The 144179-nt window shown below is 44.9% G+C and overlaps 4 protein-coding genes and 2 long non-coding RNA genes across 17 annotated transcripts; 2 read left to right on the top strand and 4 right to left on the bottom strand.

The window, feature by feature from the left end:
- Positions 1-68590: 68590 nt before the first annotated feature.
- LOC100381570 (uncharacterized) lies at positions 68591-115720 on the top strand. 12 transcript variants are annotated; one of them, XM_008649798.4, is made up of 18 exons: positions 68591-69025; positions 69811-69891; positions 70231-70273; positions 70581-70659; positions 70776-70935; positions 71082-71215; positions 72277-72345; positions 74953-75040; positions 75694-75769; positions 75932-76005; positions 83609-83716; positions 93457-93618; positions 93945-94049; positions 112315-112395; positions 112473-113670; positions 113764-113805; positions 114101-114451; positions 115252-115720. In XM_008649798.4, the coding sequence occupies exons 1-17, from the start codon at positions 68999-69001 to the stop codon at positions 114244-114246; spliced, it is 2673 nt and encodes an 890-aa protein (XP_008648020.1). In that variant the 5' UTR covers positions 68591-68998; the 3' UTR covers positions 114247-114451; positions 115252-115720. The 12 variants fall into 12 exon arrangements, with proteins under 12 accessions (XP_008648020.1, XP_008648019.1, XP_008648021.1 ...); XM_008649797.4 differs by having other exon boundaries at positions 70773-70935; XM_008649801.4 differs by having other exon boundaries at positions 68726-69025; positions 70218-70273.
- Positions 115721-116853: 1133 nt separating this feature from the next.
- LOC100275842 (uncharacterized) lies at positions 116854-118245 on the bottom strand. Its single transcript, NM_001149825.2, has one exon. It carries the CDS (start codon positions 118211-118213, stop codon positions 117008-117010), a length of 1206 nt encoding a protein of 401 aa, NP_001143297.1. The 5' UTR covers positions 118214-118245; the 3' UTR covers positions 116854-117007.
- Positions 118246-121472: 3227 nt separating this feature from the next.
- On the bottom strand, positions 121473-124783 carry LOC103629187 (uncharacterized). Its single transcript, XR_002263223.1, has 7 exons — positions 124451-124783; positions 123702-124187; positions 122594-122796; positions 122199-122489; positions 122024-122090; positions 121805-121919; positions 121473-121693 (listed from the first exon to the last, which is right to left on the bottom strand). It is a non-coding gene; the product is annotated as an uncharacterized lncRNA (long non-coding RNA).
- Positions 124784-125755: 972 nt separating this feature from the next.
- Positions 125756-127254, bottom strand: LOC103629186 (uncharacterized). Its single transcript, XR_002263222.1, has 2 exons — positions 127116-127254; positions 125756-125861 (listed from the first exon to the last, which is right to left on the bottom strand). It is a non-coding gene; the product is annotated as an uncharacterized lncRNA (long non-coding RNA).
- A 1723-nt stretch (positions 127255-128977) lies between these two features.
- On the top strand, positions 128978-129612 carry LOC103630947 (uncharacterized; the record flags this gene model as incomplete). Its single annotated transcript, XM_035960272.1, has 2 exons — positions 128978-129524; positions 129587-129612. Coding segments are annotated over 2 exons (573 nt in total), but the record flags the coding sequence as incomplete, so codon positions are not given.
- Positions 129613-131510: 1898 nt separating this feature from the next.
- Positions 131511-133219, bottom strand: LOC109940384 (cytochrome P450 714C3). The gene is made up of 6 exons (XM_020539895.1): positions 133208-133219; positions 132942-133026; positions 132537-132686; positions 132385-132419; positions 132035-132277; positions 131511-131939 (listed from the first exon to the last, which is right to left on the bottom strand). Exons 1-6 carry the CDS (start codon positions 133217-133219, stop codon positions 131511-131513), a joined length of 954 nt encoding a protein of 317 aa, XP_020395484.1.
- Positions 133220-144179: the final 10960 nt, after the last annotated feature.

Here is a 144179-nt window from a genome sequence, read left to right as displayed (position 1 = left end):
TCGAAGCCGATCCAGCCATGAAAACGACACTAGAAACAATAAGAATTGCCGAAGAAGCTGTTGACGAAGCTTTCAACAAACTTCTGAACGAAGCTGCCGAGAAAATCTTAAAAGAAGACTGAATCTTTGTGTAGTTAAGAAATGTAGCATTTGGAAAATGTAATATTTGTACATGAGTTAAACATTGTATATCTATGTGTAATCTTAAAAGAAGACTATATCTTTGCGATGCATGAAATTTGCTTACATACCATTTTTGAGCCTTCACGAAAAAACACCTTCCCTTCTTTTCATGCTTCATAAATAAAGGGCCCTTCTATAGTACAGTTGTTGTATGATATTGTTGTCGACGAAAATTTTCTTGGCATGTAAGAGTATAATTGCTGACGGTGTACTTTGTGCTCCAGCACACTGTTTCATTCATCGTGTATTTTGAAAGAAGCAACTTTCTTTCTAGACAATCTTGCTGCTGATGCGACATGATGTATGATATAATGCTATGCGAAATGATGCAGCATGATGTTTATGCCGAAGACACATACCCACATGTAAGCACTGTCAGACTCTGCATCCCCTTAGGAATATCTTTTGAGTCTCTTCACCTTATATTTCGGTGGAATTTAAGCTCTGCATCCTCTTAGGAACGACTTTTGAGCTTCTTCACCTTCTATTTCGGTGGCATTTAAGCTCTACATCCCCTTAGGAATGACTTTTGAGCTTCTTCACCTTCTATTTCGGTGGTATTTTAGCTCTCCATTTCCTTAGGAACGACTTTTGAGCTTCGGAACTTACTCTGTGCTCCCTTAGGAACGACTTTTGTAGCTTCAGAACTTACTCTGTGCTCCCTTAGGAACGACTTTTGTAGCTTCAGAACATACTCTGCGCTCCCTGAGGAACGACTTTTGTAACTTCAGAACTTACTCCGCTCCCTTAGGAACGACTTTTGTAATTTCAGAATCTTGTTAAGGGAATGCACCACACTCGATGATGTGACCACAATATTATTACATCAAATTGGAATTTAATCCTTCGTGAATTGTCTTTCATACAAGAAAATAAAATGGCAGAAAAAACAAAGATGTGCCAGGCTAGGATATTCTTTAGTAAATGTGCTTGGACTCGGACACAGTGCTATTGACTGTGCGAGCTTTGGACTCCTCCCGAAAATCTCGTTGCTGCTGAGCGTGTTGATGCCCTTCTGGCTACTGGCTACGAACCATAGTAGGTGCTAGCGGTGGTGGTGGTGGCAGCTGGGCCCAGGAAGCTTGAGAATGGCTTGCCGAAGCGACAAAGAACGTAGGCTGTTGATTGCCTACGTACTCTGGGACGTAGAGAGAATAGCATGAAGCGGTATGTAGAACCTGCTTCGGCTAATTCTGTCGTGCTTCAGCTTCGGCAGTCTCTTTCTACTTATGAATCGTGACTTGGCACGTTCTTGTGGTGTGGCCTTTGTCTTCGCCGCAGAACAAACAAAATAGTCTCCTGGGCTGATCTCCATATCTTTCTCCGAAGCTTCTGCCCCCTCTGCCTCTTGGAGCTAGTGGCATAAAGGAACTTTGTTGCGCCCCTGATGATTGGGAACTATGATGCTGCCTTTGGGTTTGGTTTCCCCTGTCGTCACTTGGGCTGGCATTATGGATTGACCTGACATGCCTGGGTTGGAATATTCCTCCGAAGCCCCTGACCATTTCAGAGTATCTGTAAGCTTCTTCCCTTCTTTGCTGAAAATCATTGTCGGCTCTGATGTATTCATCCATTTTCTGGAGAAGCTTCTCCAAAGTTTGTGGTGGCTTCCACGCAAAGTATTGCGCCGTAGGTCCTAGTCGTAGCCCCTTGATCATGGCCTCAATGACGATCTCATTGGGCACTGTAGGTGCTTGAGCTCTCAGTCGCAAGAACCTTCGAACATACGCCTGTAAATACTCCTCCAGGTCCTGCATACACTGAAAAAGAGCCTGGGCAGTGACCAGCTTCGTTTGGAAAACCTAAAAGCTGGTCACTAACATATCATTTAGCTTCTGCCATGACGTAATTGTCCTTGGCCGAAGAGAAGAGTACCAAGTTTGAGCTACGCTTTTGACTGCCATGACGAAGGATTTCGCCATGACTACAATATTGCCTCCATATGAAGATATGGTTGCTTCGTAGCTCATCAGGAATAGCTTCGGGTCTGAGTATCCATCATACATAGGAAGCTGAGGTGGTTTGTATGACGGCGGCCATGGGGTAGCCTGCAATTCTACCACCAAGGAAGAAGCATCATCAAAAGCAAAATTGCCATGATGAGAGTCACCGTACCATTCATCATCATTGAATAGATTTTCTTGGCAAAGCTCCCTATGTTGGGGCCTTCGGTCTTGGTCATCCTGAGTGAGGTGACACATTTCTTCGGTGGCTTCATCGATCTTCCTCTGGAGGTCGGCGAGCCGAAGCATCTTTTCCCTCTTATTTTGCACCTGTTGATGGATAGCTTCCAGATTCCTGATATCTTGATCCAATTCCTCCTCCTGAGGTGTTGGGCTGGTAGCCTTCCTCTTCTGACTCCTAGCTTCGCGTAGCGTCTTCTGATTAGTGTCCAGTGGCTGCAGAGCAGCCCCTGACACCGTTGTCTTCTTCGGTGGCATTACGGAAGTCGATGCTTGCCGAAGGTGGTCGAATGAGTTCACCGGAGGTGGGCGCCAATGTTGATCCTTGTTCTCGGATGCTATACATCACGAACAAAGCAACACAATTGTTAATGATTAGAGACCTTTGTCCTTCGGAACATTATCTCCCTTCGGGTATAATGATCTTCAGACGAAGGTCATGAAGGACATACCTTCATCGTCTCAATAAATAAATATAAATGAAGGCACATGAAACACAAAAGAATGTAAATAATGATGATATATCGATAGATTATTTACATTCTCATTTCATAAACATAAATAAACATTCATAATATTCATATTCTATTGATACCTTCGGCTTGTCAGAAGGCGTGAACGTGAGAATGATGCGGAAGCTATTGCAGTGCAGCGTGAACAGTACAATGTTATTGTTCATCTATTTATAGGCACGGGACGTAGCCCGGACAAAATTACATTCATGTCCCTGACTTTTACTATTAACAATAAGGCAAGCTGTCAAGGGTTAAGTAGTATTTTCTCCTTTAGGCCGGTTCCATCTTCCACCTTCATCATTGTGCTGAGCCGAAGCTTCTTCAGCCACAGCTTCGGTGCCCGTTCATCCTGCTCCCGGTGTTGTATCTCCATATCACGCATGCTTTCATCCCAAGGTCGAAGCCTCGTGTATCAGTCTATGTTACACTGAAAAACATATTAGTCACGTTTTTGAGGACCTTCGGAAGAGGAAGGTCCCCAACATTTATTATTCTCATCTTCTGTGTTTATGTTTATTACATGACACATTACAGGAATATAAACATTTTCTAGAGGAAGCTAAGAAACATGATCATAGGATATTAGGGAAAGCAAAGGAACTCTTCTTTTTCCATGAACTTAGGTACATATTACTCCTTTATTTTTCTTCCTTTTCTTGCTTTCATATCTCATGGCAACATTTCTGGTTAATGGTGAATTTGAAAGGGAAATAGTCTCAACATTTCCTATAATAGATTTTGGTGTTTGACGACCATCACAAACCTTGTGGACTAACCAGTTTGCCTAGTTACTCATTTCACAGGTGCATAAGTTCATCTACAACTATTCTAAGTCGATTGTCCGGAATACCGTAGATTATTCCGGACAAGAGAAGCTTTTTGGAAAAACAGACTAAGCGCAGACCTTCTGGACCCTTGCGGCGGACCGTCTGCGACACCCAAGTGACCCTCGGACAGAACCACTGCATAAACGCAAGTCTACACTACGGACCGTCCGAAGGAAAAGGAAGCACCGTCCGAGACCAAGCGCGAACCGTCTGGCCTTAGGCGTGGACCGTCCGGTCGGCACAGAACCGAAAAATCTGAAGGTGACGGGTTCGGTAAAATGAATTATAGCGTCCTCGTGGACCGTCCGAGATGCACGACTGGACCGTCCGCGACTGCCTTTATCTGACATCTGACAACGCATTAAATGCACTATAGCCGTTGATATAGTCGTTACTGCTGACCGTTGGGATTTCAGTCGTTGATGTGCAGGGGCGGACCGTCCGGACCAGGGGCGCGGACCGTCCGCGGTTGGCAGAATTGGAACAACGGCTAGGAAGTGGTTGGTGGCTATAAATACAACCCCAACCACCTCCATTCAACACATCCAAGCATTCCAATCCTCTACATTCTGAAAGTCACCTAGAGGGGGGTGAATAGGGCGAAACTGAAATTTATAAAGTTAATCACAACTACAAGCCGGTTTAGCGTTAGAAATATAATCAAGTCCGCGAGAGAGGGTGCAAAACAAATCGTAAGCGAATAAAGAAGTGAGACACAAGGATTTGTTTTACCGAGGTTCGGTTCTCGCAAACCTACTCCCCGTTGAGGAGGCCACAAAGGCCAGGTCTTTTTCAACCCCTTCCTTGTCTCAAACGGTCCCTTGGACCGAGTGAGCTTTCTCTTCTCAAATCAACCGGGAACAAAACTTCCCCGCAAGGACCACCACACAATTGGTGTCTCTAGCCTTGGTTACAATTGAGTATTGATCACAAGAAAGAATGAGAAAGAAGAAAGCGATCCAAGCACAAGAGCTCAAAGGAACACAACAAATCACTCTCACTCAACACTAAAGCTTTTGTGGAATTGGGAGAGGATTTGATCACTTGGGTGTGTCTTGTATTGAATGCCTAGCTCTTGTACGTGGTTGGAAGGTTGAAAACTTGGATGACTTGAATGTGGGGTGGTTGGGGGTATTTATAACCCCAACCACCAAACTAGCCGTTTGGTGGAGGCTACTGTCGCATGGCGCACCGGACAGTCCGGTGTGCCACCGGACACTGTCCGGTGCGCCAGCCACGTCACCAGGCCGTTGGGTTCCGACCGTTGGAGTTCTGACTTGTGGGCCCGCCTGGCTGTCCGGTGGTGCACCGGACAAGCACTGTAGGCTGTCCGGTGTGCCACCCGCGCGTGCTCTGCTTTTCTGCGCGCGCTGGCGCGCATTTAATGCGTTGCAGACGACCGTTGGCGCGAAGTAGTCGTTGCTCCGCTGGCTCACCGGACAGTCCGGTGTGCACCGGACATGTCCGGTGAATTATAGCGGAGCGGATTCCCGAAGCTGGTGAGTTCAGAGTTGCTCTCCTCTGGAGCACTGGACACTGTCCGGTGAATTATAGCGAAGCGCCTCTGAAAATTCCCGAAGGTGCGAAGTTTGGCTTGGAGTCCCCTGGTGCACCGGACACTGTCTGGTGGTGCACCGGACAGTCCGGTGCGCCAGACCAGGGCTGCCTTCGGTTATCCCTTGCTCTCTTTGTTGAACCTAATTCTTGGTCTTTTTATTGGCTAAGTGTGAACCTTTGGCACCTGTAGAACTAATAGACTAGAGCAAACTAGTTAGTCCAATTATTTGTGTTGGGCAATTCAACCACCAAAATCAATTAGGAAATAGGTGTAAGCCTAATTCCCTTTCAATCTGCCCCTTTTTGGTGATTGATGCCAACACAAACCAAAGCAAATATAGAAGTGCATAATTGAACTAGTTTGCATAATGTAAGTGCAAAGGTTGCTTGGAATTTAGCCAATATAAAACTTATAAGATATGCATGGATTGTTTCTTTGATTTTTGACATTTTGGACCACGCTTGCACCACTTGTTTTGTTTTTGCAAATTCTTTTGGTAAATCTTTTTCAAAGTTCTTTTGCAAATAGTCAAAGGTAAATGAATAAGACTTTGCGAAGCATTTTCAAGATTTGAAATTTTCTCCCCCTGTTTCAAATGTTTTTCCTTTGACATAAACAAAACTCCCCCTAGATGAAATCTCCTCTTAGTGTTCAAGAGGGTTTTAAGATATTGATTTTGAAGGTACTACTCTCTCCCCCTTTTGAACACAATGAGATACCAATTTTGAAAATTATACCAATTGAAAAATTCTTTCTAAAATTAGTACAGATTGAAAACCAAAAAATTTTAAATTGGTGGTGGTGCGGTCCTTTTGCTTTGGGCTCATGCTCTCTCCCCCTTTGGCATAAATCGCTAAAAACAGAATCATTAGAGCCCTTTTCTAACTACTTTGTAATACCCACTTTGTAAAAGAAAATCTAAGAGTAGAAATTATATTCCTTTGCATATATGAGTGTCATCCCTATTTATCATTTCATGTGGACACCTCACTTACACCAATAAATAATTAACAAAAGACACGCAACTAAATTATGCATCATGCTGGGATTTTGTTTTTGTGTGCATTTTTGTGACAATATAAAAATAATGAGACAAGAAATATATTAATTCAAAAAGGAAATCTAGAATCTAAAAGAAATTCTAGAATTTAGGAAAGAAAAGAAAATAAATATTATAAATAAAAGTAATACGGGTATGTTCAAATTATGTGTTAGTTGAGAATAAAACCACAACAGTTGGTGAATTCAAAATTTAAATTCAAAATAAAACAAAAGAAAAAAAGAGAAGAAAGGAAATCTAACCTAGCTGGGCCGATTTCCCTCCCTGCAGCCCATTAACTCGCGTCACACGCCTTACCTCCGCGTGGCCGCGCTCCTATCGCTGACAATTGGGGCCCGCGAACCAGCCTCCGCGCGCGCGCCCATTTCACTGGCTGGTGGGCCCTTCACGTCAGCTCTACCCCTTTCCCCTTTCTTCGCGCGCTGCTCGGATGAGCTCGACCCTGGCGCACTTCGCAGAATCCGTTGGAGCCACCCACGACTGACCTTTGGGCCCGGCTTGCCAGTGCCCCACTGCGCACGCTCGGACCCGGACATCTTTGGAGTGTGGGCCCCGCGCTTCGGCTCTATCCTCACCAACGAAGCGCCTCGAGTCCATTGCCACGGAAACCGGACCTTCCCCTACAAATTCGGCCTCGCCGTCGCATCCATGACTAAGTCGGGTAGATAAATAGTTCGCGCACTTCCGTGCATAGTTGGTTCCCCTGGATCGTGGACCAGTGCCGCGCTAGTGAGAACAGGAAGAAAGAGAGAGGGGGAGGAGACGTTGGGAGCTTGGTCCACCGCCACCTGCCTATTCCATCGATTGGTGCGGCTCAGGGACCAGTGAGGGGCAATGGATCTACACGCGGGCGTGCCACGTACGTGCGTGGGTTAGCCGAGCCGTATCGTCGTCCCTGGCGGGGGCAATTGCTCATCGGCGCTTGTGTCGTCGTCGCGGAATCCCCTGTGCGTGTGGGCAGCTTCACCATTCCTTCTAACGCCGGTAAGACACCCCTGCATCGCTCGTTCGTTACGTCCCTCTGACCATTACGCATGACGAATCGTTATAGAGTCGCGGTACGCCGGGAATTTACGCCGGTGTGCATTTTCGCCGCGGATGGTGTGCTGTCGTGGGCAGGCTCTGCCCATGGCTAATTCGTGGGATTTGTGGCACCAGCGAGCTCGCCCTCACACCCTCTACGTGTAGCACCCAGCCAGACTTGATTTAGTGCGCATGGGCCTCGTGTCGCCTGCGCTCCGGCGAGCTTGGCCGCTTGGGGGCATGGCGCCGCCGCCCAGCTCGGGTTCGTAGGAAGAAGGAGGCCCTATGGCCGTCCGATTGTTTATGGATGGCCCATATTAGAGTTGGTGTGGCGCTTTTTCAGCCGTTGATCTCTGATCGACGGTTGTGATTAGATGTCAGCGTACCGCTTCGTGAAGTTGATCAATGTCGTTGGATGGGATCGGGTGGTCCAGAACCCTCCTTACCTCTTTAAAACCGCCGCCGTCGGATCGCGATCCTAGGGTTGTGAGCGCATACCGGTTTGGTGTGATGGCAATCTAATCTGGATCTTCATATTTTGATCAGACGGCTCAGATCCTCCGGTACCCCTTCGGCCGACCCCTTTTTACATAAGAGCCCCTAGATTTATTCAGAATAAACCCGCAGTCCACTCAGGTGCATCACTGAGTCTTAGATCGTTTTGTGCTCTAGCCCCTGGAGTTTCTGATAATAATACGCCAAGTCCATAGAACAATAAAAATAGAAAATTAAGTATAGAAAATGATTTTTAATACAAAAACAATACTAGAAACTTGTATAATTCATATATAATTCATTTTAGCTCCAAATTGAGTCATTCTAGTTGCAATAATTTTGTATTAATATTGTATACCAACTAGTAACACTATTTAGCCATGAAACTTGAATTAAAATTATTCATTTGGATTAATCTATTCTAAGCACTAAATAATTCCCGAAATTCATAACTTGGTAACCGCAACTCCGAATTTAGTGGTTCTTGTTTCTACGATCTCGTAACGTCGCGTAGATTATTTTATGCAGTTTGATCTTATGTTTGATGTGATGTTAATTTTGCCTATATATGTTTGTCTGTATTGGTACGTTTAGCAGTGAGGACACGTATCACCTGAAGGGCAAGTTGGTACTTGGAATCTCAAGTGCCAGGCAAGTTGTGCCCTTGACCACTTTTTACCCAATAATGTTCTTTAATATCATTTATTCATGCATAGGTTAATTTTGATGGGACCCAATAGGTTACCCTAGATTGTTTATCTCATTACCTTGTTTACCCCTGAATCACTTGGGTAGTTTGCTATTGCTTTACATGGATTTGGGATAATTATTTATCATATCTATGTTCCAGTTATTTTGTTATTCTATTTATGTTCATGTCAAGATCATTAATGTTAATTGGAACATAGAGCTTAACTTGAGAAACACGTGCCACCACAAGGGTTTATGGACGCCCTTGGCTGATTAATTAGGAAAGCTAGCGGAAGACTACCTTACCCGAAAGGGGCAAGGGCAGTAGGGGAGTTGCATGCAAGGAGGTTCTCGAGTTGATTTTGCTGCGATGGCGGTCAGACGGGGGATTCTTGCAAGTGTGCTTCTCATAAACTGTGGCGGGTTTTCGGAAGCTAGTGGAACTTTGTAAAGGCCTCGTAGTGGATCCCTAGCCATTCACCTCGGTAGTGTCTAAGGGTCTAGCTAACCCTGGTGTAAGTGCAATCAACCCTAATTGAGGGTTTTGGTGATTAATGACAAAACAAACTAAGATTCTAACAAGTTTGCTCCTAGTATGTACACAGTATTTCTACAGACAGGAGAAGCACAGATCTTACGAGCATAAAAGTATAAAGCACAGCGGATTTAAAATTCCACATCAAATGGCGTGCTTCAAGTGCTAAGAAATAACGGCGGTGCTAAATTTATAATTCTTGAGTCATAGGAATCGCCGTACAATTAAGAGGGATCCGCAACGGTTAAGTAAGTTGTGAAACGAGCCAAGTTCAAAATCTTTTGAAAACTCCTTGGAGATCATTTTCCCAGATTATGAATGCCCTTGAGAAAAACAAATTGTACTTCCCACAAAGACTCCCCTTTTGTTCTCTTCAAAATACTCAAAATTTGGTTTCAGCCCCCAAAACCGGTTCAACCGGTCCTGAAACCGGTTCAACCGGTTTCGGTACTGTTCATCTGCCACCTCTGCTCTGACCTGTCTGACAGTCAGAGCTGTCAGAAAAGTCGCAGCAGATATTTTTCAGAAACCGGTTGAGCCGAAATTTTTCCCTACTCAGCCGGTTTTGAAACCGGTCGAGTCTCCGGCTGAGTAGCTCAGTGGACCGGGATCCCCCTGGTAGAAACCGGTTCAACCGGTCTGAAAACCGGTTCAACCGGTTTTTGCTCCTTTTCTCCCAACGGCTATCAGCTTTTGGGGGATCCTTTATATACCCCCTCACACTCTCTCTCTCATTTACTCCGGCCTCTCCCACGAATTCTTGGCTGACCAACCTTCAAACAAGCGCATTCATTTCACCTTTCACACCCGAAATCACATCTCCTTCAATCATTTGAAGGACCCTTGGTGTGAGGTGAACTCGATCGAACTCGCTGTCAATTTCATCTCGATTCTCCCATTCTCTTGTTCTTGAGCTCGTTGCAAACTTAACCGTGTGTGGATTTGTTACTCTTGGAACCTCGTGTTCCTTGACGGTTAGAGGTTGCTTGGGAGTCTCCAAATTTGTGGACGGCCCCAAGAAGTTTGTATCACCCGCTCCTTGAGCAGATTTGAGAAGAGATTGCCTTGACCTTTGTGGTCGGCTTGTGGAGGATTAGGGTTGGAAAAGACCCGGCCCTTTGTGGGTTCCTCAACGAGGAGTAGGACACCTTTGTGGTGGTTGCCGAACCTCGGGTTATATCGCGTGTTCTTGTGTGTTCTTGTCAAGCGCTTTATATTCAGTGGTTGGTTCATATTATTCATTTGAGTAGATTTTGTGTAGGGCAAATCTTTAGCTATATTCTTCACTACTTCGCATTTGTTCAATATATTATTAAATTTAAGTTGAGCAGGTTCAAACTTGTTCAGTCGTGATTTAAAATCAACTGAACCGGTTTGCACCAGTGCAACTTTAATTTAACCTATTTCGAAGTTTTTAGTGAAAATTTTCAGGTGTAGCCTATTCACCCCCCCCTCTAGGCTACTTTCAATTGGTATCAGAGCTTCGTGCCTCGTTTTACGCTTAACCGCGTGAGGAAACGATCATGTCTACACAACGGGACCATGTGGATCCTCTCCTCGAGGAAATCCCTGTCACATCTTCCGGTGAGGAAGTGGACCCCAAGGTCCTCGACCTCGCCATGAAGATTGCCGAGAGAATGTTCCTCAAAATGAAAGAGGAAGATGCTAAGAAAAAGGCCGAAGAAGAAGAATCAAGAAGAAAAGCCGAAGAAGATAAAGGTAAGGGAACATTTGATTATAATGACGATCTAGTGGATCTTTTGGTGTCTAAGGTATTGAGCAAGGTAAGTCTCAACACCGAAGGATCATCTACCAAAAGCAAAGGTAATGAATTTAGCAAAGTTCAATTCGATTACTCTAGAAATTATATTCCCAACTTCTCTTCCGCCCCACTTGGAAAGTTACCAACTCTTAGTGAGTTGGACTATGATGAGTGGGCCGATAAGATGAAGTCACATTTAATCGGTGTGCATCCTAGTCTTTGGGAGATTGTAAATGTAGGTATGTATAAGCCCGCCCAAGGAGAAGAGATGACTCCGGAAATGATGCAAGAGGTTCATCGAAATGCTCAAGCAGTGAGCATAATTAAAGGAAGTCTTTGTCCGGAAGAATACCAAAAAGTTCAAGGAAGAGAAGATGCCCGTGACATTTGGAATATTCTTAAAATGTCACATGAAGGAGATCCCAAAGCTAAAAGACATAGAGTTGAAGCTTTGGAAAGTGAGCTTGCAAGATATGATTGGACAAAGGGTGAGTCGCTTCAATCACTCTTTGATCGGTTGATGGTGTTGGTTAACAAAATAAGAGTTCTTGGGAGTGAAGATTGGAGTGACTCCAAGGTCACAAGATTGTTCATGAGAGCTTATAAAGAGAAGGATAAGAGTCTTGCAAGGATGATAAGGGATCGTGATGACTATGAGGATATGACGCCTCATCAATTATTTGCAAAAATTCAACAACACGAGTCCGAAGAAGCCCCCATCAAGACAAGAGACTCTCATGCCTTGATCACAAATGAACAAGACAACCTCAAGAAGAACAAAGACCACAAAGCAAAGAAAGTGGTAGAGACCTCAAGTGATGAAGATAGCTCAAGTGATGAAGACACAGCTATGTTCATCAAAACATTCAAGAAATTTGTAAGGAAGAATGACAAGTTCCAAAGGAAAGGAAAGAAGAGGGCATGCTATGAATGTGGCCAAACCGGTCATTTCATAGCGGATTGTCCTAACAAGAAGGAACAAGAAGCGAAGAAGGAATACAAGAAGGACAAGTTTAAAAAGGGAGGCAAGACCAAGGGATACTTCAAGAAGAAGAAGTATGGTCAAGCCCATATTGGTGAAGAATGGAACTCCGATGAAGAGAGTTCTAGTTCCGAGGAAGAGGAAGTGGTGGCAAATGTGGCCATCCAATCTACATCAAGCGCGCAACTCTTCACCAACCTACAAGACGACTCCTACACTCCAACTTGCCTTATGGCAAAGGGAGATAAGGTAACCTTATTTAGTAATGATTTTTCAAATGATGATGATGATGATCAAATTGCCATGAAAAATAAAATGATTAAAGAATTTGGCTTGAATGGATACAATGTTATCACCAAATTAATGGAAAAGCTAGATAAAAGAAAAGCAACTCTTGATGCTCAAGAAGACTTGCTTATCCTTGAAAAGGAAAGAAACCTAGAGCTTCAAGAGTTGATTCACAATAAAGATGAAATGCTAGATGTCTTGACTAAGGAAGTCTCTTTAGTCAAGATAACTTTAGAGAATAAAGATAAAGAAGTAATTAACATGAAAACCTCTATAGATAATCTTGCAAATGAAAAAGAATGCACTTGAATCAAGCATGTTTAGCTTGAATGTTCAAAATCAAGAACTTCAAGTGCAACTTGAAAATTGCAAGAACATCAATGCCTCATGTTTAGTACTTGAATCTAAGTCTAGCTTAAATGATAATTCTTGCAAACATTGTGCCAAATATCATGCTTCTTGTTGTCTAACTAACCATGCAAGGAAGAATAGCCCACAGGTGAAGGTCAAAGAAATTTTGAAAAGATGCTCTAGCAATGATGGGTTAAAGAAAGTTGAACCCAAGTACAAGTCCCTTAAGCCCAACAATGGAAGAAGGGGGCTTGGGTTCAACTCATCCAAGGAAAACCCTAGCATAGTGCATAAGGGGTGGAGATCCCCCAAGTTCATAGAGGGAACCACCCTATATGATTGTAAGGGAATTAGGCTTACACCTACTTCCTAATTAATTTTGGTGGTTGAATTGCCCAACACAAATAATTGGACTAACTAGTTTGCTCTAGATTATATGTTCTACAGGTGTCAAAGGTTCATCTACAACTATACTAAATCGACTGTCCGGAATACCGTAGATTATTTCGGACAGGAGAAGCTTTTTGGAAAAACAGGCCAAGCGCGGACCGTCCGGGCCCTTGCGGCGGACCGTCCGCGACACAAGGATGACCCTCGGACAGAACCAATGCAAAAATCCAAGTCTGCACTATGGACTGTCTGGAGGATAAGCGCGGATCGTCTGAGACCTCGCTCGGACCGTCCGGCCTCAGGCGCGGACCGTCCGGTAGGCAAGGATCCGAAAAACCTGAAGGTGACGGGTTCGGAAGAATGAATTATAGCGCCCTCGCGGACCGTCCGGGGTGCACGACCGGACCGTCCGCGACTGGGTCTGTCTGACATCTGACGACGCATTAAATGCAATATAGCCGTTGATATAGCCGTTACTGCTGACCGTTGCATTTTCAGTCGTTGATCTACAGGGGCGGACCGTCTGGACCTGGCGGGCGGACCGTCCGCGCTCAGCAGAATGGAGTAACGGCTAGGAAGTGGTTGGTGGCTATAAGTACAACCCCAACCACCTCCATTCATGACACCCAAGCATTCCAACCTTCAACATTCAATACAAGAGCTAGCAATCCATTCCAAGACACATTCAAAGCCTCCATCTCTCCAAGTTTCACAATTGAGAAAAGAGATCATTAGTGATTAGTGACTTGAGAGAGAAAGTGATCCGTGTGTTATTTGTCGCTCTTGTCGCTTGGTTTTTGCAATCGTGCTTTCTTTCATTCTTTCATTGCGATCAAACTCACTTGTAATTGAGGCAAGAGACACCAATCTTGTGGTGGTCCTTGTGGGAACTTTGTGTTCCAAGTGATTGAGAAGAGAAAGCTCACTCGGTCTGAGGGACCGTTTGAGAGAGGGAAAGGGTTGAAAGAGACCCGGTCTTTGTGACCACCTCAACGGGGAGTAGGTTTGCGAGAACCGAACCTCGGTAAAACAAATCCTTGTGTCTCACTTCCATATTCGCTTGCGATTTGTTTTGCACCCTCTCTCGCGGACTCAATTATATTTCTAACACTAACCCAGCTTGTAGTTGTGATTAATTTTGTAAATTTCAGTTTCGCCCTATTCACCCCCCCCCCCTCTAGGCGACTTTCAATTGGTATCAGAGCCCGGTGTTTCATTAGAGCCTAACCGCTCAAAGTGATGTCGGGAGATCACACCAAGAGGGAGATGGAGACCGGCGACAAGCCCACTACGAGCCACGGGAGCACTTCATCGGAAGAATCCCGCACCAAGAGGAAGGAGAAGAAGAAGGACTCCTCCAAACGGAAGGAGAAAAGATCTTCCTCTTCTCACCACAAAGAGAAGAAGGAAAAATCTTCTTCTCACAAGTCGCATCGAAAAGGCGACAAGCACAAAAGGATGAGGAAAGTGGTCTACTACGAGACCGACACTTCATCAACATCGACCTCTGACTCTGATGCGCCGTCCGTAACTTCTAAGCGCCAAGAGCGCAAGAAGTTTAGTAAGATCCCCTTACACTATCCTTGTACATCTAGACCTACTCCATTACTTTCCGTTCCATTAGGCAAACCGCCAACCTTTGATGGCGAAGATTATGCTAGGTGGAGTGATTTAATGAAATTTCATCTAACCTCACTCCACAAAAGTATATGGAATGTTGTTGAGTTTGGAGCACAGGTACCATCCATAGGGGATGAAGACTATGATACGGACGAAGTGGCCCAAATTGAGCACTTCAACTCCTAAGCTACAACCATACTCCTCGCCTCTCTAAGCAAGGAGGAAAACAACAAGGTGCAAGGGTTGAAGAATGCAAAGGAGATTTGGGACCTTCTCAAGACCGCGCACGAGGGTGATGAACTCACCAAGATCACCAAGCGGGAAACGATCAAGGGGGAGCTCGATCGTTTTCGTCTTCGCCAAGGGGAGGAGCCACAAGATATGTACAACCGGCTCAAAACCTTGGTGAACCAAGTGCGCAACCTCGGGAGCAAGAAGTGGGATGACCACGAAGTGGTTAAGGTTATTCTAAGATCTCTTATTTTCCTTAACCCTACTCAAGTACAATTAATTCGTGGTAACCCAAGGTATACACTAATGACTCCCGAGGAAGTAATCGGGAATTTTGTGAGCTTTGAATGTATGATTAAAGGCTCAAAGAAGATCAACGAGCTTGATGAACCCTCCACGTCCGAAGCACAACCGGTGGCATTTAAGGCGACGGAGGAGAAGAAGGAGGAGTCTACACCGAGTAGACAACCAATTGACGCCTCCAAGCTCGACAATGAGGAGATGGCTTTAATCATCAAAAGCTTTTGCCAAATCCTCAAGCAACGGAAGGGGAAGGATTACAAATCCCGTTCCAAGAAGGTTTGCTACAAATGTGGTAAGCCCGGTCATTTCATTGCAAAATGTCCTATATCTAGTGACAGTCACAGGGGCAACGACAAGAAGGGAAAGAGGAGAGAAAAGAAGAGATACTACAAGAAGAAGGGCGGCGATGCCCATGTTTGCCGGGAGTGGGACTCGGACGAGAGCTCCACCGACTCCTCCTCCGACGAGGACGCCGCCAACATCACCGTCACCAAGGGCCTCCTCTTCCCCAACGTCGGCCACAAATGCCTCATGGCAAAGGACGGCAAAAAGAAGAAGGTTAAATCCAAATCCTCCACTAAATATGAGTCTTCTAGTGATGATAATGTTAGTGATGAGGAGGATAACTTGCGTACCCTTTTTGCCAATCTTAACATGGAACAAAAGGAAAAGTTAAATGAATTAATTAGTGCTATTCATGAAAAAGATGACCTTTTGGATTCCCAAGAGGATTTTCTAATTAAAGAAAACAAGAAACATGTTAAGGTTAAGAATGTTTATGCTCTAGAGGTAGAAAAATGTGAGAAATTATTTAGTGAGCTAAGCACATGCCATGACACTATTGCCAACCTTAGAAATGAAAATGCTAAATTAATTGCTAAGGTTGATTCTCATGTTTGTGATGCTTTAATTCCCAATCTTAGAAATGATAATGATGATTTGCTTGCTAAGATTAAGGAATTGAATGATTCTCTTGCTAGCCTTAGAGATGAGAATGAGAAATTGATTACTAAGGCTAAAGAATTAGATGTTTGCAATATTACAATTTACAATCTTAGAGATAACAATGATATTTTGCGTGCTAAGATTGTTGAACTTAATTCTTGCAAACCCTCTATATCTACTATTGAGCATGTATCTATTTGTGATAGATGTAGAGATGTTGATATCAATGCTATTCATGATCACATGGTTTTAATTCAACAACAAAATGATCATATAGCAAAATTAGATGCTAAAATTGCCGAGCATAACTTAGAAAATGAAAAGTTTAAATTTGCTAGAAGTATGCTCTTCAATGGGAGACGCCCTGGCATCAAGGATGGCATTGGCTACCAAAGGGGAGACAATGTCAAATTTAGTGTCCCTCCTAGAAATTTGTCTAACTTTGTAAAGGGCAAGGCTCCCATGCCTCAGGATAACGAGGGTTACATTTTATACCCTGTCGATTAACCCGAGAGCAAAATTAGGAGAACTCATTCTAGGAAGTCTCACTCTGGCCCTAATCATGCTTTTATGTATAAGGGTGAGGCATCTAGCTCTAGGCAACCAACCCGTGCCAAGTTGCCTAAGAAGAAAACTCCTAATGCATCAAATGATCATAGCATTTCATTTAAGACTTTTGATGCATCTTATGTTTTGACTAACAAATCCGGCAAGGTAGTTGCCAAGTTTGTTGGGGGCAAACACAAGGGCTCCAAGACTTGTGTTTGGGTACCCAAAGTTCTTGTTTCTAATGCCAAAGGACCCAAGACCGTTTGGGTACCTAAAATCAAGAACTAAAATTGTTTTGTAGGTTTATGCATCTGGGGGCTCAAGTTGGATACTCGACAGCGGGTGCACAAACCACATGACAGGAGAGAAGAAGATGTTCTCCTCATATGAGAAAAACCAAGATCCCCAACGAGCCATCACATTCGGGGATGGAAATCAAGGTTTGGTCAAAGGATTGGGTAAAATTGCTATATCACCTGACCATACTATTTCCAATGTTTTTCTTGTAGATTCCTTAGATTACAATTTGCTTTTTGTATCTCAATTATGTCAAATGGGCTACAACTGTCTTTTTACTGATGTAGGTGTCACTGTCTTTAGAAGAAGTGATGATTCAATAGCATTTAAGGGTGTGTTAGAGGGTCAGCTATACTTGGTAGATTTTGATAGAGCTGAACTCGACACATGCTTAATTGCTAAGACTAACATGGGTTGGCTCTGGCATCGCCGACTAGCCCACGTTGGGATGAAGAATCTTCATAAGCTTCTAAAGGGAGAACACATTTTAGGACTAACAAATGTTCATTTTGAGAAAGACAAGATTTGTAGCGCATGCCAAGCCGGGAAGCAAGTTGGCACTCATCATCCACACAAGAACATCATGACAAGTGACAGGCCACTGGAGCTCCTACACATGGATTTATTCGGCCCGATCGCTTACATAAGCATCGGCGGGAGTAAGTATTGTCTAGTTATTGTGGATGATTATTCTCGCATCACTTGGGTGTTCTTTTTGCAGGAAAAATCCCATACCCAAGAGACCTTAAAGGGATTCTTGAGACGGGCTCAAAATGAGTTCGGCTTAAGAATCAAGAAAATTAGAAGCAACAACGGGACGGAGTTCAAGAACTCACAAATAGAAGGCTTTCTTGAGGAGGAGGGCATCAAGCATGAGTTCTCTTCTCCCTACACCCCACAACAAAATGGTGTAGTGGAGAGGAAGAATCGAACTCTATTGGACATGGCAAGAACCATGCTTGATGAGTACAAGACACCGGATCGGTTTTGGGCCGAAGCGGTCAACACCGCCTGCTACGCCATCAACCGGTTATATCTACACCAAATCCTCAAGAAGACATCCTATGAACTCCTAACCGGTAAAAAGCCCAACATTTCATATTTTAGAGTTTTTGGTAGCAAATGCTTTATTCTTGTTAAAAGAGGTAGAAAATCTAAATTTGCTCCTAAAACTGTAGAAGGCTTTTTACTAGGATATGACTCAAACACAAGGGCATATAGAGTCTTTAACAAGTCCTCGGGGCTTGTTGAAGTTTCTTGTGACGTTGTGTTTGATGAGACTAACGGCTCTCAAGTAGAGCAAGTTGATCTTGATGAGATAGGTGAAGAACAGGCTCCGTGCATCGCGCTAAGGAACATGTCCATTGGGGATGTGTGTCCTAAGGAATCCGAAGAGCCACCACATGCACAAGATCAACCATCCTCCTCCATGCAAGCATCTCCACCAACTCAAAATGAGGACGAAGCTCAAGTTGATGAAGGACAAGATCAAAGAGATGAGCCACCTCAAGATGGCAGCAATGATCTAGGGGGAGATGCAAATGATGAAGACAAGGAGGATGAAAAACCAAGGCCGCCACACCCAAGAGTCCACCAAGCAATTCAACGAGATCACCTCGTCGACACCATCCTCGGCGACATTCATAAGGAGGTAACCACTAGATCTCGGGTTGCACATTTTTGTGAGCATTACTCTTTTGTTTCCTCTATTGAGCCACACAGGGTAGAGGAAGCACTTCAAGATTCGGATTGGGTGGTTGCGATGCAAGAGGAGCTCAACAACTTCACTAGGAATGAGGTATGGCTTTTGGTTCCACGTTCTAATCAAAATGTTGTAGGAACCAAGTGGGTCTTCCGCAACAAGCAAGACGAGCATGGTGTGGTGACAAGGAACAAAGCTCGACTTGTGGCTAAGGGATACTCCCAAGTCGAAGGTTTGGATTTCGGTGAAACCTATGCACCCGTAGCTAGGCTTGAGTCAATTCGTATATTATTGGCCTATGCTACTTACCATGGCTTCAAGCTTTATCAAATGGATGTGAAAAGTGCCTTCCTCAACGGACCAATCAAGGAAGAGGTCTATGTTGAGCAACCTCCCGGCTTTGAAGATAGTGAGTACCCTAACCATGTGTATAAACTCTCTAAGGCGCTTTATGGGCTCAAGCAAGCCCCAAGAGCATGGTATGAATGCCTTAGAGATTTCCTTATTGCAAATGGATTCAAAGTCGGCAAGGTCGATCCTACTTTATTCACTAAAACTCTTGACAATGATTTGTTTGTATGCCAAATTTATGTTGATGATATCATATTTGGGTCTACTAACGAATCTACATGTGAAGAATTTAGTAGGATCATGACACAGAAATTCGAGATGTCGATGATGGGGGAGTTGAAGTATTTTCTAGGATTTCAAGTCAAGCAACTCCAAGAGGGCACCTTCATTAGCCAAACGAAGTACACTCAAGACATTCTAACCAAGTTTGGAATGAAGGATGCCAAGCCCATCAAGACACCCATGGGAACCAATGGGCATCTTGACCTCGACACGGGAGGTAAATCCGTCGATCAAAAGGTATATCGGTCGATGATAGGTTCATTGCTTTATCTATGTGCATCTCGACCGGACATTATGCTTTCCGTTTGCATGTGTGCAAGATTCCAATTCGACCCTAAGGAATCCCACCTTACGGCCGTAAAACGAATCTTGAGATATTTGGCTTATACTCCTAAGTTTGGGCTTTGGTACCCTCGGGGATCCATATTTGATTTGATTGGTTATTCGGATGCTGATTGGGCGGGGTGCAAGATTAATAGAAAGAGCACATCGGGGACTTGCCAGCTCTTGGGAAGATCCTTGGTGTCTTGGGCTTCAAAGAAGCAAAATTCGGTCGCTCTTTCTACCGCCGAAGCCGAGTATATTGTCGCAGGCCATTGTTGCGCGCAATTGCTTTGGATGAGGCAAACCCTGCGGGACTATGGTTACAAATTAACCAAAGTTCCTCTTCTATGTGATAATGAGAGTGCAATTCGCATGGCGGATAATCCCGTTGAGCATAGCCGCACTAAACACATAGCCATTCGGTATCATTTTCTTAGGGATCACCAACAAAAGGGGGATATCGAGATTTCATACATTAACACTAAAGATCAATTAGCCGATATCTTTACCAAGCCACTTGATGAACAAACTTTTACCAAACTTAGGCATGAGCTCAATATTCTTGATTCTAGGAATTTCTTTTGCTAATTTGCACACATAGCTTATAAATATACCTTTGATCATGTCTCTTTTATATGCTATGACTAATGTGTTTTCAAGTACATTTCAAACCAAGTCATAGGTATATTGAAAGGGAATTGGAGTCTTCGGCGAAGACAAAGGCTTCCACTCCACTCTACTACTCATCCTTCGCCATCGCTCCGCATCACTCTCCATCTTTGGTATAATCTTCACTTATATGTTTTCCTTGCCAAAGGGGAGAAAGTAGCTAGAACGGGCCTATACTTCATTCCAAGTATCCGTTTTTGGCGATTCATGCCAAAGGGGGAGAAAGTATTGGCCCAAAGCAAAAGGACCGCACCACCACCTAATTTTAAAATAGAGATTTTCAATTGGTACTTCAAAAGTGGTATAAAACCCTCTTGAACACTAAGAGGAGGATTTCATTTAGGGGGAGTTTTGTTTAAGTCAAAGGAAAAGCATTTGAAACAGGGGGAGAATTTCAAATCCTGAAAATGCTTCTCGAAATCTTATTCATCTATCTTTGACTAATTGCAAAAAGACTTTGAAAAAGATTTACAAAAGAATTTGCAAAAACAAAACGTGTGGTGCATGCGTGGTCCAAAATGTTAAAAATAAAGAAACAATCCATGCAAGAATTCTTATTGGCTCAATTCCAAGCAACCTTTGCACTTACAGTATGCAAACTGGTTCAAATATGCACTTTTATATTTGCTTTGGTTTGTGTTGGCATCAATCACCAAAAAGGGGGAGATTGTAAGGGAATTAGGCTTACACCTACTTCCTAATTAATTTTGGTGGTTGAATTGCCCAACACAAATAATTGGACTAACTAGTTTGCTCTAGATTATATGTTCTACAGGTGTCAAAGGTTCATCTACAACTATACTAAATCGACTGTCCGGAATACCGTAGATTATTTCGGACAGGAGAAGCTTTTTGGAAAAACAGGCCAAGCGCGGACCGTCCGGGCCCTTGCGGCGGACCGTCCGCGACACAAGGATGACCCTCGGACAGAACCAATGCAAAAATCCAAGTCTGCACTATGGACCGTCCGGAGGATAAGCGTGGATCGTCTGAGACCTCGCTCGGACCGTCCGACCTCAGGCGCGGACCGTCCGGTAGGCAAGGATCCGAAAAACCCGAAGGTGACGGGTTCGGAAGAATGAATTATAGCGCCCTCGCGGACCGTCCGGGGTGCACGACCGGACCGTCCGCGACTGGGTCTGTCTGACATCTGACGACGCATTAAATGCAATATAGCCGTTGATATAGCCGTTACTGCTGACAGTTGCATTTTCAGCCGTTGATCTACAGGGGCGGGCCGTCCGGACCTGGCGGGCGGACCGTCCACGCTCAGCAGAATGGAGTAACGGCTAGGAAGTGGTTGGTGGCTATAAGTACAACCCCAACCACCTCCATTCATGACACCCAAGCATTCCAGCCTTCAACATTCAATACAAGAGCTAGCAATCCATTCCAAGGCACATTCAAAGCCTCCATCTCTCCAAGTTTCACAATTGAGAAAAGAGATCATTAGTGATTAGTGACTTGAGAGAGAAAGTGATCTGTGTGTTATTTGTCACTCTTGTCGCTTGGTTTTTGCAATCGTGCTTTCTTTCATTCTTTCATTGCGATCAAACTCACTTGTAATTGAGGCAAGAGACACCAATCTTGTGGTGGTCCTTGTGGGAACTTTGTGTTCCAAGTGATTGAGAAGAGAAAGCTCACTCGGTCCGAGGGACCGTTTGAGAGAGGGAAAGGGTTGAAAGAGACCCGGTCTTTGTGACCACCTCAACGGGGAGTAGGTTTGCGAGAACCGAACCTCGGTAAAACAAATCCTTGTGTCTGACTTCCATATTCGCTTGCGATTTGTTTTGCACCCTCTCTCGCGGACTCAATTATATTTCTAACACTAACCCGGCTTGTAGTTGTGATTAATTTTGTAAATTTCAGTTTCGCCCTATTCACCCCCCCCCCCCCTCTAGGCGACTTTCAATGATGCCTTGGGGAGGATTCACTCCTCAAATGACAAGTCACCTCAGGTAAAGGTTAACTTGAGTTCCACAAAGAGTAAGATGAAGGAAGTGGGATCCTCAAGTGGACAAAAATCTAATGCTCCCATTTCCCACTCATATCTTTGTGACTATATGTTGACTTGGGAATTAGGGAAATTGGGTGTGAAATATGTGGGTGCCTACACTAAACGAAAAGTTATGAAAAGGAGTGTGTGGGTACCCAAGGCTATAACTAACACTGTAGGACCCAATTCAATTTGGGTACCTAAAAGCATAGCCTAAACTTGTTTTGCAGGTCTACTCCTCTGGTGGGTCAAGTTGGGTGCTTGACAGTGGATGTACAAATCACATGACCGGGGAGAAAGACATGTTTCATACATTGCAACTAACTCAAGAAGCACAAGAAATTGTGTTTGGAGATAGTGGCAAGAGTAAGGTGATTGGTATTGGTAAAATTCCTATCTCTGAACAAACAATCACTTTCAAATGTTTTATTAGTAGATTCTTTAAGCTATAATTTGTTGTCCGTTTCACAACTTTGTGGAATGGGTTATAATTGTCTATTTTCGGATGTGGATGTGAAGATCCTTAGAAGGGAGGACTCCTCAGTTATCTTTACCGGTCGCTTGAAGGGCAAGCTTTATCTTGTTGATTTCACAACAAGTAAAGTGACGCCTGAGACTTGTTTAGTGGCAAAATCCGACAAGGGTTGGCTATGGCATCGCCGGCTAGCCCATGTCGGTATGAGGAATTTGGCCAAACTTCAAAAGGATAATCACATCATTGGACTAACAAATGTTGTATTTGAGAAAGATAGGGTTTGTGGCGCATGCCAAGCAGGAAAGCAACATGGAGTCCCACATCAATCAAAGAATGTGGTCACAACAAAGAGGCCATTGGAGCTTCTTCACATGGACCTCTTCGGACATGTGGCCTACATTAGCATTGGTGGTAGTAAGTATGGTTTAGTCATTGTTGATGATTTTTCTCGATTCACCTGGGTTTTCTTTCTGAGTGACAAAGGTGAAACTCAAGAAATTTTGAAGAAATTCATGAGGAGAGCTCAAAATGAATTTGAGCTCAAAATCAAGAAAGTGAGAAGTGATAATGGGACGGAATTCAAGAACACAGGTGTCGAAGAATTCTTAGGAGAAGAGGGAATCAAACATGAGTTCTCGGTGCCTTACACTCCACAACAAAATGGTGTTGTGGAAAGAAAGAACCGAACTCTAATTGAAGCTGCAAGAACCATGTTGGATGAATACAAGACACCTGACAACTTCTGGGCAGAGGCGGTCAACACCGCCTGTCATGCAATCAACCGTCTATATCTTCATAAGATCTACAAAAAGACTGCTTATGAGCTTCTCACTGGTAACAAACCTAAAGTTGATTATTTTAGAGTATTTGGTTGTAAATGTTTTATTCTTAACAAGAAAGTCAAAAGCTCAAAGTTTGCTCCTAGAGTGGACGAGGGCTTCTTGCTTGGTTATGCATCAAATGTGCGTGGATATCGTGTTTTCAACAATACCACCGGTCTTGTTGAAATAGCGATAGACGTGACATTTGATGAGTCTAATGGCTCACAAGGGCATGTTTCAAATGACGCTGCAGGAAATGAAGAACTGCCTTGTGAGGCCATAAAGAAACTTGCAATAGGTGAGGTGAGACCTCAAGAAAAGGATGATGAAGAAGGAACCTTATGGATGACCAATGAGGTTGTTGATGTGGGTGCAAGGGTGGTGAGTGACAAAGTCTCCACCCAAGCACACCCATCAACCTCAAGTCATCCAAGCCATGAAGAAAATAACCAAAGGATGCCAACAGTGGTAGAAGATGAACAAGAAAGTATTGATGGTGAAGTGCCTCTTGATCAAGTGGATGATGAGGAGGGGCAAATACAAAGACAACCATCAGTGCCTCATCCTAGAGTCCATCAAACAATTCAAAGGGATCATCCGGTGGACAACATCATGGGTAGCATCAGGAGAGGGGTAACAACTAGATCTCGTTTAGCTAATTTTTGTGAATTTTACTCGTTTGTTTCCTCTCTTGAGCCACTTAAGGTTGAAGAAGCATTGGGTGATCCGGATTGGATAATCGCCATGCAAGAGGAGTTGAACAACTTCACTCGGAATGAAGTCTGGTCCTTAGTCCAAAGACCCAAACAAAATGTGATTGGGACTAAATGGGTCTTTAGGAACAAGCAAGATGAACATGGCGTGGTTACAAGAAACAAGGCACGGTTGGTTGCCCAAGGCTATACTCAAGTGGAAGGACTTGATTTTGGTGAAACATATGCGCCGGTAGCAAGGTTAGAATCAATTAGAATATTAATTGCCTATGCTACTAACCATGATTTCAAGCTATATCAAATGGATGTCAAGAGCGCTTTTCTAAATGGACCACTACAAGAGAGAGTATATGTGGAGCAACCACTGGGCTTTGAAGACCCAAAGAAGCCAAATCATGTTTATCTACTTCACAAGGCACTCTACGGGCTTAAACAAGCCCCTAGAGCTTGGTATGACTGTCTTAAAGATTTTTTAATTAAGAATGGGTTTACAATAGGAAAAGTTGACTCTACTTTATTTACTCGAAAAGTTGACAATGAATTATTTGTGTGCCAAATATATGTTGATGACATTATATTTGGTAGTACTAATGAAAAATTTTGTGAAGAGTTTAGCAAAGTAATGACGAACAGGTTTGAGATGTCTATGATGGGCGAGCTTAAATACTTCCTGGGATTTCAAGTCAAACAACTCAAGGAAGGTACTTTTCTAAGCCAAACCAAATATACACAAGATATGCTCAAGAAGTTTAGCATGGAAAAAGCAAAACACGCCAAGACTCCAATGTCATCAAATGGACATCTCGACCTAAATGAGGAAGGTAAACCTGTAGATCAAAAATTATATAGATTAATGATAGGATCACTGCTTTACTTATGTGCATCTAGACCTGATATAATGTTGAGTGTTTGCATGTGTGCACGTTTTCAAGCAAATCCTAAAGATTGTCATCTTGTAGCCGTTAAGAGAATTCTAAGATACTTAGTCCACACCCAAAACCTAGGATTATGGTATCCCAAAGGCTCCCTTTTCGATTTGCTTGGCTACTCTGACTCAGATTATGCCGGTTGCAAAGTAGATCGAAAAAGCACTACTGGGACTTGCCAATTCCTTGGGCGGTCCTTAGTGTCATGGAGTTCCAAGAAACAAAATTGTGTTGCACTTTCCACTGCAGAAGCTGAATACATAGCAGCTGGGGCATGTTGTGCACAGTTGTTATGGATGAAGCAAACCCTTAGAGATTTTGGTTGTGAGTTTAACAAAATTCCACTTTTGTGTGACAATGAGAGTGCCATAAAACTTGCAAACAATCCGGTGCAACACTCTAGAACTAAACATATTGACATCAGACACCATTTCTTGAGAGACCACGAAGCCAAAGGAGATATCGAACTATTTCATGTGAGCACCGAAAATCAACTAGCCGATATCTTCACAAAACCCCTTGATGAGACTAGGTTTTGTTTTCTTAGGAGTGAACTAAATATCTTGGATTCTCGAAACGTGACTTAATAACTAAAATTTTGATCAAATTTGATGGTTGAAAATTGATTGTTTGAGCAATATGAAATGAGAAATAACATTTTTATCTTTAAAATATCTCATGTCATATTTGCTAAGTGCTATTATAGTCCTTCCGGGCAATATCTGGAAACTGGTTGAGTAAACCGGCTGAGTAGGTCACTCAACCGGTTTCTCCCTGGTGGAAACCGGTTGAACCGGTATAAAAACCGGTTGAACCGGTTTTGGCCGTCGCGCCGTCAGTCAGCGCGCAGTCTGCGCTGACAGCTGCGCAGTCTGCGCTGTCAGTTTTTGCAGCCTGTGCTGTCAGACTGCCAGGATTTTCGCGCGGTCAACACCGTTTTCTGCACGCTTTTACTGCGCAGTTTGATCAGAAACCGGTTGAACCGGTTTCTGAACCGGTTGAACCGGTTTTCTGTTTTCTGGCGGCCGACTTTTCCCCTTTTATTCCTCTCTCCTCTTCCCCTTCTCAGACTCTTTTTCCAGCCGCCGCCGCCCTCTCATTCTCCTCTCTCTCACCTTCACACTCCACTTCAAAAAAAACTCTCTCGTCCCCTCACACTTTTGGAAGAGTTGTTGGAGATCCGTCCATCCCGGCGCTTTCCATCATCTTCCTCCATCTCGTTGGGAGTTCTTGACCCAATCTCCGGATCGAGGTATTGCCCTATTTTATTTCCTTGTACTCGATCCTACGCGTTCTTGATTATCTAATGTATCATTCGTTGGGTACATTTTAGTTTAAGTGATTGCAACACTTAGATTATCTTCATTTGTCACAAACATTGTTGAGATTAGCGATTTGATATTGTTCGTTGTAGTTGAACCGCTCATATGAACGGTTGAAGTGCATGCTCAATATCTTATGCGTTTCTACTCAAACGTGTTTGATCCTTGCTCATCATAGGTTCTATTTCTTATTTCTTAGAATGGTGCGTCGAAGGAACCCGTCTGTGGTTGAATCCGACTCCTCGGATGACCAGGAAATCCACGGAGATACTCCACCTCGCTCTCGATCCAAGCGAGGGCGCGGAAGTGGCAATGTCATGCCGGGTGCTGAGGCCTCCGGTCTCAAAGTGCTCGCGGTCGGACATCCCGGAATCCTTCCGGTCGGTCTCGACCTACGACGAATCCGCAGGCGTGGGAGCCTGCAAGTGATGATGATGGCGGGAAGGACGATGAAGTTGATCTTCCCCCGGCCCACGCTCCTGTGATTCGTGGCTTGGTCCTCCACCAGGCAGAGGCTCGGCGTGCTGGCAATGAGCCAGTCACTGATTTCACTGCCTGTGGGGGCTCTGCTCTCCTCCAGGATCTTTGTTTCCAAAATCCTGTATTGCGCATTCGCGATGCCAGGATCGATGGAAATCGTTTTTGGACACTTCATCACGTGGATTTCTATAATTCCGTCATTCTCCCCAAGAAGCATCAACCTATCCTGCATCAACGTTATATCAACTGGGAAGGTTATGAAGCCATTGGGGACCCAGAAATGTCACAGGCATTGAGGGCCTGTGAAAGGAAACAGATGAAGAATATCATGACATTCCAATATGATTGGAATGATGAAGTTATTGCTCAATTCTACTCCACTCTATGGATAAAGCTAGCTGACGAGGAGAGTCATTACAACTACCCTTATTTGAACTTCTTCATTGAAGGTAGTTGGTATAAGGTGAGCTATCGTCGATTTGCTCACATTCTTGGCTTTTCTGACGATGATATATCTGGCGACAAGATCAAGATTCATGATTTCCGGCAGCCTACTAGAGATGAAGCCAAGGATCTTCATCTTTCTGAGTCTGGGAAGTATTGGGAGTCGACAAACATTCATAAGTATTATCGTTATATCAACTCCCTCTGCAGGATGACCCTCATTCCAAAAGGGGGAAATCAGATGAACATTCTTGGGGAGAGCAAGGTCTTGCTCTCTTTTATGAAACCCAGCAGCTCAGAAAGGATAAATGTCTTTGACATGATTTGGCAGGAAATCATTCATGTCGTCTGCTTTCCTTTGAAGGGGTGTCTTCATGCTCCATTCATCATGAAGATGATTGAGGTCGTGACCCAGTTCAGATTTGACAAAGGTACTAGACATCAGTCATACACCCCTTTCTGGATTGATCCCAACAATCCAGCAGGGCGCCTCAGGAAAGCCCCCTCCAGTTCTCGTGCTCATACATCTGCGGGTCTGTCTGCTGGTGCTGGTGCTGCTGCTGGTGCTGCTGCTGCTGCTGGTGGTGCCTCGCGCCCTTCCCCTGGCCGCGGATCTCCCACACCACGTGGTCGTGGTCGTGGTCGAGGTCGTGGCCGTGGGATGGGTGCTCGCTTGGCTCACGGGTTTGCGGCATTCTTCTCCATGTGCCGAAACATTGCTGCAGATGTCCATGAGGTGGCTCGACGTCAGCGGGAGACCGACGACAACCTACGTCGTCAAGCTTCCGCTTTGGGTACTCCCTTCGCCCCCCGCTCTCCTGATGTACCTCTCCACCCTCCTCCAGATGTCAACGAGTGGTACCAGCAGGCATATGGGGTGCCTTTCACGACAGCTGATGACATTGAAGAAGAAGAAACTTATTTTGATGATCTGGAGCAGTTTGTCCCGCCTCCGTATCACGGGGATCCGGGCCAATCGTCCTCTTACCCTCCGCCCCAGGACCCGTCTGGCAGTGCTCCTCCTCCGGCCCAGTCTAGAGAGGAACACTTTGCCTCTGACCTGGCGCACCACCTCTTCGCTCCTCATCATCCTCCTCCCCACTGGTGATCATTGGATTGGCGCTTCTCTCTCTCTCTTTTTGGTTCTTGTTGCCAAAAAGGGGGAGAAAGTTTATTATGCAGTACCCTTTATGCAGTACCCCTTTTATTTTTGTAATGAACAACCGGTCTGTAATAACTATTTGATGCATGCATGGCTCGAATGCCATAAACACTTTTATGATGTGATGAGATGAGATCTCATTATTGTAATAGCTGTAGAAATTTTCATATCATATGCTATGCAATAATGAGCTTGAATGTGTAATTTTTACTCTTTCTATCCAATTATGTTTCATACCTCATCATTTTTGTGTATGGTGTTGATTGTTCTCTCTCTCTAAATATGTTGCAAATTGACATATCAAGTCAATGTTAATATCGCAAAACTCATGCACATATTTAGGGGGAGCTACACATACACAAAAGATTTTATCTCGCAAGTACTTGTAACTTTTAATTCTTATTTCCATTCTAGTTTGTTTTGGCATCAATCACCAAAAAGGGGGAGATTGTAAGTGCAATCAACCCTAATTGAGGGTTTTGGTGATTAATGACAAAACAAACTAAGATTCTAACAAGTTTGCTCCTAGTATGTACACAGTATTTCTACAGACAGGAGAAGCACAGATCTTACGAGCATAAAAGTATAAAGCACAGCGGATTTAAAATTCCACATCAAATGGCGTGCTTCAAGTGCTAAGAAATAACGGCGGTGCTAAATTTATAATTCTTGAGTCATAGGAATCGTCGTACAATTAAGAGGGATCCGCAACGGTTAAGTTGTGAAACGAGCCAAGTTCAAAATCTTTTGAAAACTCCTTGGAGATCATTTTCCCAGATCATGAATGCCCTTGAGAAAAACAAATTGTACTTCCCACAAAGACTCCCCTTTTGTTCTCTTCAAAATACTCAAAATTTGGTTTCAGCCCCCAAAACCGGTTCAACCGGTCATGAAACCGGTTCAACCGGTTTCGGTACTGTTCATCTGCCACCTCTGCTCTGACCTGTCTGACAGTCAGAGTTGTCAGAAAAGTCGCAGCAGATATTTTTCAGAAACCAGTTGAGCCGAAATTTTTCCCTACTCAGTCGGTTTTGAAACCGGTCGAGTCTCCGGCTGAGTAGCTCAGTGGACCGGGATCCCCCTGGTAGAAACCGGTTCAACCGGTTTTTGCTCCTTTTCTCCCAACGGCTGCCAGCTTTTGGGGGATCCTTTATATACCCCCTCACACTCTCTCTCTCATTTACTCCGGCCTCTCCCACAAATTCTTGGCTGACCAACCTTCAAACAAGCGCATTCATTTCACCTTTCACACCCGAAATCACATCTCCTTCAATCATTTGAAGGACCCTTGGTGTGAGGTGAACTCGATCGAACTCGCTGTCAATTTCATCTCGATTCTCCCATTCTCTTGTTCTTGAGCTCGTTGCAAACTTAACCGTGTGCGGATTTGTTACTCTTGGAACCTCATGTTCCTTGACGGTTAGAGGTTGCTTGGGAGTCTCCAAATTTGTGGACGACCCCAAGAAGTTTGTATCACCCGCTCCTTGAGCAGATTTGAGAAGAGATTGCCTTGACCTTTGTGGTCGGCTTGTGGAGGATTAGGGTTGGAAAAGACCCGGCCCTTTGTGGGTTCCTCAACGAGGAGTAGGACACCTTTGTGGTGGTTGCCGAACCTCGGGTTATATCGCGTGTTCTTGTGTGTTCTTGTCAAGCGCTTTATATTCAGTGGTTGGTTCATATTATTCATTTGAGTAGATTTTGTGTAGGGCAAATCTTTAGCTATATTCTTCACTACTTCGCATTTGTTCAATATATTATTAAATTTAAGTTGAGCAGGTTCAAACTTGTTCAGTCGTGATTTAAAATCGACTGAACCGGTTTGCACCAGTGCAACTTTAATTTAACCTATTTCGAAGTTTTTAGTGAAAATTTTCAGGTGTAGCCTATTCACCCCCCCTCTAGGCTACTTTCACCTGGCGACATGGGATACACGACTTGTGGGTAAAGGGTACAACCTCTGCAGAGTGTAAAACTGGTATACTAGCCGAGCTCACGGTCATGAGCAGCTCAGGACTCTCTGATGATTAACTTATGGAACTAAATTCAATTTGTCATATGCATTGCATCGCAGGTGATGTTGTTACTTTGGTTCTACTACTTAATTGGGTTGGTATTTACTTATACTTAGTAATTGCTAATAAAATTTTGACCAACTTTAAAAGCAATGCTCAGCTCTAACCATCCTCTTTGGTAAGCCTTACACTTCACATGAGCTCCCACCTTTGGCGAGTTCATGCACATTATTTCCCACAACTTGTTGAGCGATGAACGTATGTGATCTCACTCTTGCTGTCTCACCCCCCCCCCACAGGTCAAGAACAAGTACCACAGGATGAGGCGCATGAAGGATGCTGTGACGAGTTCGTGAGAGATCTAGGTCGTCGTCTCCCAGTCAACTTTGGGTTGCTGGACCGTTGTCTCCTTATAATGTAATTATTTATTTATTTTGTACAGAACTCGTACTATATAGTAAAGATGTGACATTCGATCTTGTGCCATGATTCATCATATGTGTGAGACTTGGTCCCAGCACACCTGGTGATTATGTTCGTGCCCGGGTCTTGGTGCCCCGAAACCCGGTGTGACAGAAGTGGTATCAGAGGAATGTTGATTGTAGGACGAAACCTAGATAGAACTAGACAACCATTATCTACTTACCTTTGCTACTCTGATTCTTTTCTAAACTTCTCTTAATCTTTTCTCATCTATTTCCGCTTTACTCTGATTATTCTTACCTTTTCACTTCTAAAGACAAACTTGGATTTCACACTTTGAAATCTTGTGGTTAAAGTGACTTTTTGGAATAGGAGACCTACTCTTAGGAACAAAAATAAAACTATTTTTATAGATATCTATAAATTTGAATGTTTTGTTCTTATGATACTTGTCTGATTTGGATCTTTGATTGAGTGTGATGAGTTGTGGAGTAATGTCCACAATTACATCTGCATATACATATAGAAAAAAATGCTTATAAAAATAACTAGACAAACTAGATTATCCCTCATTAAAGTATCTAGCCAAACAATATTCATCTCATCTTAAAATATTCTATCCTACACTCATAGATCCATCTTATCCTAAAAAAATACTCATCTTATCTTGAAAAGGGTCTTATGACATCCTAATAGATCTAACTGACCTCAAAAGATTCTACTTTGTCCTTATGGAATCATCTTACCCTAATAAGCATATTTACCCCACACTAGTAACAACCAGGATCTAATCCAAAATAATGAGATCTTAACTAGTCTAATCTAGTCATATCCAATCTAATCTCGATCCTATCTAATCTTATATGATCTAATCTAGTGTGAGTTACTTAATGCTGGTACAAAGGATAAGGCCATACTTCTAATTCACTTACGCCTAAATTGGTGACTTAGATCAACTCGGCCATACCCAACAACTTGACCTACATGATAGGTTACATAACCTATCCCACCCATCTAGAAGCAAACGACCAAACCAGATTCTGACTAACCTCATTAAACTCAGCCATCTACTAAACCAGCTGCTCTACCTACGTGTTACATACCGATCTATCTTAACCAAGACACCAATACGAAGAAGATCAACCTCATCAAGGAAAGGGTAAGAGTCACCGTCAAGGAAGGTAATTGTCAAGGATAAAAGTCAAACCAGATCTCTAGATGCATCAAGATCTACCATCCGAGATAGAAGTTTTTCTTGCCTAACCTTCTCTTATCCTAAGCTTTTCTAAATCTTACTTATTTGCTAAAACATAATATGTGCATGTTTTCTAGCCACACTTGCTAACGAAGAGAAACTTTTGGGAGCATTAAAACTAATTGAAAATAAAAAGTTAAAAAAACTTTCTATATCCCTTTCTTGCAAATCTCGAGGACGAGATTATTTTTAAGGGGGGTAGGATTTATAATACCCACTTTGTAAAAGAAAATCTAAGAGTAGAAATTATATTCCTTTGCATATATGAGTGTCATCCCTATTTATCATTTCATGTGGACACCTCACTTACACCAATAAATAATTAACAAAAGACAAGCAACTAAATTATGCATCATGCTGGGATTTTGTTTTTGTGTGCATTTTTGTGACAATATAAAAATAATGAGACAAGAAATATATTAATTCAAAAAGGAAATCTAGAATCTAAAAGAAATTCTAGAATTTAGGAAAGATAAGAAAATAAATATTATAAATAAAAGTAATACGGGTATGTTCAAATTATGTGTTAGTTGAGAATAAAACCACAACAGTTGGTGAATTCAAAATTTAAATTCAAAATAAAACAAAAGAAAAAAAGAGAAGAAAGGAAATCTAACCTAGCTGGGCCGATTTCCCTCCCTGCAGCCCATTAACTCGCGCCACCCGCCTTACCTCCGCGCGGCCGCGCTCCTATCGCTGACTATTGGGGCCCGCGAACCAGCCTCCACGCACGCGCCCATTTCACTGGCTGGTGGGCCCTTCACGTCAGCTCTACCCCTTTCCCCTTTCTTCGCCGCGCTGCTCGGATGAGCTCGACCCTGGCGCACTTCGCAGAATCCGTTGGAGCCACCCACGACTGACCTCTGGGCCCGGCTTGCCAGTGCCCCACTGCGCACGCTCGGACCCGGACATCTTTGGAGTGTGGGCCCCGCACTTCGGCTCTATCCTCACCAACGGAGCGCCTCAAGTCCATTGCCGCGGAAACCGGACCTTCCCCTGCAAATTCGGCCTCGCCGTCGCATCCATGACCGAGTCGGGTAGATAAATAGTTCGCGCACTTCCGTGCATAGTGGGTTCCCCCGGATCGTGGACCAATGCCGCGCTAGTGAGAATAGGAAGAAAGAGAGAGGGGGAGGAGACGTTGGGAGCTTGGTCCACCGCCGCCTGCCTATTCCATCGATTGGTGCGGCTCAAGGACCAGTGAGGGGCACCGGATCTACGCGCGGGCATGCCGCGTACGTGCGTGGGTTAGCCGAGCTGTATCGTCGTCCCTGGCGGGGGCAATTGCTCGTCGGCGCTTGTGTCGTCGCCGCGGAATCCCCTGTGCATGTGGGCAGCTTCACCATTCCTTCTAACGCCGGTAAGACACCCCTGCATCGCTCGTTCGTTACGTCCCTCTGACCATTACGCATGACGAATCGTTATAGAGTCGCGGTACGCCGGGAATTTACGCCGGTGTGCATTTTCGCCGCGGATGGTGCGCTGTCGTGGGCAGGCTCTGCCCATGGCTGATTCGTGGGATTTGTGGCACCAGCGAGCTCGCCCTCACACCCTCTACGCGTAGCACCCAGCCGGACTTGATTTAGTGCGCCTGGGCCTCGTGTCGCCTGTGCTCCGACAAGCTTGGCCGCTTGGGGGCATGGCGCCGCCGCCCAGCTCGGGTTCGTAGGAAGAAGGAGGCCCTATGGCCGTCCGATTGTTTATGGATGGCCCATATTAGAGTTGGTGTGGCGCTTTTTCAGCCGTTGATCTCTGATCGACAGTTGTGATTAGATGTCAGCGTACCGCTTCGTGAAGTTGATCAATGTCGTTGGATGGGATCGGGTGGTCCAGAACCCTCCTTACCTCTTTAAAACTGCCGCCGTCGGATCGCGATCCTAGGGTTGTGAGCGCATACTGGTTTGGTGTGATGGCAATCTAATCTGGATCTTCAGATTTTGATCGGACGGCTCAGATCCTTCGGTACCCCTTCGGTCGACCCCTTTTTACATAAGAGCCCCTAGATTTATTCAGAATAAACCCGCAGTCCACTCAGGTGCATCACTGAGTCTTGGATCGTTTTGCGCTCTAGCCCCTGGAGTTTCTGATAATAATACGCCAAGTACAGAGAACAATAAAAATAGAAAGTTAAGTATAGAAAATGATTTTAATACAAAAACAATACTAGAAACTTGTAAAATTCATATATAATTCATTTTAGCTCCAAATTGAGTCATTCCAGTTGCAATAATTTTGTATTAATATTGTATACCAACTAGTAACACTGTTTAGCCATGAAACTTGAATTAAAATTATTCATTTGGATTAATCTATTCTAAGCACTAAATAATTCCCGAAATTCATAACTTGGTAACCGCAACTCCGAATTTAGTGGTTCTTGTTTCTACGATCTCGTAACGTCGCGTAGATTATTTTATGCAGTTTGATCTTATGTTTGATGTGATGTTAATTTTGCCTATATATGTTTGTCTGTATTGGTACGTTTAGCAGTGAGGACACGTATCACCTGAAGGGCAAGTTGGTACCTGGAATCTCAAGTGTCAGGCAAGTTGTGCCCTTGACCACTTTTTACCCAATAATGTTCTTTAATATCATTTATTCATGCATAGGTTAATTTTGATGGGACCCAATAGGTTACCCTAGATTGTTTATCTCATTACCTTGTTTACCCCTGAATCACTTGGGTAGTTTGCTATTACTTTACATGGATTTGGGATAATTATTTATCATATCTATGTTCCAGTTATTTTGTTATTCTATTTATGTTCATGTCAAGATCATTAATGTTAATTGGAACATAGAGCTTAACTTGAGAAACACGTGCCACCACAAGGGTTTATGGACGCCCTTGGCTGATTAATTAGGAAAGCTAGCGAAAGACTACCTTACCCGAAAGGGGCAAGGGCAGTAGGGGAGTTGCATGCAAGGAGGTTCTCGAGTTGATTTTGCTGTGATGGCGGTCAGACGGGGATTCTTGCAAGTGCGCTTCTCATAAACTGTGGTGGGTTTTCGGAAGCTAGTGGAACTTTGTAAAGGCCTCGTAGTGGATCCCTAGCCATTCACCTCGGTAGTGTCTAAGGGTCTAGCTAACCCTGGCGACATGGGATACACAACTTGTGGGTAAAGGGTACAACCTCTGCAGAGTGTAAAACTGGTATACTAGTCGAGCTCACGGTCATGAGCAGCTCAGGACTCTCTGATGATTAACTTATGGAACTAAATTCAATTTGTCATATGCATTGCATCGCAGGTGATGTTGTTACTTTGGTTCTACTACTTAATTGGGTTGGTATTTACTTATACTTAGTAATTGCTAATAAAATTTTGACCAACTTTAAAAACAATGCTCAGCTCTAACCATCCTCTTTGGTAAGCCTTACACTTCACATGAGCTCCCACCTTTGGCGAGTTCATGCACATTATTCCCCACAACTTGTTGAGCGATGAACGTATGTGAGCTCACTCTTGCTGTCTCACACCCCCCACAGGTCAAGAACAAGTACCACAGGATGAGGCGCATGAAGGATGCTGTGACGAGTTCGTAAGAGGTCTAGGTCGTCGTCTCCCAGTCAACTTTGGGTTGCTGGACCGTTGTCTCCTTATAATGTAATTATTTATTTATTTTGTATAGAACTCGTACTATATAGTAAAGATGTGACATTCGATCCTGTGCCATGATTCATCATTTGTGTGAGACTTGGTCCCAGCACACCTGGTGATTATGTTCGCGCCCGGGTCTTGGTGCCCCGAAACCGGGTGTGACATACTTTCTCCCCTTCGGCAAAATAAAATATGAGTGAAGATTATACCAAAGACGGAGTCCTTTTGCTTTGGACTCAGGCTCTCTCCCCCAAAGATGGAGAGTTGCCTGGAGCGACGGCGAAGGATGTGTTACGGAGTGGAAGCCTGTGTCTTTGCCGAAGACTCCAATTTCCTTTCAATACACCTATGACTTGGTTTGAAATAGACTTGAAAAACACATTAGTCATAGTCATATGAAAGAGATATGATCAAAGGTATATGAATGAGCTATGTGTGCAAATCAACAAAAGAAGTTCCTAGAATCAAGAATATTTAGCTCATGCCTAAGTTTGTTAAAAGTTTGTTCATCAAGTGGCTTGGTAAAGATATCGGCTAATTGATCTTTAGTGTTAATATAAGCAATCTCGATATCTCCCTTTTGTTGGTGATCCCTAAGAAAATGATACCGAATGGCTATGTGTTTAGTGCGGCTATGCTCAACGGGATTATCCGCCATGCGGATTGCACTCTCATTATCACATAGAAGAGGAACTTTGGTTAATTTGTAACCATAGTCCCTAAGGGTTTGCCTCATCTAAAGTAGTTGCGCGCAACAATGGCCTGCGGCAATATACTCGGCTTCGACGGTAGAAAGAGCTACGGAATTTTGCTTCTTTGAAGCCCAAGACACCAAGGATCTTCCCAAGAACTGGCAAGTCCCTGATGTGCTCTTTCTATTAATTTTACACTCTGCCCAATCGGCATCCGAATAACCAATCAAATCAAATGTGGATCCCCTAGGATACCAAATCCCAAACTTAGGAGTATAAACTAAATATCTCAAGATTCGTTTTACGGCCGTAAGGTGAGCTTCCTTAGGGTCAGCTTGGAATCTTGCACACATGCATACGGAAAGCATAATATCCGGTCGAGATGCACATAAATAGAGTAAAGAACCTATCATCGACCGGTATACCTTTTGATCCACGGACTTACCTTCCGTGTCGAGGTCGAGATGCCCATTGGTTCTCATGGGTGTCTTGATGGGTTTGGCATCCTTCATCCCAAACTTGCTTAGAATATCTTGAGTATACTTCGTTTGGCTTAGGAAGGTGCCTTCTTGGAGTTGCTTCACTTGAAATCCTAAGAAATACTTCAACTCTCCCATCATAGACATCTCGAATTTTTGTGTCATGATCCTACTAAACTCTTCACATGTAGATTCGTTAGTAGACCCAAATATAATATCATCAACATAAATTTGGCATACAAACAAATCATTTTCAAGTGTTTTGGTAAAGAGTGTAGGATCGACCTTTCCGACTTTGAATCCATTAGTGATAAGGAAATCTCTAAGGCATTCATACCATGCTCTTAGGGCTTGCTTGAGCCCATAAAGCGCCTTAGAGAGTTTATAAACATGGTTAGGGTACTCACTATCTTCAAAGCCGGGAGGTTGCTCAACATAGACCTCTTCCTTGATCGGTCCGTTGAGGAAGGCACTCTTCACGTCCATTTGGTAAAGCTTGAAGCCATGGTAAGTAGCATAGGCTAATAATATACGAATTGACTCAAGCCTAGCTACGGGTGCATAGGTTTCACCGAAATCCAAACCTTTGACTTGGGAGTATCCCTTGGCCACAAGTCGGGCTTTGTTCCTTGTCACCACACCATGCTCGTCTTGCTTGTTGCGGAAAACCCATTTGGTTCCTACAACATTTTGGTTAGGACGTGGAACTAAATGCCATACCTCATTCCTAGTGAAGTTGTTGAGCTCCTCTTGCATCGCCACCACCCAATCCGAATCTTGCAGTGCTTCCTCTACCCTGTGTGGCTCAATAGAGGAAACAAACGAGTAATGTTCACAAAAATGTGCAACACGAGATCTAGTGGTTACCTCCTTATGAATGTCGCCGAGGATGGTGTCGACGGGGTGATCTCGTTGAATTGCTTGGTGGACTCTTGGGTGTGGCGGCATTGGTTCTTCATCCTTCTTGTCTTGATCATTTGCATCTCCCCCTTGATTATTGTTGTCATCTTGAGGTGGCTCATTTGCTTGATCTTCTACTTCATCAACTTGAGCTTCATCCTCATTTTGAGTTGGTGGAGATGCTTGAGTGGAGGAGGATGGTTGATCTTGTGCATTTGGAGGCTCTTCGGATTCCTTAGGACACACATCCCCAATGGACATGTTCCTTAGCGCGATGCACGGAGCCTCTTCATCACCTATCTCATCAAGATCAACTTGCTCTACTTGAGAGCCGTTAGTCTCATCAAACACAACGTCACAAGAAACTTTAACTAGTCCCGAGGACTTGTTAAAGACTCTATATGCCCTTGTGTTTGAATCATATCCTAGTAAAAAGCCTTCTACAGTCTTAGGAGCAAATTTAGATTTTCTACCTCTTTTAACAAGAATAAAGCATTTGCTACCAAAGACTCTAAAATATGAAATATTGGGCTTTTTACCTGTTAGGAGTTCGTATGATGTCTTCTTGAGGATTTGGTGTAGATACAATCGGTTGATGGCATAGCAGGCGGTGTTGACCGCCTCGGCCCAAAACCGATCCGAAGTCTTGTACTCATCAAGCATGGTTCTTGTCATGTCCAATAGAGTTCTATTCTTTCTCTCCACTACACCATTTTGTTGTGGCGTGTAGGGAGAAGAGAACTCATGCTTGATGCCCTCCTCCTCAAGGAAGCCTTCAATTTGAGAGTTCTTGAACTTCGTCCCGTTGTCGCTTCTAATTTTCTTGATCCTTAAGCCGAACTCATTTTGAGCCCGTCACAAGAATCCCTTTAAGGTCCCTTGGGTATGAGACTTTTCCTGTAAAAAGAATACCAAAGTGAAGCGAGAATAATCATCCACAATAACTAGATAGTACTTACTCCCGCCGATGCTTATATAAGCTATCGGACAGAATAGATCCATGTGTAGGAGCTCTAGTGGCCTGTCAGTCGTCATAATGTTCTTGTGTGGATGATGAGCACCAACTTGCTTCCCTGCTTGGCATGCGCTACAGATCCTGTCTTTCTCAAAATGAACATTTGTTAATCCTAAAATGTGCTCTCCCTTTAGAAGCTTATGAAGATTCTTCATCCCAACATGGGCTAGTCGGCGGTGCCAGAGCCAACCCATGTTAGTCTTAGCAATTAAGCATGTGTCGAGTTCAGCTCTATCAAAATCTACTAAGTATAGCTGACCCTCTAACACACCCTTAAATGCTATTGAATCATCATTTCTTCTAAAGACAGTGACACCTACATCAGTAAAAAGACAGTTGTAGCCCAATTTGCATAATTGAGAAACGGAAAGCAAATTGTAATCTAATGAATCTACAAGAAAAACATTGGAAATGGAATGGTCAGGTGATATAGCAATTTTACCCAAACCTTTGACCAAACCTTGATTTCCATCCCCGAATGTGATAGCTCGTTGGGGATCTTGGTTTTTCTCATAGGAGGAGAACATTTTCTTCTCCCCTGTCATGTGGTTTGTGCACCCGCTGTCGATGATCCAACTTGAGCCCCCGGATGCATAAACCTACAAAACAAGTTTAGTTCTTGACTTTAGGTACCCAAATGGTTTTGGGTCCTTTGGCATTAGACACAAGAACTTTGGGTACCCAAACACAAGTCTTTGACCCCTTGTGCTTGCCCCAACATACTTGGCAACTACCTTGCCGGATTTGTTAGTTAAGACATAGGATGCATCAAAAGATTTAAATGAAATATCATGATCATTTGATGCACTAGGATTTTTCCTTTTAGGCAACTTAGCACGGGTTGGTTGCCTACAACTAGATGTCTCACCCTTATACATAAATGCATGGTTAGGGCCAGAGTGAGACTTCCTAGAGTGAATTCTCCTAATTTTGCTCTCAGGATAACCGGCAGGGTATAAAATGTAACCCTCGTTGTCCTGAGGCATGGGAGCCTTGCCCTTAACAAAGTTGGACAATTTCTTAGGAGGGGCATTAAGTTTGATATTGTCCCCCTTTTGGAAGCCAATGTCATCCTTAATGCCAGGGCGTCTCCCACTATAAAGCATACTACGAGCAAACTTAAATTTTTCATTTTCAAGTTCATGCTCGGCAATTTTAGCATCTAATTTTGCTATATGATCATTTTGTTGTTTAATTAAAGCCATGTGATCATGAATAGCATTAACATCAACATCTCTACATCTAGTACAAATGGAAGTGTGCTCAACGATAGATGTAGAGGGTTTGCAAGATTTTAATTCTACAACCTTAGCATGCAATATATCATTTTTACTTCTAAGGTCGGAAATGGTAGCCTTGCAAACATCAAAATCTCTAGCCTTAGCAAGCAATTTTTCATTTTCATCTCTAAGGCTAGCAAGAGAAATGTTCAATTCTTCAATCTTAGCAAGCAAATCATCATTATCATTTCTAGGATTGGGAATTGAAACATTACAAGCATTAGAATCAACCTTAGCTAACAAATTAGCATTCTCATTTCTAAGGTTGTCTATAGTCTCATGGCAAGTGCTTAGCTCACTAGATAGTTTTTCACATTTTTCTACTTCTAGAGCGTAAGCATTTTTAACTTTAACATGCTTCTTGTTTTCTTTAATAAGGAAGTCCTCTTGGGAGTCCAAGAGATCATCCTTCTCATGGATAGCACTAATCAATTCATTTAATTTTTCTTTTTGTTGCATGTTTAAGTTGGCAAAAAGAGTACACAAGTTATCTTCCTCATCACTAGCATTATCATCGCTAGAGGACTCATATCTAGTGGAGGATTTGGATTTAGCCTTCTTCTTTTTGCCGTCCTTTGCCATGAGGCACTTGTGGCCGACGTTGGGGAAGAGAAGGCCATTGTTGATGGCGATGTTGGCGGCGTCCTCGTCGGAGGAGGAGTCGGAGGAGCTCTCGTCCGAGTCCCACTCGCGGCATACGTGGGTGTCGCCACCCTTCTTCTTGTAGTATTTCTTCTCCTTTCTTCTCCCCTTCTTGTCGTCGCCCCTGTCACTGTCACTAGAAATAGGACATTTTGCTATAAAGTGACCGGGCTTACCACACTTGTAGCAAACCTTCTTGGAGCGGGGTTTGTAGTCTTTCCCCCTCCTTTGCTTGAGGATTTGGCGGAAGCATTTGATGACCAGCGCCATTTCCTCGTTGTCGAGCTTGGAGGCGTCAATGGGTGTTCTACTCGGTGTAGACTCTTCCTTCTTCTCCTCTGTTGCTTTAAATGCGACCGGTTGTGCTTCGGACGTGGAGGGGTCGTCAAGCTCGTTGATCTTCCTTGAGCCTTTAATCATAAACTCAAAGCTCACAAAATTCCCGATTACTTCCTCGGGAGTCATTAGTGTGTATCTAGGATTGCCACGAATTAATTGGACTTGAGTAGGGTTAAGGAAAATAAGTGATCTTAAAATAACCTTAACCACCTCGTGGTCATCCCATTTTTTGCTCCCGAGGTTGCGCACTTGATTCACCAAGGTTTTGAGCCAGTTGTACATGTCTTGAGGCTCCTCCCCTTGGCGAAGACGGAAGCGACCGAGCTCCCCCTCGATCGTTTCCCGCTTGGTGATCTTGGTTAGTTCATCACCCTCGTGCGCAGTCTTGAGCACGTCCCAAACTTCCTTGGCGCTCTTTAATCCTTGCACCTTGTTGTACTCCTCCCTACTTAGAGAAGCGAGGAGTATGGTTGTGGCTTGGGAGTTGAAGTGTGTAATACTCAAAATTCTAAATAAAGAATATAGAGAGATCTTCTCATTTTATGTGCCTCATTTGCATCATGAAAAGAGCATACATGTAATTAAGAGGATTTAATCCAAACAAATGATACTAAATAAAACAAAGTGCATCTCGTTGGAGTTTTATACGTTTGTGCATTAAATAAAATAATAATGTTAATGGTAATAAGATAATAATTACTAGAAGTTGAATTAAGCCCTAAATTAAACCTAGGGTTTTTGAAAATGAGAAGAAGAGAAATGATATAAAAAAGATATAAATAATATAATTATATCTCTAAAAACTGGTATTTTAACTTCACCATATGATTTGGGAATAAATTCGGCCTAAGTTTGATTTGAAACTTGAATTCAAATTTGGATTAGAAAATGGTGAAAAAGGAATAAAAAAGGATAAAACAAAACCCAGCTAATGGGCCTCGTATCTCATATTCGGCCCAGTGTGCAAATCCTCAATCGCGCGGCCCTGCTGGTCATCCCACGCGCGCCGACAGGGCGGGCCCACTCGTCTGCCGCTCACTTGCGCCCACGTTGCCACTCACCTCACTGATCCGCGGGACCCTCGCGACAGCCTCTCCGCGCGCGTCAGCCTGGGTGCCGTGCTCTCCCTTTTTCCCCGCGTGGCTTACCTGTGGGTCCCACCTGTCATCTTGTCGCCCCAGCTGTGTCGTGGCCGAACGGACCGCTTCTTCCGCCATGGTCGCTGACCCGCCGTTGCAACCTTCGCGGAGATCTCGAGGCTCCTGGGGTTTTCCGCGACTCCACCTTCCGGATCGTCCGCCATGGATAAATACTCTCCCGGCAGCTCGGGCGCAACACGTCCCTCCATTCCACTGCCAGCTCCGTGAACCGAGGGAAGAGAGAAGGCGGAGTACCGCCGCGGGTGAACTAGGGACCACCGTCGCTCCGGTGGAACTTGTAGGGGAGTTCGCCTGTGCCTAGGAGGGTGGTTCGCGGCCGCAATTGGAAGGAATCACCAGTGGGCTAGGCGAATTGCTCGTCGGAGCCGTGTTCGTACCGCGCTTCCGCCTCGTGCTGTGGCGCGGCTCCTCCACCTCGCCATTGTCGGTAATAAGCACTCCCCTATGTCCGCCGCACTCTCAATTTCGCGTTGCACCTTGGTATTCGTGGTTTGGTGCTCAAAATCGCTGGAGGGATCGCGGGCGTGCTCTGCCGTCGCTGGGGACCGGTTCGCCGTCGTGGGCACGGTCGGAGGGGAGGAGATGGACCTCGTGCGTTGGATACTAGCAAACGGTCGCGATTAGATAGTAGGTATACCGCTTCGGGCGGGGGAAATCGTAGCCATTGATCTCTGCATCAACAGATTAGATTAGATCTTCAAATAACTCTTCGACCCTTTTAAATCCGCTTCGTTGATCTGTGATCCTGCGGTCCTGGTGCCATACTAGTTCATCACCTGCGGAATTAAATCTGTGCCATCCGTGTGTAATCAAACGACCAAGATTAGTCAATACCCCTTCGTGTAGACAGTTTTTCATATGAGCCCTAGGCTTTACGGAAATAGAACCCGCCGTCCGTAGTTTCTGTTCACTGGGTCTCAGGATTTTTGCGCAGAGACCCCTGACTTCTCTGGAATTCGTGGCCCAATCCAGAGCCTGTTGTAAATCAAATAAAATAATTAGAAAATAGATTCTAATATGAAAATAAGTGTTAAAACTTGTTTATTGCATAGAAAATTCATTTTAGCTCCAAATTGAACCATTCCAATTTCTAAAAATTTGTAATAATATTCTCTATCATTTAAAGTCTCTGTTTTGTCATAAAAATAGTAAGAAAATTAATTTCTCATCTAATCCTATTTTAATCACATTAAACATTAGGAAATTCATAACTTGAAATCTATAACTCCAAATTTAGTGATTCCAGTTCCTATGATTTCATTTTAATGTGTAGATTTTTACTGTATATTTTATTCATCTGTTTGGTGTGACGTTGATTTTGGCTATACTATGTATGTATTGTGTTGATGCGAATAGACGAGCAAGCCACTGTGGAAACTGAGATTCAGCAAGTAGAAGTAGCTGAGCAGGAGCTCATTGAAGGCAAGTTGTGCCCTTGATCACTTACTTTTTCCCAGCCATGTTCTTATTAATTATAATGATCTGCATAGGTTAATTTTGATGGGATCCTTTAGGTTACCCAGTTTTGGTTATCTTTATACCTTGTTCACCCCTGAAATATTTTTGGGTAGTATCTGCTATTGATTTATGTGGATTGGGTATGGAGATACAACATTCATGATTACTCTTTTATTATCTTGTTATTACTACTGTTCATGTTAAGATCATTATGTTAATGGGAACATGGAGCGACCACCCGGGAAAACAGTGCTACCACAAGGGTATAATGGGACGCCCTTGGCTGATTAACTAGGAAAGCTAGTGGAGGTCTTCCTTACCCGAAAGGGGCAAGGGCAGTAGGGGAGTGGTCAGTGTAGGGAGGTCCTTGGGTTGATTTTGCTGCGATGGCGGTCAGGCAAGAACCCTGCACTGGAGCTTCCTATAAACTGTAGCGGGATTTCTGAAGCTAGTGGAACTTTGTAAAGGCCTCGTAGTGTTACCCTGCCTCGCCTCCTCGGTAGAGGTGTATGGGATTGGCCATCTCTTGGCAGATGGGTAACATGACTTGTGGGTAAAGATGCGCAACCTCTGCAGAGTGTAAAACTGGTATACTAGTCGTGCTCACGGTCATGAGCGGCTCGGACCCTCACATGATTAATTATGGAACTTAAATTTAATTTAACATCTGCATTGCATTTGGGATTATTTTACTATTACTGTTCTTTATTATTATTAAGGTTTGGTATTTACTTATACTTAGTAATTGCTAATAAAATTTTGACCAACTTATAAAAGCAATGCTCAGCCTCAGCCTTTATTTCATTGATCAGCCTTACACTTCATGAACTCCCACCTTTGGTGAGTTCATGCCACATTATTCCCCACGACTTGTTGAGCGATGAACGTATGTGAGCTCACTCTTGCTGTCTCACACCCCCCCCACAGGAGAAGAGCAGGTGGTTCAGGAGGAGCTACAAGGCGAGGAGTTTGATCTGATCTAGGTGGCGTTTCTCAGTTGACATTGGCGTCGACGATCCTTAGTTTGTTTTATATTTATCTTTATTTTGTAATAAGACTTCCGCTATGTAATAAATACTCTGATGTATTATGACATTTATCTCTATACACTCTGTCATTATATATGTTGTCTTCTTGGCGCATGTATGAGATGCACCCGGCTTTGTCCTTTAAAACCGGGTGTTACAGAAGTGGTATCAGAGGAAATGTTGACTGTAGGACGAAACCTAGATAGAAATGGACAAAACCCTTCCCTACTTACCTTCTTCTGATTCATTCTATACTTACCTTACTCTGATTCTCTCTATACTTATCTTGATTCTGTCTCACCTTCTACTGTTCTACTCTAATTATTCTTATCTTTTCTACTTCAAGACAAGATGGATTTCACACCTTGGAATCCTACATTTATGATTTTTTTTTTGAGATAGGAAACCTAAGACGAAATTAAAACTATTTTCTCTATTTAAAAATGTTGATTGATTGTTCTGATGATAAATGCTTGATTTGCTTCTTTGATTGATTGAAACATTATAGTCGGGCATCTTAGCATGTACCACCATAAGGTAATATATTAGCTTTAGTGGATAACACACTAATCTACTTAGCTAATAAATCCCCCGCAGTAACATTTCTCGTAATTACTCGCCTTGTCTAAAAAAATCTTCCTTCTTTCCCTGTGTTTCTAACCCAGATGGGCTGCCCCTATACTGTTAGAAGAGAGCAGTATAGACTTGATCCTTGGTATGTCATGGTTAAACAAAGGCAAAGGCAGTATATACGTTGTGCTAAGGGAACCATAGAACTCACCAGTTCCAAAGGAGAAAGATTTGAAGTTGGAATTACAGTAACTACCGCCAGCAAACTAGCGACATTCTTATTCGATGGGAAGTTTGTTGGTGACAACATCCGTGTGGTTAAGGATTTTCTGGATGTCTTTCCAGAGGAGTTACCAGGGATGCCACCATATAGGGAAGTTGAGTTTGTCATTGATCCCTTACTTAGGACTGCCCTACTTTCAAACGGCCATACAGGATGTCTGTAGAAGAGTTAAAGGGACTGAAGAAGCAGTTAACAGAATTACAAGAGGTTGGGTACATTCGTCCGAGTTCCTCACCTTGTGGAGCGCCAATTCTAATTGTACAGAAGAAAGAAGGATCACAAGGAGTGTACGTGGATTATAGGTCCCTTAACGGTGTCACTGTGAAGAACAAGTGTCCATTACCCCGCATTGAGGATTTATTTAGATGAGAGGTGCAAGGGTATTCTCGAAGATTGATCTCCGATCGGGATACCATCAGATGAAGATTAGACCCTCAGATATTCCTAAGACGGCTTTCTCAACCCGATATGGATTATATGAGTTTACTGTTATGTCATTTGGATTAACTAATGCACCAGCCTATTTCATGGATCTAAAAAATAAGGTGTTCATGGAGTATTTGGACAAATTCGTCGTAGTATTTATCGAAGATATTCATATCTATTCCCAGAGTGATAGTGATCATGAGAAACATCTAAGGTTGGTGCTACAGAAGCTACGAGATAACCAGCTATATGCCAAGTTCAGCAAGTGCGAGTTTTGGATTGACAAGGTGCCATTCCTTGGTCATATTATTTCTAATGGAGGAATAGCAGTGGATCCTGCTAAAGTGAAGGAGATAATGGAGTGGAGAGTGCCCACTGCAGTTACGGAGATTTGGAGTTTCTTGGGACTCGCAGGATATTACCGGAGATTTATTGAAGGGTTCTCTAAGATTGCCAAGCCTATGACATCGCTTCTGGAGAAAGGAAAAGAATTTAAGTGGGATGAGAAATGCCAAGACGGCTTTGATCAATTGAAGAAGAGATTAATGTCGCCACCACTATTGGTTATGCCAGACCTACAGAAAGGATTTGATATCTATTGTGATGCATGTGGCCAAGGCTTAGGATGTGTGCTCATGCAGGAAGGACATGTGATTGCTTATGCTTCTCGTCACTTACGGAAACATGAATTGAACTACCCCACTCATGACTTGGAATTGGCAGCCGTTGTGCATGCGCTTAAGATTTGGAGACATTATATCATGGGAACCAAGTGCCAAGTGTACACGGATCATAAGAGTTTGAAGTATATATTCACTCAGAAGGATCTCAACCTTAGGCAGCGCCGTTGGTTGGAGCTTATTAAGGATTATGATTTGGAGATTCACTATCACCCGGGCAAAGCAAATTTGGTTGCAGATGCCTTGAGTCGAAAGGAGCACGTTCATTCAGCTGTTGTTGCCCAGCTACCCGATGAGATTGATGAGGATTTTAGGAGACTTAACCTGGGAATAGTTGCTCACACTGAAGGAGTTACTATTGATGTGGAACTTACCTTGGAGCAAGAAATCCGCAAAGGACAGATTGGTGATGCTAGGATACAAGAGATCAAGGATCTGATTACTGAAGGTCGACGTCCGAAATTCACGGAAGATGAACAAGGCACCGTATGGTTCAAGGATCAGATATGTGTCCTGAGATCGATAGCCTTCGTGAGACTATTTTAAAGGAGGCCCATAATTCGGATTATTCTATTCATCCTGTGAGTACTAAGATGTATCAGGATTTGAAGCGGAAGTACTGGTGGTATGGATTGAAGAGAGATGTGGCTGCACATGTGGCTATGTGCGATGTGTGCCAAAGAGTTAAAGCTGAACACCAGAGGCCAGCCGGACTATTACACCCAGTGAAGATACCCGAGTGGAAGTGGGAAGAGATTGGTATGGACTTCATGCCTCGCACCTCGAAAGAATACGATTCTATATGGGTTATTATGGATAGACAGACCAAAGTGGCTCATTTCGTTCCGGTCAAGACTACTTATAAGTGATCTCAATTGGCAGAATTATATATGGCTCGGATTGTGTCTCTATACGGTGTACCGAAGAAGATCATTTTGGATAGAGGATCACAGTTTACCTCCAGATTTTGGAAAAGTTGTCGTGAGAATATGGTTTTGAAGTTGAATTTTAGTTCGGCCTACCATCGTCAGACTGATGGGCAGACTGAAAGGACTAATCAAGTATTGGAGGACATGTTGAGAGTTTATGCCCTTTAGCATGGTAGTAGTTGGGACAAGAGTCTACCTTATGCTGAGTTCTTATATAATAATAGTTACCAGGCCAGTCTGAAGATGTCACTGTTCGAGACTTTATATGGCAGGAAATGCAGGATTTCTCTACATTGGATCAGACTAGAGGAAGACAGTTCTTTGGACCTGAACTTATTCTAGAGGCAGAAGAACAAGTTCGTATAATTCGGGAGAATTTAAGGGTAGCTCACACCAGGCAAAAGAGCTACGCAGATAATAGAAGGAGACCACTGGAATTTGAGGAAGGAGATCATGTGTACCTCAAGATGTCACCACTTCGTGGAATGAGGAGATTTAAAGTCAAGGGCAATTGTCCCCTCGCTATATTGGACCATTTTGAGTTTTTAGGCAAGTTGGAGAGGTGGCCTATCAACTCGAGTTACCTGATAATCTACCTGATGTGCATAATGTACCCCATGTGTCTCAACTTAAGAAGTGTATCCGTGTCCCTGAGGAACAGTTACCAATGGAAGAGCTCAGTGTTCAGGGTGATTTGACTTACACGGAGTATCCTATCAAGATTCTTGATACTTTGACTCGAGTTACAAGGAATAAAGTGATAAAGATGTGCAAAGTGCAATGGAGTCACCACGGTGAAGATGAAGCAACTTGGGAAAGAGAAGAAGAGCTTCGTATAGATTTTCCTCACCTTTTCCCTAGATCTTCCTAAATCTCGAGGACGAGATTATTTTTAAGGGGGGTAGGATTTGTAATACTCAAAATTCTAAATAAAGAATATAGAGAGATCTTCTCATTTTATGTGCCTCATTTGCATCATGAAAAGAGCATACATGTAATTAAGAGGATTTAATCCAAACAAATGATACTAAATAAAACAAAGTGCATCTCGTTGGAGTTTTATACGTTTGTGCATTAAATAAAATAATAATGTTAATGGTAATAAGATAATAATTACTAGAAGTTGAATTAAGCCCTAAATTAAACCTAGGGTTTTTGAAAATGAGAAGAAGAGAAATGATATAAAAAAAGATATAAATAATATAATTATATCTCTAAAAACTGGTATTTTAACTTCACCATATGATTTGGGAATAAATTCGGCCTAAGTTTGATTTGAAACTTGAATTCAAATTTGGATTAGAAAATGGTGAAAAAGGAATAAAAAAAGGATAAAACAAAACCCAGCTAATGGGCCTCGTATCTCATATTCGGCCCAGTGTGCAAATCCTCAATCGCGCGGCCCTGCTGGTCATCCCACGCGTGCCGACAGGGCGGGCCCACTCGTCTGCCGCTCACTTGCGCCCACGTTGCCACTCACCTCACTGATCCGCGGGACCCTCGCGACAGCCTCTCCGCGCGCGTCAGCCTGGGTGCCGTGCTCACCCTTTTTCCCCGCGTGGCTTACCTGTGGGTCCCACCTGTCATCTTGTCGCCCCAGCTGTGTCGTGGCCGAATGGACCGCTTCTTCCGCCATGGCCGCTGACCCGTCGTTGCAACCTTCGCGGAGATCTCGGGGCTCCTGGGGTTTTCCGCGACTCCACCTTCCGGATCGTCCGCCATGGATAAATACTCTCCCGGCAGCTCGGGCGCAACACGTCCCTCCATTCCACTGCCAGCTCCGTGAACCGAGGGAAGAGAGAAGGCGGAGTACCGCCGCGGGTGAACTAGGGACCACCGTCGCTCCGGTGGAACTTGTAGGGGAGTTCGCCTATGCCTAGGAGGGTGGTTCGCGGCCGCAATTGGAAGGAATCACCAGCGGGCTAGGCGAATTGCACGTCGGAGCCGTGTTCGTACCGCGCTTCCGCCTCGTGCTGTGGCGCGGCTCCTCCACCTCGCCATTGTCGGTAATAAGCACTCCCCTATGTCCGCCGCACTCTCAATTTCGCGTTGCACCTTGGTATTCGTGGTTTGGTGCTCAAAATCGCTGGAGGGATCGCGGGCGTGCTCTGCCGTCGCTGGGGACCGGTTCGCCGTCGTGGGCGCGGTCGGAGGGGAGGAGATGGACCTCGTCCGTTGGATACTAGCCAACGGTCGCGATTAGATAGTAGGTATACCGCTTCGGGCGGGGGAAATCGTAGCCATTGATCTCTGCATCAACGGATTAGATTAGATCTTCAAATAACTCTTCGACCCTTTTAAATCCGCTTCGTTGATCTGTGATCCTGCGGTCCTGGTGCCATACCAGTTCATCACCTGCGGAATTAAATCTGTGCCATCCGTGTGTAATCAAACGACCAAGATTAGTCAATACCCCTTCGTGTAGACAGTTTTTCATATGAGCCCTAGGCTTTACGGAAATAGAACCCGCCGTCCGTAGTTTCTGTTCACTGGGTCTCAGGATTTTTGCGCAGAGACCCCTGACTTCTCTGGAATTCGTGGCCCAATCCAGAGCCTGTTGTAAATCAAATAAAATAATTAGAAAATAGATTCTAATATGAAAATAAGTGTTAAAACTTGTTTATTGCATAGAAAATTCATTTTAGCTCCAAATTGAACCATTCCAATTTCTAAAAATTTGTAATAATATTCTCTATCATTTAAAGTCTCTGTTTTGTCATAAAAATAGTAAGAAAATTAATTTCTCATCTAATCCTATTTTAATCACATTAAACATTAGGAAATTCATAACTTGAAATCTATAACTCCAAATTTAGTGATTCCAGTTCCTATGATTTCATTTTAATATGTAGATTTTTACTGTATATTTTATTCATCTGTTTGGTGTGATGTTGATTTTGGCTATACTATGTATGTATTGTGTTGATGCGAATAGACGAGCAAGCCACTGTGGAAACTGAGATTCAGCAAGTAGAAGTAGCTGAGCAGGAGCTCATTGAAGGCAAGTTGTGCCCTTGATCACTTACTTTTTCCCAGCCATGTTCTTATTAATTATAATGATCTGCATAGGTTAATTTTGATGGGATCCTTTAGGTTACCCAGTTTTGGTTATCTTTATACCTTGTTCACCCCTGAAATATTTTTGGGTAGTATCTGCTATTGATTTATGTGGATTGGGTATGGAGATACAACATTCATGATTACTCTTTTATTATCTTGTTATTACTACTGTTCATGTTAAGATCATTATGTTAATGGGAACATGGAGCGACCACCCGGGAAAACAGTGCTACCACAAGGGTATAATGGGACGCCCTTGGCTGATTAACTAGGAAAGCTAGTGGAGGTCTTCCTTACCCGAAAGGGGCAAGGGCAGTAGGGGAGTGGTCAGTGTAGGGAGGTCCTTGGGTTGATTTTGCTACGATGGCGGTCAGGCAAGAACCCTGCACTGGAGCTTCCTATAAACTGTAGCGGGATTTCTGAAGCTAGTGGAACTTTGTAAAGGCCTCGTAGTGTTACCCTGCCTCGCCTCCTCGGTAGAGGTGTATGGGATTGGCCATCTCTTGGCAGATGGGTAACATGACTTGTGGGTAAAGATGCGCAACCTCTGCAGAGTGTAAAACTGGTATACTAGTCGTGCTCACGGTCATGAGCGGCTCGGACCCTCACATGATTAATTATGGAACTTAAATTTAATTTGACATCTGCATTGCATTTGGGATTATTTTACTATTACTGTTCTTTATTATTATTAAGGTTTGGTATTTACTTATACTTAGTAATTGCTAATAAAATTTTGACCAACTTATAAAAGCAATGCTCAGCCTCAGCCTTTATTTCATTGATCAGCCTTACACTTCATGAACTCCCACCTTTGGTGAGTTCATGCCACATTATTCCCCACGACTTGTTGAGCGATGAACGTATGTGAGCTCACTCTTGCTGTCTCACACCCCCCCCCCCACAGGAGAAGAGCAGGTGGTTCAGGAGGAGCTACAAGGCGAGGAGTTTGATCTGATCTAGGTGGCGTTTCTCAGTTGACATTGGCGTCGACGATCCTTAGTTCGTTTTATATTTATCTTTATTTTGTAATAAGACTTCCGCTATGTAATAAATACTCTGATGTATTATGACATTTATCTCTATACACTCTGTCATTATATATGTTGTCTTCTTGGCGCATGTATGAGATGCACCCGGCTTTGTCCTTTAAAACCGGGTGTTACAAAGTGCTCGATTTGGGCCACCTCGTCCTCGTCATAATCCTCATCCCCTACGGATGGTACCTGTGCTCCAAACTCAACAACATTCCATATACTTTTGTGGAGTGAGGTTAGATGAAATTTCATTAAATCACTCCACCTAGCATAATCTTCACCGTCAAAGGTTGGCGGTTTGCCCAATGGAACGGAAAGTAATGGAGTATGTCTAGAGGTGCGAGGGTAGTGTAAGGGAATCTTACTAAACTTCTTGCGCTCATGGCGCTTAGAAGTTACGGAGGGCGCGTCGGAGCCGGAGGTGGAAGGTGATGAAGTATCGGTCTCGTAGTAGACCACCTTCCTCATCTTCTTTTTCTTGTCGCCACTCCGATGTGACTTGTGGGAAGAAGCTTTCTTCTCCTTCCCCTTCCCCTTTTTGCGGGACTCTTCCGATGAAGCCTTCCCGCGGCTTGTAGTGGGCTTTTCGCCGGTCTCCATCTCCTTCTTGGCGTGTTCTCCCGACATCACTTCGAGCGGTTAGGCTCTAATGAAGCACAGAGCTCCGATACCAATTGAAAGTCGCCTAGAGGGGGGGTGAATAGGGCGAAACTGAAATTTATAAAGTTAATCACAACTACAAGCCGGTTTAGCGTTAGAAATATAATCAAGTCCGCGAGAGAGGGTGCAAAATAAATCACAAGCGAATAAAGAAGTGAGACACAAGGATTTGTTTTACCGAGGTTTGGTTCTCGCAAACCTACTCCCCGTTGAGGAGGCCACAAAGGCCGGGTCTTTTTCAACCCCTTCCCTCTCTCAAACGGTCCCTCGGACCAAGTGAGCTTTCTCTTCTCAAATCAACCGGGAACAAAACTTCCCCGCAAGGACCACCACACAATTGGTGTCTCTTGCCTTGGTTACAATTGAGTATTGATCACAAGAAAGAATGAGAAAGAAGAAAGCGATCCAAGCGCAAGAGCTCAAAGGAACACAACAAATCACTCTCACTCAACACTAAAGCTTTTGTGGAATTGGGAGAGGATTGATCACTTGGGTGTGTCTTGTATTGAATGTCTAGCTCTTGTAAGTGGTTGGAAGGTTGAAAACTTGGATGACTTGAATGTGGGGTGGTTGGGGGTATTTATAACCCCAACCACCAAACTAGCCGTTTGGTGGAGGCTGCTGTCGCATGGCGCACCGGACAGTCCGATGCGCCAGCCACGTAACCAGGCCGTTTGGTTCCGACCGTTGGAGTTCTGACTTGTGGGTCCGCCTGGCTGTCCGGTGGTGCACCGGACAAGCACTGTAGGCTGTCCGGTGTGCCACCCGCGCGTCCTCTGCTCCTCTGCGCGCGCTGGCGCGCATTTAATGCGTTGCAGATGACCGTTGGCGCGAAGTAGTCGTTGCTCCGCTGGCTCACCGGACAGTCCGGTGTGCACCGGACATGTCCGGTGAATTATAGCAGAGCGGATTCCCAAAGCTAGCGAGTTCAGAGTTGCTCTCCTCTGGAGCACCGGACACTGTCCGGTGTGCACCGGACATGTCCGGTGAATTATAGCGAAGCGCCTCTGAAAATTCCCGAAGGTGCGAAGTTTGGCTTGGAGTCCGGTGGTGCACCGGACACTGTCCGGTGGCACACCGGACAGTCCGGTGTGCCAGACCAGGGCTGCCTTCAGTTATCCCTTGCTCTCTTTGTTGAACCCAATTCTTGGTCTTTTTATTGGCTAAGTGTGAACCTTTGGCACCTATAGAACTAATAGACTAGAGCAAACTAGTTAGTCCAATTATTTGTGTTGGGCAATTCAACCACCAAAATCAATTAGGAAATATGTGTAAGCCTAATTCCCTTTCACATTCAATACAAGAGCTAGCAATCCATTCCAAGACACAATCAAAGCTTCCAATCTCTCCAAGTTCCATAATTAAGACAAGTGATCATTAGTGTTTAGTGACTTGAGAGAGAGAGAGTGATCCATGTGTTATTTGTCGCTCTTGTCGCTTGGTGTTTGCAATCGTGCTTTATTCTTCTCTCATTCTCATTCTTCAAGTGACTTGTAATCAAAGCAAGAGACACCAAGTGTGTGGTGGTCCTTGTGGGGTCTAAGTGACCCGTTTGATTAAGGAGAAAGCTCACTCGGTCTAGGTGATCGTTTGAGAGAGGGAAAGGGTTGAAAGAGACCTGGTCTTTGTGACCACCTCAATGGGGAGTAGGTTTGCAAGAACCGAACCTCGGTAAAACAAATCACCGTGTCATCCGCTCTATTTCTTTGGTTGATTTATTTTCGCCCTCTCTTTCGGACTTGGATTTAATTCTAATGCTAACCCCGGCTTGTAGTTGTGCTTAAAGTTTATAAATTTCAGATTTGCCTATTCACCCCCCCTCTAGGCGACTTTCAATTGGTATCAGAGCCTGGTACTTCATTAGAGCCTAACCGCTCAAAGTGATGTCGGGAGATCACGCCAAGAAGGAGATCGTGACCGGTGGTGACAAGCCTACAAGCCACGGGAAGGCTCCATCGGGGGAGTCCAACAACAAGATGAAGGGATCCCCTTCACACAACAAGTCGCATCGGAGCGGCGAGAAGAAAAAGAAAATGAAGAAGGTGGTCTACTACGAGACCGATTCTTCATCACCTTCTACATCCGGCTCCGACGCGCTGTCCGTCACTTCTAAGCGTCATGAGCGCAAGAAGTTTAGTAAGATCCCCCTATGCTACCCTCGCATTTATAAACATACTCCTTTACTTTCCGTCCCATTAGGCAAACCACCAGTTTTTAATGGTGTAGATTATAGCATGTGGAGTGATATGATGAGGCATCACCTAACCTCACTCCACGCAAGCATATGAGATATTGTTGAGTTTGGAGCGCAGGTACCATCCGTAGGGGATGAAGATTATGATGCGGACGAGGTTGCCCAAATCCGGCACTTTGACTCCCAAGCCACTACTATACTCCTCACCTCTCTAAGTCGAGAGGAGTATAATAAGGTGCAAGGGTTGAAAAGTGCCAAAGAGATCTGGGACGTACTAAAGACCGTGCACGAAGGAGATGAGGTGACCAAGATCACCGAGCGGGAGACGATCGAGGGGGAGCTCGGTCGATTCATGCTCAACCAAGGGGAGGAGCCACAAGCCATGTACAACCGGCTCAAGACCTTGGTCAACCAAGTGTGCAACCTCGGGAGCACCAAGTGGGACGACCATGAAATGGTCAAGGTTATTCTTAGATCACTTGTTTTTCGTAATCCCACTCATGTTCAATTAATCCGTGGTGATCCTCGATATAAGTTAATGTCTCCCGAGGAAGTGATAGGAAAGTTTGTGAGCTTTGAGTTGATGATCAAAGGCTCCAAACAAATCATCGAGCAAGGCGGCTCCTCCACACCCGAGGTGCAACCGGTCACGTTCAAAGTGACGGAGGAGAAGAAAGAAGAGTCTACATCAAGTAGACTCCCCATCGACGCCTCTAAGCTCGACAACGAGGAGATGACGCTCATTATCATGAGCTTTCGCCAAATCCTCAAGCAAAGGAAGGGGAAAGACTATAAGCCCTGTTCCAATAAAGTGTGCTACAAGTGTGGTAAGCTCGGTCATTTTATTGCTAAATGTCCATTATCTAGTGATAGTGACAGGGGCGACGACAAGAAGGGAAAGAGGAGGGAAAAGAAGAGATACTACAAGAAGAAGGGCGGTGATGCCCATGTATGCCGGGAGTGGGACTCCGATGAGAGCTCCACCGACTCCTCCTCCGACGAGGACGCCGCCAACATCACCATCAACAAGGGTTTCCTCTTCCCCAACGTCGGCCACAAGTGCCTCATGGCAAAGGATGGCAAAAAGAAGAAGGTAAAATATAGAGCTTCCACTAAATATGCAACATATAGTGATGAGGCTAGCTCTAGTGATGATGAGGATGATTTGCTCACACTTTTTGCCAACCTTAACATGCAACAAAAGGAGAAATTGAATGAATTAATTAGTGCTATTCATGAGAAGGATGAACTTTTGGATAGCCAAGAGGACTTCCTTATTAAGGAAAATAAAAAACATGTTAAGGTGAAAAATGCTTATGCTTAGGAGTTAGAAAAATGTGAAAAATTAACTAGTGAGCTTAGCATTTGCCATGACACTATATCCAACCTTAGAACTGAAAATGCTAGTTTGATTGCTAAGGTTGAAAAATCAAATGTTTGTCATGATTCAACTGTCAATCTTAAGAACGAAAACTCTAGTTTAATTGCTAAGAATGATAACTTGAATGAATCAATTGCTAGCCTTAAGACCGAGAATGAAAAATTAATTGCTAAGGCTAAGAATTTAAATGTTTGCAATGATTCTATTTCCAATCTTAGAAATGAGAATGTTATGTTACATGCTAAGATTGATGAATTAAATGCTTGCAAACCCTCTACATCTACTGTTAGTCATGTCTCTATTTGCACTAGATGTAGAGATGTTAATGTTGATGCTATCCATGATCACCTAGCTTTAATTAAACAACAAAATGATCACATATCTCAACTAACTGCTAGAATCAATGAGCATGAGTTAGAAAATGAAAAATTTAAATTTGCTAGAAGCATGCTTTATAATGGGACACGCCCTGGCATTAAAGATGGCATTGGCTTCCAACAGGGAGACAATGTCAAACTTAATGCCCCCAAGAAATTATCTAATTTTGTTAAGGGTAAGGCTCCCATGGCTCAGGATAATGAGGGCTATATTTTATATCCTGCTGGTTATCCCGAGCATAAGATTAGGAGAATTCATGCTAGGAAACCTCATAATGTTTCACATCATGCTTTTATGTATAAAAATGAGGCTTCTAGCTTTAGGCAATCAACCCATGTTAAATTACCTAAAAAGAAATCTCCTGTTGCATCAAATGATCATAACATTTCATTTAAGACTTTTGATGCTGCATATGTTTTAACTAACAAATTAGGCAAAGTAGTTGCTAAATATGTTGGGGCCAAACACAAGGGATCAAAGACTTCTGTTTGGGTACCCAAGGTGCTTGTTTCTAATGTGAAAGAACCCAAGACCGTTTGGGTACCAAAGAACAAGGCCTAAACTTGTTTTGTAGGTTTATGCATCTAGGAGCTCAAGTTGGATAATTGATAGCGGGTGCACAAACTACATGACAGGGGAGAAAAGGATGTTCTCCTCCTACGAGAAAAACGATGATCCCCAAAGAGCTATCACATTCGGGGATGGAAATCAAGGTTTGGTCAAAGGACTTGGTAAAATTGCTATATCACCTGACCATTCCATTTCCAATGTTTTTCTTGTAGACTCCTTAGATTATAACTTGCTTTCAGTTTCTCAATTATGCAAAATGGGCTACAACTGTCTTTTTACGGATATAGGTGTTACTGTCTTTAGAAGAAGTGATGATTCAGTAGCATTTAAGGGAGTATTAGAGGGTCAGCTATACTTAGTTAATTTTAATAGAGCTAAACTCGATACTTGCTAAATTGATAAGACTAAGGGCCTGTTTGTTTACCTCAATAGATTATATAATCTGGATTATTTTTAGAGGATTATATAATCTGGATTATATAATTTAGATTATATAATCTGAGTAGTCATGTTTGTTTACCCAGATTATCTGGCGTGTTTCTGTTGGGCGGCGGGCTTCTCCGATCCGATAGGCGCAAAAACGATTCGGTAGATTATAATGGCAATTGTGGGTAATTTCTAGGAAACTTGAAAGGGTAATGGGAAGTGGGAAAAAATAATCTGAAATAAGCAACTCCTCACTTGCTTATGGATTATCATAATCCAAGGGGTTAGATTATATAATCTGGGTAAATAAGCTAGACTGTTTGTTTGCCTCTTAAGATTATTTAATCCAGATTATATAATCTTGGGGGTAAACAAACAGGCCCTAATATGGGTTGGCTCTGGCATCGCTGACTAGCCCATGTTGGGATTAAGAATCTTCACAAGCTTCTAAAGGGAGAACACATTTTGGGACTAACAAATGTTCATTTTGAGAAAGACAGGGTGTTTAGCGCATGTCAAGTAGGGAAGCAAGTTGGTGCCCACCATCCACACAAGAACATCATGACGACCGACAACCCGCTTGAGCTACTCCACATGGATTTATTCAGCCCGATTGCTTACATAAGCATCGGCGGGAGTAAGTATTGTCTTGTAATTGTGGATGACTATTCTCACTTCACTTGGGTGTTCTTTTTGCAGGAAAAATAACAAACCCAAGAGACCTTAAAGGGATTCTTGAGACGGGCTCAAAATGAGTTCGGATTAAGGATCAAGAAAATAAGAAGCGACAACGGGACGGAGTTCAAGAACTCTCAAATCGAAGGCTTTCTTGAGGAGGAGGGCATCAAGCATGAGTTCTCTTCTCCCTACACACCTCAACAAAATGGTGTAGTGGAGAGGAAGAATAGAACTCTATTGGACATGGCGAGGACCATGTTTGATGAGTACAAGACACCGGACCGGTTTTGGGCTGAGGCAATTAACACCGCCTACTACTCCATCAACCGGCTCTACCTTCACCGAATCCTCAAGAAGACATCATATGAACTCCTAACCGGTAAAAAGCCCAATGTTTCATATTTTAGAGTCTTTGGTAGCAAATGTTTTATTCTTGTTAAAAGAGGTAGAAAATCTAAATTTGCTCCTAAGACTGTAGAAGGCTTTTTACTAGGATATGATTCAAACACAAGGGCATATAGAGTCTTTAACAAGTCCACTGGACTAGTTGAAGTTTCTTGTGACATTGTGTTTGATGAGACTAATGGCTCCCAAGTGGAGCAAGTTGATCTTGATGAGCTAGATGATGAAGAGGCTCCATGCGTCGCGCTAAGGAACATGTCCATTGGAGATGTGTGTCCTAAGGAATCCGAAGAGCCACCAACTCAAGATGAGGATCAAGCTCAAGATGATGAAAATGAAGATCAAGAGGATGAACCACCTCAAGAGGAGGACAATGTCAAGGAGGAGATGATGATCAAGACAAGGAAGATGATCAAGAAGTATAGGGTCAAAGACCACCACACCCAAGAGTCCACCAAGCGATTCAAAGAGATCACCCCGTGAACTCCATCCTCGGCGATATTCATAAGGGGGTAACAACTCGATCTCGAGTCGCTCATTTTTGTGAACATTACTCTTTTGTATCTTCTATTGAGCCATACAGGGTGGAAGATGCATTAAGAGATTCAGATTGGGTGTTGGCAATGCAAGAGGAACTCAACAACTTCGCGAGGAATGAGGTATGGCATTTAGTTCCACGTCCTAATCAAAATGTTGTAGGAACCAAGTGGGTATTCCGCAACAAGCAAGATGAGCATGGTGTGGTGACAAGGAACAAAGCCCGACTTGTAGCCAAGGGATATTCACAAGTCGAAGGTTTGGATTTCGATGAAACCTATGCACCCGTAGCTAGGCTTGAGTCAATTCGTATATTACTTGCCTATGCTACTTACCATGGCTTTAAGCTTTACCAAATGGACATGAAAAGTGCCTTCCTCAATGGACCAATCAAGGAAGAGGTCTATGTTGAGCAACCTCCTGGCTTTGAAGATAGTGAGTACCCTAACCATGTCTATAAACTCTCTAAGGCGCTTTATGGGCTCAAGCAAGCCCCAAGAGCATGGTATGAATGCTTAAGAGATTTCCTTATCACTAATGGTTTCAAAGTCGGAAAAGTCGTCCTACACTCTTTACTAAAACCATTGCAAATGATTTGTTTGTATGCCAAATTTATGTTGATGATATCATATTTGGGTCTACTAACAAATCTACTTGTGAAGAGTTACGTAGGATCATGATTCAAAAATTCAAGATGTCTATGATGGGGGAGTTGAAGTATTTCTTAGGATTTCAAGTGAAGCAACTCCAAGAGGGCACCTTCATCAGCCAAACCAAGTACATTCAAGATATACTCACCAAGTTTGGAATGAAGGATGCCAAACCCATCAAGACACCCATGGGAACCAATGGGCATCTCGACCTCGACACGGGAGGTAAATCCTTAGATCAAAAGGTATATCGGTCGATGATAGGATCTTTACTCTATTTATGTGCATCTCGACTGGATATTATGCTTTCTGTATGCATGTGTGCAAGGTTCCAAGCCGATCCTAAGGAAGTTCACCTTAGGGTCGTGAAAAGAATCTTGAGATATTTAGTTCATACATCTAAGTTTGGTCTTTGGTACCCCAAGGGATCCACCTTTGATTTAATAGGTTATTCAGATGTTGATTGGGCAGGGTGTAAAATTGATAGAAAGAGCACATCAGGGACTTGTCAGTTCTTAGGAAGATCTCTAGTGTCTTGGGCTTCAAAGAAACAAAACTCAGTAGCTCTTTCTACCGCCGAAGCCGAGTACATTGCCGCAGGCCATTGTTGCGCGCAATTGCTCTGGATGAGGCAAACCCTCAAGGACTATGGCTACAAATTGAGCAAAGTCCCTCTCCTATGTGATAATGAGAGTGCAATCCGCATGGCGGATAATCCCGTTGAACACAGCCGCACTAAGCACATAGACATTCGGTATCACTTTTTGAGGGATCACCAACAAAGGGGGATATCGAGATTGCTTATGTTAGCACCAAAGAACAATTAGCTGATATCTTTACCAAACCACTAGATGAGAAAACCTTTACCAAACTTAGGAATGAGCTAAACATTCTTGATTCTCGGAATTTTGAATAATACTTTGCACACATAGCTCATTTATATACCTTTGATCATATCTCTTTCATGTGCTATGACTAATGTGTTTTCAAGTACATTCATATGCTAAGTCATAGATTGAAAGAGAAATGGAGTTATCGGCAAAAACAAGGCTTCCACTCCACTCTATCGGTATTATTTACCCTTCGTCGTCACTCCGCATCACTCTCCACTTTGGTATAATCTTCACTCTTATTACTCATACCATTAGGGAGAAAGTAAAAGGGCTCTAAAAGACTCCGTTTTTGGCGATTAATGCCAAAGGGGGAGAGAGTATTAGCCCAAAGCAAAAGGACCACACCACCACGCCAATTTCAAAATTTCTCAAAATAAAGTTTTTAATGTTTTCAATTGGTATCTTTCAAATTAGTATTCCTCTAAGAAATTCTATCTCAATTGGTATCTATATTTTAAGGAGGAGTTTTTCAAAATATGGTATCTAAAATATTTGATCTTCTTTCAATTGGTAAAACCCTCTTGAACACTAAGAGAAGAATTTCATTAAGGCGGAGTTTTGTTTAGACAAAGGAAAAGCATTTGAAATACCTTTGACTATTTGCAAAAAGACTTTGAAAAGAATTTCCAAAAGAATTTGCAAGAACAAAACAAGTGGTGCAAATGTGGTCCAAAATGTTAAAAATCAAATCAAACTTATATACTTAGAAATACTTTCATTTTAAAATAACTTATGCACATCTATCAAAATGCAAACTAATTACATTTCTACACTTTGTATTTGCTTTGGTTTGTGTTGGCATCAATCACCAAAAAAGGGGAGATTGAAAGGGAAATAGTCTCAACATTTCCTATAATAGATTTTGGTGTTTGATGACCATCACAAACCTTGTGGACTAACCAGTTTGCCTAGTTGATCATTTCACAGGTGCATATGTTCATCTACAACTATTCTAAGTCGACTGTCTAGAATACCGTAGATTATTCCGGACAGGAGAAGCTTTTTGAAAAAACAGACTAAGTGTGGACCGTCTGGGCCCTTGCGGCGGACCGTCTGCGACACCCAAGTGACCCTCGGACAGAACCACTCCATAAACGCAAGTCTACACTACGGACCGTCCGAAGGAAAAGGAAGCACCGTCCGAGACCGAGCGCGGACCTTTCGGCCTCAGGCGCGGACTGTCCGGTCGGCACAGAACCGAAAAACCCAAAGGTGACGGGTTCGGTAAAATGAATTATAGCGTCCTCGCGGACCGTCCGAGATACACGACCGGACCGTTCGCGACTGCCTTTATCTGACATCTGACGATGCATTAAATGCATTATAGCCGTTGATATAGCCGTTACTGCTGGCCGTTGGGATTTCAGTCGTTGATGTGTAGGGGCGGACCGTCCGGACCAGGGGCGCGGACCGTCCGCGGTTGGCAGAATTGGAGCAACGGCTAGGAAGTGGTTGGTGGCTATAAATACAACCCCAACCACCTCCATTCAATACATCCAAGCATTCCAATCCTCTACATTCAATACAAGAGCTAGCAATCCATTCCAAGACACAATCAAAGCTTCCAATCTCTCCAAGTTCCACAATTAAGACAAGTGATCATTAGTGATTAGTGACTTGAGAGAGAGTGATCCATATGTTATTTGTCGCTCTTGTCACTTGGTGTTTGCAATCGTGCTTTCTTCTTCTCTCATTCTCATTCTTCAAGTGACTTGTAATCAAAGCAAGAGACACCAAGTGTGTGGTGGTCCTTGTGGGGTCTAAGTGACCCGTTTGATTAAGGAGAAAGCTCACTCGGTCTAGGTGACCGTTTGAGAGAGGGAAAGGGTTGAAAGAGACCCATTCTTTGTGACCACCTCAACGGGGAGTAGGTTTGCAAGAACCGAACCTCGATAAAACAAATCACCGTGTCATCCACTCTATTTCTTTGGCTGATTTGTTTTCACCCTCTCTTTCAGACTTGAATTTAATTCTAACGCTAACCCCGGTTTGTAGTTGTGCTTAAAGTTTATAAATTTCAGATTTGCCTATTCACCCCCTCTAGGCGACTTTCAGAATTGCTGGTTGTATTTACAATTGTGCAGCCCTGGAAGTTGTTTCTTCCTTCCACATGGTGCCAGGATATATAACAAACTGATGGACTTCATGCGACAATAGTATAGAGATAGAGGATACCAAGAGGTTTATATTAGTTTTTTATTTACTGAGATTATAGACATCACTTTTCAATTCCATTGTTTTTGTTCCTTATTTCTATCTTATAGGTGTTGAGCCCAAATATTTACAATATGCAACTATGAGAAACTTCTGGACACGCTGCAAACTATAAGGAGAACATGTTTGTTTTTGAGGTATGTGCATTTATAGATTATGCAGCAGAATATATGTCATTTTATTGTACTCTGGTGGACAGACGTCGAGTGACCACAATGTCATTTGTCACATCTTTGGTGAGTATTTGTTTGCTTCCTAAGTTTTTTAATAAGATAGGCACTGTTGGGGACCTTCGTCCTCTGAAGGTCCTCAAAAACGTAATTTAACAATGTCTTCCAAGTATGGCTTATGGACAGGTACCTTCAAATTACACGATGAGAAGGGCGCGATCGTGTCGAAGGTTGCCGATACTTCGAAGCTATGCGCAAAGGAAACGACTTAAAAGGGAAAAGGCTATCCAGCCCTCATAGATTTTTCTATAAGCCAATAATAAATGTAAAGGGCCTGAATGTAATTTCTTACAGGCTGTGTCCTGTGCCTATAAATAGATGAACAGTACCCCCGTACTGTTCACGCGATCTTGTATTCGCTTGTGTGCAACGCTCGGATTTTTGCCTTCTATCAAGCCGAAGGTACAAATGTAATTAAATATCCTTTTTAATTATCCGAATTTATATAATAAAGATATGCGAATGATGTTATATGATTATCCATGTTATCTTTCATGTTTTATATGCTTTGTCTTTCATTATCGTATACCATGATGATGAAGGTATGTCCTTCATGACCTTCGTCCGAAGATCGTTATATCCTAAGGGAAATAATGCTTCGAAGGACGAAGGACATTAACATTTAATATTTTGTGTTGCCTTGTTCTTAACTCATAGCATTTGAGAACAAGTCCCCAACATTCACCAATTATAGATTTACATGTCATGAATGTTCAGTGAGCGCCATATCCGTTTCTCTAAAATAGTATAACTGAAATACCAAGTATGTTGCGCTAGGTTGAGCCGGATACTCAGGGAAAAGCAATTTGGGATTGAGATGAGCCGGATACAAGGTCTACCTGGTGGGAAGAGAAACAAGGTATGTGCAAGTACAATCTCATGTCGTTCCAGATACAGTACTAATGAAAGTGTAGCATTCGATGCATGCTAACAATTAAAAGCTATGTAGAAGTTCAGAAAAAAAACTCTTAGCATGACACAATTGTATGATGTCTGAAGCCCTAAAACGGGTTCCAACTCCAAGAGATATATATATTTAAAAAGAATATTTCACTTATAAACTAACCAAAGCCCAGCTCTACAACTGTTTTTTAAAAAGTGTGTTGCGTCATTTTTTAAAATGGTTTTGCCTTCTCAAATTTTTTCTTCAATTTAGTTGTGCCCATATCAACTGTGAAAGTCATAAAAATGATTGAGAGAGATCCTACATGACACTTGTTCAGACGTACTTCACCACAGAATTTAGCTTTTTCAAAGTAGAACTATTCAAAGTAAACAATCATCTATACCCAACTTCCGACCCCTAAGTAAAAATCACTGCTCCGCCTTGGAAATTATAACTGGCTGGGTTATGTGCTACATCCCGGCAACCATGTCCATGCTGAACATCCTTCCAAACCCAAAATCGTTCCCATTTATCGTGCCCTATCTCCTGTTTGAGAATACCATGTCAATAACCAAGTTCAATGCCATGATCTTTGGCTTGTTCTAGCTCGGGAGTAACCAACTTTTTGTTTTGTGATCTATTATGACATGTTTTCTATATATTCTTTATGTCTTCTACTTGCATTGTAATCCTTGTTTTCATATTATGTACATGTTTTCTAGAAGTAGAACCAACAAGAAAGATCCAATATCAGTTGTGCCAACAACTGTTGTCTCATTTCGCTCCTGATGGGGTGCAACAATCTGTGCTTAGACACACTACTACTCTATAAGGACACAGTGTGGGTATCCACAGTTGCGCCATGGCCCCCGCCCCCGGAATCATAGAAGATAATATTGCACTATTATCTTCTATGTTCTATTATAGATGGAATCGTAGGACTACTTGTGTAAGCACCTTAGTTTAACTTTCATCATGTACATAATATGTGCTAAGATAATAAGACTCCCTGGAGTTACCTATTTGACCCTACTTGCACGTATGTTTTTACTGTACCTTACTAGGGGATGCATGATTAGCCATGCAGCTTTGTGTTTTGTCCTTCTAAATTTCAACAACATTGCACTGTCCATGTAAAATAAAGTATTAACCCTTTTTCATTTGCCAGTTTGGAGAAAATGGGAGCTCTTGACTAGAATAAAATTGTTCATCAAAACTAAGGGTGGTGCATAGGTTTCATGTTGCTTGTGGCTTGCCAGTGACAATATCTCATATACAGAGTATCTTTTTAGTGGTAGCCACGTGCTGCTGACATATTCTTTTTACTAAAACTCTGTGTCTGCATAAAAATGTGTATGTTGTATTCAAACGCAAAGACAGAGGACCTATGGGCTGCCTTGAAACGGGTCCGGTGAACCAGTTAGAATACTAATGCATATATGGACAAAATAGAATACTAATGCACGATCACTACTCTTATAGTAACAGTTGAACCCGAAAATGAAGAAGTGCGATCAAAGTTGTTCGCAAGGTTTGTTTTCCAAATTTTATTGTAGTTTATTATATTTTTGGTCACGAGCGATTTTTTCTCCATGGTTGCGTGATCCAAAAATGACGGTTGTGACTGTCGAACGAAGAACGTTGCGGCAATTACACCCAAAAGCCTTGTTTTCGTGACTGTGCCGTTGCAATGCACGTGCACTTAGTGGTGAGTGTGATCCTTCCGGTTGATCATTTGCACTAGCTCACAAAAACTTTCAAGCTACCTGTTGTTATGGATTTTTTTAATTATTTTCATTTTTGCTATATACCTGGTGGAATACATGCTATTTCTAAAAGAGCTGCATCATTCATGTATCAAATGCTTTATGGAAGGTGTCCTTTTGGTCATGATCAGACTCAGGAGAGAATACTTTGGGAAGATACAATTATCAATGCACGAAGAGTGGAGTTCCCCTCAAAGCCAGCTGCATCGAATGAGGCGAAGGTTTGTTTCCAATTGTTTCACATGTTGTAAATATTTGCATACTCATCACATGTATCAATCCCATCAATGCAAGGCAAGTCCATTCTGCCCTCAGCTTGCGCTGAGAATTCGTTGATGCTGGTTAGTTTTGCAAAAGTGTGATCTCATATCACCGTGAATAAAAACATTTAGTGTAGTATAGGAGATTTCAGTGCCAAGTCCCCATGTCATTTTCATTCTAAAATTGTATGTCATCTATGAGCCGGTTTGATTTTTCTTTTCTTTTCGTGAACATTCATAGGATCTGATACGCCGGTGCTTGACATACAACCAATCAGAGAGGCCAGATGTACTAACCATAACTCAAGATCCTTATCTCTCGTATGCAAAGAAGTAGCCACTACTCCGGAGAACATTTTGGCGATGGTATCTGCTCAGGCATTGAGATTATGGATGGGGATGGATAATCTCGTGGAAGAGCTAAGTATTAAACAAGCTCAAGCAGACCACAAAGGGTGTATAATTGTAAATTTTAGTCTGCCTTATTATAGCAATGACCTAAAATCTAGAAGGCATCAGTTCAAAGGCCAACTTCTTTACAACATAGAGAAAACAATCATTGGTTGGAACGGGCCCATTTACCCTTTGACTGAGATCTCCTTGACTCGCTTATGGCATGCCCCCCATGCGTAACACAACGGTTACTTGGCTGGTGGGCCTATTGATGGTTACTTTCTGTTTGCTGATACTCTCGATAAGGACTGCCAAATCAGGAACCACGAGTGATAAGAAAGCGCTCACCTATAAAAAAATCGACCTGCTGCAAGGCGTGATACTCTGATGTTTCTCCGGGTGGACTGGGTTTTATGTATCGCCAGAATCACGATAGCTTGCATTCCTGTGGAGTCTAGATCCCCACAGCTAACATGTCAGATTTCTGCTGGTGTCGATTTGTTCTAGACGTACAAGTTGAAAATCTATGGGATTGTTTTAAAATCTCATTGTGCTTGCTTTGTCTTCTATAGGAAGCGAAGGGTACTGGAGCTGGATTAATGGGAACAACCATTTTAGCAATGGTAAATTGCATTGACGATTCCCCTGCTAATTTTGAACACAATTAAAGAAAAGCTAAATTGGTACAAAACTTGTTTCCTTGGTTTATAGATATTTAGCCATTTTCAAGTCATGATGGAAATGGAAATAAAAATTCTCTTTAATGAAACCAAATCTAATGTTAGTTCAGTTCAACTTTACACTGTCCATGTAGTACGATCTAGCAAAGATAAGTGTTTACAATTTGTAATACTATTTACGATTGCTGTTTTTTTATATCTTAAACATATATTTCTAAAGTAAATGAGAAATATTATTGATTGACTGAAACTTACAACAGAGACAACATTTAAAAATACAGCTAGAGGAACAATAAAAATGCAATAGAAGAGAATGTGTTATGATAGCTAAGCATTGGTTATTCGCTTAAACCTGACATTGGACCTATTTAAAAGTACCGATAAATATTTTTTATTCCAAAAGAATGGAATGTGTGAGAACAGAATTCTCTTTTGTGAAGCAAAAACATTCTATGGACCATATAGTGACATGCTAGGGAACTCAAAAAATGCAGACACTAGCTTCTGCAAGCCCCTATGAAACCAACAGGCTGCAAGTTTGAAACGAATTGTTGAAAATAATAAAAAATAGAGCAATGATGCACAACAGCCTCAAATTACGCTGACAGGTATTGACGCGGCTGCCAGAATCAAAGTCTGAGCCCGCTCCTGGTGGTGTTTATTGGTGGTGTTCATGGGTATCACAAAATTTTAGGTTTTAGAATTAGTTTTCGAGCTGCCCATACCACTATTTTGTTGGTAAAATGAAGTCTTCAATGAAATGGACGGCTGCTCACTTCTATTTTTACTGCTCTCGCAAATCCATTTTTCACTTGTGTGAATGACCAAGCGATGATGCTATCACAAATAGTGTGGTGTGACCCTACAATTTCACTTTTCAGTCAATGATGATGGATCATACGAGACTTTTTTTACTTCAGCATGTTCTTTGATAGGGGACGAATTTGCATGAGGTGTTATGAACTACAGACGGAGGTGAGCATTGAGAGCGTTTGTGTATTAAAGTGCACTGCACTACAATACTTGTCTGTGGATGTTGAGCGTTTACTTTAGCTTAATCAATCTTGTAGTTTTTTAATGTTATCTTTGTCATCCATGCAAGATTATCTTCATCGTGTTTCGCAAGATGAGAGTCACCAAACACCTGTTTGGTTTTGTGTAGAACTTCACGCTCCTTTCTATCCCGGATACTTCTATCCTTATTCGGATGATGGTGCCTAGCAGCAACGATAGCCTATCATCGACCTTGACGAGCAGCCATAGATCTCCCTCAACAATTTATGTGCAGTCGCAACGCACATGCACTTAGTTAGTTAAGAATGAAGTTATTAGTTTTTACTATTTTAGATGGGAACGTATCTGGTGCAAACCAACTCCTCCGTGCAACCGTGCAAACTTCTAATCTGAACACATGATGTTAATCCAAGGGAACGCGCAGAGGAGTGGGAAGGGGAATTTTGAAAAGGTGTGATTAGCAGCGGACAGTTAAGTATAAAATTATCCACGTCCCTGCGTTTATTGGATCAACATTATATAATTTAGATTAGAAATTCGCACGGTTGTACAAATGAGTTAGTTTGCACCTGATATGTTCCCAATCCCATTTTAGATGGGAATACGAACAGGACACGGTTTAAGCAGTAAAAACGAACCAACCCCCACGCCGGCTTCGGTGGGTCGCGGATTCGTACGTCCCCGCCAAAAACCGGATTTGACAGCGGCCGATAACGTCCGCCGCGGCGGCGGCTGACGGGCTGAGAATAGGAGAGAGAAACCCCTCTTTCTCTTCCTCTCCTTCTCGACGAACCCGTCCCACAAGCACGTGCGAGCCAAGGCAGACAAGAGCGAGGTGGAGAGAGGGAGAGAGAGTGAGTGAGAGAGGAAAACCCCGCCCCCGTCCAGGCAACCTTCGTCGACGCATACGGCGGAGGCCACAGAGGCGCCACGCGAGGGAGCCCCGCCGCAGCAGCGGCCGCGAATTCGGCACCCCCGGATCTCCTTGCCGGCGCCCGGGGCCCCGATCGCCTCCTCCCCATGGTCGTGCCCCTCCGGGCGTTCTCCTCGCGCGGGCGCCTGCCATGTCGGACCTCGCTTCCACCAGCAAGGTATACGCCCGCCCGAGCCCAGTTCGCCACCTGATCCCTGTCGATTTCCCCCTCGAATTCCCCGGGGGATTCCCGCCCCGCTGCCGCCCGGCGGTTAATTCCGCGCCGAGGTTTAGATGGATGGATGGGCCTGAGCTGGCTGAGAGAGTGAGAGCTCGGACCCTAGTTTTTCCCAGCGCTTGCTGGCACCACTGCCTTATTTCCAACTGCGGTTCGGCCTCTTAATCTGCTGCCCGCCGTAGTCCAGCCCCGAGTTTTGGGGCTGTGTGTGTTGTTGGGAGGTGTTCTATGCTGCCTGAGCCACCGAATCTGTTGAGCTCACGTCCCGGCGATGTATACCGGCAACGCGAATCTGTGCACTGGAATGAATCAACGATCACTCAATCTCACCTAGACAAACGAAGAGCAGAGGCTGTTTTTGGTGTTGCGAAAAGAACAAGCAGCTTCTCTGTTGTGTTGTCTCTTTATTCAGACTTTCTAAAGTGATAAACATGCAGACTATGCGCTTGGTTTACAACTAACAGAATCAGCTCCTCATGTACTGTACTGATTGATAGGCTAGTGTTGGTTCCTTCTGTCACATGACGCAGTACTCATTCAAGCTACTCCTAGCTTGCACATGGCAAACCGACAAAATTCACTCCTAATAAATCGTTGTAGAGTTGGTAGTCCTGTTTTTTTGGTCCATGGATCAAACATGGCAAGTGTGGCGGTGTACTTCACGTGCGCAGCAACGTGTAACGGCACTCTTGAATATCTCACATGTTGACCCTTGTTTGTCACAGGATAAACTTGCGTATTTTAGAATAAAGGAGCTCAAAGATATCTTAAATCAGCTGGGGTTGCCGAAGCATGGAAAGAAGCAGGTCAGCAACTGTTGTGGTCTATTATTTCAGCTTTTCCAACACTCTGTTTCTACTCCGGGATGTGTAGGATTGCAACTGAATGGTGGCGCATGGCATACGAGCCTCCAGGGTGAACTAGCCATCTGGCAGTACATAGTTGTTGGGTCTGTTTGCTGTAGTGCTGTGCACAACTCGCTTTGGCAGTAACCATGGGTTCAATCCATCAGCATTGCATTTTCAGGAATCAGAACCATTCCCCCCCCCCCCCCCCCCCAACACAATCAGAATCTCATCTTCACTATACTTGGCTCAGCTTTGTACTTGTGGTATCTGATCCATTTTTGTAGTCGTTGATCACAGGACCTTGTTGACAGGGTATTGGCAGAATTATCAGATGAGCAAGGTATGGCGGGTTTTCCTGCATATTTGCCCCCCTATATTGTTGCCTTTAACTGCTGCATTTTTTTATGGTTCAATATTGGTTACCATTACTTTTTCAGTTGTGCTCAAGCCAGTAGGTTTTGTTATGCACAACTGTGCCATTGTAGTTCACTATAGGTCATTTCTTTATTTGTCCTTGAGCTGATGATTGGTCAATAAAAAACCTCTTCTGTTTTAGAGCATCAGCTAGTTCACATTTTCTTCTTCTGAACTACTAAGTTCGTTCTTTCCATGAAATCTGGATCTTAAGCTTTATTTGCCTTTTGCAGGTCAACGCCATCATGGATGGGGAAGGAAAAATGCTCTTACAAGGGAGGCGGTGGCAAAAGTTGTTGATGACACATACAGGTTTCATTCCATCTGTTTCTCAATTTTCAGTACAAGAATACGTACCAGACAGTTGACTATGTCAGATGAAGTTGTTGACTTGGTTCCTTTTGGTGCCTCGGTGCTTTCATTAGCAGGAAAATGCAAGTATGTGCTCCTGACCTTCCCTCTAGGAGTCACAGTGGGTCAGATTTCAATCATTTTAGGCCCAAAGAGGAAGCCACTGACTTCTACTATGTGGAGACTAAGGTCCGCTGCCTTTGCAATAGCACAATGCTAAATGACAAGATTATCAAGGTATCTTACCCTTTTATATATGTGCATTTATTTTGTTTTCAGTTGAAAGGGACATAGGACATGAAACATTTTCTCTTAACTGCAACCAGTATGTTTTGATGCCATGTGCCTTGTTAATCTTTTATCTCGCGCTTTGTTTCCTGCAGTGTGAAGATGGCAAATGCCAGCTGTGGCAGCATTTTACCTGCGTACTCATTCCAGATACACCCACGGAGGGTGCTGGCCCTGATATTCCACCTCATTTTTATTGTGAACTGTGCCGACTGAACCGGGCAGATCCGTATGTTCTGCTATAATTTGTTTAGCTTTCTTTGTTTTACTATTTTTTTTCAAGAGTGTCCTTTGGGATGTCCTGCTATAGCTAAAATGTTGTGAATGAACTGTGCTATGGTTTTCATTTCCTGTATGGTTTACTCTTTTTGGACTGTGACCTTTTTTCACTCACCCAAGGTTTATTAGACCCCCTTTTGTTCTACCAATTCCTACACTTGATTGATCTGGAAATCGGCAATTGATCCCATGACCTCTCTTGTTTAACAGCCCATGCTACTGGTTGCTTAGTTGTCTGATTGAATGTTTGTTGTTAGACTGATATGTTTATATGTTGGTACTTGGTAGTTGGTACACATATGGATGTTATTGAACTAGACATTTTTAACTGGTTTATTAGAACCCCCCTCTGTTCTACCAATTCCTACACTTGATTGATCTGGAAACTGGTAATTGATCCCATCCCATGACCTGTTGTTTAACAGCCCATGCTACTGGTTGCTTGGTTGTCTGATTAAATGTTTGTTGTTAGACTGATATGTTTATATGTTACCATGTTGGTACTTGGTACACATATGGATGCTATTAAACTAGTCATTTTTAACTGGGCTATGCGCTGAACCTTTTGAATGTAGCTGTGTAAACTGTTAGACCCATTCTGTGATCTTTCAAGCTGGATACTTGTATTATCACTCCGTAGGTTAAGTGACACTCTCTATTGTCTTTGCCTGAGTTAATAGTGTGCCTTAAGGCCTAAGCTCTTTCTTCTTTTTGCTCGGCTAGAACTTGCTGATGGTTTATTTCCTTTTGCAACAACTATAACATGTAAAAATAGCCTACTTATTCAAGACTAAAATGCTTTGTGTCTCTAGTTTTCTATGCAATTGAAGTTACTAGTATGCCTTTTGGTCAGATCCTCGAATGTATTATGAGCAAAAGCTGCTGGTGAGACTTGTAAATCTATGTAGGCTTTCTGAAGTTGGCATTGCACTGGACCAACTTTACTTAGAATTTCTTATTGTCTGCCATTCTTGTCCTGGTTGCTTATAATTCCACCCTTCGGATGTGCAGGTTTTGGGTGACTACAGCAAATCCACTACTACCTGTGAAATTTATCTCATCTGGTGTTGGAAATGATGGGTGGGTATATAATGGAACTTCTTGTGGTGGCCACATTTTATTTTATCTTATAAATAATCATCCCCTTACCTAATGTGCATTTGTTTTTTGGGGTGTGAGGGGCAATACACATACATTACGTATGTCATAGCTAAGGTTAATTTTAATTTTTTTGGAAAGCGCAGGAGAGCTGCGTTTCATTGATCAAAGAGAAAGAAGGCCCCCATACAACCCCAAAGCTCTCATACGGGGGCCAAGTATGAGAGAAGGGAACACACACCTCTAGGACAATAGAAAGAAAAAAACACACCTGACCCGACCCTAACCAGGAACTAATTAGTTCCACAAATGCCTAAGGCTTGGAGATTTTTTGGCTCCAGCCAGGCACCACAGGCTGTGCTCATCCCTAAAATTAGACAAAATCAGACTAACAGAGGGAGATTCAGACATAAAAATACAATCATTTCTATGCTTCCATATACTCCAGGCTCCTAAGATGATCAGGGAGTTCAATCCTTTTCTTTTCTCCTTACTGATTTTTCTCGAAATCTTTCTCCACCATTCAGCAAAATTATTATCTAGTTGTCTGGGTGCCAAGGTTGAGAGGTTCAGAGTAGAGAACAGAGAAATCCAGACTTGTCTGACAACCACACAAGAAGTTAACAGATGTTGGATGGTCTCATCCTCTTGATCACAGAGGGGACATCTGTCTGGATGAGGTAGGCCTCTTCTAGCAAGCTGATCAGAAGTCCATCATCTATTTCTGACAGCCAGCCACATAAACATCTTGCATTTGTTTGGCGCCCATGATTTCCAGATTCTCTTCCATTGTTCAAAGGTAGTAGAACCCTCAAAGAATGCCCTGTAAACTGATTTTGAAGAGTATGTCCCATCTGATTCCAGCTTCCATATGTGTCTATCTTCCTGATCAGTTAAGGTCACATCCTAAATATGATCCCAAAGTCTGAAAAATTCTGCAAAATGCTGCCAGGAAAGCCCACCTTGAATGTCATTGACCCAATCATTATTAACCAGGGACTCAGCAACAGATTTTCTTCTTCTAGTTCTAACTGGGACAATAGCAAAAATTGTTGGTGCTAGGTGCTGCACAGATTTTCCATGAATCCATTGGTCCATCCAGAAACGGGTGTTGTTACCATTCCCGACCTCTGTCACCACTATTGCTGAGGAAAGAGCCAAAGCATTGAGATGAGAGGGGAGTTCCAAGTCTGTCCATGGTCGATCAACCCTCACTTTCTTATGCCACTGCCACCTTAATTGCAAAGCCCTCGCCATGACATTCAAGTTGGGAATACCATGTCCTCCCAGCTCAAAAGGTCGAGTGACCTTATCCCAAGCCACTAGCCAGCAACCCCCATTGGCATGATCTCTGCCTTTCCATAAGAACCCTTTTCTGATTTTATCCACTCCTTGATGAACCATTTGGGAACATTAGTAGCAATTAGCAAATAAATAGGAATTGCAGAAAGAACATGTCTAATCAAGGTGGCCGTGCCAGCCCTGTTCATTAGAGATGCTTTCCAAGATGGAAGCTAGTCAGCAATTTTCTCCACCCAAGGCAAGAGGTCAATCTTTCTCAGTTTCTTATTGGATAGAGGCAGCCCCAAGTACACACAAGGAAAAACTGCCCTGGAACAAGGTAAAATCTCATTTGTGGCTGCTAAAACATCTTCCTCACAAGCAATATGGATCAAGCTGCTCTTACTTAGATTTGTATGCAGCCCTGAGGCCTCATCAAAGATATTTAGGATGCCTTTTGTAGTTAACAACTCCTCAGTGGCTGGTTTGATGAATAGGGCAACATCATCTGCAAATAGAGATAGTCTCTGACCAGACACCCCTCGATTAAAAGGCTGAAGAAGGCCCTCATGCTCTGCCTTTACAAAAAGATTGTTGAGAACATCCATTTCTATGGAAAATTACTTCACCTGGCTCCCCATTTAGCAAGATTGTAGTGGAGGAAGAGGCTAAAAGGCTTGAAATCAGATTACACCAGGCAGTGCTGAATCCCAAATGAATCAAGACCTCCAAGAGAAAGGCCCAAGAAACAGAATCGAAAGCTAATTTTAATTTTGAGGGCAAATTGGCGCTCTATTGCTGTCATGAATTATTATTGTAGCCATATGGATATTTATAGTGTCATTGATGCTGTGCTATACATAAATATATCCTTGTTACCTAGTCAACAAACACTACTATCTTCAACAACAGTCATATGTACTTCGGTTCAAGATCTTTGGTTAGTAATTAAATTCTACTGATAGGTTTGACATGATAATCCTTGCAGTCTTGTTGATTGCTAGTACAAATTTTTGCTCATTGATATGAATGTATAACACTAGAGCTCATTTGCATGTATGCAGTACAATGTTCATTGGTTTGTTCTTAATTGTTAAGATACATTATAGTCTGATAGAGCATACAAGGTATAATATATGTGGGCATTTCTATGATAAGGTGGTCCATAATTGTGCTTTTGGTCCATATATAGCATGTCATTTGAGTACACTTAACTATTCTGCTATTTTTAGTTCGTATATTATCTGCATTGATATTACTGTGTTGCTGATGCATAAACGTGTCCTTGTGAAACCTTCATATCTCTAGAGCAAGCGCACCTCAAATTGTGGAGAAGACCTTCCAACTTTCCCGAGCAGAAAGAGAAACAGTCCAGAGGCCAGAATACGATCTCCAGGTTTGCTCTCCAGTCTCCACAACCTAGGTTTCATTTGCCTAGATCCTGATAAAATTCCTGCACATTTTATTAATGTCATGATGCTGCTATGCCATAAATAAATCTTAGCTGTGGATAATTATGCTCTTTCTCCAGCATAGTGTTCACACATAGTACATTGGTGATTATGCTATGCCATAAATCATGCTATAAATACACCTTAAGGCACCGAGGAAGAAAGCATTGGTCTATGGTCACTTGGAGTCTCTGAACCTTGTTATTGAGTCAACATCTTTAACATAGTGTTTATGCATAGTACACTGAAGGAAAACAGCTATTTATGATTATGACCTTTCTCTAACATCAAATATCTTTGATTTCTCATGTCTACCCGTATTATGAGTTATCTACTGATTATGACCTTTCTCTAAAATCAAATATCTTCGATTTCTTATGTCTACCTCAGTTATGAGTTAACCACTTAAATCATTTGCAAATAGTGTGTGCAATATAGACTTGAGTGTTGCACATTAAGATCTTCTGTCAAAAGGTCTTGATTTGATGTATTAAGATTTCTCATGTCCTATCCAGCAAAGAAAAAGCACTTGGATACACTCACTCGTTCTGTTGCACAGTCCTGTTAACTACCGGTTGTGTTGTGGGTCTGTGGACAGGTTTGGTGCATTCTTGTAAATGACAAAGTCCAGTTCAGGATGCAATGGCCTCAATATGCAGAATTGCAAGTGAACGGTATTTCATAAAATTTATTGTATAACTTGGATTCATTTAAATGCATTTGGGCTCAAAACTTGGTGTATATGTTGTATACCTGTGCCATTTAGTATAGGTCTACAGTGATATTTTTATGAAATTAAGGGATTGCCAGTGTGATATTTAGTTCTGTTTGTCCAGGTATTCCTGTACGAGTAATGACCAGGCCTGGTTCTCAGTTACTAGGGATAAATGGACGTGATGATGGGCCACTGGTAAGTTTATTCTTACTTTGTCTCGCTGGTAGGATCTAGATGCTTGTTGGACAGACATTTATGGTATTACCTCTTTATTTGATTTGGTGGCGGCGGCGGTGGCGGTGGGGTTGGTCTAACAAGCATTTATATTATCTTTTGGGTATGTTCTTTTGGGTTCACTTGTACCTTTGAAATGAACTATATTAGAACACGATATAAGCTTGTTTTTCATCCATTTTTAAGTGTGAAGTATATGAAGGGATTAGTAACATTAAGTATATCTGTGTTAAGCTTGTTTTGGGGTCTTTACTCTTTACTCTTGTGGCTTATACTCCAGACACTTGATATATACTCTTACGGCTTATACTCCCTCCAGTTGTTTGTACTTGATGCTCAGACAGGGAAACCAAGTTCGTTTTAGTTTTTTTGTCTGTAATGTCAACTACATATTGCTGGAGCTAGTAGCATTCTTTATCACTTCATGCCACTTTTAACAAGATCTGAGTGCATCAGCAATTTAACCTTTTTTGTACATGTGGGACAGTCCTCTTGAGACTCTTTAAGAGCATATGTTTTGACATGGTACAGATACCACTTGATTTTCTTCTGCTTTCCTGAAGCCAGGAGTTATGGGGGTTGAAAAATGGCCTTTAGTCACCCTGTCTTTTTATAAAATGTTGCATGTTCTTGATTCGTAGCATAGTCTTGGTAATAGCGCTATGTAAGCCTGAAAACCTGAAATGGGAATGCTATATTAAACTACTGGCTAAGATACTGGAGCACATGTTCATACTTTGTCAGCGAACTTGCTTGCTCTTCAGCTGGTTCACATGCACACATTTTGGCTATCAATGGAGATGTTAAAATGTGGTGCTGGTTTTTTGTTTCCCATTGGACGACCACACTAGTTGCCAGCTCCTATCCTGGTTTGTACACATGTTGCCAGATTAGATACTGCTACTCTTACTAAATGTTCATAGTTATCTGTGAAGTGCATTGTTTACTCCTACATTGAGCTAGGTTGTGGCATGCATCATTCTTGATATCTGTTGCATGTGACGATGAGATCCATGGATACTATTTTCTATCTTTTTTGGCAGAAAGCGTCTTGCCTTAAATTGCCTGAACACTCAAGTTTATATTGAATGATGCAAGCCTGCATCGTAGGAATACTAGGATTGTAAGACTAAAGGATACCATTGGAAACATCAAAACAAAATAGAAAGTAATACAAAATAAAACATAAACATACTGAATGTCATTATACTAATAGACACCCCCACAATAATAATAATAATACATTAGCTCATAGCCATGCAATTGTTGATGTGAGGCAAGTCCATGATGCAATAACCACTGTCAGGTTTTATCAAGAAATTTCTAGTGCTGATATGAAACATGCTGGAGATGGTTTGGATATGTCCAACGGAGACCTCTAGAGCCACCAATGCATAGTGGGATCCTAACACTGGTAGTAATGGGAGGAGAGGCAGGGGGACACTGAAGTTGACATGGGAAGAAGCAGTAAAAAGAGACTTGAAAGGATGAAATATACGGTGTATACCCAAAGATTTAGCCTTGAATGAGAGCGAATGAAAAACAGCTTTCCATATGCCTCAACCTTGATTTGTGGCTTCTGTCGGGTCTCAACTATAGTCTACCCCAACTTGCTTGGGACTAAAGGCTTTGTTGTTGATGATATGAAACATGCTATGAGGCAAGATTTATACTTGTTAGAGTACCCATTCAAGGTTTGGGGTTTACCCCTTGTAATTACCTTCTCACCCCTGTGTAATGGGCTAGGCCCATCTAACTCAGTCTATTAATACATCACCCAACCCCTTGTTAGGGTTAGGGTTTCCCTCATGGTATAGAGCCAGTTCTTTTTTCTCGCTCTCCTTCCCACTCTCTCCCTCCCACCAGCCGCCGGCTGCCCAACTCCCGCCGGCGAGCCCCTCCCCCCTCCCCTCCCGCTGGCGAGCCCCTGCCCTCATCGACGACGTCGGCCACCTCTCCTACGTGGCCGCCGCCGCCGCCCCTGGTGTGGGCCTGGCCGCCTCCGCCGCCGCCCCTGGCGTGGGCCTGGCCGCCGCCTCCGCCCCTGACACCCTCCTGGCCACCTCCGACGCCTACTGCGCGAGCCCGTTTCTGCCCGCCCCCCTGGGTGCGGCCCCATCCCTTGCCGCCGGCCTGGCCGCCCACCTGGGCGCGGTTCCCTCTCTGGCAGCCGGCTGGGCCGCCTCCCTGGCCGTGGCCCCCACCCTGCACGCCGGCCTGGCCACCCCCATGGCCGCAGGACCCTCCCTGCCTGGCCTCACCGCCCTCGCAGCGAGCACACTGGTGGAAGTGCTCCCTACATCGCCGGCCTCGGGCCCCTCCGCGACGCCACTCCTCTGGCCCTGCGTCGAGGCTCCCCGCCGGGTTTTCCCACCCTACCGGCACCTACGAGAACGACATCGTTGCGTCCTCCACGCTCCCCACCACCAACCCCTCGCTCGTCGCCGCCCTCGCTACGATCCAGGCCGCCGTGGTTGCCTCGCGGGAGCGCGAGCACGCCACGTCCCTCGCCTTGGAGCAAGAGCGTGCTTTGGGCGCTGCACTGACCACCCAGATGGCTACCGCGCAACGCCTCCTTCTCGGCTGCCCGTCGGTCACTCGTGAGGACCCCCCGGTGATCCAGAGGCCCTCCCCGCCTCTGGCCTTGATGCCGACCACATCGCTGCTCTCCATGCTCAAGCCGCCGGACTGCACAACATCCGGTCCCTCGCATCGCTGCTCTCCATGCTCAAGCCGCCGGACTGCACAACATCCGGTCCCTCGTGTTCGTTGTGTTGGATCCGGCGTCCTCCCACTGCCCCCGTTGGCGAGGACAAGTCCTTCTCACACTGCGGCAGTACGTCCTCGTCGATCACATCCTCGACGACCTCGACGCTCCGCCATCTCCCTCCTGGTGCCTCATGGACACCGTTGTCCTCTCGTGGCTCCACGACACCATCATCGTTGAGCTCTAGGACATCATTCGCGACCAGGCGGACACAGCTCGTCAGGCGTGGCTCGCTCTCGAGGACCAATTCCTCGGGAACAGGGATGCGCGAGCGCTCCATCGCGACGCCCAGTTCCACCTATTCTCTCAAGGGGACCTCTCCGTGGGAGAATACTGCCACCAGATGAAGGGCATGGCAGACTCTCTCTGCGACCTCGGCGAGCCTGTCGCCGACCGGACCTTGGTGTTGAACCTTCTGCGTGGCCTCAACCCCCGCTATGGCTACCTGAAGGCTCTCATCAAGAGGACCGTTCCCTTTCCCACATTCCATGCCGTCAGGAACGAGCTTCTCCTCGAGGAGCTCACCATGGCGTCTGAGGCCCCTGCTCCGGTTCCAGCGCTCTACATCGTTTGTCCCGGCGGTCAGGCACCTTTAGGGGGCCAGACCCCTCGCCCTCCACCGACCGGGGCCCCTACCCGCCCCACACCTGCCGTCCCTGCGGCCCCTCGTCAGGCGTTAGCCGCCGACGGAGGTTGTCGTTCCCGCAAGGGCGACCGTGGGGGTGGAAGCTCCTCTCGTGGTGATCCCTCCGGCCGGGGTGGCGGCCAGGCGTGGCCGTCATTCTATAACCCTTGGACCGGGACCATCGCCATGTGGCTGGGCCATGCCCCGAGTGCCTCCCGTCCCCCGGCGCCGGCTCTCCTTGCTGCGCCTCCCTATGGCGTGCCAGCCACGCCTCCAGCTCCTGCCCTCGGGGACCCCCACCTCGACGACTTGGTCCCCGCTGGCTGGCGGCTGGGACAACGCCTCCCTCACTGTCGCCTTGAACACCATGGCGATGACCCCTCCTCCCACCGACTGGGTGATCAACTCTGGTGCCTCCTACCACACCACTCCCACTGCAGGCACGCTCTCTCGCTCCCATCCCCTTCATTCTTCTCACCCCTCCTCGATCGTCGTTGGAAACGGTTCCACTCTGCCAGTCACCTCGGTAGGTGCCTTGGTTCTCCCTGGGCCGTTCTACCTCAACGACGTTCTCGTAGCCCCTCACATCACTCATAATCTCCTCTCTGTTCGTCGGTTCACCACTGACAACTCTTGTTCCATTGAGTTTGATCCCTCTGGTTTTTCTGTGAAGGATCTGGCCACCAGGACCCTCCTCGCCCGCTGTGACAGCTCGGGCCCGGTCTACACGCTACGGCCTTCCACTACCGGCGTGTTTCCGCCTCCCGTCCTGGTCTCCACCACCTCCTCCACCACTTGGCATCGTCGTCTCGGCCATCCAGGACCCGACGTCATGACCAAGATTACCAGTAGTTTAGATCCTTCATATAGTAGGGGACATTTTGAGGGCCTCTGTCATGCTTGTCAGTTAGGCCGACATACTCGTCTCCCATTTACTACTTCTTCTCGGGCTGAGCAGGCTTTTGACTTGATTCATTGTGATCTCTGGACTTCCCCTGTACTCAGTCTATCTGGTTATAAATACTATTTGGTGATTTTGGATGATTTTTCCCACTTTCTTTGGATCTTTCCACTTCGGTTAAAGTCTGACACGTTCACCACCCTCACACACTTCTTCGCCTGGGTCTCCACCTAGTTTCGTCGCCCTGTTCGTGCCCTGCAGTGTGACAATGGCTGCGAGTTCGACAACCACGCCTCCCGTTCTTTCTTTCTCACTCATGGTGTCCAGTTGCGTCTCTCGTGCCCCTACACCTCTGCCCAGAACAGCCAGGCCGAACGCATGATTCGCACCACCACCAATATGATCCACTGCCTTCTCTTCCAGGCGTCTCTCCCTGCCAGCTACTGGGCAGAGGCCCTACACACCGCCACACACCTCAACCGTCTTCCCTCGAAGGCGGTGAGCCACCCTACTCCCCACTTTGCCCTTTACGGCACAACCCCTCCCTACGACCACCTTCGCGTGTTCGGCTGTGCCTGCTACCCTAACACTTCCGCTACCGCTCCTCATAAGCTTTCTCCTCGCTCCACTCGTTGCCTTTTCCTTGGCTACTCCCCTGACCATAAGGGGTATCAGTGTCTTGACCTCGCCTCCCACCGCATCATCATCTCTCGTCACGTCGTCTTCGACGAAGATGTATTTCCCCTTGCAGGCCCCTCCCCACCCACCGATCTCGAGTCCCTCCTTGAGTTCGATCCGGTTCCCCCACCCCCAGCGCCCCGCCTTGCGCCGTTACCTGCACCTCGTGTGGTCTCGACGCCGCCGCCTGCGCCTCTTCCCGTGCCTCGCGCGGCCCCGTCGACCTCGCCTGCGCCTCGTGCGGCCTCGACGATCCTGCCTGCGCCACACGCGGCCCCGTCGACCCCGCCCGCGCCACGCGCAACCCCGTCGACCCCGCCTGCGCCTCGCGCGGCCCTGTCGATCCTGCCTGCGCCACGCGCGGCCCCGTCAACCCCAACTGCGCCACGCGCAGCCCTGTCGACGAACACATCACGATTCGCCGACCCCATGCTCGCCTACCACCGCTGCGGGCATGCCACTACCTCGGCGCCTGCTGACCCGGGCTCGTCGACGAGCATGGCCCGCTTCGCCGACCTCGCCGTCGTCTATCACCGCCGCGAGCCGGCTCTGCCAGCGGCTCCCGACGCACCGGCGGCCCGCTCCAAGCCGCCTGTGTACCACCCGGTTGCCATCCACCGCGATCCCGGGCACGTCCACCCGATGGTGACTCGCCGCGCCGCCGGCATTCTCTGCCCTGTCGACCGGCTGATCCTGGCGGCTGCCACGCCTGCCACTCCTCCGGGCACCTCTCCGGTCCCCTCCTCCGTTCGCACAGCTCTTGCCGACGCCCATTGGCGTCGCGCTATGGAGGAGGAGTACGCGGCCCTAATGGCCAACCACACCTGGGACCTGGTGTCGTGTCCACCAGGCACCAACGTGGTCACCGGCAAGTAGCTCTTTCGACGCAAGCTGACCTCGGACGGCTCCCTTGACCGGTACAAGGCTCGTTGGGTCCTTCGGGGCTTCACCCAGCGCCCCGGAGTGGACTACGACGAGACCTTCAGCCCCGTCGTCAAGTTTGCCACCGTTCGAGCCGTCCTCTCCCTCGCCCTCTCTCGGGACTGGGCGATCCATCAGCTCGACGTCAAGAATGCCTTCCTCCACGGCACTCTGACAGAGACTGTCTACTGCAGCCAGCCCACCGGCTTCGTCGACGCAGCTCGCCCTGATCTGGTCTGCCGGCTGAACCGCTCCCTCTACGGCCTCAAGCAAGCGCCACAGGCGTGGTACAGCCGCTTCGCCTCCTACTTGGCCTCCATCGGCTTCGTCGAGGCCAAGTCGGACACGTCCCTCTTCATCTACTGGCGCGGCGACGACACTGTCTACCTCCTGCTCTACGTCGACGACATTGTGCTCACGGCATCCACCGCCGACCTTCTACAGCGCACGATCGTCGCCCTACAACGGGAGTTCGCGATGAAGGACCTGGGGCCCCTCCACCACTTCCTCGGCATCACTGCCGAGCGCTGGCCCCAGTGTCTCTTCCTTCACCAGCGCCAGTACGCCATCGACATCCTGGAGCGGGCGGGCATGTCCGACTGCAAGCCCTGCTCCATGCCTGTAGACACTCAGGCGAAGCTCTCTGAGGACGATGGGTCCCCGGTCGCTGACACGACGTCTTACCGGAGCCTGACCGACGCGCTCCAGTACCTCACCTTCTCCAGGCCTGACATCGCACTACGACCTCATATGCATATGCACATCCCGCGGGAGCCCCATCTCATCGCTCTTAAGCGGATCCTGCGCTACCTCCGCGGATCTCTCGACTACGACCTCCTACTACGACCATCCCCGACGCTGGAACTCGTGGTCTACACCGACGCTGACTGGGCTGGCTGTCCCGACACGCGCCGGTCCACCTCCGGCTATGCCGTCTTTCTGGGCGCCAACCTCGTCTCCTGGGCCGCCAAGCGACAGACTGTTGTCTCCCGCTCTAGCGCCGAGGCTGAGTACCGCGCTGTGGCAAACGACGTGGCCGAAGCCTCCTGGATGCACCAGCTACTCCACGAGCTCCACAGCCCCCTTCAGCGAGCAACCCTCGTCTACTGCGACAACGTCAGCGCGGTTTACCTCTCCACCAATCCCGTGCAGCATCAGCGCACGAAGCACGTGGAGATCGACCTGCACTTCGTCCGCGAACGTGTCGCTGCCGGTGACGTTCGGGTTCTCAACGTCCTCACCACGCTGCAGTTCGCCGACATCTTCACCAATGGGTTACCGTTGAGTGTATTTTTAGACTTTCGGTCCAGTCTCAACATATGTACATGATAGAGTTGTGACTGCGGGGGAGGGGGGGTGTTAGAGTACCCGTTCAGGGTTTGGGGTTTACCCCTTGTAATTACCTTCTCACCTCTGTGTAATGGGCTAGGCCCATCTAACTCAGTCTATTAATACATCACTCAACCCCTTGTTAGGGTTAGGGTTTCCCTCAATACTCCTATCTGTACATTCAGAGATAGAAAGCAATTGGGTGTACATTTCTAGCGGATGAAGGCCTAGTTTTAGTTTTGTAGTCGATATGATAATTTGATTGCAATGTTGTATTACTCTGAAATTCGTTTTTCAACTTATGTTCATTTGTTAAACTTGTCATTCTTTTATGTTTTTGCAGGTAACCACATGCAGTAGAGAAGGGATTAATAAAATTAGCTTATCAAGAGTTGATGCTCGAACCTTTTGCTTTGGAGTTCGAATTGTTAGGAGGAGGACTGTTCCTCAGGTTTTGTTTATTTGGCTTTCTACATATCATGTAGTTGAAATAACTAGGATCGCATGATTTCCTGTTTTGTAAATGATGTCTATGTATTGTCAACTTTGAGCTTGTTTCATGTTAAATATCATCAAGACAACAATATTTTGTGTTGACAGTTCATATTAAAGTTAGCACTGTTAAACTCATTAAAGAAATGTACAACAATGTTGTGGCTAGTGTTCGAACAAGTGATGGAGATAGATGACCTCCTGATTGATATAGTACTACATCAAGGATCAATTTTGAGCCCTTACCTTTTTGCCTTAGGCTATGGCCAGCAGATCGTGCATTTGGCCGTGCAAAATACTGTTTTCCACTGTATACTGCATTTTTTACAGAGTGGAGTTCAAAAAATGAGATATGAGGATGGGTAAGCTGTTGGAGATAGCCTTAGTGATGGATAAGGTCACAAGGGTCATACACGAAGAAATCCCTTGGTGCATGCTTTTTTGCGGGCGATGTAGTGCTAGTTGATGAAAGTCGAGCATGAGTAAATAGGAAACTAAACTTGTGGCGGTAGACTCTAGAGTCCAATGGTTTTAGACTTAGTAGAACTAAAACCGAATATATGATATGTGACTTTGGCATTACTACACACGAGGAAGGAGATGTTACTTTGGAAGTTCAAGTAGTGATCAGGAAGGATACCATTGGTATATAGGATCAATGCTATACAGACATGGATATTGATGAAAATGTTAGCCATAGAATCAAATCAGGGTCTGCTCCCCATTGCCCCTCTGCTGGACTGCACGCATTTCTAAAACTGGTGGAGCCAAAGCATCAAGAGTGTTGGAAAAGTTTACCTAATCATCCTAGTGGTCTGGCAGCTTTGGAAACATCGTAATTCTTGTGTCTTTGAGGGTTCCAGGCCTTGTGTTCAAAACGTGGTGTTAGCGGTGGTCGAGGAAGGGCACACTTGGTGCTTGGCTGGAGCTTCAGTCCTCCAAGACCTCCTGCTGCGTCAGCTCCCCTTGGGGACATCACCGTAATTCGGTGAAGGTAGTGGTCGTTCTCTACCTTGTGTGTGGCGCGCTGTCCTTAGCCGCGGTCTGTAATTGGGGCCAGCAAGTCTTGTCCTGCCCCTCTTTATATTTTTCTTCTTAATGAAATGACACGCAACTCTCCTGCGTTTGTTCAAAAAAAGAAGAAGAATCAAATCAGGGTCAATGAAGTGGTGCAAACGTTTTATATGTCAAGAGGGTACCACAAAAGATAAAAGACAAGTTTTATAGAATGACAATAGACCTGCTATGTTGTATGGTGCAGAATGTTGGCCTCGACATGTCTAGTAGATAAGTGTTGCGAAATGTGTATGTCGCGTTAGATTTATATGTGATACAAGAAGGGATCGAGTCTGGAATGATAATATATGTGATAGGCTAGAGGTAGCATGGATTAAAGAAAAGCTTCTCCCAGAGCTCGGATGGGCCCTCCGGATGCGTTGGTTGTGGCTTCAAAAAACAGACTCCAGTAGACCTTGGACAGGGCTTCCTATTCAGGTTCCAAGTAAAGCCAGAGCTTTCTTCAGTAAGGTCCTGGTCTCTGAGGTTGGAAATGGGTATAGTACCCTTTTCTGGTCTGATAATTGGCTGCAGGGTAAAAGCATCTCGACCATTGCCCCTAGTCTGCATTCTATAATCCCAAAGAGGATAGCAAAAAGTAGAACAGTCCATGAGGCATTGTTAAACAGAAGATGGATATCTGACATTAGAGGTAGTCTCACTGTTGGAGCTTTGGCGGATTATTTAAAGCTCTGGGATTGTCTCTCCGAAATTGAGCTACACCCCCTCACTGAAGACAGGCATATCTTTAGTGTAGCCCCAGATGGAAAGTATTCAGCTAAAACAGCTTACAAGGGCCTCTTCCTGGGTTCCTGCTCATTTGGCCACTATAAGAGGGTTTGGAAAACTTGGGCTCCAGCAAAATGTCGTTTCTTCCTCTGGCTGGTGGCTCATAACAGGTGCTGGACTGCTGACAGATTGGAAAAAAGGGGGCTCATTCATCCAAGCACCTGTCCATTATGTGACCAAGAACCTGAATCCATTAACCACCTACTGGTCTCATGTGTGTTTGCAAGGAGCTTCTGGTATAATCTGCTTAGAAAATTTGGGTTGGATAACCTTGCTCCCCAACCAGGCCTAACATCCTTTTTGGACTGGTGGGAGACAGCTTCTGAAACAGTTCATGGAATGGTCAAGAACGGATTGAGCTCTCTGATCTCTTTGGGGGCCTGGATGATCTGGAATCACCGTAATAGATGTGTGTTTGATGGTCAAACTCGCAGTCTCCCATCTATCCTTCGGCAGGCAGACGACGAGAGAAGACTTTGGGAATTAGCTGGGGCCAAGGGTCTCTCCTTTTTGGCAGCCCCTTTGCCGGATGGCTGACCCCCCTGGTTTCCTTCATCTCTAGTAATGTTTTTGAGTCCGGTTTCCATGGATTCTTTCGCTTATGTGCGTTACTGGCCTCCGTAAGGAGTCATTGCTGTAATCTGTGGTCTATTTTTTTTTTTTTTTTCTCGAAAGCGCAGGGGAACTGCGCCTTAAAATATATTAAGAAGAGGAAAAAAAAAGGTCTAAAATAGACCAGGTTACAAACAATAAGCTCCTTACGGAGGCCAGAACCTCCTATAAGTGAAAGAGTCCAATAAAGCCAGACTCAAAAAACTACTACTAAAATAGAAACAGCAGGAATCAGCCATTTGTTAAGGAAGCTGCCAAGAAAGAAAGGCCCTTGGCCCCAGCTAATGCCCACAGTCTTCTCTCATCATCAGCCTGCCGAAGGATAGAGGGGAGACAGGGAGTTTGTCCATCAAAAACGCATTTGTTACGGTGGTTCCAGATCATCCAGGCCCCCAAAGAGATCAGTGAATTCAGACCTTTCTTGACCATTCCCTGAACAGTTTCAGAAATCATCTCCCACCAATCCAGGAAGGAAGTCAGGCCCGGCTGGGGGGCCAAGATATCCAACCCGAACTTTCTGAGCAGATTATACCAGAAAAGCCTTGCAAACACACATGAGACCAGCAGGTGATTAATAGTTTCAGGTTCCTGATCACACAATGGACAACTGCTAGGATGATTGAGCCCCCTTTTTGCTAATCTGTCAGCAGTCCAGCACCTGTTTTGGGCCACCAGCCAGAGGAAGAAATGGCATTTAGATGGAGCCCAAGATTTCCAAACCCTCTTGTAGTGTCCAAATGCACATGATCCCAGGAAGAGACCCTTGTAAGCTGCCTTTGCTGAATATTTTCCATCTGGGGCTATGCTAAAGATGTGTCTGTCTTCAATGAGGGGGTGCAGCTCCAAACCAGAGAGACAGTCCCAGAGCTTGAAATAATCTGCCAGAACTCCCACAGTTAGACCACCTCGAATATCATAAATCCATCTGTTGTTTGACAAGGCCTCATAGACCGTTCTACTCTTAGCTATCTTCTTTGGGATTACAGAAAACAGGCTCGGGGCAATGGTCGAGATGCTTTTGCCTTGCAACCAGTTATCAGACCAGAAGAGGGTATTATGTCCATTACCTACCACCGAGATAAGGACTTTACTGAAGAACGCTCTGGCTTTACTTGGGACCTGAATAGGAAGCCCTGTCCAAGGTCTTCTAGAGTCAGTTTTATGTAGCCACAGCCATCGCATCCTGAGGGCCCATCCAAGTTCCGGTAGACTCGAGATACCCAGTCCACCAAGCTGAAGTGGGCGACACACCTTGCCCCAAGCCACCAAACAATGGCCCCCTTTAGCTTCTTTTCTTCCTCTCCAAAGAAAACCCTTTCTTATTTTATCTATAGCATCAACTGCCCAGTGGGGTATATCAATTGCCATAGCCAGGTACACAGTCATACCTGTGAGCACATGTTGCACTAGTATTCTCCTGCCTGCTCTGGTCATCAAATCAGCTTTCCAATTAGGTAGTTGGTCAGCAAATTTATCAACATACGGCTGGAACTGTTGCTTGGACAGCTTGTGCAAGGAAAGAGGAAGTCCCAAGTACTTGCAAGGAAAAACTGCGACCTCACACGGTAGCATACTTTGGACTTCCAAGATAGTTTCTTCTGAACACTGTATGGGGTAGACATTGGATTTCTGCACATTAGTTTTGAGACCAGAGGCACTGCCAAAAAGCTGCAAGATATCAAGAGTGATGGAGATTTCATCCACCGTAGGGTGTAAGAAGAGGGCTACATCATCTGCATAAATGGATACTCTGTGAAGTTGTCTTCTTGCTGCAAGCTGCTGCAATAAACCTGCCTCTTCTGCCTTTATAAATAAGTGTCCAAGAACATCCATGACCAATATGAACAGCATTGGTGACAGTGGATCCCCTTGTCTAAGCCCCCTTCTATGCTGAATTTGTTGACCAGGAAACCCGTTGAGCATGACTTGTGTGGTGGATGAAGCAAGAAGACCACAAACCATGTCCCTCCAGATCTGTCCAAACCCAATCTGCTGCATGACATCAATTAAAAAGGGCCAGGAGACCGAGTCAAAGGCCTTGGTGATGTCAAGCTTGAGGAGCAACCGAGATAATCTTTGTTGATGAAACAGTCTAGTTGTCTGTTGCACTAACATGAAGTTGTCCTGGATAAATCGCCCCTTAATGAATGCACTTTGGTTTGGGGATACCAATTCATTCAGTCTTGGTGCAAGTCGGTTTGCGAGAATTTTCGTAATGAGTTTTGCAATACTGTGGACCAGGCTAATTGGCCTGAAATCCTTAACTTGCTCAGCCCCATCTCTTTTTGGCACCATGGTGATGTAGGCAGTGTTAAGTTTCCAGAAATTGCTGAAATTTCTGCTCCAAACCGAAGATACCACTGCCATAATATCACTTTTCACAATGTTCCAGCACACTTTGTAAAAAAGACCAGTGAATCCATCCGGTCCCGGGGCCTTGTCAGAGGGTAACCCTTTGATGGTTTCCAGGACCTCCTTTTCTGTAAAAGGGGAGTCCAAGGCAGCCAGGTTGTATCTAGGTAGGCCAAGAGCTGCCAGGTCAATTGTTATATCCCTCTGTCCATCCTGCCCAATAAGATTTTTGTAGAAAAGGTCCACTGCTGCAGCTTTCTCACTGTGCTCAGATAGAATGTGACCACCATCCACTAGCTTGGCAACAAAATTCCTCCTCTTGCGATGCCTAGCATGAATGTGAAAAAACTTCGTATTCGCATCACCTTCTCCTAACCATGTGATCCTAGATCTCAGCCTTGCCATAGTGCGTTTGAAAGAAGACAGCAGCAGTGAGTGTTTTTTGAGACAGTTCTTAAACCAATTTTCAGCTGGGGAGAGGTCTCTTTCGTCCTGTGCCATCTCAAACCTGTGAAGCAGTTCTTTTGCCAAGGCTAACTGCAGCCTCACATGGCCCACCTGTTTGTCACTCCAGCTTTGAAGAGATCTTGCTGTTACCCTTAGCTTCAAATCCAGGGTTTGGAATGGACACCTGATATTGTGTACCGAATTCCAAGCAGCCTGTACCACTTCCAGGAAACCTTCCATTTTTGGCCAGAAAGCCTCAAAATGAAAGCGTTTCTTCCCAGGTTTGTTCCCTTGAAGACCCAGCAGGAGCGGACAATGGTCAGAATCATGTGATGCCATGCTCTGGAGGAGAACATTTGGGAAACATTGCTCCCAAGACACAGAGCAGAACACTCTATCAAGTTTAACTAAAACAGGGTTTGCTTGCTGGTTGGACCATGTGTACTTTCGCCCATGTAATGGAATTTCCTTAAGAGCAATGTCATTGATTGTCTGTCGAAAACGACCCATCATTGCCCTATTAATATTGGAATTGTTCTTATCCGCAGAGCAGTAGATGAGATTAAAGTCCCCAGCCACCATCCAAGGACCATCACAAGCATTTCTGATGTCTCTAAGTTCCTGGAGGAACTGAATTTTTTCCCCCTCACCCTGAGGTCCATACACACAAGTAAGCCACCAAGCCTGCCCCTCTGCCCTACAAAACTGGACCGAAATACTGTGATTTTGAAATTTTGTCTGTCCTGTGTGACCAATGTGTCTCCTCCAAGCAATCAAAATACCACCACTTGCCCCCACAGATGGGAGGTACACATACTCAGAAAAATCAGCTCCCAACATAGACAGAATGTTTCTCCTAGAGATGTTCTGCATTTTTGTTTCTTGCAAGCACACCACATCAACCTGGGAGGAGTCCACCAATTCTTTTATTGAGTCCTGCCTAACAGAGGAATTCATCCCCCTCACATTCCAAATTAAAAGTTTTCCAGGATCCATAGAAAACAGATAAAAGCCACTACAGAGAACACCAGGGGGCCGGGGACCTAACAAACAAGTCCAGGAGGAGGGGTCCAACCAAAGAGGGCCGCCAAAGCTTCTACCTGGTTATGGGACAAAGGTTGCTTGAAAATCTTTGCATACGCGTCTAGTGCTTCCTGGGTAGTACCATTGTCATCAGATAAGATATGCAAAGCTCTCATAGCCTTTTTAGTAGACCTATTACCCCAATCTCGCATATTAAACTCAACCCCAGCCCCCGCAATGCGTCGGCTGCGCCTAGGAGCAGCCACCTGAGAAGATTGTGGGGCTGATGAGGTATTCATGGTTTGCTTTGGAGCCGACAGTATTTCATCAGCTGCTTTACTGATTTTTCTGAGGAATTCTTCCTTCCCTGATAAAGATTGGTTCAGAAGTCTTGAGTCCGAGTGAGAAGTGTTGTTTGTCTGAATTATACTGGCCTCTGTCTCTTCATTCTGACTGATTTGGAGGGGTTGTGCCTTAGTTCTTCTGCGAAAGTAGACCTTGAGAGCTTTTGTTGCTTCGTTGTGTCGGACTGTTACTGCCATCCTCCCAGCCATTCCCAGCATCTGTAGAGGCAGGCCAGCACTTGGAAACGTTGACTCAGGGAAACCAGAAACTAGTTGGGGCGAGACTATCATGAGGGTGTTCGTCTTCAGCGGCCCAGAACACAGTTGGGGCGAGACAGGCAAGGAAATGCATGTCTCTAGCGGCCCAGCCGGCTCATGAGGCGAGACAGGAACAGGCCCAGATGTCTCTAGCGACCCAACCAGGCAACGGGCCGGATCTGGCCTGAGGAACCTTACAGGTCCATTAATCACAAGGCGGGAAGTCACCCCGCCAGATTCGTGCACCGCAGAGTAGCAACCTTGGGGACTGTTTCTCTTCTCCATCGTTACTTGTCCCGCCACTTCAAAATCCTGTGAAGGTGCGCCATCAATGTGAGGAGACGCCTCTGGAAGCGCTTCAGCGTGAAGGGGCTCCTCGGTCGTCAGCGGCATTAATTGCGTAACACGCAGAGTATCTCCAGAATTCTCCCGCGAGGCGTATGGCGGCGCGGGCGCTTCGAAATCGCGGCCCAAAGACGGCTGCGGGGCCTGGCGAAGGTGCAGCGTCCTCACCTCGGACGTTGGAGACATATCAGTGCCCAGTGTTAAATGCAGATCTCGCCCAGCATCTCCCGCTACTTCCTCCAAGGCGCATGACTGCGCAGGCGCCTCGTTGCCGCGGCCTGAAGACGACTGTGGGCCCAATCGAAGATGTAACGGCCTCCTCTGGACCTGAGAGCCACCTGGACGTCGAGGGTGGGGATCTTGAGTTCCATTTCCGTCTTCATCCCCTGGGGATTTTCCGCCAGCCACAGATGGAGTGGGGTCCGCTGGTGTGATGCTTGAACCCGCCCTCAGCACACTAACTTGAATCTTGTATGTGAGGCATCTTTTCTCAAACATCTGCAACCCAGGCTCAATAATGTGAAGAACTGAGTCACGTTGGAGTTTCTCCGGGTTAAAACACCAAACTTTGACGACAAACGAAGATAGATCTTGCTTGAGCAAAGTGTCAGGGTGCACTTCAGCTATCAAGCAGGAGTCAATCAGAATACTTTTTGCCGTAGAAAGTGCCCAAGCATGCTCCGGGATCCCTCTGATTTCCAAGTCTACCAGCCCTGACATTATCGAAGATGAGGCGTGAGAGCATCTCGTCCACCGCTTGAATATCAGGCTGAATCGAGGTCCTCTTAGAATCTTGCCGCCATTAAGCACCCTTGAAGCAGTATCTTCGTCAGGTAAAATCAGAAGAAAATCCTCTGGCTTGGTGTGATGAATCTTCATATCCTCCAACTTGACGTTGAAACTGTGAGCAACTTCCTCAAGGATCTCAGGCCCCATCACTAATGGTCTGGTTCCCACTATTGTAACGAAGAGGGCTCTTCTCATATTTGCTTCTTCACGAGCCATATCATCACTGAATTCAAGGGTACAGGAAGAAAGAGCCCCCCAGTTCCTTTCGCCTTGATCGCCAGCCCACTGAACAGGGGTCTGTCTAGTCGACGGAGGTACCTCATCCTCTGACGAGGCCGATAACGCCTGGCCAGGGGCGACCACAGACCTTGATGATCCTTTTCCATGTTTGGATCGTCTTCTCTTTCGTTTGTAACGGAGGCTTCTATGTGACTCCCCATCATCAGCCATCCTAGGGGGATCTTCCTTCATCGCAGCAGCCTCAGGTCTGCTGATCTGGACCCACACCGAGCGACGCCTACAGGGATCAGCCCGCTGCGAGGCCACTGGCGAGTCTTCACGCTGCTCTGAAAGGCGCTGCCACACAGAGACCTTCGATTGTTGTTTTTCCAAACGTTGCCACACAGTCTTCTTCCTTTGCACTTCAAGGCGACCTGGACACTTGGCAGCCTGATGCCCAAGCCTGAGGCACCGGAAACAGCGCGTGGGTCGACGGCAGACAGCAGCCAGGTGGCCGGAGGAGAAGCAGTTGAAACACCGTCCTCGGAGAACCACCGGGGGCTCTCGACGAGGGAGTTGAACACCGCGAAACTGCCTCCTCTTACTCCTCACCACTTGCCATCCGTCGTCGTCATGCCGGGGACCAGCCCGCCGGCCTTGCACCACAGGAAGGGAATCAGCCACCGCCTTCGCCGAGTAGACAGGCTTCACACTTGGTGCCGGGGGAGGAGCCGCGGGAGCCAAGGGATATGCTAACAGGGCCTCCTTATAGGACTGGGGTGCCAGCCAGGAGTCACCAGATGATGAGACTGGACTAGTATCACTCCAACGTTATCTCCTTCTTAATATATTTAAGGCGCAGTTCCCCTGCGCTTTCGAAAAAAAAACATCGGTTGAGGTGGGTTGAACGTGTCCAAAGAGACTTGTAGAGGGACCAGTGTCTAGTGGGATTCTAAGGCGCGATAGCTATGGGAAGAGAGACAGGGGACGACTGAAGTTGACATGGGAAGACAAGTAAAATGAGACTTTTTTTTCTCAAACTACGCATGAGAGTTGCGTGTATTTTCATTAAGCAAGAAATAGGGGAATACAAAGGGAGAGGGATAACACCCACTCCCAACACAATAGCCTTTACAGACACGTCAGATCACAATGAAACTCAACCCTTGGCCTACTTGAAGGGATGTGATATAACTAAAGATGTGACCTTGAATAGGAGTGTGTGGAAAATAGCTATTCATGTGCCTGAACCTTGACTCGTGGTTTCTGTTGGGTTTCAACCCTATGCTACCCCAACTTGCTTGAGACAAAAAGGCTTTGTTGTTGTTGTTGTTGTTATGCTTCAGAAAAAAAAGAATTATCCCTGAAAGGGAAAACTACTAATTCTATTCACACAGTGCATTATTCACCAAGTTATGCTCTATTTACTCTTCTCTTCCTCCTTGACACTATTATTGATGTCCAGGTATTAAGCTTGATCCCAAAGGAAGGTGAAGGGGAGTCTTTTGAGGATGCTCTTGCTCGTGTTCGTCGTTGTCTTGGAGGTGGAGGTGCTACAGACAATGCTGATAGTGATAGCGATCTGGAAGTGGTTACTGAATCTGTTACAGTCAACCTTCGTTGCCCTGTGAGTTTTGTTCTGCATATATCTATTTTTATGACTTCTTTTTTTGGCTTTGTTACATATATGCTAGTACCATTTACCTTTTTCAATTTTTCTTCATAGGTATAGGTAGTAACAAACCACTTTTACTGTCAGGTGGTTCTGTGCCTACCTAGCTGAGTAGTATTAGAAGAGTTGCTAACTGTTATGTATTTACTCAAAAGCAAATATACATTTTAATAGATCTTTGAAGTATATATTTTCTAGTTGGCTATAGGTGCCATGTTAAACTAAGCCGGTCTGGTGCAATTTGCAATTGGAATTGTATCTAATGTATTTTAAATTTTCAGAATAGTGGATCCAGAATGAGGATTGCTGGAAGGTTCAAGCCTTGTGTTCACATGGGCTGTTTTGATCTTGAAACTTTTGTGGAATTGAATCAACGCTCACGCAAGGTCAGAATTTGTGGTTGCAGAAGCACATTCAAATATATATATATATATATATATATATATATATATATATATATATATATATATATATATATATATATATATATATATATAAACTAGGCCTGTTTTGGACATCTGTTGTAGTTGGCCTTTGGCCTAGGCCAGCCCTAATTTTACATGTGGACCTGGTTCAATACACTTGATCATGAATACCCAAGAATGCCATTTTTCTATTGTTGTTTTAGTAGGGTATTTGGTGGCGGAACAAGGAATTTCAAAGGACTATTAAGGAGAAGAAAGAATGGTATAGACGTTCGTACCATGACAGAGTATTGACAACATAGGGAAGTACATGGTAGCAAAGAAGACCGCAGAGCGAGCTATAAGTGTGGCAAAGGGTAGGATGAACGAGGATATTTACCAACGTTTGGGTCTGAAGGAAGGAGAGGACTCATATAGGATGAGTTGGGTCCGCAAGAGGAGGACAAGAGACTCAACCATGTTAAGTGCATTAAGGATGAAACATATCACCTCTTAGTGAAGGAAGATGAGATCAAACATAGATGACGAGAGTATTTTGACAAATTGTTCAATGGAGAGAATGTGGACACAACCTTTAAGTTAGATGACTCTTTTGATGACACCAATAGATGCTCTGTGTGTAGGATCTGAAAATCTGAGGTTAGAGAGGCATTGAAAAGGATGAAGGGGGTAAGTGATAGTCGCCTAGAGGGGGGGGGGGGGGGTGAATAGGGCGAAACTGAAATTTACAAATATAAACACAACTACAAGCCGGGTTAGCGTTAGAAATATAAACGAGTCCGCGAGAGAGGGCGCAAAACAAATCGCAAGCAAGTAATGAAGTGTGACACGGAGATTTGTTTTACCGAGGTTCGGTTCTTGCAAACCTACTCCCCGTTGAGGAGGCCACAAAGGCCGGGTCTCTTTCAACCCTTCCCTCTCTCAAACGGTCCCTCGGACCGAGTGAGCTTCTCTTCTCAAATCAAAGCTGGGAACAAAACTTCCCCGCAAGGGCCACCACACAATTGGTGCCTCTTGCCTTGATTACAATGGAGTTTTGATCACAAGAACAAGTGAGAAAGAAAAGAAGCAATCCAAGCGCAAGAGCTCAAATGAACACGGCAAATCACTCTCACTAGTCACTAGGGTTTTGTGTGTAATTGGAGAGGATTTGATCTCTTTGAATGTGTCTAGAATTGAATGCCTAGCTCTTGTAAGTGGTTGAGAAGTGGAAAACTTGGATGCAATGAATGGTGGGGTGGTTGGGGTATTTATAGCCCCAACCACCAAACTTGACCGTTGGCTGGAGGCGTCTGCACGATGGCGCACCGGACAGTCCGGTGCACACCGGACAGTCCGGTGCCCCTGCCACGTCATCACTGCCGTTGGATTCTGACCGTTGGAGCTTCTGACTTGTGGGCCCGCCTGGGTGTCCGGTGCACACCGGACATGCACTGTTTGATGTCCGGTGCACCGGCATGGGCGTTCCTGCCGTCTGCGCGCGCTGCGCGCGCATTAAATGCAGCGCAGGGAGCCGTTGGCGCGGAGACGACCGTTGCTTCGGAGTCGCACCGGACAGTCCGGTGTACACCGGACAGTCCGGTGAATTATAGCGGACTATCCGACGGCGTTTCCCGAAGCTGGCGAGTTCCTGAGGGCGACCTCCCTTGGCGCACCGGACATTGTCCGGTGTACACCGGACAGTCCGGTGAATTATAGCCGAGACGCCCTGGAAATTCCCGAAGGTGGCGAGTTTGAGTCTGAGTCCCCTGGTGCACCGGACAGGTACTGTTCACTGTCCGGTGGCACACCGGACAGTCCGGTGCGCCACTCCAGGGGTGCCTTCGGTTCCCCCTTGGCTCCTTTGTTGAATCCAAAACTTGGTCTTTTTATTGGCTGAGTGTGAACCTTTTATACCTGTATAATCTATACACTTGGGCAAACTAGTTAGTCCAAAGATTTGTGTTGGGCAATTCAATCACCAAAATTATTTAGGAACTAGGTGTAAGCCTAATTCCCTTTCAATCTCCCCCTTTTTGGTGATTGATGCCAACACAAACCAAAGCAAATAGAAGTGCATAATTGAACTAGTTTGCATAATGTAAGTGTAAAGGTTGCTTGGAATTGGGCCAATAAAACTACTTACAAGATATGCATGGAATGTTTCTTTCTTATTTAGCATTTTGGACCACGTTTGCACCACATGTTTTGTTTTTGCAAATCCTTTTGTAAATCCATTTCAAAGATCTTTTGTAAATAGTCAAAGGTAAATGAATAAGAGTTTGCAAAAGCATTTTCAAGATTTGAAATTTTCTCCCCCTGTTTCAAATGCTTTTCCTTTGACTAAACAAAAACTCCCCCTAAAAGAGATACTCCTCTTAGTGTTCAAGAGGGTTTTGATATACCGTTTTTGAAATACTGCTTTCTCCCCTTTTGAACACAATAGAATACCAAATGATAAATACTTTTGGAAAACACTAAGTTTTTGAATTTGGTGGTGGTGCGGTCCTTTTGCTTTGGGCTCATTTCTCCCCCTTTTTGGCATGAATCGCCAAAAACGGAAACAGTAGAGCCCTCGAAGTAATTTCTTCCCCTTTGGTCATAAGTAATGAGTTAAGATTATACCAAAGATGAAGTCCGGTCCTTTTGCTTTTGAGCTTTTACTCTCTCCCCCAAGGATGAAGTCCTTTTCTTTGATGCTCATTTCTCCCCCAAAGAGTAGAGAGTTGCTCGGAGTGATGGCGAAGTATGAGTTGCAGAGTGGAAGCCTTTTTCTTCGCCGAAGACTCCAATTCCCTTTCAATATACCTATGACTTGGTTTGAAATAGACTTGAAAACACATTAGTCATAGCATATAAAAGAGATATGATCAAAGGTATTCAAATGAGCTATGTGTGCAAGCTTAGCAAAAGAAATTTCTAGAATCAAGAATATTGAGCTCATGCCTAAGTTTGGTAAAAGATTGTTCATCAAGTGGCTTGGTAAAGATATCGGCTAATTGATCTTTAGTATTAATGTAAGAAATCTCGATATCCCCCTTTTGTTGGTGATCCCTAAGGAAATGATACCGAATGGCTATGTGCTTAGTGCGGCTATGCTCGACGGGATTGTCGGCCATTTTGATTGCACTCTCATTATCACATAGCAAAGGGACTTTGGTTAATTTGTAACCGTAGTCCCGCAGGGTTTGCCTCATCCAAAGCAATTGCGCGCAACAATGTCCTGCGGCAATGTACTCGGCTTCGGCGGTGGAAAGAGCGACCGAATTTTGCTTCTTTGAAGCCCAAGACACCAAGGATCTTCCCAAGAACTGGCAAGTCCCCGATGTGCTCTTCCTATTAATTTTGCACCCCGCCCAATCAGCATCCGAATAACCAATCAAATCAAATGTGGATCCCCGAGGGTACCAAAGCCCAAACTTAGGTGTGTAAGCCAAATATCTCAAGATTCGTTTTACGGCCGTAAGGTGGGATCCCTTAGGGTCGGATTGGAATCTTGCACACATGCAAACGGAAAGCATAATGTCCGGTCGAGATGCACATAAATAAAGCAATGAACCAATCATCGACCGGTATACCTTTTGATCCACGGACTTACCTCCCGTGTCGAGGTCGAGATGCCCATTAGTTCCCATGGGTGTCTTGATGGGTTTGGCATCCTTCATCCCAAACTTGGTTAGAATGTCTTGAGTGTACTTCGTTTGGCTAATGAAGGTGCCTTCTTGGAGTTGCTTGACTTGGAATCCTAGAAAATACTTCAACTCCCCCATCATCGACATCTCGAATTTCTGTGTCATGATCCTACTAAACTCTTCACATGTAGACTCGTTAGTAGACCCAAATATAATATCATCAACATAAATTTGGCATACAAACAAGTCATTTTCAAGAGTTTTAGTAAAGAGTGTAGGATCGGCCTTTCCGACTTTGAAGCCATTATCAATAAGGAAATCTCTAAGGCATTCATACCATGCTCTTGGGGCTTGCTTGAGCCCATAAAGCGCCTTAGAGAGCCTATAGACGTGGTTAGGATACTCACTGTCTTCAAAGCCGGGAGGTTGCTCAACATAGACCTCTTCCTTGATTGGTCCATTGAGGAAGGCACTTTTCACGTCCATTTGATAAAGCTTAAAGCCATGGTAAGTAGCATAGGCTAATAATATACGAATTGACTCAAGCCTAGCTACGGGTGCATAGGTTTCACCGAAATCCAAACCTTCGACTTGTGAATACCCTTTGGCCACGAGTCGAGCTTTGTTCCTTGTCACCACACCATGCTCATCTTGCTTGTTGCGGAAGACCCATTTGGTTCCTACAACATTTTGGTTAGGACGTGGAACCAAGTGCCATACCTCGTTTCTCGTGAAATTGTTGAGCTCCTCTTGCATCGCCACCACCCAATCCGAATCTTGAAGTGCTTCCTCTACCTTGTGTGGCTCAATAGAGGAAACAAAAGAGTAATGTTCACAAAAATGAGCAACTCGAGATCTAGTGGTTACCCCCTTATGAATATCGCCGAGGATGGTGTCGACGGGATGATCTCGTTGGATTGCTTGGTGGACTCTTGGGTGTGGCGGTCTTGGCTCTTCCTCATCCTCCTTTTCTTGATCATTTGCATCTCCCCCTTGATCATTGTCATTATCTTGAGGTGGCTCATCTTCTTGATTTTGCCCTTCATCAACTTGAGCCTCATCCTCATTTTGAGTTGGTGGAGATGCTTGCATGGAGGAGGACGGTTGATCTTGTGCATGTGGAGGCTCTTCGGATTCCTTAGGACACACATCCCCAATGGACATGTTCCTTAGCGCTATGCATGGAGCCTGTTCTTCACCTATCTCATCAAGATCAACTTGCTCTACTTGAGAGCCGTTAGTTTCATCAAACACAACGTCACATGAGACTTCAACAAGTCCAGTGGACTTGTTAAAGACTCTATATGCCCTTGTGTTTGAGTCATAACCAAGTAAAAAGCCTTCTACAGTTTTAGGAGCAAATTTAGATTTTCTACCTCTTTTAATAAGAATAAAGCATTTGCTACCAAAAACTCTAAAGTATGAAATGTTGGGCTTTTTACCGGTTAGGAGTTCATATGATGTCTTCTTGAGGATTCGGTGAAGATATAACCGGTTGATGGCATAGCAGGCGGTGTTGACCGCTTCGGCCCAAAACCGGTCCGGTGTCTTGTACTCATCAAGCATGGTTCTTGCCATGTCCAATAGAGTTCGATTCTTTCTCTCCACTACACCATTTTGTTGTGGCGTGTAGGGAGAGGAGAACTCATGCTTGATGCCCTCCTCAAGGAAGCCTTCAATTTGTGAGTTCTTGAACTCCGTCCCGTTGTCGCTTCTTATCTTCTTGATCCTTAAGCCGAACTCATTTTGAGCCCGTCTCAAGAATCCCTTTAAGGTCTCTTGGGTTTGAGATTTTTCCTGTAAAAAGAATACCCAAGTGAAGCGAGAATAATCATCCACAATAACAAGACAATACTTACTCCCGCCGATGCTTATGTAAGCAATCGGGCCGAATAGATCCATGTGGAGTAGCTCAAGCGGCCTGTCGGTCGTCATGATGTTCTTGTGTGGATGATGGACTCCAACTTGCTTCCCTGCCTGGCATGCGCTACAAATCCTGTCTTTCTCAAAATGAACATTTGTTAATCCTAAAATGTGCTCTCCCTTTAGAAGCTTATGAAGATTCTTCATCCCAACATGGGCTAGTCGGCGGTGCCAGAGCCAACCCATGTTAGTCTTAGCAATTAAGCATGTGTCAAGTTCAGCTCTATCAAAATCTACTAAGTATAGCTGACCCTCTAACACACCCTTAAATGCTATTGAATCATCACTTCTTCTAAAGACAGTGACACCTACATCAGTAAAAAGACAGTTGTAGCCCATTTGACATAATTGGGAAACAGAAAGCAAGTTGTAATCTAAAGAATCAACAAGAAAAACATTGGAAATAGAATGGTCAGGAGATATAACAATTTTACCAAGTCCTTTGACCAAACCTTGATTTCCATCCCCGAATGTGATAGCTCGTTGGGGATCTTGGTTTTTCACATATGAGGAGAACATCCTTTTCTCCCCGGTCATGTGGTTTGTGCACCCGCTGTCGAGTATCCAACTTGAGCCCCCGGATGCATAAACCTACAAAACAAATTTAGTTCTTGACTTTAGGTACCCAAACTGTTTTGGGTCCTTTGGCATTAGATACAAGAACTTTGGGCACCCAAACACAAGTCTTGGAGCCCTTGTGTTTGCCCCCAACAAATTTGGCAACTACCTTGCCGGATTTGCTAGTAAGCACATAAGATGCATCAAAAGTTTTAAATGAAATGGCATGATCATTTGATGCATTAGGAATTTTCTTCTTAGGCAACTTAGCATGGGTTGGTTGCCTAGAATTAGATGTCTCACCCTTATACATAAAAGCATGATTAGGGCCAGAGTGAGACTTCCTAGAATGAATCTTCCTAATTTTGCTCTCAGGGGGTATAAAATGTAACCCTCGTTATCCTGAGGCATGGGAGCTTTGCCCTTAACAAAGTTAGACAAGTTCTTAGGAGGGGCATTAAGTTTGACATTGTCTCCCCTTTGGAAGCCAATGCCATCCTTGATGCCAGGGCGTCTCCCATTATAAAGCATGCTACGAGCAAATTTAAATTTCTCATTTTCTAAGTTGTGCTCGGCAATTTTAGCATCTAGTTTAGCTATATGATCATTTTGTTGCTTAATTAAAATCATGTGATCATGAATAGCATCAATATCAACATTTCTACATCTAGTACAAATAGATACATGCTCAACAATAGATGTAGAGGGTTTGCAAGAATTAAGTTCAACAATCTTAGCATGGAGAATATCATTTTTATCCCTAAGATCGGAAATTGTATTTTTGCAAACATCAAAATCTTTAGCCTTAGCAATTAAACTTTCATTCTATAATCTAAGGCTAGCAAGAGATACATTCAAATCATCAATCTTAGCAAGCAAGTCAACATTATCATCTCTAAGATTGGGATTTGAACTATTACAAACATGTGAATCAACCTTAGCATTTATTTTTTTTAGAAAACCGCAGGAGAACTGCGCATCTTATATATTAGAGAGGAAAAAAGACATTACAAAAGAGGAGAAGTTGCAGAGCAACTCTCCCACCTAATAAACCCTAAGGAGATTACAGATTGTTGCTGAAACTCGACCCGACCACGCCCAGGGCAGCAACTGAGCCCAAGCCCCCAAACTCCTTAGCTCCTGCCATTACCCAGCAAACGTACTCATCCGAGAAACACCGGAAAATCCTGGGTAATGAGGGTGACTCCCCATGAAAAACTGCTCTGTTTCTCTGAAGCCATAGACACCAAGCCCCCAGGATGATCAGAGAGTTAAGCCCCTTTTTTCTGGTCTTGACAACCATGTGGCTTGCCTTTCCCCACCAGTCTGCAAAATTCTCTTCATCAGCTGCTGGAGTGAGGTGCCCCAAGCCAATAGCAGCAAGAATTGTGTGCCAAAATTGCCGTGCAAAAATGCATGCAGTAAGGAGGTGCTGAATTGTCTCATGGGCCTGATCACACATAGGGCAAACATCTGGATGTGGCAATCCCCTCAACTGTAATCTGTCGGCTGTCCAACATTTGTTCCTTATTGCCAACCAAAGGAAGAATTTGCATTTAGGAGGAGCCCAGGTCTTCCATAATCTCTTCCAAGGCTCAAAAACAGTAGAACCAGAGAGAAGGACTTTGTAGCAGGATTTAGAAGAGAACAGCCCTGATGCCTCGTGCCTCCAAACATGGCGGTCTTCCTCCTGAGAAAGCTGCACTTCCCCTAAAGTATCCCATAAGAGAAGAAATTGTTGAATTCCAATCAAGGAAAGGGGGGTTTTGATATGAGCTATCCATTGCCTGTTCACAAGAGCCTGACTCACTGACAATGAGGTGAGAGCTCGTTTAGACACCTTGGACGCCACTTCTGGAGCAAGGTCTCTGATGGAGCATCCATTAAGCCACTTATCTGTCCATAATAAGGTATTAGAGTCATTTCCCACATAGGAAATCAGGGATGCTGCAAATAGATCTTTAACAGTTTGCTGAATGGGAATAGTCAATCCATGCCAAGGTCTGCTCTGATCTGTTTTTTGAAGCCACAGCCATTTGGTTTGGAGAGCCCAACACATGTGTTGTAAATTAGGAATCCCAAGCCCACCATACTTCAAAGGTCTTGTGACTGAATCCCAGGCCACAAGGCAGCTGCCTCCATTAACCTCTTTTCTCCCTCTCCACACAAATCCTTTTCTGATTTTATCAATTTTGTTAATCACCCACTTAGGGACATTCATAGCAAGGAAAAGGTAAACTGGGATGGCTGAAAGTACAAAGCGCACAAGGGCTGTCCTTCCAGCAAGGTTGAGGAGCCTAGCTTTCCAGTTTGGTAGCCTATCTGCAATCTTGTCAACCCAGTTCATCAAAATATTCCTGCTAAGCTTCTTATCTGAGATAGGCAGCCCCAAGTAAGTGCAAGGGAAGGAAGGGCGCTATGTGTTTTCCAACCCCTACCATCCCCTCCCTCCCCGGCGCCTCACCCACACCACCCCACAGCCCCACGTCGGTGCCTACTCCAGGCCCGGCGGCCACTCCCTCCTCCCCTTTGGCGCCGGAGGCCACCCCTGTTCCTCTGGCCGTTGGCCGTTCCAAGGCCCTTAGGTGGCGCGACGATGGAAGCCCGGAGTCCTCTTCCGTGGCTTCCCTAGGACTTCATCGACGTAGGCCATCATACAAGGAGGCTCTTCTCCTTCCCAGGCCTGCTCCCTTCCTAGGCCGGGAGGATGACTTTGGAGCTGGCTGGGTGACAGTTGAAGGAAGGCAAGCTCGTCGACGCCGCCTTCGCCACCTCAAGCCCCCTCCTCTTTCCCCCAGGGTCGTGCCTTCCGACCTTCGGGGGAAGTGTTTTAATTGCTTCTCTCCTTCCCACCGTGCTGCTGTGTGTCGTCGGCAGGTGCGGTGCTTCTGTTGCCGGTTGCCTGGGCACCGTGCTTACGTGTGCCCGCGTCGGCGATCAGCCGCACCCCTGCCGCAGCGAGGACTGGTGTGGCGGCCTGTCTCCCTGTCCTCTGGGATGGCCGGCTCAAATGACAGTCTCGCTGGAAGAGTCGTGGATGGAGGTGAAGATGGCGGTGGCGTACTGAAGAGGCGCACCCGCCGTGGACTGAGGAGGAGAAGATCTGGAAACCTGAGGGATAGCGCCGATCAAGATGCAATTGTTGCGGTGCCTTCCCAACGTCCGGCCGATCAGTGCCACGATCGTGCATTGGGGAGGCCCAGGAGGATCATCAAACACTCCAGGATGATTCTTCAGGCAGAAGATAACCTCCGGCGGGCCCTGATCATCACTGTCATTGATCAATCGAATTCTGGCTGCGCCGCGGACGTGTCTGACGCGCTCGCTGTGAGGTTTAACCTCGATGCGCAGACGCTCGACCTCCGTCGTGCTGCGCCGAATTCATTCATCGCGTTTCTCCCCAATGAAGAGGTGGCGTGCCGGGTCTTCAATGGCGGCATTCCTTTTGTCTCTCCCACCGTTCGTCTTCACATCAAACGCTGGTCCAGACATGCCATGGCCGTCGGCGGGAGGGAGCTACCAGTGCCAGTTGACATCGAGTTGAGAGGAATCCCTGCTCACCTCTGGGGGTTGGAAACAGCAACACAACTTCTCGATGAATATTGCCTCATTCGAGATGTGCATCCTGACTCCGCGGAAGGCGGCGATCTTTCAGTCTTCAAGTTGAGTGCATGGTGCGACGAGCCAGAGCTGGTGCCGGCGGAATTAGATCTTCTGGCGGAGGAGCCGCAGTTGGGTGCCAGTGACTTCGGCAGTTTTCCTCACACTCTGGTGTTCCCAATCACCGTGCGGGTGTGCCGTTCAGATGCGATCTTGGACAGGAGGCCCTCGCCTCCGCCGCAGCCACCATTTTCCGGCGACGATCGCGAGCAGAACCACGGCAAGCGGCGGCGGGATCAACATTCAATTTCTTCGGTGCCTGGACGCAGGCCAGTGCACGCGCGTCTCGGGCCATGCGTCCGGACCGACTCTGCGCCTGGGGGGACATGTGAAACGATCGCGCTCCCGGTTCCCTTGGGGGCAGTGAGCACCGCTTCGGCTTCTCGACCCCGGGCGCGCCTCGGGCCTTGTGGTGGTGCCGGCTCTGCGCCTGGATGTACAGTTGGGACGTTCAGTGCCCCGGGACCCTTGAGCGCTGTGGTTGCTGTGGGGGCTGAAGAAGCCGCTTCGGGCTCTACAATTCCGACGCCAGCCCCTTTGGTTTCTCCCCCAACGGCGCTCGTCACTTCGGTTATAGTCCCAGGAGCCGCCAATGCTTTAACAACCGGCTCTCCATCTGAAGATCCTGGGCCCGCCTCATTAATTGGTGCAATTTCCTCTGGTCTATTGGATTCTGAGAGGCCAATTCTGCATGACAACTCATTTAATGTGGCGGCTTTTGAGGAGGCTGGCGGTTTTCAGAGGTTAGGACAGGGCCCAGAAAATCTTTGTGCTGATGCTTCAGGACGGGCCTCTGTGCCATTTTCTCATGTCCCGCATGTCCCAGATGTCCCTGCTGATAATGCTGCACAAGTCAGGAATCCCTGGGATATTATCAAGTACTCACTGCAAGCAAAACCACCATGCTTTAAGGTGTACTCTAGAAGACGAGATACCGTGCCTGTGCAATCCCAGGAAGTGAGCTCGCCATCCCCGACCCCCTTGCAAGAATTCAGTCAGCACATTTCTAAAGCCATTAATGGTTTGCTGAGTCCCCCGCCAATCCCCAAACGCAGAAAGAAGACCCTACCAAGAAATTTCAGGCCTAGGAGATCCAGGAGGGTGGCCAAGTTTCCACCTGAGCTAGGATCCGATGCAGCAGCCTCTGTCTGCAAGAAATTGGGATTCTGTGATGATCATGGCAATATCACTCTGGAAGATGCTAGCAAATATGCTGTCTTATTCAATTCACCACTCTCCAGGGAGCACATCGCTGCCTTGGCTGCGCTGTTCGGATGGGATACATCTGAGCTCGCATAAGCTTGGGTCTATTCGTTTGGTCGTGGTTTTTCTTTCTCAATGGAACAGTGCAACTTCCTAATTTGGAATGTGAGAGGATTGAACAGTAGGGCTAGGAAAGATAATGTCAAGACCCTAGTCCTGGACATCATGCCATCACTTGTCTGTTTGCAAGAAACCAAAATGAGCACCATCTCTGATTTTGATATTTTGTCAATTCTTGGTACTGGTTATAGTAATTTTGTTTTCAGCCCAGCTCAGGGGACAAGAGGGGGCATTTTAGTGGCTTGGAGAGATGGAGTTTTCACCCACAGCAGTCATGTAATCAGAGAGTACTCGGTCTCTATTCAACTGCAGATGGCTTCAGGCCCACTTTGGTGGTTCACAGGGGTTTACGGGCCACACCAAGATAATCTTAAACAGGCTTTTCTACAAGAGTTAAGTGAAGTCAGGGCAGGTTGTGATGGACCATGGATCTTGGCAGGTGATTTTAATCAGATATGCAGGTCTGAGGACAAGAACAACCCTTGTATCAACAGGGCCCTGTTGAGAAGATTCAGAAGGTGGATAGAGGATTGGGAGCTGAAGGAAATTCCTTTGATAGGGAGGAGATACACTTGGTCCAACCAAAGACTGGCTCCCACTCTTGTTAAATTAGACCACGTATTCTGTACCTCGAGTTGGGAAGAGATGTTTCCAGCTGCTACTTTATTTAGCAAGGCCTCAGAAGATTCTGATCATTGCCCTTTGATTTTAAAGATGATAGAAGAAGAAGGTAAGGCAAGAAGGCGATTTCATTTTGAGAGCTTCTGGACCAAAATGCCAGGCTTTCATGAGGTGGTGGCAAATTCCTGGAACTAGCCACTTCACAATTGCGGGCATCTGGAGAGGATCTCTCTAAAGCTCAAGAGACTAACAAGAGCACTGCAGTCTTGGGGGCACAAAACAGTGGGCAACTTTAAATACCAACTGGGCTTAGCAAGGGAGATTTTACACAGACTGGAAATGGCTCAAGACAGCAGGGTTTTATCTCCAGATGAATTATGGCTGCTAAGAAAGCTCAAGCATCAGTGCCTGGTCCTTGCTTCCCTGGAAAGAACGGTTGCAAGACTCAGATCTAGAGTTCAGTACCTGAAAGAGGGAGATGCCAACACCTCTTTCTTCCATTTGCAGGCCTGCTTCCGCAAGAAGAGAAATCATATTTCCAGCTTACTGGATGAGGAAAGAGTGGTCACATCTCATGAGCAAAAACAAGAAGTGCTGCATAATTTCTACTCCAATTTGTTGGGGTATGCCCCCCAGAGGAGGTTTACTTTGAGATTAGAAGAGTGTCACAGAGCTCCAATTGATCTATCTGCTCTTGAGCTCCCCTTTTCAGAAGAAGAAGTTTGGGATGCCATTGCTAGTCTTCCTTCAGATAAAGCGCCTGGGCCAGATGGATACACAGGGAAATTCTATAAAACTTGTTGGCCTATACTTAAGGCAGATTTGATGGCCGCCCTTGCTGCCCTTCACCTTGGGAATTCTCAGAATTTGGGACCTCTAAACACAGCATATATTACTTTGATCCCTAAGAAGACAGGTGCCTTGTCTGCTGGTGATTACAGGCCCATCAGCCTCATCCACAGCTTTGCAAAACTCTCCACGAAGATCCTTGCTAACAGGCTTGCTCCTCTCAACAAGATGGTAGAGACTAATCAGAGTGCTTTTGTTAGAGGCAGATCCATTCATGACAATTATATGTTGGTTCAGCACTCAATTAAATCCCTGCACAGGAAAAAAGTGGCCAGCCTTTTTCTGAAATTAGATTTAACAAAGGCATTTGATTCTGTTTCCTGGGCTTTCCTTCTTGAGGTGTTGACCCACCTTGGCTTCGGTATTAAGTGGAGGAATCTTGTCTCCAACCTTCTGGCCGCTTCTTCAACTCAGATTTTATTAAATGGGTTTCCAGGGGAACAGATCAGGCATCGTAGAGGCTTGAGGCAAGGGGACCCCCTCTCCCCAATGCTCTTTGTCCTGGTGATGGATGTCCTCAGCAGCCTTTTCAAAGTGGCAGAAGAAAAAGAATTATTGGCCAGTCTGGACAGTGCCATTGTGAAGTCTAGATTATCTCTTTATGCAGATGATGTAGTGCTGTTTGTCAAGCCCAGGGAGGAAGATCTAAACTGTGTCAAACTCATTCTTGACTGTTTTGGTGAAGCTTCTGGCCTTGTAGCTAATTTGCACAAGAGTTGTGCCATTCCAATAAGATGTGAAGTGGAATTGCTGCATGAAGGGTGTAACCTTAGCATTTAAAATAGCATTTTCATTTCTAAGGTTGTCAATTATCTCACGGCAAGTGCTTAGCTCACTAGATAAATTTTCACATTTTTCTACTTCTAGAGCATAAGCCTTTTTAACCTTAACATGTTTTTTGTTTTCTTTAATTAGACAATCTTCTTGGGAATCCAAAAGGTCATCCTTTTCATGAATAGCACTAACCAATTCATTTAATTTTTCTTTTTGAGCTATGTTAAGGTTGGCAAAAAGGGAACGCAAATTATCTTCCTCATCACTAGCATTGTCATCACTAGAGGATTCATATTTAGTGGAGGATTTAGATTTAACCTTCTTTTTGCCGTCCTTTGCCATGAGGCACTTGTGGCCGACGTTGGGGAAGAGAAGTCCCTTGGTGACGGCGATGTTGGCGGCGTCCTCGTCGTCGGAGGAGTCGCTTGAGCTCTCGTCGGAGTCCCACTCGCGACAAACATGGGCATCGCCGCCCTTCTTCTTGTAGTACCTCTTCTTTTCCTTTCTTCTCCCCTTCTTGTCGTCGCCTCGGTCACTGTCACTAGATATAGGACATTTAGCAATAAAATGACCGGGCTTACCACACTTGTAGCAAACCTTCTTGGAGCGGGACTTGTAGTCTTTCCCCCTCCTTTGTTTGAGGATTTGGCGGAAGCTCTTGATGACGAGCGCCATTTCCTCATTGTCGAGCTTGGAGGCGTCGATTGGTTGTCGACTTGGTGTAGCCTCCTCCTTCTTCTCCTCCGTTGCCTTGAATGCAACGGGTTGGGCTTCGGATGAGTCGCCAAGCTCGTTGATTTTCCTCGAGCCTTCTATCATGCACTCAAAACTTACAAAATGCCCGATAACTTCCTCGGGGGTCATTTTAGTATATCTAGGATTACCACGAATCAATTGAACTTGAGTGGGATTAAGAAAAATGAGAGATCTTAAAATAACATTTACCACTTCGTGATCGTCCCACTTCTTGCTCCCGAGGTTGCGCACTTGGTTCACCAAAGTCTTGAGCCGGTTGTACATGTGTTGTGGCTCCTCTCCTTTGTGAAGCCGGAACCGACCGAGCTCCCCCTCGATCGTTTCCCGCTTGGTGATCTTGGTGAGCTCGTCTCCCTCGTGCGCGGTTTTGAGTACATCCCAAATTTCCTTGGCGCTCTTTAACCCTTGTACTTTGTTATACTCCTCTTTACTTAGAGAGGCGAGGAGTATTGTTGTTGCTTGAGAGTTGAAGTGCTCGATTTGGGCCACCTCATCCTCATCATAGTCCTCATCCCCTACGGATGGTACCTGCGCGCCAAACTCAACAACATCCCATATGCTTTTGTGGAGCGAGGTTAGATGAAATCGCATTAAATCGCTCCACCTAGCGTAATCTTCACCATCAAAAGTTGGTGGTTTGCCTAATGGGACGGAAAGTAAAGGTGTATGTTTGGAAATGCGAGGGTAGCGTAGGGGGATCTTACTATACTTCTTGCGCTCTTGGCGCTTAGAAGTGACGGAGGGTGCATCGGAGTCGGAGGTCGATGTTGATGAAGTGTCGGTCTCGTAGTAGACCACCTTCCTCATCCTCTTGTGCTTGTCGCCTTTCCGGTGCGGCTTGTGGGAAGAAGATTTTTCCTTCTTCTCTTTGTGGTGAGAAGAAGATTTCTTCTCCTTCCCTTTGTTGGAGGAGCTCTTCTTCTTCTCCCTCCTTTTAGTGCGGGACTCTTCCGATGAAGTGCTCCCTTGGCTTGTAGTAGGCTTTTCGCCGGTCTCTACCTCCTTCTTGGCGTGATCTCCCGACATCACTTCGAGCGGTTAGGCTCTAATGAAGCACCGGGTTCTGATACCAATTGATAGTCGCCTAGAGGGGGGGTGAATAGGGCGAAACTGAAATTTACAAATATAAACACAACTACAAGCCGGGTTAGCGTTAGAAATATAAACGAGTCCGCGAGAGAGGGCGCAAAACAAATCGCAAGCAAGTAATGAAGTGTGACACGGAGATTTGTTTTACCGAGGTTCGGTTCTTGCAAACCTACTCCCCGTTGAGGAGGCCACAAAGGCCGGGTCTCTTTCAAGCCTTCCCTCTCTCAAACGGTCCCTCGGACCGAGTGAGCTTCTCTTCTCAAATCAAAGCTGGGAACAAAACTTCCCCGCAAGGGCCACCACACAATTGGTGCCTCTTGCCTTGATTACAATGTAGTTTTGATCACAAGAACAAGTGAGAAAGAAAAGAAGCAATCCAAGCGCAAGAGCTCAAATGAACACGGCAAATCACTCTCACTAGTCACTAGGGTTTTGTGTGGAATTGGAGAGGATTTGATCTCTTTGAATGTGTCTAGAATTGAATGCCTAGCTCTTGTAAGTGGTTGAGAAGTGGAAAACTTGGATGCAATGAATGGTGGGGTGGTTGGGGTATTTATAGCCCCAACCACCAAACTTGACCGTTGGCTGGAGGCGTCTGCACGATGGCGCACCGGACAGTCCGGTGCACACCGGACAGTCCGGTGCCCCTGCCACGTCATCACTGCCGTTGGATTCTGACCGTTGGAGCTTCTGACTTGTGGGCCCGCCTGGGTGTCCGGTGCACACCGGACATGCACTGTTTGATGTCCGGTGCACCGGCATGGGCGTTCCTGCCGTCTGCGCGCGCTGCGCGCGCATTAAATGCAGCGCAGGGAGCCGTTGGCGCGGAGACGACCGTTGCTTCGGAGTCGCACCGGACAGTCCGGTGTACACCGGACAGTCCGGTGAATTATAGCGGACTATCCGACGGCGTTTCCCGAAGCTGGCGAGTTCCTGAGGGCGACCTCCCTTGGCGCACCGGACATTGTCCGGTGTACACCGGACAGTCCGGTGAATTATAGCCGAGACGCCCTGGAAATTCCCGAAGGTGGCGAGTTTGAGTCTGAGTCCCCTGGTGCACCGGACAGGTACTGTTCACTGTCCGGTGGCACATCGGACAGTCCGGTGCGCCACTCCAGGGGTGCCTTCGGTTCCCCCTTGGCTCCTTTGTTGAATCCAAAACTTGGTCTTTTTATTGGCTGAGTGTGAACCTTTTATACCTGTATAATCTATACACTTGGGCAAACTAGTTAGTCCAAAGATTTGTGTTGGGCAATTCAATCACCAAAATTATTTAGGAACTAGGTGTAAGCCTAATTCCCTTTCAGTAAGGCCGTGGGCCTTGATGGTATTCTAATTGAGGCATGAAGATGCCTCGGGGGACAAGCTATATTATGGCTAACGAAGTTGTTCAACCATATCTTCCGTTCGAACAAGATGCATGACGAGTGAAGTATATTGGTACTGATCTACAAGAATAAGGGAGATATTTAAAGTTGCACTAATTACGGGGAATTAAGTTGATGAGTCATACTATGAAACTACAAGAGAGAGTTATCGAGCATTGTCTGATAGGAATAACAAGATCTCTATGAACCAATTTGGTTACATACTCGAAATGTCAACAAAGGAAGCCATTTTCTTAATAAGTGATGGAGCAGTATATGGAGTAGAAGCATCTACATATGGTTTTCATTGACTTAGAGAAGGCTTATGACGAAATACCAAGGAATGTTATGTGGCGGTCTTTAGACAAACATAAAGTTCTAAGAAAGTACATTGGATTCATTAAGGATATGTAACAATGTTGTGACTAGTGTTCGAACAAGTGATGGAGACTCAAATAACTTCCCGATTAGATTAGAACAACTACATCAAGGGTTAGCTTTGAGCCATTACCTTTTCGCCTTGGTGATGGATGAGGTCCGAAGGGGACACATAAGGGGATATCCGTTCGTGTATGCTTTTTCCGGACGATGTAGTGCTAGTTGATGAAACCCGAGTAAGAATAGATAGGAAACTGGAGTTGTGGCGGGAGACCCTAGAGCCCAAAGATTTTAGACTCGGTAGAACTAAAACCGAATAGATGAAATGCGACTTCAGCACTACTACACATGAGGAATATGTTAATTTGGAAGGTCAAATAGCGCCTAGGAAGGATACTTTTCGGTATTTAGGATCAATGTTATAGAGAGACGAGGATATTGATGTAAATGTTAGCCATAGAATTAAAGCAGGGTGCATGAAGTGGCGTCAAACATTAGCGTTCTATGTAACAAGAGGAGGGTACCACCGAAGTTAAAAGTCAAGTTTTATAGGACGCCGATTAGACCGGCTATGCTGTATGGTGCAGAATGTCGGCCTACAAAAAGATGACATGTTTAGTAGATAAGTATTGCAAAATTGCCAATGTCGCATTGGATTTGTGGCCATATAAGGGGTAGTGTCTAGAACGATGATATACGTGATAGGCTAGGGGTAAGCATTAATTGAAGAAAAACTTGTTCAACACCGATTGTGATGGTTTGTACATGTTCAACAGAAACCTACAGAGGCACCAGTGTGTAGTGGGATCCTAAAGTGTGATAGTAATGGGAAGGGAGGCAAGGGAAGACCAAAGTTGACATGGGAAGAGATAGTAAAACAAGACTTGAAAGTATGGAACCTAAAGATCTAGCCTTGAATAGGAGTGTATGTAAAACAAATATCCACGTGCCTGAACCTTGACTCGTGGCTTCTGTTAGGTTTCAACTCTATCCTACCCCAACTTGATTGGGACTAAAAGGCCAAGTGTTTTCTAGTAGGAAATAGTGAAGATGAAAAATGTTTGGTTAATTTTATGGGCATGATTAATTGATCATGCCGTGCTTCAGATGCATGCAAGGTTCGCCAAACTACTACCCTTGGACAGTGGTCCGGGGGGGGGGGGGGGGTACAAGGACTATGGATGAAGGATCATCTTTACCATATATAAGTGTTCTTTTCTTTTTCCACACTTCATGATTAATTTATATCATGTTTTTCATTTGACATTTTTTCATATGTTGTATCCTACCTTTCTGATTGATTGTCCTTTTGTGCAGTGGCAATGCCCAATATGTTTAAATAATTACTCTCTCGAGAACTTGATGATTGATCCTTATTTCAATCGGATTACTTCTTTGGTAGGTTTCCGCCTCATATTTTATGCCTTATGCTAGAATTTGTTATGTAAGTTGATTTCTGTTTTCATTTGTCGTAGTTGCACAATTGCAGTGAAGATGTTAATGAACTTGATGTTAAACCTGATGGGTCATGGCGTGTGATGGGTGATGCCGCTACCAGAGATTTATCTCAGTGGCATATGCCTGATGGTACTCTTTGTGACTCAAAGGAAGATACAAACCCTGGTGTCGCAAGTGTTAATGAGTTCAAGAGAGAGGGTGCTTCTGATGAACATAGAACTTTGAAACTTGGAATTAAAAAAAACCCTATTGGATTATGGCAGGTTAGCAGTAAAGCAGATGATATGAAACCTGTGGTTAGAAATCACATCCAAAATAACACTGGGTTTTCAACACCAAACATTGTGCCTATGATCAGTAGCCCCACTGGGAGTTACAGAGATGGCGAAGATGTAAGTGTGAACCAAGAAGGGGGTGGTATTCAATTTGATATATCATTGAACCAAGAGTTTGACAGTTTTGCCCACAACTTTGGTCAGACATACAATACAGAGGATAGACCACAACATCCACACCATAATGCTGCAGATGTCATTGTTCTTAGTGATTCTGATGAAGAAAATGACCCGACTGTTCAGCCGCCAGCTGTCTATGAAAATACTCCTACAAATGATGACAGTTTTCCTTTCGTCACTGATGCTGCCGGATCTGGATATCCTGAAAGGTACCAGGAGGATGCTAGTGTTGGTACAAGTGGTCTTGGTTTATTGAGGCAGAACACTGGTGAATTTGAAATAAATAACTGGCAAATGCTTTCTTACCCACAACCAGAGCAAGGGTTTCAGTTTTTTGTGACTGATACTGATGTTGGCAATCCTTTTGTTGCTCCACATAATTCCTTTACTATTGCACCAGAAGACTACTCTCTTGGCTGTAATGTTGGAATAGAGGACCCCTCTGCAGCTCACGATGTTTCAATTTGCCGAAACAGTAATGATGTGCATGGAAGCTTGGTTGATAACCCACTGGCATTAACAGGTGACGATCCATCTTTGCAAATTTTTCTTCCAAGTCAACCTTCCACTGTTCCCCTTCAGCAAGAATTGAGTGAGCGTTCTGATACTCCAAATGGAGTCCACCCTAACGATTGGAGGATATCGCTTACGCTTGCCGCTGGTGGAGGGGGCAATGAAGAGTCTACAAGTGTTGGCGGTCTAAAATCACAACCAAAAGTTTCATCGAAAGAGGCAGGAGTTGAACCTTTACTTGATGCTGGTTTGTCTCCCTTTTATGAATTTAATTCTTCTTTTTTTGGATCATTTTGCTCCTAAGGATAATGGTTTGCTACACTCCTTTTCTTTTTGTTAGCCTGTCAAGCATTTCCAGGATCATCGAGGTTAACTTTTGAAGGCAGGCATCTTAGCTCATACTTTTTCCCATAGAAAATGTGCAAAGTCTGATATCTTAAATATAGAAGCCTATAAACTATTTAATTGTCTAGTCAATAAAATGCATGAGTAGAATTTTAGCAACTCTTAAATTGCTTGTGGTCGATGGTTCTTTTTAGAATTTGCCGGTAACAAAAAGAACTATGAATTGAACATTGAAAGTTTTAACCTTCTAACCTATTGCTGTTGTGATCTCAACGACAGCTATCTGCATACTATTCATGTTATTGTTGTAACATTTTTGTTCTCGATTGCAGCTTCTGCTCTTGGAAGCATGAACAATGACAGATGCACTGGATCTAATCTAAATCCTAAAAGGATTGAAAATATATTTTCTCATCCTCGCCAACCGCGGTCTGTTAGGCCTCGTCTGTGTTTGTCATTAGATACTGATTCAGAGTAGTTTGGACATCACACTGGGATAGCTGAATTTGCTATTAATCTGGTAAAGTTGGCTTCCAGAATCTTGATCGTTACTGTGGAGGGCTATCTGGTTATTCTGGTTGATACAAAGAGATACACCAGTGTGGATGCTTTGTTGCATTAACCTGGTAAGATTCAAGTGTTCTATATGATCCAAGTGGGATCTGCATAGAGTTCATCTAATGGTAAGGATAGACGATAAACCTCTGTATGTGTTGGATCTGTTGCTATGTTTGATGAACTACATTGAAGTTTGTGATTCAAGTAGCTGGCTGGTAATTAAACATGTTGAACACGGCATTGGAGATGATATCCATTGCCCCCATGAACCAAAAATGAAGTTGACTAGGGTAAAAAGAAGCAAACAAAAACTGTTAGGATCTAATCAGCAATCCACTGAATGATCATAGCCTACACTTCTGTTAATACTATTTGTATCCTTGGTTACATCGTGTAGGGTTTCATCTCTATACAACTTGCTTGCCACTCACGTCGTGCACATTGCTCTTGCTCGCGCATGCAGCCTGGCCTCCACTCTCCTGCCTCTCACTGCTGCCCCTCGCTATTCTTCTCTGACAGACCGATCTCTATCATGCATCCCTTCTGGATCTCGCTGCCGCTGCCGCGCCGCCGCAGATGACCCAGGTGGGGGTATGCGGTGGGCGGCGGTGCTAGATTTGGTGGGGTTGAGAGAGGAGGCAGCTTCATGCCCTTTCTGGTTGGTTCCCTATTGATATTTTTTGTTCTGCTCTCCAATCACCTTGGCTTTCACTGCTTTTGGCTAGGCATCAGGGGGCCCTTTCTCTCCTCGAGTGCGTTATCTGCCTAAGCGATGCTTTAAGATCACTGCCTTTGTGAAGATTAGTCGATTCAAAATGTCTGCTTGATTGTTTAGCATGAGTTGAATCAATGTGATTGCCTGTAGTTTCTTTGTCGTCCAACTGACGAAACCATTTGGTAACTGATGTGTCTTTTTGTATTTCAGGTTGGTACAGGATATTTTCTAACTGGGAGTGGTTTAATGTGGCTAGTGGAGCAGGCTGTACATTGTCCCTGACATTTACTGGGTATAAAGGAATAGGGGGCCATCACTTGGCACAAGACAAATACATGTGTTGTGTGTACCATCATTGTATTTAGGGTTTGGGTGCTAATTTAGATGTTTATTACCCTGACGTTTGATGGAGAATAAATTATTCCTTGAAGTGGTGGTCAATAAACAGAGAGCCCTTCGGTTTTGAGTCGGAGCTGCTGACCGTTCATCTGTTCTTGTTGCGAAGTGGTCGCTCCCGCTTTGGTTCAGCTGCAGCTTTCATGGCGGGACTGACCATGCCAAAGTCTTGTGTAGCAGAGGGCAATCTCCATGATGTCATGCGATACAAGTGATCTGTATTTTGCCCTACAGGATGACAAGTTTCTTTGTGCAACATGCTGTATTATTGGTTCGATACTCTTTACTATGTGGGTTCAGTGCAGGTGCATAGGACATACCGGCAGTCTCCGGACTTTGCTGTGATCTGCCTGGAGCAGAGCATCTGCCGCCTATCGCACATGTAAACTTGCAGGTGGTGGTGGATTGTACCAGCTTTATGAACCCTGGCGATTGAAAGGCGCTGGGATTGAGTACTGGGTACGAAGAACGTCGTTTCTTTCAGAACATGAAAGCACATCGTCGGTGCACAGATGGTGAAATCATGCTCTGGGCGCAAATAATATATCTGTTGCTCGGCTGACCATCCTCTGATGCCAGCTTGATCGGTAGAAGACAGGTTGTTAAAGTAATTGTAGGAATGTAACTTTTAGGGCTAGTTTGGAAACTTAAAATTCACTTTTAGATTTATGAGAATTGAGTAGAAAGTTAGCTTATTTCCCTGGAGAGGATTTAAGTTTTCAGACTAGTCCTTAGCTATAAGACATCATGAGAATATCATACCTTTGCATCGTTATTAGTCCTTCAAGCTGTCGTGACTACTGAGGCCTGCAGTGCAAGTCATTTCATTGATCGGAGGCATTGCACGGAGGAGTCATTGAGCGAGAGCAAATGCAAGCTGCCTAGCTGTGCGCCTGGGCCTGAAGCAGTAGCACAAGAGCTACCGAAGCACTGTAGCGTGGATGTGAGGTGTACGGCCGCACGTAGCGTCGCTCGTCTCTCTTGCTGTCTGTCCTGTCCCCCATGCACGGTTTGCGCCAGAGGAAGGAAATAGAAAAGCAGATCTCGAGATGGCACGGTGCTCACATTTTTATTTTTTTATTATTATTACGAGTACTGCTGCTAGGTTTGAAATGGGACGAGACCAGCAGGCAGATCACATCTCGCAAATGCATAGCGGCAGGCATCCCATGTTTCATTGATGGTGTTTGCTTCCAAGAACAAGGCATCATTTCCCATATTTGATCGCCGGACCACATGTAACTGTCATGAAAGCGAGCTGAGCTGAGACTGGAGCCGTAGCTTTCGTGAAAGCGATTGAGCAGTCGCCTTATATGTGTATGTGTATAGATTAACACATTTTTGTTACTAATGAACTGCTAACAGATAGTAGGAGACAGGAGTACTAGTGCACTACTACAAAATAAACCAGAGTGAAGAAATTTACAGGATTTTTTTAAGTGAGCGCACATATTTACTACTACACAACTTACCAAGGAATCCAGATTCAACAGCATAAGAAAACAAAAGAACGGGGCCCGCCACCATCACAAGTCCACCACCACCCACAGTCCCCCATCGCCTCTGCGTCTCAGTGGCCGGTCAAAGCCACCGCCGCCGGCGCCGCGCCGGGCGGCGGCGGAGCGTGCCTCCTCCGGCCGCCGCTCCCTCCGTGGGCCCAGAAGCACCCGGCGCTCGTCGCGGGTCCCGCCGCCATCTTCGCGGCCGCGGTCGTCGCCGGCTCCGACTTGCACCGCTGCAGCACCAGCGGCCGCGCCGATGAGCACCGCACCGTCTCGTCCTCCTCTTCCTCTTCCTCGTCGTACTCATCGAACTCGTCGTCGTCTTCTACTTCTACTTCCTCCTCCTCCTCCTCTTCTCCTTCTCCGCTCAATACCAGCTGCGGCTCACGCGCTGGCGCTGCCACCGCTCCTGTTTGTTGCGTTGCCACGCCGTCCTCGTTCGCCGAAGCTGGCGCCTTCCGGGGAGAAGGAGAAGGCGAAGGGGATGGGGATGCTAACGGGGACGCCGCGGCGGCGAGGGCGTCCCTGGCCGGCGCCGGCGTTGGCGCCGTGGCGGTGGAGGGGAACCGGGAGGTGAGTGGCGACGTGCGGTTCTGCGGCGCGGACCGGCAGCGCATCAGCAGGAGCGCGTTCTTGGGCGGCGTAGTGGTGGCGGACGACACGGCCAGCGGCGCGTCCCGGTCGCCGTCGCCGTCGCCGATCCCCACCTCCTGTTCTCCGTCCCGGCCGGTCGACCCCAAGTCGACGTCCCCGACGCCGAGCTGCACCTCGTCCTCGGCCCGGCGCCCGCTGCTCGGGTCCGCGGGCGGCTTGGGCGCGGCAGCAACAGCGACGTCCCGGCTGCTGAACACCCAGGGCGAGCGGCGCCCGCGCTCCGCCGGCGGCTCGTGCCTCCGCTTCCGCGCGTCGGACGCGAACAGCCCGCCGCACAGGAACGCCCTCTTGAGGCAGCGGCAGTAGTAGTAGTAGCCGCCCCTGGCGGCGCCCTTGTCCCGCGCGGCCGCCTTCCCCACCGCCGGCGCCGTCGCAGTCGCAGGCTTCTTCCCCTTGCGCATCCGCACCTGGCCAATGCAGGTGACCTTGGGCGACGAGGGCTCCCCGTCGTTGGCGGCGCGGGTGCGCGCGCCGCGCGACACGAACATGGGCGACGTGGCCGGCGGCGCCCGGCGCGACCGCGCGCCCCGGCGGCTCTTGCTGAGCAGCAGGCGCGCCAGGCCCGGCGCCGCCAGCTGCGGCTTCTCCGCGCGGCCCGGGCTCGCCGCCGGCGGCTTCATGGCTGGCTGGCCGCAGCGGAGGGAGGGAGGTGGATGCCGCCGCGCGCGGTAGCGAGGTTAATTAATGAGGCGGCGCGGACACAGTGGGGGGACTGGAGGGGGGCGGGCGGTGGGCGCGGGCGTGCGGATTAAATGAGGCGACAGGCGAGGCGAGCTCCGGATCCTCCGCTGCTGGCGTGGGAAGCGTCAAGCTAGCGCTCGTGTCGTGCCGTGCCGTGCGTGCCTCGTGGGTGTGCGTGTGCGTGTCTTAGGATTCGCTCGGTGGTGGGCCTGGACCCGGTCCATGGATGCGTTGGATGGATCTGTCCTGGGCCCTGGGGCGGGTGGGTGGAGGCGTGGAGCCGTGGAGGAGGTATGCGACGGGCTTGGGCAGGCAGTGCATGGACCGGGTCGACGGCCATGGTAATGGGGGCGGGCGTGAACATGAGTAAGGTAACTGGGAGAAGCAGAGTGATGTCGTCTCAAGGACAAGGACGACGAGAGGATGCTGCATTGGCCATGGCTATTGCTGCTGCTCCAGCGTCCAGGGCGGCTCCTCCTCCTCCTCCTTCCTCCTGCGACCTGACCTGACCTCTCCTCTGCTCTGCTTGCGGCCACGTGCGATGTGGCCTGGCCATGCACGATCCGTCAATCCAATCCTGCCCCTTGAAACCTCTGGCTGGTTGGTTGGATGGGGATGCCTTGATTTCCGCACCCAGCCTGCATACCCGCCCGGCGCGGCGCTGCTGCTGCAAAAAAAAGCACGTTCCACTCCACATCCACACGTCCCTTCACTCTCATCTCAGGTCAGCTCAGCGTCCACCACATACAGTAGTATTTTCTTTTCTTTACTTTTCGTTTCCCCTTCGATTCAGGAGACGTCTCGTCCTCCTCTCTCTCTCTTTCGTCTCATGGAGGTAATGGTACTAGGAGGAGGATCGACGATCAGAGCAGTCTCTAAAATAAAGTAGGCGTTGCACGAGTGGGTGCGTGCATCTCAGCCAGCCAGCCAACCATGGCAGCAGCTTTCTTCACTCACATCAGCCAGTCTTCATCCTCTCTCTCTCTCTCTTGTTTTGTTTGGTGTCTGCTAATGCTAATGACCTTTCTGTCATATGCATGCAAAACAAAACTAACCGTGTGTGTGCTCATCAGTCGTCGTGGACGGCAGCATTGTTTAGTGATTTGCTGCCAGGGACAAGGACAGCACCCATCAAGGGCGTGCGTGTGGTGTGGTGCCATGTGGTGGTGGAGCTCCTCGCCGCCTGGGGATCCGATGCGATGCGCGTTTGTGTGAGCAGGGGTTGGATCTTGATCTGATGCAATGAGCCGTCTCTCTCTCTCTCTCTCTCTCTCTCTCTCTCGTGTGCTTAAACAATTCTGCTAATGGCATTCTCTTGCCGGTACTGCCTTCCTCGCCAAGGCAAGGCAGTGGCTTCGTGTACATGAAGGAAGGTCATGTACGACTCCATCAACAGTATGGGTACATGTTTTTCCCCTCCCCTGGCCATGCAATGCGCATGCACTATAAAACACCTTCCCTTTAAGCACGCACACGTGCAGCACCCAAACAGGGACAAGATATAATAGCATGAACGTTTGTGTTGACTCCAATACGAGGCTTTTACTACCTGCCGCATGACAACTTTTCGCACGGCGTTTCCTTATTTGGTGTTTGGATATTAGGGCATGTACAAGTACAACTCTAACGCACCGGTTCGGTTTTTATTTTAAGAATAAGTTACGACTAAGAGATGGCATGGTACAACCCTGAAACTCTAGATCATCAATGTAGTTGTATGATAAGTCATGAAGAGACATACTCTTTATGAAGAGCACAGCTCTTATATATTTTTTTTCACTCAGCCTTCTAATTAAAGACCACATATTAAATGGGGGTTGTACATGCTCCTTATTCGTATCAATGCCATGATGAATCCTATTACTATCGGTTAATCATTCGACAAAATCAACAAGCTAGAAATTAAAAAGATCGATATCACGATAAACACATGCACATTTTCTCCGTTCCAGCACGTTCGTGCTCCATATGGTAGCCGATGATGAAGCCTGGGTTGCTGGCCTCTTCACTTGCAATCAGGGCTAGCTAGCTATAGCCTACAGGTAGTAGTACGTGCCAAGCAAGGCGTACTGGACTGGACAGCACGCGCGTGGTAGGAAATTTTAAACGTCCTTGCAACGAGGGCTCCCACTGCACGTACGTACGAATTGAATGACGTAGCAAACAGATGCGTCACCGTGACCGTGCCAATAGTTGGCGCTACCTCTCCAGGACATGCATTATATATATATATATATATATATATATATATATATATATATATATATATATATATATATATATATATATATATATATATATATATATATATATATATATATATATATATATATATATATATACTAGGTGTATGCCCGTGCGTTGCTACGGAGTAAAATGTTATGATAAGATACGTTGAAATGCAGAAATATTAATTGTTGTTCTATACTCTTGTTAGCATCTTTTAAAGATTAAGAATGTTTACAAAATTGTATCATGGTAAAGCTTGAAGAATTGCTTCCTCATTTCTGGATCTTTAGCTCTAAGTCCGAGCATATACAATATAGGTATGTGCCCGTGCGTTGCGACGGAACACAAATTAACGAGCCTCCAATTGCTCAAGGTTCTAGCGACAGACAGCGTGAACGCAATAGTGACGGGAGCCCTCATGGGAAACAATGCATTGTTGCAGAGAAACATGAGCCTGGGCACACTACGGGCTCCATCGTCGTGTTGCGGGGCTGCCATTGCCACGAGCTCCATATATAAAATGGGTTGTTCATATCATAATAACTAAAATAATGTGCCTAAGACTTTTCTACTACATTCAAAGACTCATACAATATTGACAGTGCATTGTTGCAACATTAACATATAATACCATAATAACTTATATACAAAATGGGTGTTATATTGTTATGAGAAAATGTTTCATAATCTATTTGTGGGCTTTTTTAATTTAGTTGTTTCACTATTACAAATTCCCCCACATGGTCATAACTTGTAGAAAGAGATAGCAAATGGTAATCATACATAATATTGTTTTGCCAATTATGTTATATGTAATAAAAATCATAGAAAAAGATAAAATTGCTAAGAAGGTATGAAGAAAATTAAAATAGAATCAGATGTGAACCACCTCCACGATAACATGTCTTTACCAGAATATATTCGCATCACAAAAGAATATATGAATTACCAATCCAGTCTTGCGCCTCGTTTTGTTTAATAATTAATTTATAAAAGATGTGTTGTTGTCAAACAGTAGAGAGAACATAGAATCAGAAAATGGTTAGATAACTATAACAAAACTTCATATGCATGTTCTCAGGTTCAAGAGGGGCCAACAAGAGCATAGATTCCAGCGAAGAGAAGACCCACAGCGCCAGCAGTAGCCAGAGTGTAGCTCATCGTGTATAGTGGTTTATTCATTCGCATTCCTGAAAAAAGGAACATGAAAAAAAAATTGTTCAGTAAGTTCATCTCATCTCAAGCGCTCAGGATTAGGAGTAAGCAAGCGTGTGGTTGATCAGCGTTTGGTGAATACTTACCGACGAAGTCCATTACGAAGGCTAGAACAAAATTTAGCACGGTGCTCTGCAGTAGCCAGAGTGTAGCTCATGCTGAAGGAAGGGACCAACCAACTGGTGATTCTTCCTCGATGCTCTGCAGGTAAAATTTAGCACGGGGAGGGGAATGTAAGAATGTTTTACACAGCTAAAAAGGAACAATTTATCAACCTTAGTATCACAGACCAGCATTCATTATACCTCGAAATGTATAATTACATGCCCAAACTGGAGCCCGGTCAAGCAAGTGACAATCGCCATAACGGAGCTGAAACACGAGCAAGTGACAGTAAGAACTAACACTCGATTGGATATGAACTTGCATTGCAAGAAAGGCTTATGGGCAGCGACCAAAAGGAGCTAGTGAATCACTGACCTGAGGAGGCCTTCAGGATCAAATGGCGCCTGGCACCACGATGGAGCGTCAGGTGGAAGAGACCCATTCTCTGGATAATCTATATTGCATCCCTGCTGTAGTTTCTTATTTGAGCTTTGTGACAGGGGAGCAGAAAACTGAGATGTCCGTGTCGCATCGCATCCCATATCAAACCTTCGTGCACGCATAAACTGACCGTCTATAGAGGTGGTCGATCCCTAGGATCGTATGGTCGACCATTCTAATAGCGTTGCAAGCTGGTCCGGTGTCTCCTCTCACTCTGCATTTCACCTAACATATCCGAATGCAGCGTGAACGTTAGCGCTTCTTCTGTCTTGTGTACTGAACTTGTGAGGAGATAAGTAAAGAAGAATGCAGCGACAATTTGCACTTACAGAGAACGACTTCTCTATGGAACTGGAACCAGGGCCTGCTATCTGGTACTCCCAGTCTGGAACATATATGTCGTACAGAAGAATAGAGTACGCTATAGAAACTAAAATTTGTAGAGGACGACTGACCTCACTGATGGGAAGATCAAAAGTTGTTCTAGAAAAAACACCTTTACCTGCTTCAGTAGGTCCAAGAAGAGGAAAGCCTAAAACACAAAAAGTCAGAAATTGAAGATTAGTGGAGACGATTACAATGTTAGTGTAGACAATCCGCACAACCACGTCTAAACACCAGACCAGAGGCATTCCCAAACAACCCATAGTCGATTTCATGATTAGATGTTCATGTAGATTACCTAAACACACAATTAACTTAATTTCTCTAGTAAAATGGGACTGCCAGACTAAAACTCGACTACTAAACAGAAGAGAGGTTCCTGCAACATTTAAAAGATGCATAATATATAGCATGGAAGCCACTAAAAGTTTATTCAATATAAGTAAAACCAACCATGCTCCCACAAATTATGCTTCAAGTCTTATTCTGCAACCTGATCTATATAGTACCAGCGTCAAACATTAGAATTTAGGCAAACAAGTTAGCAAAAATAAATGTTGAAATTGTAAGTGCCAAACATATGTTTTTACAACTCTATGAAGGTTATAGTAAATAGTTTCTTTTTCGTCAATGATTTGGACTCTATACCAGACTCCTAGTGTTCTTCTATCTGCTAGTTATTTAATTACCAACACATGAATTTGTAGTTCCACATGCCGCCTCATAGTTCCATTTTAGATTAGAGAAACATAAATGTACTTAACCAAATGAAAATGAGAAACACACAAAAAACATTTTCTGGATTGTGTGCAGAAAAAATAAATTTTAGAGTCTTTCTGTATACCTTAGTGACTAAAATTCCAGAGTCTACAAAGTCCCTAAGTGTGATAAGGATCAAAGAACAAACAGAAAACAAAATAGGACAGACTGCACACCAATGGATTGGTGTAGACCTCTAATAAATCGTAATCGACGCACTGTTAACTTCATATACATTCTCTTAAAATCTTGCAGCCGAGTGGTGAAAATAAATGCAAAGCATGGCTTGCATACCTCCAGGGTAACCTCTATGTTGCATGGATGTCCAGGCAGGGCTCATTGACGTCGTAACTCCACATTATATGGCTACTCATGAATGCTGCCAAAACTCAGTAGACGACTTTTTTTATAGAATTTGGCTGACCTTCTCGTAGTTCCCGATGGATTGGATTGTGGGGTTGACAGAGAGTGGTTAGGCTGACTTACTGTTCCCTGGAGAGCGTCGATCCGGGGCGTCTGAATCGCCTTCCTTGGATAGCGTGGCGCGGACACAGATGGGAGTTCTTCATGGTGATGCCACAGAGACCGCCCTGGGATGGGAGCTTTTCTCGAAGTAAAATAGCGTACAATAGTTTCATGTGCTCATGATCATTTCAAGAGGAGAGGTAAAATAGCTCACAGCTACAATGTATGTTGGAGACGGAGCCGGAACCGACCCAGGCTTCCACCACATGGGGCCTCACATGTCCTGCACTGCAATTCTGCAAAGAAGTACCGCACCTGACGAAAACATTCATTCCAAGGACAAAACCATGAGATGGTATACAAGTTTAATGAAACTCAATCTCATTATAGAGGGGTTACATATGCCATATGTTTGGTGTAAGAATTGGCATCATGGAATTGATTAAAAAATCTTGTTTCAAGTGGCGAAAAGCTCAACCAAAACTGAGGCAGTAAAACCATTTCACTACAAGCTAACTGGTAGCTTAACCAAAACTGAAGGAGCGAAAACCATACAACACAAGTTCACTGGTACTAACCACTGGCAATGGGACACTCTTCGCTCTTCAGCCCCAGTTGCTGACTGAATACGTGACTTTGATAGGCTTACCCTCCAGTTTGGACTGATCCAACACAATAGCTATCTCGAGCGCCTCATCGTCTTGAAAATCAACATGACAAAAGCCATGGGAACCCCCAGTTCTTTTGTCAATGACGAACCTTACTAATGCAATCTTCGATGAGCTGAAGAAATCTCGCAAGTCATTTTCAATGACGTTCCATAAGAGATTACCAACATAAGCCGAGAGGCAGCCTTCGAACTTCTTGGGGTCAGTTTGGAACTCTACCACCTTTTCTTATTTGAGGTGGCCGTCACCCTGCACCTTTCAACCCTCAGATATCTACTACCACTGTACATGTAGTGTACACACACACCAGAGTATATCAGTGAAAACACACCAGAATATGACAAAAGGTACTGACAATTTGGCATCAAAGTTGAAACCACCAGGTGCAAGTCCACCCTGTTAAACAAAAATGCAGCAGCTTATATGAGTGCAACCAGGAAGTACATAGGCAAACTGTGGATTTGAGTAAAAAGGGAGAGCTGGTTCATGCCACTCACATTCTTAACTACACTTGACATAACCAAAGTAGCCTCTGCAATGTCTGTCATGAACTGATCTATGTCCCAACCTGTCCATATCGGTAAGGCAAGTTACTATGCATGCCTCATTTTTTATTTTTTCCTTTCTCTATAAAAGAATAAAGAAATGCATGTATGTTTCTAGTGTAACACAAATAATATCGGGTCATACGCTTATTAAAAAACAAAGGAGTTATATACAACAGTGACACATACCAACTTGAGGATCACCAGTGTTTGCATTGATATTTCCAAGCAGCCCATTAATCCGTGGTCTCCAATTCATGATGGCAGCTGCAAGTTTAACATGCAGTTCTTTAAGCTATTATTCAACTCAATTTAGGCAAGCAAAAAAACCTTACCTGTGTCCAGATAGAGTAGCATGGTTGCACTAAACATTAATCTTGAACTCTCCTATGTCACACAAGCTTCACTCACAGAATTTTGCTGACAATGTATTCACATTTCAAATTAAATCAGCTTCACTCACAGAATTTTCTAACCCATGGAACTTGCCCCATTTGCACTAAGCATTAGCCAGCTAGTTCCGTATTATAAACCGTTTCTCATTTAACACTACAGATGTTTTTCATTGAACATATTTTACACCACAAAATACCCTACACCTACTTCCCCCTGCACGCACACACATACACACTGAAAGTGATAACAAAGCCTCAGCTGAAGTAAGAGTACAGCGCATGAGTCATAAAGTACATAAATAATACTTGTCTTACCCTGCTGATCGGCTCTTGTCCATTGACCGTCTGCCTATCATGAGCTCCAGCAGCACCACCCTAAAGCTGCACACATCGCTCTTGGATGTCAAGTGACCTGGAAATGGTACTTCTTCAGAATTCTGTTTATGCATGCAAACTACTTTAGTATGGTACTCTTCCATTACCAGCATGGTACTCGTTCAGTTTGGTAGCTTGAATGGCATCCAAGTCCAGCAAACAAGGAAATTCAACCTAGTGCCACCTCAGTATCATGCTTCTGTGACCACTTAATATAGCAACAAACTTAAAAGCTAGTGCACAACCTAGAGTGCACATGGGAACCATAAATATTCATATGTTGTGCAGATATAACACCTCTGCATACAGGCTGCGTCTTTTTTGTCAAATCACTACGATGTTTACTATTGCAATGAAAAAACTTTTAATCTGATTAGCAGTGTTGGAGCCCATTTGGAATGAATGAATTCTCTGAAACTACTAATTGGGTATTTTCCTCAATGATAGATCTGTTTGTCTGATTAGGACCTAACCAACTAACCCCATGCTTTTCTACTCCTACTTACTATTGTAGCTTTTGACTCGGGGAATTAGAAAGCACATCCCAATTCATTTGTTCAAATTGCTCGTGGCAATGTTTTCTACTCCTCTATTTTTTCACATTTTATTGCTCATAAATATTGTACCGTTTTATCTAGGTATATACATATAGCTTCACCTTATTTGCTTATGCATATTATAAGATGCACTTACTAACATATTCACTAAACTGTCCTAAAACAATTACAATACTGATGACAAGAGATACAGTCAACTACCACAGATGTATATACCTATAGGTTCAACCTATTCACTGCATTATAAGGGCCAGGTTATCTCCTGCTAAGCGTATGGCAAATCTAGTTATTAGTGTAGCTATGGACTGCATTATAAGGGCCAGGTTATCTCCTGCTAAGCGTCGGACATTTAGCGCATCAACTAAGAGCCTTGTACCAAGCCCTCCATTAAATCTGTATATGTGTATTAGAAAATAAACAATAAGAAATAAGAAGTCTTTATCGTACCTGGAATTTGAGACGTAGTCAAACCAAGAAATTTCCTAGCGCACAATGCTTTGAAATGACAAGGCACGAATACGCTCTACCAAGCCCTCCATTAAATCTGTTATGTTTTTCTAGACAGGCAAACAAATCAGCCTTCAAAATCAGTATTACCAAGCACGTAGCCAAATACCGTAAAAGAAAATCAAAGCAAAATGTAGCAAAATAAATAAAGTAAAGCTTAACATGATTTTAGAGAACATAATAATATGATATTTACCTCAAGCTCATTGGCTAGATTAGTATGTTTGTTTCTAAGAGCTTCCATTATGTCTTTTGTACCATCGAATGCGCTTGTCGCAGAAGTTACCCAGGACAGCAGAACCATGTGTCTCAATTTCTCGACCATCTCCACCTACCTGCTTTCAAGAAGCAACTATATTGCAGGGACCAAATGTAGGTTGCCTGAATACCAGTGCAACTGGCAGCCATGGCGAGAGCATCTCTAAACAAAGCAAAGCAAAGCAAGCAACCATGACAGGTCTCACAAGCACCATAACTTATAAGCAGCAGCAGGTGGAGCTCATCGCCACTGGATTTATCAACCTGAAATAAGCAGATGAAGACAAATCACACAAATAAGATACATATCACCCTGAGTATTACTACTTGTCACTGTAACATATGGTGAATTATACACCAAAAAGATGAGGTGCATGAGTAATTCTAGTCATCAGTTACAGAAACATGAAAAGATGTTTATGTCTGGTAGACAAACAGTTTACACAATTACACTTAGAAACCAACACAAAGCGGCCAACCCATAACAACAATGATCCCTGTAGCTTTTAAGCCATCAATATATACAACAATATGTCTGTGCATTGCTCCTACTTGTTAGATGGTTTCAAGCCCATGCAAAAGTTGTTATAGACTTCAGATATTTGGCATTCAGAAATCAGAACAAAACTTCAGGTCAGATCTTATATATCCTAAGTGTGTATGGCACCAAAAACATTTTTTAAAGGCCAATCATGTTTTCCAATCATGTTTTGCAATAATGATTTGCGCACATAAAGGGATAAGAAAACAGGTTTATATTTTATCAAAAGAAAAAAAGGTAGACCTAAGAAATAGTGACATGAGGCCTCTATATCCCAAAAACACTTGGAATGCACCTCCAATTATTATAGCTCCCTGCAGGTGCTTCATTATGTGTTTAGAAATCTGCAATGAAATGCAAATTGTTAAGCTCAGTCAGGACTGCTAGTAGAAAACAAACAAGCCTTGCATGACTAAAACATTTGCCATGTTCTAGGCATGCAACAACATAAGACACAGAAATTTGTGCATACATTATCATTGATCCCAAAGAATTCTTGTGAGTTGATGATCGCAAGGGCAGGAGCCAGGTATACAAAGGATGGACCCTGCACAAGTGGATAGTCTCGTTCCAACAAACATGTGCAGCAATGTAGTCACCCCGGTGACGAGCAACATTGTGGATACCACTGCCGCCATGTCATCCTGACCAAAACACGACCAAATATAACCTAGTATTCAGTAAGAAACCCAATAAATCAGTAATAGTGCCCGAGATACAACAAATTCAATTCCAGAACTCACAGTCGAGCCACCCATAGCAGGGACCATCACGAGAGGAATCAGGATCATTGAACCAACCATGGAAATATAATGCTGGAATCCGTATACCACCAGAGGAACTGCAACGCAGCTTAAAACCAATTAAATCAATGCACCGCCCATCATTACCCATAGCACACATCGCCCGTGCACATTTCTATTTCTCCGTCGTGTACTCACATATTCCTGGAGTGTCACGGAGGTTGTACTTCACATGAGCCAGCTTCTCCGGCGCCTCCTCCTCCTCCTGTAGCTGTGGAAGCGAAGGCGCGGCTGTCTGCCCATTCGGCCTTCCGCTATCGAGTCCCTCCTCCTCGTCCTCGCTTGAGGAGGCGGCGGTGGGGGATGCTGCCGCTCGCCATCTCCCGCGGCGGCCGGAGGGGCCGGGAGGGTGGAGCTGGGCCGGGCCGGCGGGCACGACTCCAGATCGGAAGGGGCCTCAACGGGGAGAGGGAGGGGGGCCCGACTGGAGTTGTGGGCGGAAGACGGAGGCAGTGACTCGCCACGCTGCCGAGGTCGGAGTCAGTGGCCTCCACCGTGGGCCTAGTGTCACGGTCCGGCAGCCGCAGCGCGAGCTCGAGCTCAAGCGGCAGCAGCAGCGGGTGCGTGAGCCGGAGCCAGTCGTCCAAGAGCGCCTCCTCCGACCACGGCGCAGGGGCGCCTCCGCCGCGGCGCTCGCTGTCGAGCAGCCTGTTCTACGCGCACCCGAGCCCGTCGCCGCGGCTGCGCTCGGCGCGCCCGCGCCGCAGCACCGGGTCCGCGCATCCCGCCGCGGCGGAGTGGGGCCTGTTTCGCTTCCACCTCGGCGTCGTCGGCGCCCCGGACGTGTACCCGCCGCCGCCGCGCCCCGCGGCCGATGCCAAGGTCGCCGCCGCAGCGAGGGGCGGCGGCAGCAGGAGCGCGCGGTTCGAACAGGTGGCCGCCGCCGTCGACAGGATCGGAGCGGGGCAGTTAGGTGAGAGAGGGGCGTGGGGAGGAGGGATGGATCGGGGGAGCCGGTGCTCGCGCGAGGCGTGGGCGTGTTTCGGCGTTGGTTGCTGCGGGCGTTGCATCCGACGGACGATGAAACAGAGTCATGGATGGACGGTTGAGATCATTGGAAGGCAGAACGAGAAAAGGCAGGCTACCCTTAGAGCCTTAATAAGTAGTATAGATTATAAGATGTGTATCTAGACATAGTGTGTATCTAAGTGCATAGTAAAAGCTATGTTTCTAGAAAAGGCAAAATGTATTATAATTCGGAATGGATGTAGTAGTATTTGTGATTTTGATAAGCAAAATAGTTAGACTAATCGCTGTCCTTTTGTTTCACACCCTACGTGTCACTACACAGTGTACACACGGAATGTAATTGTGTATGTAAGACAGGTCATGACACACATGCAAATAGGAAAAATATAACGCGCAGATAGGGTTTGGTGAGAAATTGCATGATATCATAGGAAATAATAAAAAGGTATTAATCATAAAAGGTAAAACAAAGAATATTTCATTCAAGGACATGGCAGATAAGCTCATATATTCAAGTTAGCACACCATGGAATTATAAGTTGTCGTGTGTTTTAACTTTGAACCATAAGAAAGTTAAATACCAATGTCATTCCCATAAGCCTTTACATTGAAATTAGCTATGCCCAATTGTACGAGAAACAAGATAGTTGTTTAGGGTCAAGGTTTATGAAGAAGTCAGTAGATCTGTGTTTCAGGATGGAGAATTGATAATGGCCAAATTGTAAAGAAAAATTGAACAGACCTCTGCTTACATAAACAAGCAAACATAGAGATAAATAAAAACATGTTACCTATAAGTTGTCGAATGCCATATACGAACTGTACCATCTTCAGATCCAGTAATGATTATAGGGAGCTCAGGATGGAAACAAACATCAGAAATATTATGTGTATGCCCTTCAAGTGTCTGAACACAGCTCTTCGTCTGGTAATCCCAGACCTATTTTGCCATAAAGCACACCACCTTAGGACTGGATAGAATAATCAAACACTCAAAACATACAGCTGAGTACAAAATTGTACCTTTGCGGTGGAGTCATCAGAACCAGTAATCAAATAGGGCCTATCACCACCAGTGAAGTAGTCAACACAGTTGACACCCTTTTGATGCCCATCAAGTGTGAAGTTTGGATCTGGAGAACCCAAACTCCATATCTGCAGTTCAAAGTAAGAAGTATAAATGAACAAGATCACATCATGAGTCGCAGTTAACATCTCGCTGCATAATATTGCAGAACAAATAGTATTGTGGAAAGTAACAATCAAGTCTATAAAGAAGCAAGAAAAAAACTTTACAGAACAAATAGTATTGTGGAAAGTAACCTTCTGGATTTGATACTCACTGATAATCCTTCTATTTTGACTTCTATATAGTATATACCATATCATGTTTATTTTAATCCTATGAAAAGAAGGTAGAAACTTTCAGGGGGGAAATGTTTCCATTTGTCTTGTGAACGTGCTAATGTCTAATTACTCTGGTGATCCAGTCCCTCCTAAAAAATGTTTTCAGCTTACCATTCCTGACAAATTTAGTGGTAGTCTAGTTATACATAGCTTATGATTTTTTATAAATTTACCATTAGAAGCATGCTAACCCATGTGCACCTCACACTAACCCGCCTAACATGGGAATTAGATCATAAAGGAATATTCTCTGTAATTGAAACCTATTCTCTGTACTCATAAAGGAGGATTGTATAAATGTACTCAGATCATGAAACCTATTCTCTGTAATTGTCAGGATGTAGCTACCATCATTTTCACATTTAAAGATGTGATTATCTAGTACTAAACCATGCGAGTAAATTTCAGTTACAGAGAATTGGCAAGCTGGGTCTTGTATAAGTGCCGCATAGTTAAGAAATACAAAGTAACAAATGTACTCAACTCTATGGAGCACAGAAAATTATAGAAGGAAAATATGTGATTGAGTTCTCGACCGTCACAATAACAAACTTATAAATGGAAGCGGTAGCACCAGGCACAGCCACACATACCGAATCCGATGCTTGGTGGATCATGCTAGCCTTGTCACCACAAGAGGCATGCCGGACTCCGGCTCAATGGTCAACCGAAACACCGGGGAGTGCTGGTACCCAGGCGACACCGAGAACGAGAACTTGCTCAGCAGGCGCGCAAGAACAACCTTCAGCTTCGCCATTGCCAGGTTCTGCCCGGTGCACAGCCTCGGCCCGTACCCGAACGACATGTACATGTGGGCTGGCTTGCACGCCGCGGCAGCTCCGTTCGCTAACCGGTCTGGACGAAACTCGTTAGCGTCTGGACCCCAGGCTTCCATGTCCAGGTGCAGCACTGAGATGGCTACTTGGATGATGGTGCCGCGAGGGACGTCGACTCCACCAAGACTGATGCCTGTCAGGGCCTCACGCATGATCAGTGACCCCGAAGGGTACAGCCGGAGAGTCTCTTGTATCACCATTGTAAGCTTCAAAAGATTTTTTTAATGCCACTGTTAGTTAGTGTGCGTCACCAAAAGAATGATTTGTTTGTAGCCACACGAACCAGGAGAGAGTCTCTTACTATTTTCAGCTGACGAAGGACGTCGATGTCCATCGCTGTCTGTCCACGACACACTTCTAGGACCTCAGCCCGAGCACGATCCTGCCAGTCTGGGTGTGCAGCAAGGAGCATCAGGCACCAGGTGGCAGTGACCGCTGTAGTTTCGTGCCCAGCAAAGTAGATGTTCTTGCAATTGTCGACGATGAAATCTTCAGGGGCACTGCAGTAGCTGGGGCTCTGGTTTGCACCATCCAACTGATGAACCTAGTAGTTGAATACAAAGAATAATAGCAGGGATGAACTGAACATACGAGGCTTTAGAAAAAATGGATCATGATCCAAACCAAAAAAACAAGAACCGACACATTTACTGAGACTATAAAGATCGTTTTTAATTCCTGATTTGCTAGAACAATGCATATGGAAAAACAAAGCTTCACAATTTAGTATTGTACTCTCATGTATCAACCAAACAACTAATGCCTTTTGTTTGTAAGTATTTATCTATTTTCACAAATCATACCTTTTGTTTGGAAGTCTTTATCTGTTTTCACGAAACCAACAACTAATGCCCTTGCCCTTGGCAATGCAGCTGACCACTCCTCACTTGTAAGATTTGGAGGAATAGCAGCCAAGACATTGTTTAAAAGGCTCTCCTTTGTGTATATGGCAGCTGCAGGCCCGCAATTACGGATAAAATAAAAATGGATGTTTAAAAGGCCCTCCCGCAGTCACTGATAAAATACCCCAGACCAAGGCAGCCATTTTCATTTGAACCCCAAGAATACAGATCGCAGCTATCTATCAAAACATCAGCACATAATTTTCAAAATTTTATGACAAGTTAACAACTGAAAATTTGCCTGGTAGAAGAAAAGAAATCATAAGCAACAGGAGGAAGCGAGGCAACAGAAACAAACAAACAAACCTGTCCACTCGTTGCTCTTTGTGAAATCAATGCCAACAATAAGATTTGATGATTCAAGTCCTGCTTGAGCTAGAGCATTAGTAACCTGCAAAAGGGGAAGGTTTGGTCTTTTAGAAAGATAGTCAAGGCGTAGCATAACTGAAGTGAAATGTGCCCAACCGAGCAACTCTAACCAAACACAAATGCCTTCAATAATGCCAAGTTGCCAACCTTACAAAAAAATACTGCCTATTCTTCCAATGAGCTGTGAGCACTGACCAATCTACTTTCGCGTGCATGAATCCTTCATGATTCATGAACAGTAATTGATGGTTGACTAACAAATAGAACCACAATGTTCTATATCAGAATCTGCAGCGCCTCCCATCGCTTGACCAACGATGGGGCATCCTAATTCTCCTCTGAAATTTTAATCGACTGCAGATTGAGAAACTACGAAGCACAGATCGGACATGTTCCTTAAACTTGGTTGCCATACAAGGCGCAAGCAAGCGAACGGTGAGTTCAGATTGAGCCGATCCACTGCTTCCACTGTACGCTACGATTTACCCAATGACACAGCAAACGCCCTGGACGGGGTTCCTTGCACCGCCCTTCAGCGGCAGCGGCGCGGCTGTTGCCACCGTGAGAGGCGACGCACCTGGTGTTCATTCTGGTCTGGGCGAACGGGTTCTTCGTCCACGCCCTGAGGTGGCCGTGGCCATGGGCGGCGATCTCCTCCCGCGCACCCCTCGTCGTCGCTGCGCCAAGACCGCTCTTCTCGTCGGGGAGGGAGTGGTCGCGCGGTGGGGCCCCGGCCTCGTGCGATGACGACGACACGCGCCGTGGCTGCGAGTGTCGAGGAGGCGGCTAGGGGAGGGAGTGGTGGCGTAGCGGCGATGTGGCCTCGTGCGACGATAGCGGCGCGTGCCGCGACTGTGGGGGTCGAGGAGGCGGCGAGGGGGTGTCCCGAAGCCGAAGGTGGGACGAAGTGGTGGCGCGGCGGGGGCACGACCTCCGCGCGACTCAGGCTCGGCCGAGACAGCCGCCGCGCCGATGGAGGGAGGGAGTAGGCGAGGTCCTCCGGCTCCCGATGCAGGAAGGACGAAGGGGAGCTTGCGGACGTCGGCAAAGTGCAGGAATGGTCAAAGAAGTGGAGGTCATGGAGATGGAGGCTGCGGTAGTGGAGCTGACCGAGGGTTGGGCGTGCGGACGGAGGTTGCCGAAGAAGACTGCTGCGGCCGCTGGAGTATGGGCCGCCCGAAACGTATGGGCCGCACTAAAAATTCAGCCCAGAACGCTTGTACTGCTGTGTTGTTGTGTCTTGCAAAGAAATTAGTACCATACTGGCTAGTAAAGGAGACATAGAGCCGCTTATAAGCGTTGGCTCGGACCCAACAATAAGAACTCTGCTGTTGTGTGTTTAGTGGCTGAACTGTTCATATTCAACTCGTGAGTATGTGAAATTTTTTGCTGGCCCTGTCGAGGGGGCGCACGTAGATAGCAGAACGGCAGAACATGTCAGAGGCAGAACACGTAGAGGCAGACTACTATTGCTTACTTAATAAGTAGTAGAGATATATACTATATGTATTTAGAGCCCTGGGTTCTATTTAGCTTAAGGAAGCCCCAGCCAAATATGAACGCACGTGCATTTACAGCCGACTGACTTTTCAGTTTCCATATATATACTGACGTGCTCCGCCATTAGCTCATTTTCTCCCGGTCTCAGTTTCCATAACCGCAAAACCCCAACCTCGCCGCGACTCCGGGAATCTCCGTCGACTCAACCATCCCCGACGACTCCGCTCCCCTCGCCGCTCGTTGTCGATCCAGTCGCAATCGGCAGTTGAGCGGCGCCTCCCCGGTGTCCCCAATCCGCGCTCCAATATTCCCGCCGCTGCGTCAGGAGACGGGAGTCCAGACCGGAGAAAACCTCAGTTTCTCCGCCGACGCGTCTCCTTTCTCGCTCTCTGCCGACCCGACTGCTTCCACGTTCTCCACCATCTTCCACATTCGCCGCCGTCAACGGGTACCGCTCCAACTGGTAGCCCTTCCGCAACCATCTACGGTGTGTTCTTCCCAACCCTAGCTCGCGCACATTTCATTGGATCGACTGCAACTGTCAATAAATGTGTTGTTTTTTGTTCATACTGTATTGTGTGGATTACGACGAGGGTGAAAAATATTTATGCAGTTGATTTATTACATTTACGCACATTTACACAGTTGGTTACACACATTTTCACAGTTGGTTACGCTCATTAGAATACATGTTTATGCATATCAGTTAAAGTTTTTTTTTCAATAGATGATGTTCAATTGGTAATTGAGTGGTCAGCTAGTTGTTTTTGTGACTGCATACATTTATTTATTCCATTATTTTATAGTTAATACATTATTTATGATTATAAAATAGGGCAGAACATGTATGCTCGCGCACATGTATTGTTTTATTGAATCATATCCAGTTTTTTATTATTATAAAACAGACATTATTTATTACACTAGTTCACAGTTAATACAACTTGTTTATAGCAAGTTTTGTTTTGCTCAAACATATTTAGTTTCTTATGATTATAAAATAGGGCAGAACATGTATGCAATTGATTGTTGTAAAGAAGAAGTCAATTAGTTGTTTTTGGTAGAGTATATTTTTTATTCAGAATTTATTATCTGGTTAGTGATATGCAATCATTTATGTATTCATTAGTCTATAGTTAATACATTAATGTTTTACTACAAGCTTGGTTTTTTTGAAACATATTGAGATTTTTATGATTGTATAACAGGCCAGAACATGTATGCAACTAGTTGTTTTTCATGTATGTATCTGTATGCAGCTGTGTTTTTTCATGTATGCAACTTTATGCAAAATGAGTTTCATGTATGCAACTGTATGCAACATATTCAGTTTTTTATGACTGTAGAACAGGACAGAACATGTATGCAATTGTGTTTCATGTATGCAACTGTATGCAACTTTATGCAACATATTCAAATTTTTATGATTGTAGATCAGGTCAGAACATGTATGCAACTGTGTTTAGTAAATGAGCAGTCATCTAGTTGTTTTTCATAGAGTATATTATTTATATAAAATTTCATATATGTTTAGTGCATACATTTATGTATTTCAGATGATTATAGCTAATACATTATTGGTTACAACAAGGTCTGTTTTTATTGAAACATATTCAGTTTTTCCTTATGATTGAACAGGTCAGTATATGTATGCAAATGTAAATAGAGAACAATATATTCAGATGTTATTGAGACATTATTATTGCCATGCAAAATTTATACAGAGTGCTTTTATGCTTGGTATTTAAAACAACTAGGTTCATTGATTCAATCATACCACACAATAAATACATATGCATATCCAACAGTCTAATTTTTACAATATTGTGTATTATGTATGCAGCTTTTAATTTAAAAAAATGAAGCACGTGGACCGTCCTCCAAATAACCCCAAACGTATAACAATTCAGTCAAGCCAGGAGTGTTTCAGTGTTGACATTCCGTCCGCAGAACAGTCTAATCCATGTCCAGAAGTTGGAAATCCTCCAAATGTTGACAGTCAAAATTTGATCAATGAAACAGTACAACTTGATTCTGATGAAGATGACTTCATGCCAGCTCTGAAGAAGCGTAATGTTTCTGAAAGCCATACAAGAGTTTTAAGAAAAGTTGTGACAAAGAGGATTAAACATGAGGAGCTACCCCGACAGGTTAGTGTTATGCATACCCAACAAACAATTTCATATTTGTAAGGTTCTGAATATTTTTTTTGATAATAACAAAATTATTTCATGTTTTATATTGTGTAACAGAGGCTCAATGTGAGGTGCAACCCTCAAGATGTCATTGCAAGCATTAACATTTTGAATAAAAGACAACGTGAGGCTATAAGACGTAAAGGTTTCTCTAACATTCTTGATATGACAGTAGATGCGCTGTGTAGTAGATCACACCTTCAATGGTTGATGGACAAGCTGGACCCCAAGGACATGACAATTTGTCCTCGTCCAGGAAAGGAACTAAAGATCACAAAGGACATTGTTCATCTTGTCCTTGGTGTACCAAATCATGGCGGTGGTAAACCATTAGGGATTGATGAAGCAGTTGCAGCAAGCAACTTGAGGGCAGAGCTTGGTTTGGCTAAAGACGAGTTCAATGTGACATTTCTACAAGATCGTTTAAGGAAAGGCAAGGATGATGACCTTACAATCAGATGTTTCTTCCTCATTTTATTCAACCGTCTGTTGTTTCCAACTGCTAGCTGGGGCATAACATATCATGAGGTGCTTCTAACAGAAGAAATGCACCGTTTCCATGAGACCGACTGGTGCCAGTTGATTTTTAATGATCTCTGTGAAGCTGCGAAGAAGTGGCACAACCGAATCACCACAAATGTCTCCACGACTATATACAGATGCTCCATTGTTATCCTTGTAAGTATAGTGTTTTTCCTTATGTACATTTATTGCATTTTTGGTTGCTCACTGTGGGTAGTTATGTAACATGTTTTATGATGTTGGTTATGTTTACTTACATAGCTATTGAACATTGTAATTCGTTTATGTAGTTGTATTACTTGGATCACCTGCATGCAGCCGCTGCCCCTCAAAATAAGATTGGCACACCTCGCATTAAATTCTTTGATAAGAATATCATAAAAGCTTTGACCAAAGCTGACAAGAGGAAGGTACGCCATGGGGCTGAACCTTTCGGACATTGTGAAGTAAGTTATTCATATTTACACAGTTGGTTACGCACATTTACACAGTTAGTTACGCACATTCACTTTAATTTTATTTTTAGTTCCGAAGCTCGACCGAGACATGCTATTCAGTTGGACCTAAGATCGATCGCCAATCCGAGGCAAGTTTATGATGTATTATATACATAGTTTATGAATATTTATGGAACAAATGGAATAGGAAGGTGGACATGGATTCTTATTAATTTTGTTGAACAACCAGCCGGAGTGCAGGACCAACATTTTTGATGCACCGCGCCCTGCCCCAACGCCTCGGCCCACTTTTAACATCCAACTGCCATCGATCAAAGAGATGATGTCAAGTAAGATCAACGATCTCCCACCTTGTCATCGATCTAAATTCACAGACATTCTTGCTGCATATGACTTGGAGGTTGACAAGTCATGCATAGCCATAAAAGATAGCATTGACAAAATTATTGAGAAGCAATACGACATAGCAGACAAGTTTATAGAGTTGATCGACGAGGTACTATGTGCCGAGTCTGATAATTTAGAAAACGAGACAGATGAGCCACAACATCCGAGGAATTCGGCTGATTCAGCAGGTCAGTCATACAATTATCCCTTGTCATTTATTCAGAACCTTTAACTGTCTACATGTGCATACAGTTTTTTTATACGTACAGTTAACATCATTTGTTTTTTTCAAGTATACACAGCAACATTTGATCTATAATGCAAGTTTTGACATATATTATTTTTAATATAATTGTGTACAAGGACACACTGTTCATGCCACCCAACCCACACCCGATATGCCATCCCAAGCTTCGCAGCTCGAGACCCAGCTGGGTGGTACTCAGTTTGAAGAAATTCATGAAAGACAACAGCATATCCGTAGAGTGTTGGAGACTTGTCCCGACGAATCGGATGTCGTTACAGGTCAACAGGTAATATATCCAACTCCAATACCTTTTTTTACTCATCATACGTACATTGTTTGCATATTACTTTTTAGCAGTATACGAACCACAATTTTTTGTCAACAGGATTTCTGTTTTGATGTTCGAAACAACAATTTGAGGAACACAAATATCACACCTCAAACCACACCAGCTTGCACCCTGAAAGGGAATTAGGCTTACACCTAGCTCCTAAATGATTTTGGTGGTTGAATTGCCCAACACAAATATTGGACTAACTAGTTTGCTCTAGTGTATAAGTTATACAGGTGCAAAAGGTTCACACTTAGCCAATAAAAAGACCAAGTGTTGGGTTCAACAAAAGAGCAAAAGAGCAACCGAAGGCTCCTCTGGTCTGGCGCACCGGACAGTGTCCGGTGCACCAGAGGACTTCAACTCAAACTCGTCGCCCTCGGGAAAATCCAGAGTCAGCGCGCTAAAATTCACCGGACTGTCCGGTGTACACCGGACAGTGTCCGGTGCTCATTTGAGACGCGGCTCAGGAACTCGCCAGTCTCGGGAATTCGCGAAGGCTGCTCCGCTATAATTCACCGGACATGTCCGGTGTGCACCGGACTGTCCGGTGCATCCTCGGGGCAACGGCTACTTCGCGCCAATGGTCACCTGCAGGCGCATTTAATGCGCGCCAGAAGCGCACAGTCGTCAGGCACGCGGAGCAGGCGCACCGGACACTCTACAGTACATGTCCGGTGCGCCACCGGACATCAAGGCGGGCCCAGAAGTCAGAACCCCAACGGTCGACCCAACGGCTATTTGGTGACGTGGCTGTCGCACCGGACATGTCCGGTGTGCACCGGACTGTCCGGTGCACCATACGACAGACAGCTCCACCAACGGTCAAGTTTGGTGGTTGGGGCTATAAATACCCCAACCACCCCACCATTCATTGCATCCAAGCATTCCAACCTTCAACATTCAATACAAGAGCTAGCAATCCATTCCAAGACACATTCAAAGCCTCCATCTCTCCAAGTTTCACAATTGAGAAAAGAGATCATTAGTGATTAGTAACTTGAGAGAGAAAGTGATCCGTGTGTTATTTGTCGCTCTTGTCGCTTGGTTTTTGCAATCGTGCTTTCTTTCAATCTTCATTGCGATCAAACTCACTTGTAATTGAGGCAAGAGACACCAATCTTGTGGTGATCCTTGTGGGAACTTTGTGTTCCAAGCATTTGAGAAGAGAAAGCTCACTCGGTCCGAGGGACCGTTTGAGAGAGGGAAAGGGTTGAAAGAGACCCGGCCTTTGTGGCCTCCTCAACGGGGAGTAGGTTTAAAAGAACCGAACCTCGGTAAAACAAATCCGCGTGTCTCACGTCATTATTCGCTTGCGATTTGTTTTGCACCCTCTCTCACGGACTCTATTATATTTCTAACGCTAACCCGGCTTGTAGTTGTGATTATTCTTGAGAATTTCAGTTTCACCCTATTCACCCCCCTCTAGGCGACTTTCAATTGGTATCAGAGCCCGGTGCTTCATTTGAGCCTAACCGCTCGAAGTGATGTCGGGAGATCACACCAAGAGGGAGATGGAGACCAGCGACAAGCCCACTACGAGCCATGGGAGCACTTCATCGGAAGAGTCCCGCACCAAGAGGAAGGAGAAGAAGAAGGACTCCTCCAAACGGAAGGAGAAAAGATCCTCCTCTTCTCACCACAAAGAGAAGAAGGAAAAATCTTCTTCTCACAAGTCGCATCGGAAAGGCGACAAGCACAAGAGGATGAGGAAAGTGGTCTACTACGAGACCGACACTTCATCAACATCGACCTCCGACTCCGATGCGCCGTCCGTAACTTCTAAGCGCCAAGAGCGCAAGAAGTTTAGTAAGATCCCCTTACACTATCCTCGTACATCTAGACCTACTCCATTACTTTCCGTTCCATTAGGCAAACCGCCAACCTTTGATGGCGAAGATTATGCTAGGTGGAGTGATTTAATGAAATTTCATCTAACCTCACTCCACAAAAGTATATGGAATGTTGTTGAGTTTGGAGCACAGGTACCATCCGTAGGGGATGAAGATTATGATACGGACGAAGTGGCCCAAATCGAGCACTTCAACTCTCAAGCTACAACCATACTCCTAGCCTCTCTAAGCAAGGAGGAATACAACAAGGTGCAAGGGTTGAAGAATGCAAAGGAGATTTGGGACCTACTCAAGACCGCGCACGATGGTGATGAACTCACCAAGATCACCAAGCGGGAAACGATCGAGGGGGAGCTCGGTCGCTTCCGTCTTCGCCAAGGGGAGGAGCCACAAGATATGTACAACCGGCTCAAAACCTTGGTGAACCAAGTGCGCAACCTCGGGAGCAAGAAGTGGGACGGCCACGAGGTGGTTAAGGTTATTCTAAGATCTCTCATTTTCCTTAACCCCACTCAAGTTCAATTAATTTGTGGTAATCCTAGATACCCACTAATGACCCCCGAGGAAGTGATCGGGAATTTTGTGAGCTTTGAATGTATGATCAAGGGCTCCAAGAAGATCAACGAGCTTGATGAACCCTCCACGTCCGAAGCACAACCGGTGGCATTTAAGGCGACGGAGGAGAAGAAGGAGGAGTCTACACCGAGTAGACAACCAATTGACGCCTCCAAGCTCAACAATGAGGAGATGGCTTTAATCATCAAAAGTTTTCGCCAAATCCTCAAGCAACGGAAGGGGAAGGATTACAAATCCCGTTCCAAGAAGGTTTGCTACAAGTGTGGTAAGCCCGGTAACTTTATCGCTAAATGTCCATTATCAAGTGACAGTGACAGGAATAACGACAAGAAGGGCAAGAGGAGAGAAAAGAAGAGGTACCACAAGAAGAAGGGCGGCGATGCCCACGTGTGCCGTGAGTGGAACTCCGACGAGAGCTCCACCGACTCCTCCTCTGACGACGAGGACGCCGCCAACATCGCCGTCACCAAGGGACTCCTCTTCCCCAACGTCGGCCACAAGTGCCTCATGGCAAAGGACGGCAAAAGGAAGAAGGTAAAATCAAGATCCTCCACTAAATATGAAACCTCTAGTGATGAGGATGATACTAGCAATGAGGAGGATAACTTGCGCGTTCTTTTTGCCAACCTTAACGTGGAACAAAAGGAAAAACTAAATGAGCTAATTAGTGCCATCCATGAAAAGGATGACCTCTTGGACTCCCAAGAGGACTTCCTAATCAATGAAAATAAAAAACATGTTAAGGTTAAAAATGCTTATGCTCTAGAGGTAGAAAAATGTGAGAAATTATCTAGTGAGCTAAGTACTTGCCATGATACTATCACCAACCTTAGAAATAAAAATGCTAGTTTAAATTCTAAGGTTGACTCACATGTTTGTAATGTTTCAATTCCCAATCTTAGAAATGATAATGATGATTTGCTTGCTAAGATTGAAGAATTAAACATTTCTCTTGCTAGCCTTAGAGTAGAAAATGAAAATTTAATTGCTAAGGCTAAAGAACTAGATGTTTGCAATGTTACAATTTCCGATCTTAGAGATAATAATGATATCTTACGTGCTAAGATCATTGAACTTAATTCATGCAAACCCTCTACATCTAATGTTGAGCATGTTTCTATTTGTACTAGATGTAGAGATATTGATGTTAATGCTATTCATGATCACATGGTCTTAATTAAACAACAAAATGATCATATAGCATTATTAGATGCTAAAATTGCCGAGCATAACTTAGAAAATGAAAAATTTAAATTTGCTAGAAGTATGCTCTATAATGGGAGACGCCCTGGCATCAAGGATGGCATTGGCTTCCAAAGGGGAGACAATGTCAAACTTAATGCCCCTCCTAAGAACTTGTCTAACTTTGTTAAGGGCAAGGCTCCCATGCCTCAGGATAACGAGGGTTACATTTTGTACCCTGCCGGTTATCCCGAGAACAAAATTAGGAGAACTCATTCTAGGAAGTCTCACTCTGGCCCTAACCATGCTTTTATGTATAAGGGTGAGACATCTAGCTCTAGGCAACCAACCCGTGCCAAGTTGCCTAGAAAGAAAACTCCTAATGCATCAAATAATCATGCTAATTCATTTAAAACTTTTGATGCTTCTTATGTGCTTACTAACAAATCCGGCAAGGTAGTTGCCAAGATTGTTGGGGGCAAACACAAGGGCTCTAAGACTTGTGTTTGGGTACCCAAAGTTCTTGTTTCTAATGCCAAAGGACCCAAAACCGTTTGGGTACCTAAAGTCAAGAACTAAAATTGTTTTGTAGGTTTATGCATCCGGGGGCTCGAGTTGGATACTCGATAGCGGGTGCACAAACCACATGACAGGGGAGAAGAAGATGTTCTCCTCTTATGAGAAAAACCAAGATCCCCAACGAGCTATCACATTCGGGGATGGAAATCAAGGTTTGGTCAAAGGATTGGGTAAAATTGCTATATCACCTGACAATACTATTTCCAATGTTTTTCTTGTAGATTCTTTAGATTATAATTTGCTTTCCGTTTCACAACTATGTCAAATGGGCTACAACTGTCTATTTACTGATATAGGTGTCACTGTCTTTAGAAGAAGTGATGATTCAATAGCATTTAAGGGAGTGTTAGAGGGTCAGCTATACTTGGTAAATTTTGACAGAGCTGAACTCAACACTTGCTTAATTGCTAAGACTAACTTGGGTTGGCTCTGGCACCGCCGACTAGCCCATGTTGGAATGAAGAATCTTCGTAAGCTTCTAAAGGGAGAACACATTTTAGGACTAACAAATGTTCATTTTGAGAAAGACAGGATTTGTAGCACATGCCAAGCCGGGAAGCAAGTTGGCACTCATCATCCACACAAGAACATCATGACAAGTGACAGGCCACTGGAGCTCCTACACATGGACCTATTCGGCCCGATCGCTTACATAAGCATCGGCGGGAGTAAGTACTATCTAGTTATTGTGGATGATTATTCTCGCTTCACTTGGGTGTTCTTTTTACACGAAAAATCTCATACCCAAGAGACCTTAAAGGGATTCTTGAGACGGGCTCAAAATGAGTTCGGCTTAAGGATCAAGAAAATTAGAAGCGACAATGGGACGGAGTTCAAGAACTCTCAAATCGAAGGTTTCCTTGAGGAGGAGGGCATCAAGCATGAGTTCTCTTCTCCCTACACTCCACAACAAAATGGTGTAGTGGAGAGGAAGAATCGAACTCTATTGGACATGGCAAGAACTATGCTTGATGAGTACAAGACACCGGATCGGTTTTGGGCCGAGGCGGTCAACACCGCTTGCTACGCCATCAACCGGTTATATCTTCACCGAATCCTCAAGAAGACATCCTATGAACTCCTAACCGGTAAAAAGCCAAATATTTCATATTTTAGAGTTTTTGGTAGCAAATGCTTTATTCTTGTTAAAAGAGGTAGAAAATCTAAATTTGCTCCTAAAACTGTAGAAGGCTTTTTGCTAGGGTATGACTCAAACACAAGGGCATATAGAGTCTTTAACAAGTCCTCAGGACTTGTTGAAGTTTCTTGTGACGTTGTGTTTGATGAGACTAACGGCTCTCAAGTAGAGCAAGTTGATCTTGATGAGATAGGTGAAGAACAGGCT

The sequence above is a fragment of the Zea mays genome, chromosome 6, assembly GCF_902167145.1.
Source record: "Zea mays cultivar B73 chromosome 6, Zm-B73-REFERENCE-NAM-5.0, whole genome shotgun sequence".
NCBI classification, from domain to species: Eukaryota; Viridiplantae; Streptophyta; class Magnoliopsida; order Poales; family Poaceae; genus Zea; species Zea mays.
The sequence above is the reverse complement of the archived record's forward strand: the minus strand, read 5'-3'. Positions and strand labels throughout refer to the sequence as shown.

Excerpts from the sequence above, each read along its gene's own strand:
- LOC109940384 (XM_020539895.1), bottom strand. Across the intron at positions 132,687-132,941 it reads AAAGAGCAACGAGTGGACAG|CTGCCATATACACAAAGGAG; the intron begins GTTTGTTTGTTT and ends GCGGGCCTGCAG. Across the intron at positions 132,278-132,384 it reads AAACGATCTTTATAGTCTCA|GTTCATCAGTTGGATGGTGC; the intron begins GTAAATGTGTCG and ends TTCAACTACTAG.
- LOC100275842 (NM_001149825.2), bottom strand. The coding sequence starts at position 118,213 with ATGAAGCCGCCGGCGGCGAGCCCGGGCCGCGCGGAGAAGCCGCAGCTG.
- LOC100381570 (XM_008649797.4), top strand. The coding sequence starts at position 68,999 with ATGTCGGACCTCGCTTCCACCAGCAAG. Across the intron at positions 93,619-93,944 it reads CAGTCAACCTTCGTTGCCCT|AATAGTGGATCCAGAATGAG; the intron begins GTGAGTTTTGTT and ends TTAAATTTTCAG. Across the intron at positions 112,396-112,472 it reads TCAATCGGATTACTTCTTTG|TTGCACAATTGCAGTGAAGA; the intron begins GTAGGTTTCCGC and ends CATTTGTCGTAG.